General features: G+C 42.9%; 4 protein-coding genes across 7 annotated transcripts; 1 reads left to right on the forward strand and 3 right to left on the reverse strand.

Moving 5' to 3' along the window:
• Nucleotides 1-289: 289 nt before the first annotated feature.
• Nucleotides 290-4,900, reverse strand: ORMDL2 (ORMDL sphingolipid biosynthesis regulator 2). Of its 2 annotated transcripts, none has more exons than XM_035103917.3 (4): nucleotides 4,802-4,900; nucleotides 3,507-3,681; nucleotides 1,209-1,360; nucleotides 290-1,102 (listed from the first exon to the last, which is right to left on the reverse strand). In XM_035103917.3, exons 2-4 carry the CDS (start codon nucleotides 3,678-3,680, stop codon nucleotides 967-969), a joined length of 462 nt encoding a protein of 153 aa, XP_034959808.1. In that variant the 5' UTR covers nucleotide 3,681; nucleotides 4,802-4,900; the 3' UTR covers nucleotides 290-966. The 2 variants fall into 2 exon arrangements, with proteins under 2 accessions (XP_034959808.1, XP_060127974.1); XM_060271991.2 differs by having other exon boundaries at nucleotides 4,626-4,900.
• Nucleotides 4,901-5,180: 280 nt separating this feature from the next.
• SARNP (SAP domain containing ribonucleoprotein) lies at nucleotides 5,181-58,473 on the forward strand. 2 transcript variants are annotated; one of them, XM_035103915.3, is made up of 11 exons: nucleotides 5,181-5,238; nucleotides 8,386-8,485; nucleotides 13,827-13,873; nucleotides 15,550-15,617; nucleotides 19,113-19,164; nucleotides 22,629-22,702; nucleotides 23,770-23,798; nucleotides 24,657-24,682; nucleotides 27,287-27,355; nucleotides 55,295-55,384; nucleotides 57,366-58,473. In XM_035103915.3, exons 1-11 carry the CDS (start codon nucleotides 5,203-5,205, stop codon nucleotides 57,405-57,407), a joined length of 633 nt encoding a protein of 210 aa, XP_034959806.1. In that variant the 5' UTR covers nucleotides 5,181-5,202; the 3' UTR covers nucleotides 57,408-58,473. The 2 variants fall into 2 exon arrangements, with proteins under 2 accessions (XP_034959806.1, XP_034959807.1); XM_035103916.3 differs by lacking the exon at nucleotides 27,287-27,355.
• Nucleotides 58,474-77,639: 19,166 nt separating this feature from the next.
• GDF11 (growth differentiation factor 11) lies at nucleotides 77,640-108,561 on the reverse strand. The gene is made up of 3 exons (XM_035103919.3): nucleotides 107,432-108,561; nucleotides 85,769-86,142; nucleotides 77,640-83,934 (listed from the first exon to the last, which is right to left on the reverse strand). Exons 1-3 carry the CDS (start codon nucleotides 107,817-107,819, stop codon nucleotides 83,554-83,556), a joined length of 1,143 nt encoding a protein of 380 aa, XP_034959810.1. The 5' UTR covers nucleotides 107,820-108,561; the 3' UTR covers nucleotides 77,640-83,553.
• A 16,367-nt stretch (nucleotides 108,562-124,928) lies between these two features.
• On the reverse strand, nucleotides 124,929-137,064 carry DNAJC14 (DnaJ heat shock protein family (Hsp40) member C14). Of its 2 annotated transcripts, XM_035103921.3 has the most exons (7): nucleotides 136,937-137,064; nucleotides 135,099-136,611; nucleotides 132,446-132,552; nucleotides 128,544-128,663; nucleotides 127,915-128,075; nucleotides 127,343-127,439; nucleotides 124,929-126,441 (listed from the first exon to the last, which is right to left on the reverse strand). In XM_035103921.3, the coding sequence occupies exons 2-7, from the start codon at nucleotides 136,539-136,541 to the stop codon at nucleotides 126,201-126,203; spliced, it is 2,169 nt and encodes a 722-aa protein (XP_034959812.3). In that variant the 5' UTR covers nucleotides 136,542-136,611; nucleotides 136,937-137,064; the 3' UTR covers nucleotides 124,929-126,200. The 2 variants fall into 2 exon arrangements, with proteins under 2 accessions (XP_034959812.3, XP_088517525.1); XM_088661399.1 differs by lacking the exon at nucleotides 127,915-128,075.
• Nucleotides 137,065-144,179: the final 7,115 nt, after the last annotated feature.

Raw genomic sequence — 144,179 nt, forward strand, 5'->3', positions numbered from 1 at the left:
GGGGCAGTCACAAAAGGCAAATTTGGCAAGGCTAAAAGACAGGATTTCTGTATTTGAAATCCACATTGCCTGGATTGTTGCCTATCTGGACCCTCCTCGTTTGAGAATGGGTAGCTTTTAACTCTGTAGTTCCAATCACCCAAAATATTTTTGTGTTAAACTAGAAAGGTCGGTCTCTCCCAGCCCTGGAGGCACTCTGGGTAAATAAAAGATGGCACTGGAGGCCGTCACCATGCTATGCAGGCATCCAGCCTCTCCGATAAGAGATTAGGTGGACAGAAGCAGCATGGAACGTTGACAAAAGCTGTATTTTTAATTGACTGCTGCACCACTAACACGGTCTTGCATGTCTCCTTTATAACCAGAAGGATTAAAAACCTCTTTTGAAAACAGAAGCCAGGTTACGTGGTGGACTCGAGGATTTGCACTTGAGTGGTAATGAACCAAAAAAGGGAACTGCGGAGCAGAATCATGAACTACAGTCATCGCAGCATGACAGTTCACTTCTTTTCATGAGAGTTCCCAGGCCCTCCCGCCCTAAAAAACAACAACCCCATAAACACTTTTGTGTGACAGAATTCTATAAAAACAGAAAGGTTTACACAAAACGGCTGTATCGCCCAGAAGCTCATCTCCGGCACCCATTACAAACAGCTCAAGTAGAAGTCTTGCAGGAGAGGTCCTGGAGATTTCATGCCCTCCTGAGGATTCAGTCTTTTCATTCCACCAGAAGAGGTGCCGGTCTAATTGTAGACTAGCCGCATGGAGAATGGGTTCAATCCCTTGGCAAGAAACAAAACTCAATACTGCTTAGCTCTGTGGACAGGTGACGCTCTCCCTGTTAGCCCACCCTACAAGTTAATGTGTGGTTCTCTAGAGCTTCAGATGATGCGATTGCAGCATTGTCATCAGGATTTTGCAGTTAAGAGTTGCTTCTTTCGGGAAGAGTCAATATTCTGACTGCTTTCAGTACTTGTTGATACCAAAGATGCGCACGCCATGGAACTGGGGTAGTTTGGGCAAGAGGACGCTCAGCAAGGAGGTAGTGTTGATTATGAAGTGCACAGGGTCATATTTGGTATAAAAGCTGGTCAAGATGTAGCTAATGGAAAATAAACATGCTGTTTTTAGCTGCATGAAAAGAGTTAAAGCTTTGCTGCTTACGTAAAAGACAAAGCAGTGCAAATGAAGCCATTACTGGTACTTACAGGACAATTGGTGAGATGCTTAGGAATTTGCGAGAGGAGGTCCACTGTATGCCATAGTCAATCTGCTCCCAGTGTGTGAGGAGGCGATCCTTGCCCTGGTCTGGTGTTTCAAAGGGGGTCCCTTTCACTGTGTGTAGGAGCCAATACATTGCCTGGTGGGGGGCGGGGTGGAAAAGAAGTGAATTAAAAGTGTGGCCTTTCTTCTCTCTCCTTAGGACAGCAGGAAAGAGGACATCAACTCAGATTCTTGTGCAGCTCAGATTAAAAGGAATAGTTGAGGAATTTCCATACAGTGGTACCTTGGTTTAAGAACAGCTTAGTTTATGAACAACTTGGATTAAGAAGGCTGCAAACCCAGAAGTAGGTGTTTTGGTTTGTGAACTTTGCCTTGGAATAAGAACACGTTTTGCTTCCTGTTGAGTGTGTTCCATTTGTAAATTGAGTCCCCCACTGCTATGGGAAAGCATGCCTTGGTTTAAGAATGCTTTGGTTTAAGAACAGACTTCTGGAACAGATTAAGTTCGTAAACCAAGGTACCACTGTATTGGTATTGGTCCAAACATAAGCTGCATTCTTAAAATGAGATCACTTCAATGATGCAAGAGGTCACACTCTGACTTTTATACAAGCCAGTTTTGGAGGGTGAAAGCGAGGCCTAGAGATGTGAAGGCCTGGAAAAAAACCGGAAAAATTTGGGGGGAAACCAGGTTTTTCCTGAAGTCTTTTTTGGTTTTTTCTGAAAAATTGGGGGGGAAATAGATTATGGAATGTTTTATTTTAACATGATGAATAAAATATTTTAAGATAAGGGGTTCCAAATATTTTATAAATCATGTATGGTATGTATGTACACCATATGTATGTATGGTATCAGATTATTCTAATTTCTGTGAGGACAAGCAAGTCCTAGGTTACAAACTGAACTCTCCAATGCAAGAACAAGATACATTTCTTCCTTTAGGAGGTGCTGTTGTCACCAGAAAAAGAAAAAGGTTTCAGTTTTGTTTTTGCATGCATGTGGTATTCATTGGTTCTGTTCCTCTTCACTAGGCCTCAAAGCACTGGAAGAAAATATAGAGCAACAAAAAGGGCCTGAACGTATATACTGTACTTAATTTAAAAATAAATAAATACAATTCCTTCCAGTAGCACCTTAGAAACCAACTAAGTTTCTCATAGGTATGAGCTTTCATGTGCATGCACACATCTTCAGATACACTGAAACAGAAGTCACCAGACCCTTAGGTATAGTCAGAGGGTGGGGAGGGGTATTACTCAGAAGGGTGGTGGGAATGGGTGATTGGCTGATAGGAGTGGTAAAAAGGTTAGGGTTAGGGTTACTTCTGGATTTTTAAAATTTGTTTTGTGGAGTTTTCTTTGTTCCACATAAACTAGTAAACAGTTCAGGAGATTGTTGCTCCATTTGTTACAAATACAAATAAATATTATTTTAAAAGTAAATTATGTTTGTCTTAATTGTTTGGATACACTATATTTTTAAAATGCTAGTTGTGATCAGTTTATGCCCATTAAAATTGTCCATAGTTATATTTTATGTTTCTAAAGTAACAGAATGACTTTCAGTCTGGAAAATAAAAAAGAAGTGCTAATGTAGCATTTTTTCAATTTTTCTGAAAATATCAGTTTTTTTCCGGGGGGGAAACGGGGCGGGGAAAAACCTGGGTTTTTTTTCTGAGCTTCAAAATTTCCAGAAATTTTACATCTCTATATCAGGCCTATATGGAAGAAGGTTCGGCATACAATGACGACAAGTTTTACTGTGTAGATATCCCATGATCTGTGATAACAATCAAGACTTCTCTGCTTGTGGAAAAGAGAAAAGGCGCATACAATCCTTAGGATCTGTAGCAGGGATAGGGAATATTTTTCCACCCTGAAGGCTGTCAAGGGAAGGCATTGCAGGGGTGTGGAGATGACAACACACAAAGCGGGCAGGGATGCCATGGTTGTAATTCTTCCCTTTGTACAACAGGCTAGTTTCTACACACACACATTCATTTCTTGCCCCCATGCAAGCAAGCAAGGGTCCCTATCAGAATACAAGGACACATTCCACTCAGGTAATGAGAATCAAGGAGGGTGTGAAGCCGTGTCACTGAAGGGTGTGTCTGGGAAGTGGGTATAACCCAAAGATTCCCCAGAGCAAGCCTATGAGAGTTTGAGGTCCACCACCACAAACTCAGAGAGAATGCATTAAAGGCTCAGGTGCAAAAAATAAAATAAAAAAATAGCCTTAAGGAACTTAAGTTCATGAGCTGATAAAAAGTTATAACCTACCAAGTTATGGATGACATTGGTCAGGGTCCAAACCACAGGAACGCTAAAGAAGGGAATGCTGAGAAGAATGATGTGGAGGAGAACCACCGAGATGCTATAAGCCAGCCAAATGCCTTTGCTGTTCATCACTCGGGTGTTGGGATTCACCTCACTGTGGGCCACGCCAACATTCATGCTGAAGAGGAAAAACAATATGCTGGATGCAGAGATACATTATATATTATTTCATTTGTATATGTAAAATAGAAAATGCAGAAATACACACACACAGAGAGAGTTGTTTCACATACTACACTGCCATCAGCTACAAAAAAGTGCTTCTTTCAAGCCTAATTTTGGGGAGCTAGGGGAGAGAAAAAAGGCTAAGGAAAGCCTCTGCGGGTGCATGCGAGCCCACAGGTGCCACACTGGCAACCACGGTATAAAACAGTAGGGCATTTTATGCTTATTCCTATTTCCTGCTTCTTCCATTTTTTTGCAGCCAATGAATCTGCCTCATTAGTCCTGTGGCGGAGTGCTTGCTGGGCAAGGCAAGAAGGTCCCTGGTCCTGCCCCAGATACCTCCAGGAAGCCCCCCCCCCCTCTGGATCCTTGACTACCATGGCCTCCGCCTTGTATACCTGAAGGAGCGTCTTAAACCCCCCCCCCAATCATTCAGCCCAGACTGGGAGGTCCACCTAGCAGTTTGAAAGCAGGCCAGTGCAAGCAGATAGATAGGTACCGCTGCAGTGGGAAGGTAAAAGGCGTTTCCGTGTGCTCTGGCTTTTGTCACGGTGTCCCGTTGTGCCAGAAGCAAGTTTAGTCATGCTGGCCACATGACCTGGAAAGCTGTGTGTCGACGCCGGCTCCCTGGGCCTGAAAAGTGCCGCAACCCCATAGTCGCATTTGACTGGACTTAACCGTCCAGGGGTCCTTTACTTTTTTGTCTTCGTACGGAAGGCCCTATAAATAACTATACAACCTTTAGAAGACATCTGTATGTGGAAGTTCTTGATGTTTAATTATGTTTCTGTATATGCTGGCGGCCGCCCAGAGTGGCTGGGGCGACTCAGTCAGTCAGATGGGCTGGGTACAAATAATTTTTTATTATTATTAGTGCAGAGCCGACACTAAGCTCACGTGGGCCGGTGCTCCGACTCGGGACAAGGCGGTTCCCTGCGAAGCACTCGTTTATCACCAGGAACGACACCCAGGAACTCGAGACACCGCCTGCCCGAGGGAAGTGGGCGGGTTAGCGAGCTCCTCCCCACGGCGACCCGCTCTTATCCTCCCCACGACCCACAACGGAGACCTACGCGGCTGGTTCCGCGGCGGCGGCGGCGGCGGCGTCTCTTCTTAGCGAGGGAGGGACAAGGCGAGGCACCCGTAAGCTTGCTGCTTCTGCTTCCGCAGGCAGGCGGTCTCCAGGAAACGATTCCTCGTCTCCGCCCCCCCGCCAATCAGCCAATAGGGTAGGCGCTCCGGCCCCTCCTGGCCGCCTCCCCATTGGCTATTCCCTACCGCCGCTCTTCGTCTCTCTCCCCGTTTCCCGGTTAAAAAAACCCAACAACGAGCCAATTAGCGAGGCGGATGTTAGGGAAGCGTCAAAGTTCAAGGGAAAGCAAGGCCCGGATTGGGCGGCAGGGCCTGGGCGGGCACGCACGGTTTGCCGCCGGGACGCGCGGGGAGGAGGCCGCTGAGGGAAAGCGAAGGGAAGATGGCGGCGGAAACAGTGGAGCTGCACAAGTTGAAGGTACTGAGGCCGGGTCTGAGCGGGTGGGGCGGACTCCTCATACTCTGAGGGAACAGCGCTTGGTCTCCTCCTCCTCCGCCGCCTCACTCCAGGCTGGCGGCGGCGGCGGCGGCAACACCTGAGGGAGGGAGCTGCCTCCCTCCCCCTCAGACTCCTTGTGGGGTTTTGCGCCATCAGACCAACCGGGCCGCCGAGTTCTCGCGAGGGCGGGGAAAGAGTCGCGGCGGTTTCCGTCGCGCCGCGCTCCCCTCTGAGGCCGGCTGGACCTGCAGGCATCTCCGCCACCTGCAGGAAGGGGCAGTGCTCTCCTCGCCCACGTTGGTTGGCGGTAGCTGCGTAGCCCGACCTGAACGCTCTGGTGGATCAGGCAAGGGGATTTGTCCAGCCCAGCATCCTGTTCTCACACAACTACCAGCCAAGATGCCTGTGGGATATGTGTACGCGAGAGAAAAGTCTCCCCTCCGGTGGTCTCCAGCAATGGTAGTCGGAAGCATTGCTGCCTCAAACTGTGGAGCAAAAGAGCAAACTCTTCGGCCCCCCCAAATTTATTTGAGAGGGCCTGGAGGGATAGATAGACAGACACACACAAACACACACACAGAGAGAGACATTATATATGACATTATATATATATATATATAGAGAGAGAGATACATGCACACATAAATATATAGACATACTTATATTTACACAAACATGTATATAGATACACACACACACATATAGATACAGTGGTACCATGGTTTTCGAATGTCTCTGTTGACGAACATTCATTTTCCCAATGCCATAAACCCAGCAGTAAATTCTTCAATTTTCGAACACACCTCGGAAGTCAAACATGCCATGCAGCTTCCAGTGAGTGCAAGATCCTGAGGCCTAGCTGTTGGCTATTGAGTTTTCGGTTTTCAGTTGTTTCAGCACTCGAATGGCTGGGGACCTGGGTGCCTGAGCACCCCCAACATTCTCCATGAAGGGGGCTAGGCACCCTCAAATTTTGGTGCTAGGGCCATGCACGCTGCATGGCACCCACAGTCACAGGGCCAAACTGGCACTCCTGGTGGGCATTGCCATTCACATGGCACGGGTGAGCCCCATTATGATTGATTATGCGGGACTTACTTGCCCTGCCCCCAATTTTATTCAAGTTGGCACCTCTGCTGTGGAAGTAGAGCATATCTATTATGGCTAGTAGCCATTGATAACCATCTCCTCCCCGGATTTGTGTAATCTTTCAATAAAAGTTGGAAGCATATCATTGTTATTTTACTTCAGTTAGTAAGTCATTTGGAATGAATAGTTCTCAAAGTGGCTGATAGCTAATTCTTAACAATTCAGTACAAAGCAGTGCTCTCTCCTTTTAGTGATGGAGGATGTTATGCTAACCTAGTAAACCATTGAGCCTCTTGGGCTTGCCAGTTGGAAGGTTGGCAGTTCAAATCTCTGCGATGGAGTGAGTTCCTGTTGCTCTGTCCCAGCTCCTGCCAGCCTAGCCATTTGAAAGCACATCACTGTGGCAGGAAGGTAAACTGCATTTCCGTGCACTCTGGCTTCTGTCATGGTGTTCCGTTGCACCAGAATCAGTTTAGGCATGCTGGCCACATGACCCAGAAAGCTGTCTGTAGACAAATGCCAGTTCCCTCAACCTGAAAGTGAGATGAGCACCGCAACCCCATAGTCACCATTGACTAGACTTAACCACCCAGGGGTCCTTTACCTTACCTGCCTTCCATAGGTTATTGGACGACAGCTCCTCTGTCATCCCTGACCATTAGCCATGCTTGCTGGGGCTGATGGAAGTTGTAACCCAGCAACATTTGAAGGGGTACCAGGCGAGGGACTATGTTAACTCCTCTTCCCCAGCTCTCTGGTGGCAAGTCTAGCAGGAAATGGCCCTGCCCCAATAGCACTTAAAATAAGTAGGAGGGAGGAAGTCGGCCACAAGCAGGTATTTGTATAAAATTGTGTGTTCCAGTGAAATTAGGTAATGAAAGTTGAATGTGTTTGAATGGAAGTCTCAACCTGGAGCAGTAGAACACTTCATTTTACAAATGATCTTTTAAAAGCCTATTTCTTCTCTTGTCCTTTGGTTACTCAATGAAGCATGAGCCTCTAGGATAAAGGCTGCAAACCTTTGCCCACGTATATAGGAATAAGTACAACCTGAATATAGTGGAACTTGCTGTGATAAATCCACTTTATATACCGGTAATTCAGTCCTATTTCCCTCTCAGTTTGCATGCTGAACTTTCTGTCATTGCTGCCCCTGGTTCTGGGCAACCAGTATCGCCCTCCCATTTTCCAGGTTGATGCTTCCTGCCACAAAATGCTTGTGTAAAGTTGCAGAGATAAATATGGGGAACCAGGAACTTCACAGTATGAAATAAATGTTTCCCCTTGTATGCTTGTTATACATTCAAAGCATCCCCACCTCAGCCAGAAAAGTTCCCAGGGCAGCTTATATAAGATCATGCTTATATACTTTCCATGTTTATATATATTATAAATTATTGAAGCAATCTGAAAACCTTGTGGGCCCCATGGTAGGTCCTTATGAACACCATGACTCCTGGTGATGGCAGCTGTAGTGTGGAAGGTGGAAGGAAGGCACACAGCCCAAGAGGATGTAATAACAGAGTAAAACTACAAATTTATAGAAGATGTGGTGGAGCAGCATAGAATTGTGATGGTTGTCACCAGTAATGTTACTCTTGCACAAAGTTGGAGCAGTTGGAGGTGTAGTGGGTAACTTAGTGAGATCTCATTTTCCCAGGAACAAAATATTACTATGTGCATTTAGAGAGAAGTCTTCCTTGAGGAAAACTAGTTTCATGAATAAAGTTCTAAGGTGTCTAGACCAGTGAAAAGTTCACTTCATAAGTTGACTTTATTAACTATTGTGAGACTGAGAATCTTCTATTTTTGGTCTTGTTTTTTACTGCAGATTCTTACAGACTTCCTTTTCAAATGTTATAAAATGAGTGTTGAAAAAAATCTAAATAAACCCCATGTCCTCATTAATATACACAGCCTTAGCTTGTTCAAAACCTTTAATATCTATCCATTCTGTTTATTGCATTTTTGTACATGTTCCTAACCTGTAGGCAGCTACACTTTCTTTATTAAGGCAAAGTCTCTTCTACTTTACAGCTAGCTGAGCTGAAGCAGGAATGTTTAGCCCGAGGCCTGGAGGCAAAAGGAAACAAACAGGATCTCATCAATAGACTCCAGACCTATCTTGAGCAGCATGGTAGGTTCCTACATTGCATTCTTTCTACACTCTACCAAGATTCTTCTAACAAGATAGAGCAGAGTCCAGCAGAGGTTACCATAAATATTTAAACAAATGTGTTGCTTTTCGGATGTTCATTGTGAAACTGTTTACAATCTTTCTGTACAAGAGTCAAAGGTTCCCTGTTTGACTTCAGTTTATTAATTGCTCTTCATATAAAGTTCTGAAATGATTAAGCAAGACATAGGCCACTTTCTAATGTCATGCTAAGGTAGGTAGGTAGAGACCCCTGACCATAGGTCCAGTCGTGACCAACTATGGGGTTGCCACGCTCATCTCGCATTATTGGCCGAGGGAGCCGCCGTTTGTCCGCAGACAGCTTCCAGGTCATGTGGCCAGCATGACAAAGCCGCTTCAGAGCAGCACACGGAAACATCGTTTACCTTCCCGCTTGGAGTGGTACCTATTTATCTACTTGCGCTTTGACGTGCTTTCGAACTGCTAGGTGGGCAGGAGAGCTGGGACCAAGGAATGAGGAGCTCACCCCTCGAACCGCCAACCTTTTGATCGGCAAGCCCTAGGCTCAGTGGTTTAATCCACAGCGCCACCCGCGTCCCTAATGTCATGCTAAACCATGGTTTAATGTTATGTGAACAAACCTCTGGCTCAAGTGCTCACATCTCTTTTTCTGGCATGGCCAAGAAAGCTGGTTGGAAGCTTTTGCTTAAATTTTTCATTCATTGCATTTTTGCATTTTGTTCAATCTCATGGATGCGTTTTTGGCAGGACCCTCACCATTCCCTTCAGAATCTTTGTCAGCGACAGATACAAGGAAAAGAAACATGAGCTGGCCCTTTCCAGACTCTCTAGTACCCGCAGTGGTCAGGAGAAATGTTTCTAGAACTAAGAGAGACAGATTCAAACCCCACCCCCCACCCCAACTACATGTTCACAGGTTTTATTTTCAGTACAAGGCACAACTGACATGGATAAATATTCACACTGTTGAAGACACTGTTTTAGAACAGAAACCTTTTGAAATGTAAGGATGAAGTGCATGTCTGCAAAGGAAGCAACTGCTAGTATAAGACGCTTTATCTGGTGGGAAGGTAAACGGCGTTTCCGTGTGCTGCTGTGATTCGCCAGAAGCAGCTTAGCCACGCTGGCCACATGACCCAGAAGCTGTCTGCGGACAAACGTTGGCTCCCTCGGCCAGTAAAGCGAGATGAGCGCCACAACCCCAGAGTCGTTCGCGACTGGACTTAACTGTCAGGGGTCCTTTACCTTTACCTTTTTTAGTCCAGGCTGCCAGGAAAATGTAACTTTGGTCACTTAACTGTGATATGGACCTTTTCTGGCAAAAGGGTGCAACTGCTCTCAAGAGGTGGTCATATAAATTGTTATCAGAGCAGTTTAGTTCAGTGTATGCTTGTTACTACTATCAATAATAATAATAATAATAATAATAATAATAATAATATACATAATGCCAACTATGTTCAATACATTGTACACAAATTAAGAAATTCTACCCTGAAGTTGTACAGTCTAGAACAACAATTATAAACAACATAACAAGAATCAATAGTTTAGAACACACAGTTCACAAGCCATTAAAATTGAGGTTCTTTCCGTGACATTGTTAGGTTTCTCAGTTGTGTTGCAGATCCTACAGTTTTTAGAGCTTGACCAGAAGGGAAAACTGAGGAGCTAGGAGGAGCACTGAAACAAATCATACGCTTCCTGCCTGGGCTGGCAGAGAAACACAAACCTAGAATAGTGACTATGTAACCCTGCTGCTAGAAAAGACCTGTATCATAGTAAGTCACTAACATTACATTTGATACCCAAAAAGTAGAAAGGCAATGGAAAAAGCTAGCCTGGCAACAGAAAATTATAACCCCAGTGTCACTTTTTCTTAGCAACCAGAGACATGGAAGTTTTCAGAGGCAACAAGTTGTTTCTAGAAAATGGAAGTCAGCAAAATGAAAACAAAAAAAGAATCTAAATTTGTGCATATTACAAGCACAAAAATGCAAGTATAATATAGCAGATCATATAATTTGAGGAACATATTACTAAAAATATTAAGGCCAGCAATTAAAAACTAGTTAGGAAGGCAGTTGGATCACTAGAGGGCCAAGGAATTAAAGTTTTATTAAAGGATAAGGTGGTTGCTGTTTTTCAACTGACAAATTATGTAGCTGATGAAGATGTAGAACAGAGGCCCAAGCCTAACTTGACCCATTGAATTTGTATAGCACCTTTCCATAGGTAAAACCATGCTCAGGACAGCTTACAGCATGAAAAGTTACATAATTACAAACATAACAAAAGTAGTCAAATAAAACACATCAAAAAGTTCACAGCCATAATTGCACAATTTCCACATAAATCATTATAAGATCTAAAAATTAAAATACAAAAAATTAATATTAACAACAACAACAACAACAACAAAAACCCCAGAACTCACCCCACCAAACAGTACCCCCCAGAAATATGTTCAGAAGCCTCAGCTTCTTTAGCTGTAGTTGGTCAAGACCCTGCCCTCCTGAGCCAGGTGGAAAAGGCTAACAAGGCAGGGAGCAGGTCTTCCAGGACTCACAGCCAAGATGTTTGAAGTCTTTTAAGATCACCCTCTATATCAGAGAAGTGAAAAACATTGAAAGTAGCCACCTTTTTTTCCTTTAAAGCCATTTCAGAGTGGTCAACTTAAATGTTTGTTCTAATAAATTGGTGGGAAGTGTTGTAAAAGATAAAATTGCCAAGCATATAGAAGAGAAGTTCTTGCTGAAGATCATTGCTTTTGCAAAGATAAGTCCTGACTCACTATCCTTTAACATTTATTTGTGGGTATTAATAATTGTGGATAGGGCTGATCTGATAGACCTAGTATACCTGAACTTTCCAAAAGATTTCAACCAATTCCCTCAACAAACACATAAACGCAGTGGGGCTTACTCGCAGGTAAGTGGGGCCAGGAATGCAACCTTAGTAAACTTAACTGTCATGGAATAAGAGGGCAGTTTCACTTATGGATTGGTAACTAGCTTTTCCATTGTAGGAATAGTTATGAAAGGGATAAAAAAGAAACATACTCATGCAAATCTGTGGTGGAGCCACACAAGTATGGTCTCCACTTCTTAAAAAAGAGATTGTAGAACTAGAAGAGTAGTAGAAAAGGACAGTGAAAATTATCAGGGAGCTGGTGTAACTCCCTTATGTGGAAAGATTATAATGTTTGGGGCTTTTTCATTTAGAATAATGAGTAAGGGGAGTCAAGACAGGGATATAAAATTATGTATGGTGTAAAGAAATTGGATGGATAAAAACTTTTCTCCCTCGTTACACTACAATCTAAATCATAGAATTGTAGAGTTAGGACCTCAAATGTCATCTAGTCCAACACCCACAATGCAGGAATTTCAGCTAGATCATATATGACAGGTGGCCATCCAACCTCCCCTTAAAAACCTCCAAGGAAGGAGAGTCTACCACTTCTCGTGGGAGTCCGTTCTGCATTCAAACTGCTCTTACTGTCAGAAAGTTCTTTCTGATGTTTAGTCAGAATCTCCATGTGACAGCGCTTTAGATATTTGAAAATGGCTATGATATCTCCTCTTTACCAAGCTAAACATACTCAACTCCTTCAACTGTTCCTCATAAGGCTTGGTTTCCTGACCCTTAACCATCTTCGTTGCCTTCCTCTACACACATTCCAGCTTGTCAATATCCTTCTTAAATTGTGGTGCCCAGAACTGGATATATTACCCCAGGTGTGGTCTGAACAGGGCAGAATAGAGCGGGGGACTATTGCTTGCCTTGATTGGGACACTATACTTTTGTTGATGCAGCCTAGAATAGCATTAGCTTTTTTGGAGCTGCATCACACTGTTGACTTATGTTAAGCTTGTGGTCTACTAAGACCCCTATATCCTTTTCATAAGTACTAGAATCATAAAATCATAGACTTGTAGAGTTGGAATGCACCATGAGGGTCATATAGTCCAACCCATTGCAATGCAGGAGTCCTTTGCCCAACATGGGGCTTGAACCCACAACCGGCTGAGCTATCCCAGAAAAACTACTGGCTATCCAGGTATCCCCCATCTTATATTTATGCAGATGAATATTCCTGCCTAAGTGTAGAAATTTGCATTTGTCCCTATTGAAATTCCTTTGGTTAGTTTTGGCCCAGTTCTCAAATCTGTTAAGGTCATCTTGAATCTTGATTCTGTCTTCAGTGGCATTGGCTACCTCTCCCAGTTTGATGTCCTCTGCAAATTTGATGAGCATCCCCTCAAAACCTTCATCCAGGCCATTTAAAAATATGTTGAACAACAACATCCGGTGAGGGTGAATGGTGAGAAATTCAAGACAAAAGGAAATACACCTTTGCACATGCCAGCACATTTTCAGCACATGCCTGGTGTCCTGCCTCTGTCCCTTTCCTCCACACTCTCAGCTCCATAATACCTCGTCAGTGCTTTTTTCTGGGTGGATGCAGGGGGACACATATCCCTAAACATTTTGTGAATCTAAATTTGGCCTCATTGAGGGGCAGTATTTCAATATGAGTAGGAAAATGAGACCCTAAACATTTTTTTTAGAAAAAAGTGCTGCCTCTAGTGCTATACGATGCTTTATGTATAGTAATCCAGATGGGAAACTCTCAGAACATGGATCATCACTGTGGCTAGGCTAATGTTGTCCATGAACAGTTGCAGTGGGCAAACCAGCCAAAGCTGTCAAAAGACCCTGTGAGCCACTGAGACCACCTGGGCCACAAATGACAATACTAGATCAAGGAATATCCCCAAGCTGCATTACTGCTTTTTCAAGGAGTGTGCAGCCTCATCCAGAGCAGGATAATCACCAGTGTCACTTGTGTTTGCCATTCATTTTCTGATGCCTTTCCCCAAGACGGTTGGATGGCATCTTGTATGCCTCCTTTCAGCAGCCAAGCTAGTGCCAAACGTACTGCTCTGCTTTCTTTTGGACCACCTCAGCCAGGCTGAGAGGAGGTTCTTTTCATCTGGGCAGCCTACGACCTCCATACACACTGCCCAGGCTTGGGCCCAAGAGGTAACTTTAGTGCTGATAATACAGCAGTTTGACTTCACCCCCAGAGGCACACTCCATTGTCTGTGGAGCCAGCCAGATGCCAACAACAATATGTGCATAACTACAGTTTGCCATATTATCCTAACTTTGAGGTTTCGGTTATTTTAATTTAATAATGTGAAACTAAAATAGAAGCTTTTGTCTTGATGGAGACTACAGTACTAAGATCTTTGTACACACAACATGTAAAATATATTTTAGTAATTTTTCGTTTCCCCTTGATTTCTTGTAGCTGAGGAGGAGGCAAATGAAGAGGATGTCTTAGGAGAAGAAACAGAGGTAAATTATAGTTCAGTGTAAGACAGTTATTTAATTATGTAGTTCATGTAACTTGTATTATGTTCCATCCTGATCTTGGCTGCTCTTTATATTTTTGTTTTTGGTAATAGGATGCATAGTGATAAGGATCCTTGACACAAGTGTATTTGAACTGCTCAGCATTTGAACTAGTTTAATTGAAAGCTCTTTTGGGTAAATGTCTTTAGTACCAGTAGGCAATTGTTTATAAAATATATAACTAGGACTATATCTAGCACTGATGTTAAATGATGCTCATTATTAGGAAGCCATAGAGAATATATTGATTGTAGAATTGTAGATGTGCAACTGTGTTCATTTGAGATTTTTGAATGAATTGTCTGGTAACCAGCTACAAATCTTTAATAAAATATGTACTTTTTGTCACTAGAACTAGATCTACAACTAGAAGGGTGACATGTAAGATCTTTGCATTCAACACAGTTTTTTGAGGTGGAAGAGAGGAGCTTGTTTTCAAGTGATTTTGCTGAGCTGAGATGGTTTATATCTAAAAAGCGAGCAAGGCTGTTGCAGGGCGGAGGGGGTTTGCTGAAATGCTCAGTGATTCTAAGTAATGTATATTCTGTGCTACAGTTTCCTATACTGCAAATGTACACAGTAAACGGTGGTTGAGTTTGAATTTATCATTCTGCATACAACTGTTGTTACTATTTGTGATTACTAAAATATTGCTTTGCTAAGAGATTAGCTTTTAGCAAAATGCATAAAAATGGGAAACCTGGGTTTGTATTTTATTAACTTTTCAAAGGTTAATTGAAGTTATAAAATAGTCAAGGGATTGAATGTTTGTTTATTGCCACTGTGTTCCAGTATTAGTGTGGGAGTGCACACTGAAATTACTCAGGGTTTTTCATTATTACAAAGCTTGTATTTAATTAAGGTTGCAAAAAACTGAATCCAGCCTGCCAATAGTCTGAAAGAGAATGAATTTTAAGTAGTATTTCTAAGTTCAAGCAACACTGACTAATCACATTTCTGATTCCAGTTCTAGATTAGTTTTTGTCTTGTTTTGTCTTGTTTTTTGGTGAGTTATTTGTGAATCATTTTTTAATACAAAAAAACTCATAAAGTGCAATGTAATCTTGCATGTCCCAGTTGCTTCACAAAAATTCAAATTATTTGGATGGTCAGGCTTATGTATAAACATGATTGCTGTTCATGCTGACATAAAATACTGTGCATCTGGATAACTGGACATTTTTCAGCATTGGGGCTTTGGAACACATTTATGCTCAGAAACATTGATGGTTTACATCAGTCCAATAAATGTTATGATGCCCATAACATAATTTGGACTTCACCCAAAAAGTATTACATTCAGTTCTAGATTTAGCTGTCTAAAAGGCATAAGAACCACCCCATATTTACACAAATAAGTACAGTTGCACATGTAACTTTTACAATTGTGCTCCACTGATGTGCAAAATGGTTGCATCCTGTATGTAAATTTACCCACAAGATTTTACAAGGTTGAGATTCTATTCATGTTTAAGGTCCCATTGAACTCTGGTTCCTATGTCCAATAAGATTTGCATAGTATCAGATGGTTATCTACGGTTCTCATTAACATCTTTTGTGAGGCTTATATTCGTTTTGTTCTCTAGGTTTACCTCTCCTTTTGACTGTTTATGTTGCAGGAGGAAGAACAGAAGCCCACAGATGCGCCTATCAAAGAGGAAGTAGCTATTGAGAAATCAACAGAAGTGTAATTATCTGTCCTTCATAAGCTAGAACGTATTAATGTGTTTGTTTACCTTCAGTATTTGTGTGCCACCTGATCACTGAGACTTTGTCATTACAGTATATGAATCTGTAACTCTATAGATGAATGGATGACTAGTGGTGGCTAGGGATTACATGTTGAATACTCTGGTTTTTTTGGAAATCACAAACCAGAAGGCTAGCTAAAAGTTAAAATTAAATGTAGACCCTTTTGGAATTGACAAAGTCCCATATTCTTTCATAGAACATCCAAGCTATTGGACATCTTTGCATATAGGGATTTACTCTATCATCCTTCAGCCAAATATCTATGGCAACCCAACCTCAAACTCTCTTAAGGTTGCATATATTTTGAACGTAATAAAAAAGTAAGATTTCTTCACCAATATAATAAAAACGCTGCACCATGGAAAGCTACATTTTGTAACCTAAGTAGTTTTATCATATCTGTCTCTTCCCCACCCCCACCCCAAGAATGGCATTACCTCCCTAGTCTCTTGACAGTATATTGTCTTTCTCTCTCCTAACAGAGAATCTCACATTCGGTTCTTGTTAGCCTTTGTAGGTGTAAGAAGAATTGTTAGAGCCATCTTGGCGTTAGTAAAGACAAAGCAAAAGTACACAGTTTAGCTTGCAAAGCTCATTCTCATTCCACATCAAGGAATGGGCAAGTTGTAAAAAAGAAAAGGGCCACCTGTGTCAACGACATGCTTTAAAGGCTAAAATAGAGAAGCAAATTGCCCATTTGTCCCTTGTGCCATTCATCAGCTAAACATTTGAAGGGCTATGCAGCCTACTCCTGACCCTCGTGCACACAAACTGTGCAGGGAAAAGAGGTCAAGGAGGGTGAACTACCACTGCCCCTAGCAATTACGCTGCATCTCCTAACAGATTGCCTCACATTTTGAGATATGTGGTTTTAAGATAGATAAAACATAGCAGGCCTGTGTGTTTTATGTGCAGTTCCCATATCCTTGCTCTTCTAGCTGCTTTCAGCTTCCTTATCAGACTCAACCAGATGCACAAGGATTTCTTGATATAGTAATTGCATGCAGTGGCCTGAATTACCTGAGGGCACAGTTTTCACATTCGCTAGGTGTATTTCTTCATTACTGTTTGGAATATTTTCACTTTGCTTTTCATCCCCAAAGTACTCTCAAGGCAGCTTACAGGGAAAAGATAATAAAACAACTTATTGACCCAGCAAAACCCTTTGCAACAAAAGTATTTTATTCTCAATTATTAGAAGGTAATTAGAATAAAGTACTCCAATTGTCCCAATTCATCTTTAGACTTTTTTCTGGCTAATTCTTCCAGCTGTAGAAATTAGGTACATTTTTATCATTTTTATCAGATGGCAAAATAGAGCTGAGGAGAAGACAAGTGATTGTTTGGGAGAATAAGGTGCTGCTACTGTAATTTGCATTATGGAGTTCCCTGCTCTGTTTTATGTATATGTTGTGCCTTTCTTGGCAGCAAAGTCATTGGAATGTAGAAGCACTGAATTCAGTGGGGCTCACCCACAGATAACAGGTTAGGATTGTAGTCTTAGTAGCTTGGATATTTTATACCAGTGGTGTTTGTGCGTAATGTGAAAGGGTGAGTACAGTTCTGAGGGAATAAGTTCTTATGGCTGTATTAATGGTGCAATGAGAAGAAATTATCTGGATAATTTCCTTCATTTTCTGTGCAAATATATGTGAAAATTCCTATTGAATGAAAATTACAAGCTTGAGTTTCTAACCATTGTTCCCTTAAATAGCAGTCAGGTGTTGCTATCTGCCCTATATTTATTGGGATTTTTATTTGAATGACTGTTGTAGTAGTATATTCTTACATACCCCTGATCTATTAGCAATTAGCAGCAACTCAAAAAGCATACAATTTGACCAAATCCTATGCTGTACAGCTGAATTTTCAGTTTGGAGACCAAGATTATGTGAATTTTAGTGTAGTGGCTGTTCCTAGGCAGCAGGGGGTGCCCTTTCTCCGCATCACAAACAGAAGGCAGCCAACAGTGCTGCAGGGGTAACAAGTCCCTGGTTCCTGTTCTGAATTGCTTCCTGTGAAAAAGCCATTAAACCATTACTACCTTTCAGGGCATAAAATAGAAAAACTGTCCAGGAATCTTGAACAAAAGCCATCCATTTCTCTAAATGGGAGACCTTAATGAGTCAGGCTATGACCCACTGTTTTATGGGAGCTGTTTGGAGGAGGAGGATGCTGTTTCATTTAGCCTGGGAACTTCCGAACTTTGCATCTTCTTCCTTTGTTTTCTTTTGCAAACCTCAACCCTGTTTTCAGAGCATAAACTTCCAAGCACGCCCACTCCATTATATTTTTGTTTGAGTTGTTTACTGGCTCCCATTGCACATTGTTAAAGAAGTGTGTGTTTGAAATGGAGCTATAGCTGACCTGGCCAAAAGTCAAACATAGCTGTCCCATGAACTACAACACAGCAGTCCCTTTGTGAATATGTGGTCATAAAAGAATAAAGATCTGACAGCATATAGCATAAGCTTGAGGTTTCTGGTTGGGGTTGACTGTTTCTTGGAACCCAAGGAAGTAAAATCTCTCACTGCCTCCATTTCTTCCCCTTCTATTTGCCAGGAGGTGATGGGACAAGTGGCCATGATCTTAGGTTTTTTTTTATGTTGAGCTTCAGACCATATTTTGTGCTCTCCTATTTCACCCTCATTAAAAGGTTCTTTAATTCCTCCTCACTTTCTGCCATCAAGGTTGTGTCATCAGCATATCTGAGGTTGTTGATATTTCTTCCGGCAATCTTAATTCCGTCTTGGGATTCATCCAGTCCAGCCTTTCACATGATGAATTCTGCATATAAGTTAAATAAAGTAGGGAGACAATATACAGCCTTGTCCTACTCCTTTCCCAATTTTGAACCAATCCATATCCAGTTCTAATTGTAGCTTCTTGTCCCACACAGAGATTTCTCAGGAGACAGATGAGGTGATCAGGCACTCCCATTTCTTTAAGAACTTGCCATTGTTTGCTGTGGTCAACACAGTCAAATGTTTTTGCGTAGTCAATGAAGAAGAAGTAGATGTTTTTTGGAACTCTCTAGCTTTTTCCATAATCCAGCACATGTTTGCAATTTGGTCTCTGGTTCCTCTGCCCCTTCGAAATCCAGCTTGCAATTCTGGGAGTTCTCGGTCCACATAATGCTTAAGCCTGCCTTGTAGAATTTTAAGCATAACCTTGTTAGCATGTGAAATGAGCGCAATTGTGCGGTAGTTGGAGCATTCTTTGGCACTGCCCTTCTTTGGGATTGGGATATAGACTGATCTTCTCCAATCCTCTGGCCACTGCTGAGTTTTCCAAACTGCAGTCATAGTCAAATGTCCTTCAAGAACCACTTGCAGGAAATAGTCGAGGCTTGGCTACAGATTAAATTGTTGAAAATAGACACAGTTGATAAGTTATTTATGCTTCATTCTGTCAATTTATCTTCCTCTAGAGGTGCAGAGAAGAAGGTGGTGAAAATTGCCCCAGAAATTCCACAAACGGAGGTAAGGTTTTCTCTTTTTTCAATTATTTTCATCTGAATTTAACAACTAGGCTCCCACATTTGGAAATAGTGTTCTGTCTCCACCATAATTTTAGCACATGTAGTTCAGATTCGGCCAGTGTTTTATACTGTATGTTATTGAGTTTTTCTGTTTCTAATCTGCTGTTGGTCTGGTATTACCAGGTTGTTCACCTTCCTCTCTCCTCTGCTTTTGTGCACTAGAAAGAGATATTGGGAGCATCTGCTTTCCATTGTAAACAAACCACAGTTCTCACAAAGCATAGTTTAAACAAAACACAGTTCCTGGAGTTCAGCCATCATGGAGAATTTTGGCTTGTTTACTGTGGAAAGATGAGGATCGGGGAGTGCTTGAGCCATTTTACATAGCAGGAAGCAATGTCCCCCCCCCCATTTCCTCTGAACTGCTTCTGTAAAATAGAATCTTAGGTGCATTCACATTAACACTAAGCCGTATATTAGTGCTATGAAGTTGAGCCCAAGTGTGTTTCTCTCCTCCCCTGCTTTTACATGACCAGGAGGAGGACTTCAGCAAAGTTTAGTTTTACTTTTAAAGAACCTGGGCTTAATATTACATTTGAACCAGGGATTCTTATTTGAAATAGACTCTTGTCAGTTCTTAACCAGCTTCAGATAGCCTATGAGGTGGCTTATTCAACTAACTGTTTAGCTTAAACCAGGGTTCTTGGTTCAAATGTAATGTTAAAAAGTGAAATAAACTAGTCTGAAATCATCTTTCTGGCTATGAAGGAAGAGGAAAAGGTTGAGGGAAACGTGTAAACCTTACACAATGCTTGGGTTTGTACAGGCTAAACCATGGTTTAGCACAGAAGTAGCCAACACTGTGCCTGCCAGAAATTGTGAACTGCAACTCTGATCAATCCTGGCACTATTGGCTACCCCTTGTGCTGAACTATCAGAGAGTGGAAGGAGGGACTTTAAAGATCTAGTCTAATCTCCTGCCAATGCAGAAATCCCCTACTATTGCATCACTGATAAGCAGTTTTCCCACTTCTGCCTAAAAACTGAAAAGGTTAGCTTTGGATTCAGTAGTTGTAGTTTGTACTGTGTCTTATTAGCCTTAATTCTCCTATGTCACATATATCTGTTGCAGTAGTCTCTATTAGCTTTATGATGTGTAACTCTATTGCAATTAGTAAATGAATGCAGACTGTGTTATCTTTTGGCTTGCACTGGCAAGAGAGATCACTAGACCAATTTTGGAGAACTGATTACTTATTATTTCGCAGTGTGAGATGAAATGTATTTGCTATGCCTCCATATCTGCCCTTCAAATTGTTCTCTTCTCATTCTGTGGCACCGTCTCCACACTCGCGTTAGGGACTGCTTCTAACATTAAAGGAGATATGGACACACCTGCAGTTCTGTCTCTTATACAGAGTTTGGCCTTCTTGTAAGGGAGCAAAGGGTGCTGTGGATAAACCTGGCATACACTTTCTCTCTTGCATCTGTTTGGCTTCCTTAATCCTTTATTTTCATCACTTTCTACTGCGCTCTCTCTAACTGAGGAAGCTGATATGAAAACACAAGTCTGTTTCCCTGCTGTTCAACTGTCACCTTCAAGATCTAATCTGCCTGTAAGCTGACCACAGCAATTGAGGACTGATGTCAAAATCATGGATTATTACTTTGGTGGGGCAAGTAACCAGAAACAATAAATAGAAAATTATCTGAAATGGAGCTGGTGCTGAAAGAGTGACGTCTTCTAAACTTTGTGGGAAGCCTTCATCAAGGGATCATTAAATTATTCTACTTGCGTCCTCTCTTGCTCCCTCTGCTTTTGATTTGCAAGTCTGCCAAACTCCATTCTTTCTAAAATCCCTTGATGTTTCATGAAGCTTTTAAACTTCATAATGTAAATACCTTCCAGACTCAATTGACGTATGAAGGTACCTAATGTATCATGACCTTCTCAGAGCAACAGGGTTTTATTTTCAGCACTGTCATTAAGGGTGCTGCACTTGAACTGCTTTCAGGTCACATAAGGAATTGAGATTCTTCTCAACTTGTAGAAAACTTCACTTTAGTGAACAAGAATGGGTTGTGCTGTCCAGTGAAGGGTTCGCCCATTTCTTAGGTTGACAGTAGTTCATACCATGAAGTGTTTTAATTTGATCGTCATAGATATGTTGCTGCATCCATGAAGCTTTTAGCCATTAGGAATGAAGCTATCTTCTTTTTATGCAGAAATACTTTATATGTTGGGCTTTCTGCATGTTTCATACAGTTATTTATTGTAACTATATTTCTATCTGATCATCTTTGATTTATGCCACAAACAAACGTACGTTGAATCATGTGTTCCATGCAAAATTATTTATATGTGAAATGTAGCCTTTTTATGAGCCTATGCCAGCATATGTTCTTCGACTCCTGCCACGTTCTGTGGAACAATTTTGCTTTTTATTTTTAAGAGAGAGATTTTTTCTTAACTTCTGTTGAAGTTCTGTTTTGCATGTTTCCAGATCAGCTGTGATCTGTTTGAGCTGTCACTTGCTTTCTACAGCTAGGCGGGGAAATAAGTTGCTCACTTTGTATTCATGCCGGGGCTGCTATTCCTGTGACTTCTGGGCAGAGCTTTTTCTGGTTGAAATGTGCAACATTACTGCCAACATCTATTTCAGCTGCCATGGTTTGTGTATGTGTCTGAAGCAGGTACACATTTCCCTTCATAGTAGCTAAGATAGGAGTAGCCAGTACAGCACCCTTCTGATGATGCTCAACTCCTATCAGCCCCAGCCAGCATGGCCAATTTAATGGATGATGGTAGTTGTAATCCTGCAACATCTGTGGCACACCACGTTGGCGACCTGAGCTAAAGGTTCTTCTAAATACTGATGGCTTTAGCAATGGGCATGAGGTTACATACCATATATTGTGTTGGCTAATGACAAACCGGACTTCTGAACAGAAGCATGCTTACTGGAACAGCCATTTGCACTATTCTGTCTCTCTCTTGATAAGGGATTGGCGTTGTATTCTTGGTAGTTTAAAATTTCATCTACCTCAATATGCTCTTAGCAACAAAGATGAATAATTTCCTATCTACCAACAGAAACATTGGTTTATTGGGTGTTTACCACTTATTCTGTGTCCATATTGTCAGAGTTGCCATAACCTCTGGCTCATTAAAACATGTTGATTATTGCATGAGGAGAAACAGTCAGAGATTCTCAAGTAGAGATAGGAAATAGAAGTTGACAGTCTCAGTGTTTGGATGGACCTGGTGGTGTCTTACAACAACAGTTGCCCTGCTTCCATAGCATCTTTTATTCCAAATCTTGGAATAAGCAGGAGATTGAAAAGTTTAATAGATAGATGCAGGTGTGAATATACTTATGACTACTCATAAATCTGGAACAAAATGCATTATTTTTCTATATTGCCTAACATACTGTATTTGTATTTCTTTATCTTCCACTTTAGAGAATGCAGAAACGGGCAGAGAGATTCAATGTATCTGTGAGTTTGGAGAGTAAGAAGGCTGCACGAGCAGCTCGGTAAGTCTTTATTTATTGTCATTATTTGTTTTCTGTGACTGCTTTTTAACCATTCCATTGTGCAGGTCAAAGTTTATTATAGATGCATTGTGCAGCTGATATGTTCTAGTTATCTGCAGTGACTATGATGGAGGACCTTTGGAATTTGAGTTGTGGGTAACCAAAAATGGCTTCATTGCTTTGTAGAGATGCTTGTTTGAGCCCTGAAAACTTTGCATGGCTTAAATAGAATTTCACAGTTGTCCTCATACTTCCATAGCCTATCCAGAGTATTAAATCTCAGTCTTTCTTCTAAGAGAAACTGTTTCATAGACCAAGTAACAATGGAAGATAGAAAGGGGATAAGGAAATATCCAAGATAATATTTTAGAAAAACAAAAACAGGGCGTAGTAGACTTCTCTCATAATGTCCTTTTCCACATAGAAGTCTGTCTCCCCCCAGAAGATGTCAAAATTACCATAAAATCTATGAACAACTGGTTGTATGGTCAGTTCTTTTCACATCCTTTGAAATGTTAAGACAATCCTGAAATGAGACAAATAAATGAGACAAATTATTTTTATAATAAATTAAGTAGTATCCCATGTTTTCACTTCTGTGCTGTGCTGCTATTCATGAGCAACACAAATGGTTTAAAGGGATTAAAAAATGAGGAAAATACCATGCACAGGTGTGTTTAGCCTTACCATCTGCTGATAAGATACCTTGCTCTTTATATCAAGAATAGTACGTTGAAGACTTGTGAAAGATCCAGAGCTTTAAACATCCGATTATTAAACAATGTGTAATGGCAAGTAATATGCTACAAGAAAGAATAACTCACAATTTCCCTTTTGCACCATCTGTTCTGATTGATTGGTGATTATCTTGTGAACAAGGCAGAAATGCTATGTAGATCCAACTTTGTTTGCTGATCTGATTCAATCTAGTAGTCTAGGTATGTCATGGCAGATTTACAAGGTAATTAGCAACTTAACTTGTATTAAAATTGTTTTCTAATCTATGTCATGGTTTAGAGACCCAAAAACCTCAGAGTCCCTCACTAAGGTTTCTCTCTTCTCCACAGGTTCGGTATGCCTGCAGCTTCAACTAAAGGTATGTGATCCTTGAAACAGTATCTCGTATTTTTGCCTTCCTTTGAATGATTGTGACCATTTTTCTTCCACCCACGCTGTAAAAACAGGGTTGAGAAGGAATATAACTTTATCTTTTTATGGAATTACATAGTAAATCCCAGAATAACCTGGATTTGGAAATACAGTACCATGTTTTTACTAAACCACTGGCAATCCAACCCGTGGCATCATTATGAACTAAAAGTGATGGATTCTGAAGGTCTCTGAAGGGCTAAAGCAAGGACCAAAAGCTGCAAATGCAAGTGACAAAATTATTATTTGTCCCAGTGCTTAACTCTGGATTAACAATTAGAGTGTATGTTTGTATTTCTGTTGGAGGAGAAATCATTTTAGAATTAAGGTGGTAACACATAGTACCAGCATGGACTTTCTAGAGAGTTGGTGTAGGCCACAGAACATGGCAGACCCTTGATGGAGTAACTGGCAGATACTAAAAGTCCCACTGAGTTCAGTGAGGCTTGTACTTTGGTACCTGGATATAGGATTGCAGTCTTAAGAAAGTTCACAGAGAGAAAGTTTCCTTCCCGTCCCATTTTGTTCAGGTGGAGCTCACCAAGCTTCCTTGAGAGGCTTTTCGGAGATTGCAGGAAAGAGGAGAGAACAGGAAACATTTATTCTGCTAATGCCCTATTAATTTTGGAATCTAAGCCATTATATTTTCTAGTAAAATTTTCCATTTCAAGCATCTTTTGAGTCTCTTTTGGCTTTAAGACCACTACTTTGATTCTAACCACTTTTTAAATTTACTATTTAGGCAACTGGATGAAAGCTTGTTTAAAATATGATAATTTAAAATGGTTTTTGTTCCCTATTTCAGGTCTTGTGACAGAAAGTAAGACTACAGTAAGTAGCTACTTTGCTTACAGTTATAGCTAGTTTGGTTTTACAGTGGTACTTCATTCATTAAAACATGCTAGTGAATCCACCCAGAAAAAAACTTGACAGACAAAAACAGTATCTGAAAACTATGCTCTTTAGTGAGTGGGCGCTTCAAGACAAGCATATAATTTTTATTTGGATCCAATTCTTTGAAATATTTTGCTTTTTTCCACTTTTTGTGGTTCTTTGATGCCTAATGGAGTAGAAGATGAGATGCATATTGTATGCTTATTGTGTTCTTTATTCCATTGCTATAAGCAATTCTATCGTTTTAGGAAATCAGGTATATTACTTTGTTTTCTCCCACGTACCACTTCAGATTCTGTTGTTGTAGTTCAAAGGTACTAAACCAGACAAGAAGCTTTGCTGGTTCTCTCCCCACCCCCCATATTTTTCCTTCTCCTTGGCTTCCCCGTATTCATTCTGTCACAAAGTCCATATCCAACAGATCTGTCCATTCCTTTTTGTTCCGTCAGATGAAAAACTGGTTCATTCGCTGGTTGACTCCTCCATTAACTACTGCTTATTTGTTCTATTTGACCTTGCTTTGTCACATCTCACTGTATCTAAAAAGCTGTTGCCCAAATTCATTTCTTCACTTCTCTTTTTATTAAGTTATACGACACATCTACTCAAATCCCTTCAATCACTTCCTCCCCACCCCACCCTGCACCAATGCCTTGCCATTGCCATCAAACATAACGGATTTGCCTCATCTTGTCTTTCTGCTGGCACATCTTTGCTTATGACCTTCGTTTACAACAGTCAGTTCTTGAACAGTCTTTATTTTCCTTCATGTGTCTCTTCACTTTCTCCCTTGTCTCTATACCTGGAAGTTGCTCCTTCCCACTGTCACCTTTCCACCACTACCTTCCCTCCCCTTCAAGCTTCTTTCTTCTGTGAAGCTTTTGGCTTAATCCTTTAGTTGTCACTTCCATCCAAAATGATGTCTTAAGTGTGGGCATTTGTTCATATTCATCCTCCGGCAAGACATCTCTCTCCTGTTGTCAAAATTTAGATTGTCAGTTCTTTGAGATAGGAGCCTGATTCCTTTTGACTTATTAATCTACAACACGGCTACACTTTTAGAACGTGTGGCTTATGTTACTTTGTAAAGCACTATGTGCACTACTGATGATAGTATTGAGAACAAAGGGCTAGTTTCCCTTCTAATTTAGTCAGTGTTTCTTGAGAATCATTCTAGCAGAACAAATGCCAGTTTCAGTCTTCTGTTCGGCTGCTTACTTGGGAAGTACTTTGACAATATCATGAAGTAGATGCCTGCCTAAAGATTCCAGGGTCCCCCATAGTATAAATCTTTGCAATATATGCTCATTTAGCAACTATTAGATATTCCTCATAAAGGATGCTATGTTGCTTGAAATAGCTTTAAGGGAACTGGGCAAACTTCCCTAATGTAAATTTCTTGGCCAAATTAGGACCATAGCTGTCAAGTTTTTCCTTTTCTCACGAGGAAGCCTATTCAGCATAAGGGAATTTCCCTTAAAAAAATGGAGAACTTGACAGCTATGATTAGGACTGAAGCAGATTGTAGAGATTTTTTTTAAAAAAATAGTTTTATCACACACAAACACACACACACACAAGAAAAGAAAAGTGTTTCAGTTATTTTTGAAACAGGCAATCAAGCGGGGCTGCAGGTTGGCCTCCTTTAAAGTTGGCAAGTGCAGACTTGCCACTTTATCTGCAGGGCTGCCACTATACCCCAATGCCCCATAGCAATTTGCTAAGAGAGGAGAATGATGTTGCTGCCGGTCATGTCCTTAAAAGTGCTGTTGTAGCACTTTGAAAGAATTGATCTGCAAAGCAGTGCCCAGCAAGATTCCTTCTTGCCTCCCAGTGAGAACTTTGCCAAGAGAAAGAGACAGATCCCAATTTTACATAGAATATCTTGCTCCCCAATATGTCACTGGGGGGGACGGGACACAAGCTACTAAAACATTCAGCTCATGCCAAATGCTTCTTAATTCTGAATGTAATTAGACAGCATCTTCTCAAATCTGAGATGGTGCTGAAATTTGGTGAAAATATATATTTTCTCTTTGATACTTTCCTGTGTTTATCTTTAAGAGTTGAATGGTATATACATGTTGCTATAGAATTCAAAATGCAAATCAGATCCGGAAAAAAATCACAATACATTAAACATGATTTATTGAAGATACACAAAACACAATTGACTTGGAAACAACAGATGTGATGGCTCCATTTTTACTGTTGTCAACACATTTTAAAATAGAAGAATCAGTCTTCTTAAAAATCCCTCTACTAAAACACTAGCACAAATCCTTCTTAGAAGCAGTTTGGGGTAAAATTTTGAACTTCTGGATGCCATCTTCTTATTCTCCTTCCCTCCGTAATTGGTAAGAGGGGTTGCTGCAGTATAGAAAGAGGATTTTTATTAGGATTTAGCAAATTCATCAATACAAACTCTAAATTTCAGATCTCTTCCATTTTCCTTGGCATAAGTGCATATTGTCTTTAGGATTCCTTAATCTAAGAATATGAGTGGAGATTATATTAAACTGTTTCCTGTGACTTTTCTAGGTAAATATAGACAAATTAAAGGAAAGGGCTCAGAGATTTGGCATGAATGTCTCCACAGCCTCCAAAAAGGTAAGGTTCCAGGGCAAGCACTACTAGAGCAATAAATATTTGAAAAATTGAAAAACTGCAGCATATATATCACTTAATCCTGTAATCCTACTTGTTTTATCTTACTTGCTTTGATGAAACTTCCTGGTCGATCAAGGATCTTAATCTCCCCTATCATCAGACTAGCTCCAAGACCAATTTATAGAATTAAAGGGTTTGTGTTAAGAGATCATGTAGCAGTGCTTATTGCTAAATTAGGAGCATATGGCTTTCTAAGAGAGAGAGAGAGAGAGAGAGAGAGAGCGTGCATAGGTTTCTTAACTAATTTGGGGGTAAAATTCTTTGGGACCAGTCCTTTTAGAACAGAATACAGTAACTGAAATGTTCACTTGTGTCTTGGTCCCCGCTACCCTGGCTAAGGAATGGGGTTTCCCACAGTGTTGCAGAAAGCTTTCCAATTTAGATTTCACCCAAATGTCTGGACTGTACCACTTCAGATTGCTAGAGGGTTTCTACAGACAGAAAGCTAATACATCAAGAAGAAGGCTAAGCTAGAACCCTTCTCCCTAGTATATAATTTTTTGTGTGGAAAGCTTATTTAACTTATTTTTATTTTCACATCTAGGAATATTCAGTCATATGATTCCCCACTCCTGCAGTGCACCCCAAGCTGCTTTAGCTCATAGTGAGAACTAAGCTCTAGTTCTGTGTGGTTCTGGGTTCTATCTGCCACCAAGTTCAGGACCCAGCCTTCCCAATATTGACTTGGGTTCATTATGCTTCCAATAAAAGAAGCATAATGTCTGAAAAAAGTTAGCATCAGTTCAATGGTGGCCAGAAATCCTTCAGCAGAAATTGTTAGAACAGGTGACGTTGCTGAAATCTTTCCCAAAGAATTTTCTGTGTTATAGATGAGAGACATGAGGAAAGGGGGGCGGGTATCTAGATCTGAAAACTGATATTAGGCTGGGCTGGTACTCTCTGTGGGCCTGAAAGCTGCTGACAGTTCTCCAGTTCAGTACCACCATTGCAAAATACAGGATTTGGGGAGGGGGGAGGGGGGAGAGAATGCTGTATATTGATTATTTCAGACTTGGAAATATTCTTCTAGAAAAAGCCTAGTGAATGAGGAAGGCTGTCATTTTGTCTTAACCCCTACCAGATAAACTATTCCATCCCTCGTGGGATTTGCACACTGAGCATTTAATGCGTTCCATTCTGCAGTAAGGCACTAAACCTGGCACCAGGGGGTTAAACCATGTAGAAAATAACTGGAGGCGGAGGCCATTTTCCTCCCCACCCTCTGCTCTGGGGGAAGGGTGAAATCATGCAAGTGCATTAAAGCTGGAATATGTGGAGGGGCAGGTCAGGGTGAGAGGCTGCTCAAACATCATTAACCCTGTCACCAGGAGTGCACATTTTTCAGGAAGAATATATGCTTTGTCAGCATTTATGGCCAAGTTTCCTTTTGAGTAGAATTGTATAGATGACGATTGATAAGAATTGTAAGCTCTCTCTAAAGAGCTTCCCACAACTATTCCCTGTTCAGTACTTGACAAAATAAAAGTGCTAAACATTAATTTGAATGCTCTTAAAGAATACAAATGAAGCTAGTTTCATCAGATAATTGATTCCCTTTATAAACGTGGAGGAAAATACCAATAGGAGAATGGCATATCCAAGGTCAGAAATTGATTGCTAAGTTTGGTCTGGAAATCTATGTTTCTGTGCGTCTGTATTATTTAAACACTACCGTTTTGTCTCCAATTCTGGTTTTCCTTGCATATATGAGGCAGAGTGACAAGCAATAACATTATGATTATTTGTCTGGAGATTTATTGTGATCTTCTATTAGGAAGTAGAGTTCAGTGGCTTAGAAGTGTTTTTTCTCTCTGAAGAGCACTCGTGAATTCTATTGAGGAATATTGTTGGTTGCTTCAATTAGCCACTGGTATTGTGTTTCCCACCTGGGTGTTCTTTATAGCTTTTCATTACAGAGTAGCATGGTTGCATGGGTCTTTGCAGATTTTTAACACCACGCATTGCAGCAAAAACTTTACAGTAAACCATTGTCTCTGGAGCCACATTTCATTTCCCATTCAAATTGGTTTTGAACAAGAGAGGTGGGGGAAGAGGAATATAGCCAAGGGCAATTTCAAGCCTGCTGGGATCAGGGGAGCAAACCTAGATCTGAGTAAGAGGCTCTCCATCTAATCTGTAGCTTTGAACCCACTGCCACTGTAGAATCTATTCTGTTAAAAACATCTCTTCCTAAAAGATAACAAAGCTCCTACTAGTACAGTAGAATAGAGGTGGTGACTGTCGCTGTCTAATATAATAGATGTGGCAGGTGCTCGCTTGTTTTTTCTGTCAGCACGGAGCCATCAAATTAATTTTTAAAATAAATCAAGAAAGCATTTTCCTCTCCAGAACTAATCACACCCCCTCCCCATGCTCTCAAGGGAAGCCTCCTTTTAAAATTTACCCTCTGACCTGAGGCTGCTATCCCTTGATTTCTGCAAGTTACACTTAAACTGCTCCCTTCCCTTGTAAATTTCCCTCTGTAGCAGCTGCTCCCTGTACCACTCTGAACCTCTGGCTTCCCAGTGGGGGAGCTGATAGCTGCAGGCTTCAGTGCTGCAGAAGGCTGAGCGGGTTGCTTGCATCGTAACGCAAAAGCGCATTCTCAGAGGGCTTGCTTTTTCTTTTTATGCATGAAACAAGGTTGTAGGTATCCAGCAGAGAGAGTATTACCACAAAACAGAAGCTTGGGGCTCTTTCAGAGAGCCTTTGGCTTAGCATAAATGTTCCTTTCTGCATTGCATTATTTGGTGCCATTCCCAGTCGGAACAGATGACTAAAATAATTTGTGCTTCACATTAGCTAATGTAAGGGTCTTGTTCTGTTTTACAAGTAGCTAATTAACCTGCAGCCTGTCAGAGGTTTGAGCTAGGGAGGTAAAGTACAAACACGTCAAAGTCACACTGCAAATGGAGCAAAAATTGCAAGGATCAAACCTCAGACACATGAGCGCCAGCTTCTTCCAACTCTCAAATGTGGGTTTTAAGTTGAAAAGAAACAAAAGACCCAGTGCTCTACTTGAAACTTTGAGGCCTCTGCTTAAACCCAAAAAGTTAACAGTGCTTGGAAAACAAGTAGGAATCTCTTTAGAAATGCAGTAATACCCAAATTTGTCAAAACTGGACCTATTGTACAATCATATGATACCACTTAATAAACCAGCTGCAAAGTGTATTGCATTTTTACACCTCTGATGTGACAGAGTTCTTTTTCCTGTTTGTAATGGGGAAAGGGCAATGCTTTTTTAAACTTTGCATGTGTGTAAGATTAATGAAAGTTGTAGTTTGATTGCAAATGAGTAGTAGCACATAGATTGACAAAGTAATTGTTAGCCAGTAAAAGTTTAAAAAGTGAATTTTGGTCAAACTTAATGTAGCTTAATTCTTTTTAGTGAAGGCTTGTTATAGAGGCAGAAGGAAACAGTTTGTGTTTTCTAAAATGGGCTTAGTAAAGCTCATTTTTCATAATGTGGTTTTGGGAAGGCAAATAAGGTGGCAGCTTTGTGTATATATAATGAGAAAGCAGTTGGCTTAACTGTTTACACTTTTAAAAAGTTCAGAGCAGTATGCTGAGGAAGGATTCTTTTCCTGGATTGTTCTTTTCCTTGCTATATTTTCAAATACATCCCACCAGTTCCCATACAGAAAAATATTAACCAATAGGAAGCAAGAGCAGGGGAAGAGATCATGCTTTTGTTCAGAGTGCTGCAAAAGATCTGATGACCATTTAAGCTAATCTTCTCTTAATGTAGGGTTCTATAACTATTAACTAAAATCCATGCTACCAATTAATACGCTTTTCCTCAAAGTACTATACTTCAAGCAGACAACACAGCAGCAGCACTCTTTCCAAAATTGTTAGTAATATTTACTATTGTATTATGAATTGATCATGTTCACACATAACTCTAAGCCGACATAACTCTAAGCCGAACTATGCTTTAGTGTAAACAAGCAAACATGGGGTCCTGGATTGGAGATTGCAGCCACTCAGCTCCTTTTCAAGTCATTCTGCTGCTGCGCTTAGGTAAGCCATTGGACAGACCTTGACTACAGATCATAGTTTATCTGGATAGAGCTAAACCACAAGCCTGGGTTCAGATGAGGAGCTAAGTCAAAACCACATCTTAACATTGCAGTAGCAGAGTGTTCAGAAGAGATTAAGGCAGCTGCAGCTTCCTCTCCATGAGCCTTTTTGTTTGTGCTAAACCATGGTTTGGCTTAGTGTTATGTGGGAACCAGACCATTTTATCTCACTCGTCGCTTAGAAAGCTGAAAATGGCTAACATGGGACATGGCACCTTATCCAAACACTGATCAAGTCCCAGGCTGCTAAGCTTCAGCCATGCTACGGTTCCGAGTACTCCTATAGCATTCAAAGCAGGTCTTGATCTAGTAACATACTACTGCAGAAGATAGCAGGAAAATTAATTGCAACCTTTGCTTCTTGAGCTCAAACACATTGACAAGCTGAAAAGGAAATATTTATCCTGGAAAGGAGCTATGTTGCTATAGAACCATACTGATTTTGTGGTCTGGGAGCTTTCTGAACATTAGACAAGATTTTTGTTACAATATAAAAGTATCAGGATCCAGCCATTTTATTACGTCCGAAGGATGAGATATCTTGGTTCTCTTGGGAGCAAACCAGGCTCTGTCCAAGGTGGTTACATGGTTTGGACGAGCTTGGAAGGCTTTGCCAGCAACAGTCATCCTCTGTTGCTCTTACATTTCTCCTTATGTTTACAAGCTGCACATGATTTCCTCATACAATGTTACCCCTGTTCCCATATATCCTGAGAAATATTCCATGCCTTTTTGCAGGTTTCAACTCAAATTTCCCTTTTCACTTTTGTCTGTGCAGTTTCTGTAAAAATGTAATATTTATTGGTTTTCAAATCTGGACCAGTTCCCATCTTCCCTGACCATTGACCATACTGATTTGGGCTGATGGGAGTTGGAGTTTAACAACATCCAAAAGGTCACAGGTTAGCCACCCTGTCTAGTGCACTTGTCTTCACAATGGAACATGGTTCTGAGTAAACATGTTTAAGCTTGTGCTGTCAGGTTCCACAAATGGGTTGAACCCTGAGTAAGATGGGTCACACAAGTGGCAGCACTACCATTCTTCCCCTCCGCCTTTGTGGTGGTGGTGTTTATAACTTTTGGGGGCGGGGGAGGAGAGAAGGAGAGAAACAGTGTTTTAAAAGGAAGAGGGAATGGATAAGGGAGATAAAAAAGGGGAACGGCAGTAAATTAAAAGAAAAATGAAAAGGGGGCACCTTGCTTCAGGATGGGGCTAAAGGTTCAAAGATTGAAAGATTTCTGGTCTGTTACCTTCTTGATGTGCTCTCTTTTGAAGCTATCATTTGTCCGCTACACAATAATAGGATAAATAGAGCATTCAGTGCCAATTTACTACAGGAAACCACCTCCCACTTCAGCTGCCTTTTGCCCCTGAAGGTAGTTTACTGCAGACAGCACCTTTGGGGACAAATAGCAGCCAATGAGGGGGTGATTTTCAGCAAGAAACTGGTCCAGGTGCTCTGTCCAGATTGTGAGCATGTTCAGGACTGCAGCCCCACAGTTCCTTATTCTTCAAAATAAAAATGGCTGTTCAGGCATCATTTTTAAAAAGTGTGAATTTTGGTACATCTAGCTTGGCCCTCGGCTTTGCCAGTGTGTGTAGACTTTCTTTTACAAATCCAAGGGGAGGGAGAGCCTGAATAAGGCTCCATTCAAGAGGCTTTATATTAGAACCTAATTCATATATGGAAGAGATTGTATCTAGAATTTGGGTTTGCATTTTGTCTGTGACTTTGGAGACATTACACTAGGAAGAATCATCATAATATGAGGCATACTGGTTCAAAGATAATGCTGTATCCAGAATTGCTTCTGAGCCTCCAATTCTAACTCATTAGGTAATAAGCCCCAGTAAACACATTGGGACTTACTTCTGAGTAAACATGTATAAGCAGATGTTGTCATTCTCACTGAAATGGCATTTTTATTAGTATTTTTAGTTTGGATTGCATGCCATATATGCAGAGCAGCAGATTTCACACTTTGAACCTGACTTCCAAATGTAAAGTATGAATCTGTTCTAAAGTAAAGCAGTCTATATACATATCCAGTGTAGTGGGTTGCCCTTTATATGCTCCCCTCTCCCTGCCGCCTTGAAATGATGTCACAGTGCTCCAAGTTGAGTAGTCATGAATGTAGGCCTGTTGATTTTAGAATAATGGGAAGTGACAAGGTGAAGAATAGTGCTGGCAGTCATGGACATTTCAACACAGGGATGCTGAAAGCAAGGCCACTCCTCCCCCACGCTCTGGGTTGTTTATAAGAAGAGTCCAGTGGCTTGTGCCAGGCTACACTGATTACATAGGTTGTATAGTTTGCAGGTCCTAATATAGGGTGGGTGTCTTCTGTATCTCAATATATAGTCTAACCATTTCACTCAATAATCTATTAGGCGTTGCTGAAAAAGTAGGCAGGTCTTTACGGTCATAAAATATATTATTTCACAAGTGCAGCCTCAGTTTTTGAAGGCATTGTATTTCCTAAAAATATGTTAATCAGAGTGATACTGTCTCTCAGGTTTCCCAAATACAGCCTTTTCTAAACCTAAGCTTAGCTTCAATAAAAATGATTACATAATTTGCTTAGAGCCCTTTAAGGCTCTAAGCAAATTAAACCAGTTAGAAATAGTCAAGCTGGATAAATGTCCCTTGTTCCTTTTTTCTGTTATTCCTTGTATCTAGTCCACATTCTCTGTGTCTCTTTTTTAAATGAAATGCTGGACCTGTGATCCACCTACATTTGGTTGAAGCTAGTTCTAGAACAGGTAGTATTGATGTCTGTGCATTGCACTCATACCTACCGCTCTCTAATAAAAATTTCTGCACTCTGGTATGTTGAAGTGGATAATTTATTGCCTCTGTTACTCTTACCTCTTCCTTTCCTCTTTCTGTCTTCCCTCTACCCTAGATTAAATTTTGATTGTAATCTTTATGGCACCGGGATTTTGTTGTTCTAAGCATCTATAACTTTAGTATTGAGTAGTGCTTATGACTGAAGTAGGGAATGAAGTATTGTTGTCACTTTTTTCCACACAAAAGTGACTCAAAATGACTTATAGAAACATTAAAAACAATAGCAAAAACGACCTACAGTTCTCACCAATCATATATATATATATGTAAATTCCATGGTTGGAACACATTCAAAATGTCCCTATAGGAATCAGTGGAAATCATCAATGCATTATGCCAGGCATCCCCAAACTGCAGCCCTCCAGATGTTTTGGCCTACAACTCCCACGATCCCTAGCTAACAGGACCAGTGGTCAGGGAAGATGGGAATTGTAGTCCAAAACATCTGGAGGGCCGAAGTTTGGGGGTGCCTGCATTATGCAAATGCTTGCCTAACAAATGATTTCCTGCAAATACATTGTGTTGGGATAGCAATACCTGTCTGTATAGTAATTTAATGAATTAGTCAAGCCTTCCAAACCCAAATCACACCATCACTGATGTCACCAGTTTTAATCAACTTTCTGATAATAAGCATAATTTTGTGTCCTGTGATGTGTTGCACAGTCTTCACTTGAGTGAATGAAGTTCTGGAGAACAATAGACAACAACACTAGTGATACTACTCTGCAAAGGGTCACTTGCTTTGGCTTTCCTGGCAGGTGTTTTTCTGAGCAACCTTCAGGTTGAAGGTAAGGCCATGTCTTCTAACAATGTAGTTGGAAGTCATATCTGGCTTTATAACTCTGTGGCTGATGCCAAACCAACCAGTGTTCTCCAGTACATGTCTCTGAGGCAAACTTTGAATGAGGTTGTAGCAGATACCAAGAAGAAATCCAAGCCCATATACATGGGAGAGAAAACAATGAACAAACAGTGCCTACAAAAACCTTTCTGTTCCAATCAACCTCTCAGTGATTCCCATCCAGTTAGCAGCAGCAATCTAAGTAAGACCAATACCGATTTTCCAGCACAACCCTATGCTCAATTCTCCTGTATGAGACTCACCCTATGAGATTTGAAAGGGGTCCATGACAGTTGGGATCTGGAGAGTGGGAAAAGGGTATTTTGTGGGTTTTTCACAAGGTCCTCAGGGAGAGCAATTCAGTACCACCATCAGCTATCAGTAAACCAGGTCCTCCTCTAAATACCAAGATATGTTTTCAGCCTTTTTTACTATCTCAAAAAACAAAAACAAATAAACCCCCACCAGGGACCACCTTCTTTATCTTGGAGCCAAAGATGGTCAACCATCACCTTCCAAAGTAATTTTTTTTGCATATAGGTCTTGTGCTTCATCATATCATGCCTCAGACTCAATTATTATCTGATATCCTTTCATCTGAAGAGGCTTATTTACATATCCCAGTCAAACCAGGACATCATAGTTTCCTTTGCTTCACCTACAGCAGGGATAGGGAACCTGCTCCTCCCTGTTTATTCAACTACAACCCCAGCCAGCATGGACAATGGTTTGAGATGGTGGGAGTTGAAGTCCAACAATATCTGGGATGCCACAGGTTTCTCATCCCTGAGCTACAGTGAAAAACAGTTGCATTTTCCAAACCCTTCATTTTCATCTCTCCACTCCCAGAGTCTTTATAAAGATCCTATTGGCACAGAACCAAATGAATGAATATCTGGCCATATGTGGACAATCTTCTAGTCCAGTGGTTCCCAACAGGTGGTCCGCGGACACCCAGGGGTCCGCGAGCTATGCCAGAGGGGTCCGCAAGATGCTATTAGAATAAAAAATATATTAAATATATTTCGTATGATAACAGATTTTTTGTTTTGGCCGCTTCCTGCATGAGCAGAGTCTAGCGCAAAACTAGAATTAGATGAGGCAGTAGTTCTGCTGTATGCCGTTAGATGGCGCTTTACAAACACTACTGTTTTGCAAAGAGGCAGCGCGCTAACCTCCCCAAAATGCTTTGCGCGCGTCGGCTTCATTTGTGCGCTACTGCGCAGGTACCCTGTCTTCTCCATTCCCCTCCCTCCTCCCTGGACTCTTATAAAAAGACTCTTAATTTGGCTCTCACTTTTTAATTTTAGGATTAGGAATTAATGGGGGTCCTTGTCACAATAGCGGCTCGATGAGGGGTCCTCGAGAAAATTTTGTTGGGAACCCCTGTTCTAGTCTGATCATCCTCTAAATCCTAGTGCTGTCAAGACATGGCCAGGATGATGACCACTCTGCAAGAACACAGCTTTATCATCAACAAAATGAAGAACACGCTGATTCTATCTTGCAGATAGCCAAGTCACTGTAAGCTTTTTAACAGCAAAGTTATGGTTGAAACCTCAGTCTCATCTACAGTCTCCAGATTTTTGGGATTGATTATTTGCATGTATTTCATTCTTTGGGCAAGGTTTCATGCCAGACCCATTCAGACATTTCTTCTAGGATACCCACTGCAAATAACCAACAACCTCAACCCGGAGACCACTCAGATAGTGGGTATCATTGACTCATCTGAGCCAGGAGATTCCTATTCAGGAGTCCACCCAAGTGCTCTTGACAACATATCCCAGTCTGAAAATTTGAGGTGCACACTGCAAAGGTGCACAGCACCAAGACCTGTGGTCTCCAGAAACAATTTAATTGAACATCAGTTCCCTAGAATTTTGGGCAATCATGCTGGCACTGCAGCATTTCTTCCATCTTCTACCAGGACATTAGGTATTCATCAAGACAGACAATGTAGTAGCAAATGCCTATCAGTACATTTTCAAAACTCCTGCTTAAGGAAACCACCTCCCTGTTATTCTGTACAGAGAAATGTCTTCAGTTCATCAAGACAGAACATCTTTGGCTTGGCTGCCAAAGCTAGATACTGCAGAGTGGTCTCTAGACCAATTAATGTTTCACAAATGATTGCTCAGAAAAGCCATCGTGAAACTGTTCGCTGGTTCCTCAAAATCAGCTGCCAGAAAGTGGTCCAGATGTGGTCCAGAAAGTGTTATATGCTTCACAGATTCTACCTCTCATTTCACAAGTACTTAGAAAGATTAAGGAACAGCAGGCTATGGTGCTACTAATTCCAGCAAAGTGACTAAGACACTTGTAATTCTCCAATGTAGTGAGGCTGTTGCCAAAGGACATCTCCTACACCAGTGCCCCATTCTTCATTAAGATACAGGATTCCAGAGAACGGTTATATAGAAATTGAGTGAATCTTCATAACTCACTAAGTTATGCATCTAGGTGAGAAACTCCTTGTTTGTATCAAGACATTCCTTCACCATTAAACTTCATAAGCTTATTTGGTGTCTACAATCAAATAAGAGTCTAGACACTGCAGGATCTAGGAAAATCTTGAACTGCCCCAAGACAGACTGCCTTAAGCATCTGAAACTTGTGTTTGAACATAGTCTTTGCCCCCCCCCCCAAGTTATCACCAATACGTTAGTTCATTTTACCCTTCTCCAGTTCTTCTGCAATATGCTAGAGTCCTCAGCATTTTCTTGAAAGCCTTAACCAGATTGAGCTGTGAACCATTCACTGCCGTTTCAATCAAAATTTTGACTGTGAAAACCATTTTTCTCATGGTGTTTATTGCCCGTTTATTGCCTTTACGTACTGCTGAGAAGCTCGAAGTAAACATTTCAAATAAAAAAGGAAGCAGGCCAGCATATCTGAGTCTACTTTTTTTTAAAGATCTATGACTCCACCCAGCTCCTAGCTGCGATTGGTCGAGCTATGGGGCAGGGCCAATTCATATTTCCTTTTCTTCAGTCCGTCTTTTGTGTAGCTGTTTTAAGCTTTCCAGCCAGGCCTCTACCATTGCACACACATGTGTTTGTGCAAGGGCCCATCTGTTGAATCTAAGAAAACGAGGAAGGTGGGGGTGCATTTATTTGACATAGTGTTTTGAATGTTCTTCCATTGTTAACAGTTGAAGGTTTTTCATTTTGAACTCCCAATGATTTTCGTAACTAAATTTTCATCCATTAGACTTTGCAATCTCTTTGATTCCAGAAGCTGTATTATGCTTGCTGGTATACTCTAGAATAACTTCATTTCACCTATTTAACATACCCTGTTTCTCCAAAAATAAGATGTAGCCATAAAATAAGACATAGCAGGATTTTTAAGCATTCAAGGAATATAAGCCATACCCCAAAAATAAGACATAGTGATAGGCGCAGCAGCAATGCCGGCCGCAGCAGGAGGAGGAGGGGGAAAAATAAGACATCCCCTGAAAATAAGCCAGTGTGTGGGTTTTTTGAAGAAAAATATAAGACGGTGTTATTTTCAGAGAAACACGGTATATTGCCAGGAATGAAGCAAATATAGTTCTGCAGATAAGCCTTCAAAGACCTTAGCAATTAACTCAATCCAGATATTGCAAACATTGAACGCCTTCCTTTTCAGCCACTCAAAGGAGCACTCTCTCCAGATGTGTGGTCCAAATACCTGTGAGTGATTTCTCAGCATATTAGAGCTGTGTCTCCATCAAGCCTATCTAGGAGAAAGTAACTTTGGGGGCGGGGGGTGAGGGGAGAGACCAAAATGCAAAAATATAAGATGGATCCTTCTGTGTTTCAAAGAGGTTTGAATGCTGGTTCCTTCTTAGCTATGTATTTCTAATAGTCCTGGTGATATCATTGTTCAGTGTTTAGGATTATACTATTATTAATGTTTATATCATTCCCCCCACTTACAATACATGATATTTTAAAAATAAATGATGAGAGAGTTGTGAAGGGTCAGCAGGGCTCCTGATCTTTCCTTTCTCCACGGTGCCATTTGAAAAGGATTTTGAGTTCCTAACAAACCTTTAGGGAGTAGTGGAAGGGTTGCTTAAAACGAAAACAATGGCAAGGGGTACTCTGCGACCTCACTCTGTCCAGTCATCTGGTTCTTCATTTGTCCCTGCTGTGAAACAGAACTTATCTTTTGTCTGTAACACAAATACATCTTCCCCCCCCCCCACCCCCCTTTGCTTTCTATTATTGTTCAATCAATGATGTCATTATGTGTGCCATTCAGAAACTGTTGAACCACTTGGCTGCAGGAATTTGGAGGAGCAACTGGGGGAGAATGGAGAACTGTGCTCTCACTCCCAGTCTTCAAGGGTCTATTATGATTTTAACAAAAAAACCCTGAAGTCACATTTCTTTTTTTAACTCCGGTTCACCATGAAAAACAAAAGTAATCTAAAGTAAGGAGAATGCCTACATGAGGGCAGTGCAAGCCAACCTCAATGCTTTTCTTTGGCATGAATAATTAAGCCTTTTAAGAGTTCTAATTTACACCACAAACATTTTCCAGGGATTTATAATAGTGCTTTCTTGCTCAATAAAAATGACAGCATCTCTGGAATTTGTGCCATTGTTCATAATTTTCCTTCTGTACCTCATTAAACTGTTTCAGTTTGATTAAACAGTTGTCTAGTGCTGATGGGGAAAGGAGGCACCCATGTAGCTCAGGACCTGGAGATCTACTTTCTATATGTTGCTGTAGCATCTGATTAAAACATATTTTGATTATTAGCACAGGTTTCATTATTAGTAAAACAAAGTAGCATCCCTCATCTGTTTCAATGTAGAGGCATGTGTTGAATTAGTAATAAAATCCATTCAAGATAAAAGTAGCTTTTTCAGATCTTTGGCTGAGATCCAAAGATCCTGCTACATGTGACAGGCATTTTTGCTTATGTGTGGGGTGTAGCCAACCTCCCTTTTTGCAGCTTCCTGAAATACTGTTCTAGAGGGTTCCCTTCTGCACTAGTTTGGGTGTGTGCAAAGGGCTGCAGATGGTGGGAGGTATCAAATACCTTCCATTCTTGCAGTGGAATCCAAGTCTTTGAAAGCAGTCCTAGAACTTCTTTTATTTTTGAAAATATACAGTAATATATTGTTAATTCATAAAGCAACTAACTATACTGTAAACTAAAACCTTTTAATGATACTCTGTAGGAATCTGATCCAAAGCTTATAAAATCAGCAGTCTCCAGAATCTTAAGGAGTTTGTTTTTGTTGTTCTATCCATGCACATGATACTTTATAAAGACTGAGAGGCTCCTACCCCAAGGGACTTAACATTTTAGAAACAAAAGAAGGGGAGAAAAATGGAGTAATGGAGATAAGCAGAGGAAGAATATGTGGTATTTCAGATTATGCACATTTAGTCTTAGTTACAGTAGGTTTGTTGTTGTCGTTTAGTCGTGTCCGACTCTTCGTGTCCCCATGGACCATAGCACGCCAGGCACTCCTGTCTTGCACTGCCTCCCGCAGTTTGGTCAAACTCATGTTCGTAGCTTCGAGAACATTGTCCAACCATCTCATCCTCTGTCGTCCCCTTCTCCTAGTGCCCTCAATCTTTCCCAACATCAGGGTCTTTTCCAGGGAGTCTTCTCTTCTCATGAGGTGGCCAAAGTATTGGAGCCTCAGCTTCAGGATCTGTCCTTCCAGTGAGCACTCAGGGCTGATTTCCTTCAGAATGGATAGGTTTGATCTTCCTGCAGTCCACGGGACTCTCAAGAGTCTCCTCCAGCACCATAATTCAAAAGCATCAATTCTTCAGCGATCAGCCTTCTTTATGGTCCAGCTCTCACTTCCATACATCACTACTGGGAAAACCATAGAGTAGGATATTGGGAAAATACAGTTTCTGTTCTCACTTTTGAGATGTTCTTCTACAGCTCCTTGAAGAAGCACATTTGGTATCAGTACAGATCAGGCTTGAAGCTTTGAATTGTGAGGTCTTTCTTCTTAGGTTGGTGCTATGTTTAATAGCTTGTGTATGTGTAACTTTTATTCCATAATTGCAGATATTGTTATCTTGGTTTGTCCTCTGTGTATCAAAAACCATTACCCTCTAGTTGGTGGGTTGTGCACAGGAACAAACCTTGGTTATAGCTTGTGGTTAGTGAGGAGAGAACTTAATCACAAGTCCTAGTTGTGACACAGTAAGTTAAGCTTAGCCTGGTGTAGCAGCAAAAAGGACTGCTAGTTTCTCTCCGGGAGTCCACATACTTCTGCGGTCCCAGTAACCCAATGTTTGGCTTAGCTTGTCATGAAAACCAGCCCTACTCTTTCTCTTCTGTACATAGCTGATGCTGGCTTGTTTGGTGAGCCCTATAAATTGCTTTAATAAAAGGTTTACTGAGAATTTTATGATTAGTAATACCATTCTTAAACTGAGATGAAATATTTAGTGAGAGATTTTATAATAGCTTTTTAACCCAGTATGATGTGAACTTCTCAAAAAGTGGGCTTGCAGTAAGCAAAATTCTACAGTCATAAGAATATTCTTTTATTATTAGCTGTTCGCTTATCATTAAACAGACTATATAGAGCAAGGCTACAATCCAATATCCACTTACCTGGGAATAAGCACTATTGAACTTACTTATTTCTGCACAGTCCACTGAACAGCCATGAGACAATGTGATAAACAGCTTGCTAACTCCAAATTTCCTGTCAACCTAGCAGTTCGAAAGTACGTCAAAATGCAAGTAGATAAATAGGAACCGCTACAGCAGGAAGGTAAACGGCGTTTCCATGTGCTGCTCTGGTTTGCCAGAAGCGGCTTTGTCATGCTGGCCACATGACCTGGAAGCTATACGCCGGCTCCCTCGGCCAATAATGCGAGATGAGCGCGCAACCCCAGAGTCGGTCACGACTGGGCCTAATGGTCAGGGGTCCCTTTACCTTTACCTAACCCCAAATTAATTAATTTTATTTGAAAGATGCCCTGATTTTCCACAAATGGTCAGGAGATCATTAATGTTAAGACTACTTACAGTAAAAATTAAAAAATACATGAGAAAAATAAAACTGAGCAAAATCCACTAGCCATGACAGAGAAATACAGTCATACCTTGGGTTGCAAACGTGATCCGTGCAGGAGGCACATTTGCAACCCGCAACATTCGCAGCCTGAAGCGCCACTTCTGTGCACGTGTGTGATGCGATTCTGTGCTTCTGCGCATGTGTGTGACGTCATTTTGTGCTTCTGCACAAGCGCTGAAACCCAGAAGCAACCCATTCTGGTACTTCCAGGTTCGGTGCGGTCTGCAACCCAAAAACGCGCAACCCACAGCGTTCGTAACCCGAGGTATGTCTGTAGAAATAGCTTGTAGTGCTCTGTTTGCATTCTGACCATTGACAGTGAGATTTTTACAGTAAGGAAGTACAGTTTGACATCTGGAATAAGGGAGAAAAGAATTCTGCATATTATTTGTGAGGACAGTAAATTTGGGTTTTTCAGCTCTGCTCACTGAAACTTCTGTTTAACTGTAGCTCTCCATTTCTAATCACTGACAACACCCAGTGGTCCTCAGTTTGTACATTTTCATCTAAAACCTTATCCAATCAATTCCGATTACCCTGGATGAGAACTGGGAATCAGTTGTGAATATGTAACCAGTTGTGACTCTGTATATGCATTGGCTATGTACACAAGAGTCTGCTTCCACACATAATTTCCTTTGCTGGGTCAGACTAATTGTGGGCATGTACATGGAATGCAATAGGTGAATCTACCTAACTATATCCTTTGAACACTATTAAATGTGTGATCTGATCCTCCCTCTGAGGAGGGAGAAGTTTTATAAGTGTCTTCAGGAGAAAGGCTAGTATTTGTGGTAGTTGAATGTATCCATCATTACCTGGAATATTTTTGAATCTTGAAAAGGCTACATTGTGTTATTAAAAAGCTCTCAAATGCCTTTCACTTTTTCACTCTGCACCTGAGATGTGTCTCTTTCAGTCTGCCATGTGGCATTCCTTATACGTATGCTTCGCCCTCTGACGTCTAGGTCAAAGAATGCTTTTCAACTTCAGAATTAAACTGGGAGTTGCAGGTGTGCTCTTAACACATGGCTGTGACTTTTTTTGTTCCTCACTCCCCTGCTGATCCCGTTTGGAGCCAGCATAAACTTTTATCTGTGAAGGCCCCTGGTATTTTGACACAGAGAGCTTTCAGAACTGCTGGCTCTCAGAACTTTGCCCTTTAACAAATTCAACACCTCAAACAATTCTGATCTCTTAAGCTTTCTCTCTTCCCTGGCTTGTATTTATGCTTTAAGCAGAAAGAATCAAGTAAAGAAGAAACAGTGCTGTTGGATCTGCACTGCCTTTCATTTCCATTTTATTTATTTTTTGCTATGATGCCAATGCTGACCTGTATTTTTGATGTAGAGATGTGTGTAACTTGAAAGTTTGTGTCAACTAAATCCAAAAGATGATACAGTTGTGCAAAGGTGCATTGACAGTGAAACTTAATTCTTTTTTCTACCAGATTAGATACATTATTAGATTCTGTTACTGACTCTGTTTTATTAGTTTTATCATCTTGTAGTCTGCAAAATAGGGGTGTGGTGACCCTGCATCATGGTGTAGTAGACTACAGTAGTTTGCCCTTTGCATCAAATCGTAGGACGAGCCTGCCAGCTGTCTGTTGTATAGAAACATAAACATAACCTTATTTAACACTAGTTCACATCTGTAGGTTCATTTCTAAACAACACTTTTGGGGCTCTGAAAAGAGCTTGTTTCAGTGTCATCACATCCTTCTACAACTACATCAAGTTCTTGGTGAAACATGACTTATTAGAGGATGGGAAGAACTGCGGAGTGTTTGACTTTCTCTTGGGCTTTGAGATTAAAGAGCTGTGTTGATTTGACTGACTAGTCCTGAAAGGGGGAGATTAATCACATATTCTTTGGGTCTTTTGTGAGAGGCAGAGTGGGAAGGTAAGTGGTATTGGAGTCTATAAAACTAACAGCTCCTTGATTGTGCCTCTCCCATTGATCACAGTGCATGTGCAATGTGTAACTGAGCAAGTGTAATACATGGTAAAATATCATTCCAGGGCTGTAAAAGGGAGAGTGGAGTCACAATATGATTATATTGAAACTTTTCAGTTTCCTGTTGTTTCATTGCCCCTACTAACTATTTGCTGCTGAGCGTCATTCGCGTAGTTGATGCACACAGACACAGAATAGAGTCCACTAGGGAAAAGAGCAAGAAGATAGAAATATGTTGGGATGAATTTCAAAAAGGTGGTGGGTGACAGCTGTGCATCCCAGGATTAGAGTGTTTTGAAGAACAAAACTATCAGTTGCTGTCATTCACCCTCTGGGTATGAAATTGGAAGCCAGCTACTCATGAGTGTTTCATAACCTTTACCTTTTGGAGGTCAAGGCCATGTCATCATTAATCTACCATCGCCTGAAAGCCTGGAGGCTCTGCTTTTCATCCTGCCATCCGTCATGCTGCAGTGGAGATACAGGAGTGGTGACCAGAAGGGTTCATTTTTATATAAATGCCCTCCCATCGGCTTGTAAAATGCAATTCATGATAATGTCATGCTTATTTTTATTTTTTTTAAAGGACACCTGAAGAAATTAACAGGCCACAGGTTTAAAACAAAAAAAGGTTGGTTCTTCCCCCCACTGTTCCCTGCTATCACATATGCTTGCAGAGTAGACAATTGATCTATTGAACCTGTTTTCATAGTGTTGACTTGACCAGCTGGTATGAAGGGCTGAAAAAACCCATTATTTATCCCTCTTTAGCTATTTACCATAGACATGCAGATAAATACACAGTGTATTCCTAAACCTTAGACTCTGGAAGTTTAGAGAGCGGGGAAAGTGTATAGCATCTGAATTCAGAACTGCCTGTTATTAAATATATGTTACCAAGCCTCATAGATCACTTACAGGCATGCTGTATTTGTATTGCTCCTGTCTTCACATTGTATCCTAGAACTCAATCCTGGTATGTGAGAGGGTTCATCTGGAAAATTCTGCATTGCTTCCTCCTGTGGATCTTTTCTTAATTGAAAGCATCCTTCTGTCATTTGTTGCCTGATATCTTTCAGTTGTGTACTTCCTCAGGGTAACTTACGATATTTACATATTCAGACGTTGTCTTAGAGATGAGGCTAGGAAAACTCGAGTGCTTTGTAGTTTGCTGTATGAGTCTGTCCAGCTGCATTAGTCAACTTGCAGAGGCTTTTCCCCTTTCACTTCAAAGGAGCATAAAGACTCATCCCTCTGTATATTGGAAAGAGATAAATACAGTAGTTAAAAGCACCTGCACTATGACCCCCCAAAAAAGCACTTCACAAAGAGGGATCCTCTTAAAGCTCATGACAAAAATAATTCTTGCATAGTGTCCTAGGGTGCTGTGAGAGCCAGAAATGTAGCTCTTTATCTTTGAGAAAGATTCTCCAAAGATGCCATGAAGGCACATCCCTCAATTGATATTAGCCAAGCAGATTAAAAGATGTACCTGCATGCTTAGAATTTTGATTAGTATTGATTAGTATCAATGAGGGTATGTTGGAGAGTGATTACTCTGTATTTGCCTTTACCTAACTAAATCGTATAGTACTGGTAAAAGCCAGGTAATGGCATCTAAGGATACTTTGATCTGGCACAGTACAATATATTTTAGGTTCTTTTGGTGCAGCGATTGAAGCCTTTTAACTATGGAAAGTTGTTATACAAATAAAACAAGGTCTGTATGATGTATGTAAGCCATACTTTTGCTTACTAGGTTGTGTGAACCATGCCTAAGGAGGCTTACAACAAATGTAACAAAAATTGTCAAGCAATAAATAAAACACATCAAAAAGTATACAAACAAATCTGACATTAAATTATAATATGTTCTAAAATATAGATACAAAAAATTAATATCTATAACAGCAACAACCCCCTCCCGCCCCCCCAAAAACAATTCCCCAACCTAAGAGTCTCTTCAGCAGCCTCAGCTTCTGTAGGATGTAATTCAACCTAGATTATTTCATCAGTGCAAGAGTTCAAGGTTCTCACCACACGTTTCACTCCAATATTTCAAAATCTGGCTCTAACAAACAAGTGGTCCTCCTGAACCTGTACATTCAGAGGTTTACCTGCTCTCTGGACAAGTCATTCTTGCCAAGGTGAATCAACAGAGCAGCTTATTTTCATTTTGGAATGAAAAAGGCAAAGAGTAAGTGGGGGTTGACTCTATTGCCCAGGAAGAAGTCAAGGAGTCATGCAATCTGGTATTGTAGTCTCCACCCCAGTTGGTTCTCTGCCTTCACCCAAGGCAGAGCCTCCTCTTACTTCAGCATTTGTACTTGCCTTCCAGCTATTCTTTATTTCAAATTTCAACTTATTTCATTCTCTTTGAGTCATCTTCCTCTTTTCATTCATAGAGATTTAAAATTTGTTATTTGTCTTTTCTGCTTTTCTTTTACTATCTCCCTTCCTTATGGGTTAATTGGGAAGACACTCTGCTTTCTCAGCAAAATGGCACCGGTTTCTTCACATGGTCAGACCCACTAAATCTGAGACAATGACCTGCAACTGCTTAGCAACCTCGCAGTAGTGCATGCATCTCCAAGAGGAAAGCCTCCACACTTTTACCCCAGCCTTGCCAACATTTGTTGCCATCATAAAATCTGTGAAAACCTTCTGCCTGATTTGTCCTTTCTAACTACTGTTGCCTTCTAAGGCCCCCATCACAGACAACACATCTGCTATACCCATGGCTACTGTTCCTGCTAGTAGACAAAGGGATCTGGAGCACCAGGGTAAGCTAGAGAGAAATGGGAGTGAGTTGCCCAAAGAGCAGCCCGCACCAGACTTTTTCATAATGATAAGCTTTATTTTGCCTTAAAAACACCTTAATCCAGGCATCCCCAATTGCGGCCCTCCAGATGTTTTGGCCTACAACTCCCATGATCCCTAGCTAACAGGACCAGTGATCGGGGAAGATGGGAATTGTAGTCCAAGAACATCTGGAGGGCCGAAGTTTGGGGATGCGTGCCTTAATCCATTCTGAAATATGCTACAAGAGATTGGGCTTCTGAGGACACTCATTAGATCATAAAGCTTCTGGGGATCCAAAGTGCTGCCTTTTGTTCCCCTTAGATATTTACAAAGATAAGAGCTTCTCATTCCCAGAAGTACGGTAAGTTCTATAGTGGCTGTTTAATGGGAAGGTGCTTAGCTGGACTGACTGGCTATTCTGACAGCCAAGAAAAGGTACTTTGTGATAAAAAATCAAGTTAATAAATGAATGTATACAATTTTTTAATTTTTGTTTCCATATTTATTTGGATAGTTATCTATCCCGCTTTCTCCCTTTAAAATGGAGATACCCAGAACAGCTACCTAGGCAAAGAATAAAAGAATGCAATAAGCAATATTTGAATAAAACATTTATTAAAAATAAAATGGCAGTACTGTAGTAAAAAAATTAAAGTAATATATCCAAAAGGTAAAGGGACCCCTAACTATTAGGTCCAGTTGCGGACGACTCTGGGGGTGCGGTGCTCATCTCGCTTCACTGGCTGAGGGAGCTGACATACAGCTTCCAGGTCATGTGGCCAGCATGACTAAGCGACTTCTGACGGACCAGAGCAGCACATGGAAACGCCGTTTACCTTCCCACTGGAGCGGCACCTATTTATCTACTTGCACTTTGTGCTTTCGAACTGCTAGGTTGGCAGGAGCTGGGACCGAGCAACGGGAGCTCACCCCGTCGTGGGGATTCGAACCGCCAGCCTTCTGATCAGCAAGCCCTAGGCTCTGGTTTAACCCACAGCACCACCCACGTCCTGATCCAAAGAGTATCAAGACTAAATAAGGATACCCCATCTGCTATTAAGCTGCCTCCTTAGTTGATACTTTATTTGCCCATTTGAGATACACTAATTGTTTATTGCACAAGCTACAACTCATTGAAGGCAAAGCCACTATCAAATATCCCTTCCATAAATATAGCCCAAGCACCCCCAACCCGCGGCCCTTCAGATGTTTTGGACTACAACTCCCATGATCCCTAGCTAACAGGACCAGTGGTCAGGGATGATGGGAATTGTAGTGCAAAACATTTTGAGGGCCGAAGGTTGAGGATGCCTGATGCCTATCTAGCTTGTGCCCCATACTCTATGCACCTGTATTCTATTTTCACTCTTACGCACCCAGCATATGGATTCAACATCTGTATTCTAGTCATTTGGATATAATTATGCCAGAACTACAAACAAACAAATACTGCTGAGCCTTTCAAGGAGATGCCATTTCAGTAAAAGAGAGCAGCAGATCTTTATGCTAGTTCATGGGTAGGCAAACTAGGGACGCAATTGCCTTCTAAATCCGGCTCGCAGACGGTCCAGGAATCGGCGTGTTTTTACATGAGTAGAATGTGTCCTTTTATTTAAAATGCATCTCTGGGTTATTTGTGGGGCCTGCCTGCTGTTTTTACATGAGTAGATGTGTGCTTTTATTTAAACTGCATCTCGGGGATATTTGTGGGGCATAGGAATTCGTTCATTTCCCCCCCCCCCAAAAAAAATATAGTCCGGTCCCCCACAAGGTCTGAGGGACAGTGGATCGGCCCCCTGCTGAAAAAGTTTGCTGACGCCTGTGCTAGATAAACAAAGGGGTGTAGATCCAATGGAGCCCCCGCCCTAGCAAAGCTGCAGTAGAAGTATAATCCAGCCTTTGGCCTAATGTGGGTTTTCCTTCCCTTTTTATGCAATGGAAACCACGCCTAAAGTATAAGAGGCAACCTTTTTCTCTTCTGCCCCACCCCACTTCTAGATGACCAAAATCCAGTAAGTCAGATCCTTCCTGGGGCCACCCAAAGAGTATCCCTGCCTTTATCCCGCTGCTTTAAAGGGCTTGAAAGCATCTGTCTCTGCTCTGCACCAACACCTGTTCTCAGTCACTCTCCACTCCCACAAAACGATCCAGTGGTATGGCGAAACAGCTGGAGGTCCTGCTTAGCCGCTGGTTCTTAATTGCAACTGTGAAGGAAAGCAGAACTTCAAATCATAGAATTGTAGATTGGCAAAGGACCCCTGAGGATCAACCCTCTGCATTGCAGGAAAATTCAGCTGGCCCTTCGAGGATTGAACCCGCAACCTTGGCATTATCAGCACCACACTCTCACCAACTGAGCTAATTTGGTTTTCCTAAACAGCCAGGTTACACCCTGCGGCTTCTCTCTCCAGTGGCTGTCCACAAAACTCTCCACAGAAAGATGTGTGAAAGTGCAGCGGAACAGTCCGTTTCATTTGTATTTGAAACAAGAGCTTTTTGTTTCAGTTCCTGCCTGTGCTGCCCCCAAGTTTATGTTTTTCTCCAAGTAATGCAAGGTCGGTGCTTATTTTACAAATAGTGTGTATTTGCGTGCACACGTAGACTAATTTTGCATCATTTTGCTTACAAGTCTGTATGTAGTAAAACATTTTGGAACTTTTCAGGAAAAGCGGAAGAATGAGGAGAGAAAGGTGCGGAGATAGTTACAGTACAGTCATACCTCGTGATATGTCCGCTTCATGTTGCATCTTTTCAGGTTACAGATGCGATGTACCCGGAAGTCCCGGAACAGGTTACTTCCGGGTTCGGCGCGTCCGTAACCTGCGCGTATGCACAGAAGCGCCACATTGCATCATACGCATGCGCAGATGCGGCGCTTCATGTTGTGAACGGGCCGCCGGAATGGATCCTGTTTGCAACATGAGGTACCACTGTATAGAGAAGTAGGAGTCATGGGACAAGCATAGGAGATGTGTGCAGATAACACTCCTCCCCCCCCCCAAAAAAAGTAGGCCTGTGGCCAATGAAATCCTTTTACAACATCCTCCGATTACTTAGCTTTTTGTCTGTGTTTCTCTAAGCATTTATTCCCGGGCATAAGAGCTAGAACTCTTTTTTGAAAATGATACTGTGAGTTGACTATTGTTTTCTGATGCAGAGCTTCTTAATCCATGTACCTTGCAGTAAAATATTCATGCCACTTCATACATTGCGGTTGCACAGGGTTTTGTTTTTTGTTTTTTGCAAAGATTTCATTTTTTTAAAGTGTGAAGTATCTTGGGATGCCTAGCTGAGTACTAGATTTCAGATTTGAGAATCCTACCTGGATAAAAATTAAAAAAATACTTTAAATGGGAAACCTTTTTATCTTGTATCCTCTAAAGCTTTCTACATGAGTAGGAAAATAAGAAAACCTGGAAATCACCAGCTTCACGAAATTTATCTGTCACTTCACAGGAAAGGTCAGCTTCCACCCCCCACTTCACATACACAAATGCCCATGTGCATATTTGAGCATGCCCCAGGGCTCCAGCAGAGCTTGATAGATGCTGAGATAGCAGTGTTTTGATAGAGGTAATTTTCCTCAGATGGGTTTCAGCACCCCATGAATCAAAACCTGTCAGAGAGGAGCTAAAGATGGAGTGAAGTTTATTGTAAGCGTGTTTGCATCTGACACTGGTGTGCTAGGGGGTCAAGTGAGTGAGATCATTAGAACCGTGTTGATTTAGTGGAATTGTTACACACTTTCCCTTCAGGCAATGAGTGGGGGGGTGGGTGGAGTGATTATAGGGAGTTACTGGAAAAATAAATAAAAACCTCAGTTCACTACGGTCTCTTACATACTCCACAGCATCCGTTCATCCATTTAAAGTTGCTGTTTGGCTATTCCCCGCCCCACCCCCTGGTCAAATTGCCTTTAGGGCACAGAGATACTGACTTGCTTACTATCAATGATTTAAGGAATGTAGTTTTTCCATGGTTAGCTGAACCAGCTGCAATGGAATATGCATAAATTGCATGCTGAAGTTATTACTAAGAGCTTTTGCTGTCTTCACTAACTGGGAGATGGTAAGACGGATGCAGCAGAAGACTGTGTGCCCTGGTATGTTTTGAATTTTGATTCAGTTAAATAAATAAATAAAATCCCCTTCAGGTGGTCCTAAAATGTGTAATACTTTTATTATGAAGTAGTAAGCAAGCCATATATTTTGCAGGTAAAATCCACATTGCACTAATCCACAGGGTTGTTTAACATGCAGGTTAATCTCAGGCAATAGTAGTGTATAACATATGAGTAGCTATGCATATATCTTTTTTTATTTACATCGGTAAGGAAGCCACTGCAGATATCATCTGTCCAATTCTTGTGCCCTTTGGGGAAAAAATGACATGTTTGCTGCTGTTCACAAACATTAATGCACAGTTTAAAATCACCCTCGGGAATACCATTAAGTGCTGGCTATATTTTTATGCTGTTCCAAGTATCCTGTTTCCCCCCGCATTACCTTATTTTTGACACGTTCGTTTTTCATATGAGATTTGTAAATTTGTATGTTAACACTCAAAAGAAGAAAAAATATTGAAAACAGAAAAATGCATCTTGAAGTAGCATATTTATATAAGGTAACTGAACAATGATGAGCATGAATGTTACTGGTTCTCTGGTTTCGTCAGCTCCTAGTATAATTTAGATATTTAAGCTTCACAACAGCTGTACTATAAAAAGTTGGTATTCTGTCTTTGTTAAACCAATCTTTCAAGGTGTTTACAATCCATTTGGGGGGGGGGATCTCAGTAACGCCTGCATTTCTAGTACCTCTGTGTGTATGGCATGCAAGAAGGTACAACAGCTCAGAATTCACACCCATCTCTCTGTACTACATATGAGGAATACTTATCAGCCTCCTTTTGTTAGCTATACCAAATATTGTGTATCTGGGCTCATCAGGATCACTTGACAATTTGGTTTCCAAGACTGGCAGACACTTTGTTACCCCAAATCATCTGTGAGGCTGAATCCAGAAAACCTAAAACAAGCTCTAGATTCTGTTATTTCACCATTCTTTCTTTCTTTCTTTCTTTCTTTCTTTCTTTCTTTCTTTCTTTTTTTGGCATTCTAAATGCTGGTGTGAGTGCCAGCCAGGCTACTGTAGACCAAAAGGTGTGTCATATTTGTAAAGGTCATGTAATAACATTTAATATAAAATAATTGTATCATATTTATAATTCAGTTGTCAGGAAAAGAAGGTTTAGTAGATGTGTTGAAGTGGAAAATTCATTGTGAAAAGTATTATGTGGCCAGAGAAATGGCAAACCTGCAAAGTTAGACAGTAACTGTTATGAAGTGTTATAAATGCGCAGAAAGCATATCTGCATGCTGTTATGGTGACCACTGCTGCTGTTGTCAGAAGCCCCTGAGAAACTTCTGCATTTTTAATTAAACATTTCAGTTGTTTCTGTTGCCACAACAGATGAAGTTGTCATAATTAATAAAGCTGAGCCTAGTTGCTATGGTGTCATTTATGTAAGGGATTGACATAATGAAGGCAGTCCCACCACTTGCTGAGGAGGTGTTGAGCGCAACTTCTGTGACAAAAGTTGCCTGCTGCACCAGTGATGTCACTGGGCTTGCTTTGTGAATTGATTGATATTTTGTTTCGCATTTGTTTTAACAGTGTTGCTTGTGCTTGTCACGGCTTGACCGATTAATATCAATTAATCAAAGCTGAACAATCATCATTATTTGTACAGATGTAATGTGGAGGAAAGGGAGGCTTTATATAGTCATAGGAAGAGTTCTATCCTGGTTTTATTATTATTATTATTCTCAGAAGTCAAGTCATTTTAATACAATCCAGCTTGAAAGCAAGCTTCAAAGTGCTTAATGGATGTGGGAAGCTGTGCATTCAGCTAGGAGTTCATAGAGACTAGCAATGCAGTTAAGGGTTTTAGCTTGTTTCATTTCTCATTTCCACCATTCCGCTGATTCTTGCATCCTCAAGCATGATGGTTGTGAAAGCCTATCATTACTCCAATGCCTCTCATGGCCAGCACTGCTGGATAATCAAATAGGGCAGAGGGGAGGTTGTAAATGTGTTGCGTGAGCAGGTGAGGAGAATTACAGGAAAAGAGGAAGGTAATTGGACAGTCTTTTGCTACTGAAAATAGCACAAGAGAACTCCCATGGCAAATGGATGAGGTGGAGGTTCTGAAAAGGTAATGATGGCTTGATTATTGCTGTAGACCAAGGCCACCAGCATGGTTAAAGGTTAAGAGAGTAAAAAAAAATCCTCAGGCTTATGGAAAATCAACTGAAGAGATCTGAAGTACCTGCAGAAGCCAACATTTATTTCATAATTGAAATGGAATTTATGGAGATAAGCTCAGTGCCACACAGGCCAACTTAATGAAAATGTTTCCATTAACATGGGAGAAAAATGAATTAAAAGATGACCTTCTAAGAGAGGGGGAAATTAAAATGGTGGAGAAGATGCATTTTTTTAAATGTAGCTAGCTTTTTTTATTTCGTATGCTGCAAAATTTATGTTCCTAAGCCTTGTACAGTAGTACCTAAAGAATGAGTATCTGCCATGTGTTCAGATCACTTAATCAAATGAATTTCTATTAACATGAACAAGATAACAATATCCTAAAGCATATTTAACAAGCTGCCTCAGTGATGACTGTGAGCTACTATAATGAGAACAGCCTTGAATTGCATGTTGTGTCTTCTTAATGTTCTGTAGATCAGAACTTTGTTAGATAGCAAAGCAGATTCTGGGTTATCTGCCCTTCAGCCTGTGTGTAACAATTCCACTAAATCAACACTGTTCTAATGATCTCACTCACTTGACCCCCTAACACACCAGTGTCAGATGCAAAAAAAATGCTTGAATACTCCAGATTATCTATATCTACATGCAGAACACTAAACCATGGTTTATTTAACACCAAGTCAATGATCCCCAGAAACCTGAGCAAAGAATCAGGCTCATGTGCTTTCCTCTCCTTTGCACAAGGGGTTATTGAGCTGATTTGTTCAGCTGAACATTGTGTGCAAACTGGAATCTCTGGTAAGTTCATTACTCCAAGCCAAGATTCTTTGAAAGCAAAACTAAATAAACTAAACCTACATCTTACACACATTTAACTTTTATGCATTCAGCTTTATGTACTTAGCAAAAAAAAGTGAGAGAAAAAATGGGTGGAAAGGGGTGGGTGTCTGAGAAAAGAGACTTTGACAACCCCTCCCGCCATTGTGTGTTGACCATACAGTATGAGATTTTGGCTTTAAGCGCGATTCTTGGAACATTGCCCCCTGTAAGCTGCTAGCTTACTATACAGCAGAAACAGGAGGGGGGAGGGGAGAACATGAGTGTAGAGCTTTGCTCAGAGTTGTGGAGGCTCACTCATATAAGCACTGAACTATGGTTTATAATGTGTGAAGCAAAAATACTGTGTGACCTGATTCACACATCATGGTAAGCCAAACTGGCTTACTGGGGTCACTCAAACATGTGACTGCTTAGTTCCTCCCGTATCTGCTTAGTTCCTGCCCTATCTTTTATATTGCCAACCTGCACTGAGCTAAGCCAGGGTTTGGCTTAACATGCCATTATAATGCAGGCTTACTATTAAGCTCTCCTCTTGCTAACCACTTGCTATATCTAAGATTTGTTCTTTGCAGTTTTTCAAATAAACAAATATGGTTAGGAAAGAGAAACAGAGAGAGCTAGCACATATAGTGTTGCATAGTGAGGTGGGAAAATACTTTTGAAGCTATTCCAGATGCCAGTCCCAGTTTATAATGACTAAGATTTACACAGTCAGTGTCACAACAGCAGAAGTGCAGTGATGAGCATCAGGAGAGAGGAATAAAGAAGAGAAGTATCTGAAGTAAGAGTAAATGCTCCCTGAAAAATTACTTACACAGCTGTTTTAGTTCTGTATGTACTACATAATAAGGATATGTCATAGAAGCACAATCTTTGGGCAAGCCTGAGACCAGAAAATTAAAATATAAGGACATCTAGCTTGTTCAGAGACCTAGCCTCCTGTTCCATGAACTTCAAAAAGACACATATTCTCCAAACAGAGAAGGGTTTCAACTGTTAACGGAATAAGAGTTAGTTCTGAAAACTATGTAAACTATGTTCCTCTGTAAATTCCCTTCCAGAAAATGGTTCTATGAGACTAAGAAAGAAGCAGAATCACCAACTAGAATGATTTTTTGGGGTGATATAGCCAACTTAACATTTTCTCCCTTCTTTTTTGTATAGACGGAAGATGATGAAAAGCTCAAAAAAAGAAAGGAGAGGTTTGGTATTGTCACAAGCTCGGCTGGGGCAGCAACCACAGAAGATGCAGAGGTAACCTGTCAAACCAAAGATGATAAGGGGCATGTTCTATTATTATAATGGTGTGGGTAGAAGCGGAGGACAATTTGTGATGAATTGTGAAAGAATGCCAAACCCTCCACAAGATGGCACTGTGTCTCTTTTATCCTGTTCTCTGCCCCCACCCCCATGGTCCCACTAAACTATCCTAGGTGGTCATATAATACTTCAGATACTCCATCAATGGGCGACCTCGGAAATTGCTTCTTTTCCACTTCAAAGATAATATATCAGGTCATTACTGTGCTTTGTGCAGGGAGGGGGGTATTTTCTTAGGGGGGAGAACAATCTGTATTGCTTCAGATTTTTCTATCACTATCTTGATGAGAAAGAGGAGGCTTTAAGCTTATAGTTGCTAACTTTATCCTCATAACAACCCCTATGAATTTTCCAAGACCACCCAGTTAGTTGGAACTGGAATCTGGGTCATTAGGTCCAAACCCAGCTTTCTATCCATTGCAGAGCTAGCATGGTGATTTTCAATTTGGTGTGAAACAAATATCACAAAATATTGTCTACTGTAATCAGTGGCAAGGAGAATGGTCTAAATAAACGTCCAGCAAAAGTGAGATTTTTATGTTGTAGATTTTGCAAGCTTGAATCCCACACTTTGCCTCTTTATCTTTGCACGATGCTTAAGTTTATTCACCTCACGAAAATATCACAGAAGGGTACTAAAGGAATCCAACGTTGTTTTATAATAGCAGTTTGTTTGTTTGTTTGTTTGTTTTGTACAATAACAATTTCGTTTTATAATAAATTTGTAAGTCTTTAAGGTGCCACAATAACAACTGATTCTGCTGCAAGCAACTGTCATAGCTACCTCTCTGTATAAAATTATTTTGTTTCCTGTTGAATATACCTAGGAGTTTTCCTCGGACATTTCATAGTTATTCTAACACTTCAGTAGTTCTTTCCTCATGTCACATTTTGCAAATTATTTGTGGCAAGAATCTGTCGTCTTATGTGTCTTTTGATCCCTTCTTTGAACTATTTGCCTAATTTTAATCCTACTCTAGCATGACAATTATTTGTTTCTGTAAATCCATATTCATGGTGATTGTGATTGGTATTGAACCATAATGCCCATCACAAGGGGTCTTATTTTGCCTGTGGAATGGAAGCAGTATTTGGGTCCCTGGTTCCTCCTCCATTGAGGAATCCTGAATATTCTATACAGGAAGTTTATTTTCTTTGGCATCTTGTATGGAGTTCAGATATGGTTTGGTGCTTTTTGTTTTTGCCAGATGCTATGCAAGCATTGCACTACAAAATGAAGTAGCAGCTGTAGAATGATCCCCCTGTTCAATTTGAGCGAAGGGGGTGGCTGGGCTCTGGTCTGAGGGATTCCATGCTTTTCCGTTAGGTCACTTAGAGAGTGTGCCTGAAACAAAAAGGTCTTTTTCTAGTATTGTATATGCTGAATGGCACCTTTCCCCTGGAGATTCTTGATTAGGACTTCTGCTACCCCCTAGGCTATTTATCCTGGTAAAAATTAAGATTTATATGCCCCTGGTGTATTAACTTGGAGGCATATCTCAGAGACGCATGAGTATATTTAATGCATTTGACTGTGTCCCTCTCGCCTTCCTCATGAATAGAAGAGTGTTAACCCTTTGGCCTTTTACATTTCCCACCTCCCCATTGCCTGGAAGGCTTTCCAGGCCTGTAAAGTGGTCATTGTTCCAAGCATAGCTCTCTTGTATAACCCAGCAAGATGAAGCAACCACCAGGCCACTGTATCTCATGCTTTTACAGCTTAATTTCTGACTCTGGTTGGAGGCCCTGTTGCAATTGCAGTGCCCCTTGTGAAATTTGATATGAAAAATGCTTTCTTAAACCAACACTGTGACACTTCTTATAGACTTTCTACCTTCCCTTCTGCCAAAACACATGCTCAGCATTGCCATTCCCCTTGTTCTTGATTTTCTCTCTCTTTAATTCCTATTTGCAGGCAAAGAAGAGAAAAAGAGCAGAACGTTTTGGCATCGTCTGATGATCCTTCCTCTTAGCCTTTACTTGTTTGGGATGTATCTTTTATACATTCTTGTTCTTCATCCCTAATGAGGAATATAGTTTTCTCCCCCACACAAATCTTGGCTTTGTATTTTAAAACGAGCTCTTCATTTGGGCTTTCCCCTCACCCCTCCCTGCCAGACTTGTAAAAGAAACAAATTTCAGAGCCTAGAATGAAAGTTTTCTGTTTGTGTATGTAACAATTTGTATTCTCTGGCAAATTCTCTTGTTAGCCACTTGTAACCAAACTATGCCTCCAACTTGCTTCCTCTCTGTACAGATGAAAGCAGCTGCACAAAATAAAGGGATTTGCAAAATATGAGGAATATTAATATTTTTTTCACATTATTGAACTCCAGTTGAAGTAGTACCTAAACCCAGAGCTGTCTGAACCTTCCTTGTAATTTTACAAAGCTGTTCATTATCTCTTTATTTCAATTCTCACATTGCCCATGGCTCAGAAATAGTCTTCCTCTTCTATGCCTACTGTTTAGTGAAATAACTCAAAAAGTTCATCTGTCTCACCTGACTTGACCCCAATCTGATTAACTGTTTTTATACTTAAAAGTATTTCTCTCCTTGGGTTCTGCTAAAAGTTCTCTAACATTAGGTCTTATGAAGTCATATGATGTCAGCCTTACATCCATATGGGTCATATATTATTGTCAGCTGAAGCATAAGCCCCTTTTTAATGCCTTGTGTAGCTATTATGTATTCTAAATGATGTTTGGCCCATATAATGGGATGAATTGTATCAGACTGTGACTGGCTGCAGTATAGAGCATCCCAGGATGCAGAAAGTGAAAAACCTTACCATGAGTTTCTTAAAGTTCATTTACTGCAAATGCTGATAATTTCCTTCTCTGAAAGTAGCATCAAAAAGCTCTAAGATTATAGCTGTGGAAAGAATTGTTGTAAAATGTAATGTTCAAGTTTTTACACTACTTTCATTTCCCAGGTGGATTTTCAAATTGCACTGTTTTTTGTTTCTCTTTTGAGTCAAATGCTTCTAGTTGCAATTTAATAAAGATAACAAATTGGAGAAAGCCTCTGTCCTATCACATCATTGCATCTCATTTTCTTCCAAATAACTTATTCATGCTTGTTTCAGAAGTGCAGTGCTATCTCATCAAAATTATACCTCTGTCCAAGTGATTCCATCTTTATTCCTGTTTTATTTCATGTAGCCAAAACCCCTTATTAAAGGTATATTTCATATTTTATATAGGGAAGAAGTTACTAGACTTTTTCTATGTACTAAAGGTATCCTTTCCTGTTCGTCACTGGTTTTATATACAGTACTGTTACTGGGTTGGCTTTTGGAATGAATGTTGTTCCATTTGTGCTGCGAGTATATGTGCTCCGAGTATTGGGGGGGGGGGTGTTTTATCCTAATTTTTCATTCAAAGGTGGATGGCTTTTTTTTGTATCCAACACACAACTCCTTTCTTTTGTCTATAATACAGATTAAACAATGCATTTAAAAGCCATTAGCTGACTCTTGTTGATTTTATACTGAATTCATTAAATGCTGTGTGTTTTATTTGTGCTTTTCCAGTGTGCTTGTGCTTTCATTATTCATGCTGTCTCTGAGCAATTTTCTAATGATCTGGTCCTGAGGTCATATAGTATCACTTCAACACCCTAATTTTTCGAAATGTATATTGTGATTTTATTTTATATCTTGTAATATGTGTTTTCTACTCATAAACTTTTGGCAGTTTGATTACTTGGTTGAAATGTTTTGTAGCTTATGTTGAAACCAGAACTGCATTGCATTCCTGGTTTCATAATAAAACTGCTTCTTTATGCCAATACTTGTATCTTGCTCTTTGAGGGATCAGAGCATAACTGAATGTACCTTTTTGTGTTTACATCTACTGGCATGCAAGTTTACAAAACTGCAGCTAAGGGGACATGTAATGGTCTTGTTTAATTAGTTCTCAGTGTGGAGTTTTAACTGTAGAAAATGCATAATTCTGATTATTCGTTTTCAATACCACACTGAGTTTCAGTTAATCATAGGATTTCTCTCATATATTCTGGTTATTTCTGTTTATCCAACTTGCACCAAATGAAAGAAGAGAGAAGGGGTGCACAAGTTATCCCCTTCTGAAAGCAGTACTATAGCAACCAAGGTAACATCATTTGGTGTTTTTTTTCTAAAATATGTATCCATATCACTAAGAAATTATATGTTTAAGTTTATGAAAGAGCTTGTAGTTATTAGCCATAATAAATTTTGTTGATGTTTAGGGTGCCACGAGATTCTTAGCTTTTGCTGCAAGAAACTAACATGGCTACCCATCTGGAAATAGTTACTACTTAAGTTCCTAAAGAAAGGTGCAGATAATACTTATATAATTGTACAGTCTTATCTAGCAAAGCTTAATTGTTGTGGTTGGGACAGATCTTGTCCTTGCTATATACTGTAGTTTGCAGAGAAATAAATCTCAAAGAGGCATTTATCTTTGTGCATCCACCTTCATATTTATTCTTAGCTCAACAAAAACAAAACTAAGGTCCAGAGTGATCACATCTTATTTTTTCTTTTTCACATTAATTCATTCAAATAATTACTCCCTCCTAGTTCTGTACTCGATTGCTAATTCCCACTCCACACAAGGGTGCTGTAAGAATTGAAGGGGGGTGCTATTGACTCTTAACTATTCATTAACCACTCTGGTGGTAGAGTATAAAAGGACAGTTAAGGCATATCTAATCTACATTAATTAATTTTGGGTATGCACTCCTAATAATTTGTCTAAGGGACATACACCAGTTTTAAGGCAAGGGAGGCAATGGCTCCGATTCTCACACTGAATTGGCTTTGGTGTGCAGTATTCATATTGTCTGCTTTGTGTTTCACAGACGTATTAAAATGCCTATAAATCATGGCAGCAGCTGGTAGAAAACAAACATCCTGTTTTGGTCAGGTGGAGAAAACGCCAAATGGAAAACTAGTTGCCTACATTAACTCAAACGCTTGTGTAGATAGAATCCAAGAATTATTCAGCCTAGAGCAAATTCTGGTAACTGCTGCAATCTTGCCACACATTTAAGGATAGTGTTGCTACTGTAACAGTTCATTCTTCCATAAGTTTCATTCTTGTTAATTAAAAAGAAGTAGGAAAGCTAAGGCCTGGGAATTAAATGCAGGCCTCTCTGTCCAGCCCTTGGGCCTATCTGCAGTCTGCACCCTATTTTCCAATACGATACCCATCATTGGCCCTGATGCATACCCTCTTCAACTGTTCTTGAACAGTTATTCTTGAACTGACTATGCACCCTTACTTGTCTTAATAGAAGGGACTGTAGAAACCTCTGACTTTTGCATGGCTGGAATGTAGTCTACTGTACAAAGGGAAGAGCTGTGTCACTTGCTGTCCCCGTCTTATTTGCCTCTGTCTCTGTCCATAAATAGCGTGCTGCCTTGAGAAGGCTGCTCAGGAGGGAATGTGGCCCTTGGGCTGCGAAAGCTTCTCCACTCTACTGATTTAAAGAGTTTTTGCCCCACTCCCCAGCCAAAAATAGCTCCCAGAGCAGTTTATGGATATCAATATTAAGACAGTCCCAGGGCTGATGCTTACAATCTAAAAGAATGTAAAAGGAAAATTGGGAGAGAGGAGGAAAAAAGCAAACTCATGCACTAGTTCTTTAGTTGCACAGTTCTTATAACAACCAGCTGGAACAGAAAACAGTACAAGGAGATGATGAGCCAAAAATTACTTCTCTCTCTGCTGGGCCAATTTAATGGCTCTGCTTCCTACCTCTTCCTGTCTACTCTGTTCCATCTTTGGATGGAATTGCTTTTGTCAGGTAGCAGTTGATGGAGGGAAGAACCTAATAGCTGCTTCTAATCCAGTGGTTAGGGCTCTGCTAACACAGGCTTCCTCAACCTTGGCCCTCCAGATGTTTTTTGGCCTACAACTCCCATGATCCCTAGCTAGCAGGACCAGTGGTCTGGGATGCTGGGAATTGTAGTCTCAAAACAGCTGGAGGGCCGAGTTTGAGGAAGCCTGTGCTAACACTTGTTAATTCTGCTGTAACTGCTGCTTCTAAATCAGTGGGGGCAATTTTACTGTTTCTCCGTTACAGGACATAGATGAATGAATATATAAGAATATTTTTCTATCCCTTTATTATACTGAACCAAAGGCCCATTGGTGGCAGTTGTTTTCTTTAATTGAGAACGAAATGGGTGGTATTCAACTAAGTTTTACTCAGAGTAGAGCAATAGTCATGTTCATTAATTTCAAAGTTAGGTCCATCGATTTCAGTGGATCTACTCTGAGTAAAATTTAGTTGAAATATAGCTGCAGTCCAGGTTAACTATTGGAAATAAAAGATAAATGTAAATATACACAGAAAACACGACCAGCTGATTTAAAGGATGGTTTGATATCTTATTATAATATAGGTCCATCTACACTTTGTCCATGCCCCCCATTTCAGTGCTTTAAATAAAAATACTTTTTGGAATACGTTGCTTATCAGTCATATCTACTGTCTAGTAGTAGTAGTAGTATAGTAATAACTTCTGTTCCCCACCTCCTTTACTTACCTAGCCACCTTCTGTAGCCTTCAAGGGTAACTGTCCCTCAGTATTTATTCTCCCTGCCTTGTGCCCCACCCCTGCAGTGGGAGAAGGATTTTATTAGCGAGGACACTATCTTTTCGAGAGTATGCATTGCCCCTTTTTCAGCAAAGGGTGGGTGGGGGTGAAATCATTCTAATCAAACTGTGTTTAAAACACTACCTAATTTATTTTTCCTCTCTAAGCTGGGGGCTGCTCGTGACTAATTTGAGCTGAATAGGCAGATAGAAAAAGCATCAGGCATACAATGAGCGGCAGAAAGTGTGGGAAAACTAGCGAAAGAAAGGGATGGCCGAGCCTTGCAGCGTGAGAGCTAAGGAAGGCCATGTAGCACCCAAATTCAGCATGAAGTCACTTTTCAACAGTAGACGCTTGGGCTCTAAATGCAAGTAGGACTATAGGTCAGGGAGGGGGGAAATGGAAATTTGTGTTAAGTTTGCACAATGTAAACGGGAGAAGGGATCTTGTGTGTGCGTGTGTGCGTGCATCCCTTCACAAAGAAAAACAAACACATGTTCTTCCCAATTGCAATGTCCTCTTCTCCCCAGTGGCCTCTTGCCCCTGAGCCCTCTGTGGGTGGGTTTGAAAATCTTTCTCCTGTTTAAATTCAGGAAAATAAGAAAACAAAGGGAGAGGGGGAGCCTGGAAGTGTTGGCCAGTGAGGAGTTAATAAAGAGAAATGTGTCCTCCTCCCTGCCCCCAGTCCCGCTGCTCTTTTAAATATTTATAGAGACCCAGCGAAATTTTATTTCTAGAGGCACGAAAATCAAGTGACCTCTCACCTGAAGCTCTGACCTCTTGAAACTCAGAATATTTCCCCTCTGCCAGGGGAGGAGTTAGAGAGGATTGGTCAGTTTCATGCCAGCGGTGAGATGAACTGCTTCCTTGTGCTCAGAGTTGTCATTTCTCTTAAATGTCAGCCACTTCCACATTGCCTCTACTGATCCCAAGAAGCAGAATGGTTGCTGTAGTTTAAAATGGTCTGGTTATTTCCACATCAAATTTCTCCTGGAATAGGCACCAGTCATGTTAATTACACCATGCTCGCATATCTACTGACGTATTTAACAAATTTGGGGTAAAGCAATGTCATTTGGTTTTACTACACCTGGCAACATATCATTTAACATGTCCAGAAGATGCATTATGCGATCTATCCATGATAGAAAGGCCGTTGGTTTTGGGTAGTTGACACATACAAGTTTTCGATGTATCAATATCAAATTCCATCTTTTTCCCTGGACCGAGGTTTGCCGGGCAACTGAGTTACCCTGTAATATGTTACAATCAATGTTATGGATCATATCTTCTCTAATATCTGTACTTCCAGATGTTTTCCTTCCAGAGTTCAGGGGTGTTACTTCTATTGCTTCATTTGTTTCGATACCCTGCTTCAGGATTCCCTCCTCATATATTGACTGGATCTCTGTTGTGTTTTGTCCCACTTTGCTTTCCTCTTTGTTGTCCTGTGGGGCAAGTTTGTTTGGGCCAGGTGGATGTTGTTGGAATCCATTTATACAGTTTCTGCAATAGTGTTTTTGTATTATCACTTATTAACAAGGTGATAAGGGGATGCCATCAACAAATGTACATTAGCTTTAGGAATGAATATTAGACAACAGAGGACAATATCCAGCACTCTGCAAGAATTAAGGCAGAGTTCATAAGTGTGCTGGATATGACCATATATGTTGCTTTTGAGAGTTGGAAGGGGCCCTGAGGGCCAACTAGTCCAACCCCATGCAATGCAGGGATCTCAAGTAGATCATGCAAGTGATACAAGTCTCACCCTGAAGTCAACCAAACACTGGTTAGTACACATAATCATGCCTACCATGAGACCACAATGAGGGCCATTTTGCAGCCTGTGTTTGCATTCCTTAGCAGCTGCCCAGCAGAGCTACTTCAAACTATCAAGAGATGACTGGCTCCCATTGTGGTGGAGGCCAGCTGACTGCACATTTTGAGGATAACGTCCAGAGTGACCTTGACTCTGCAGTTGTTGCAGTTCCAACCAGGTCCTAAGCTGAATCCCTGGCATCTCCAGTTATAAAAAGGATCAGCTAGCAGATCCTGAATTGCATCTCTGCTGCTGTTTGAAGGCATTTATTAAATTTATATACCGCCCTTCCTCCCAAAGGAGTCCAGGACATACCCTGAATGAGAAGCAGATGGCTTCAGAGGACCCCACCCCCTTTTCTGTGCATGCTTCCTGGCCAGATTATCTCCCATGAGCAAGTCAGGTGGAAGCCAGTCGTGCTTTTTTGCTCTGCGTTTTAATTACTGTGGGCATTTGTACGAGGGCAGACTTGTTATGCGGCAGCAAAGAGGAAGGCTAGAAAGCCTATATTATGTCATAGCTGGCACAAGTTTTGGCCCTGGTTTGTGGGTGGCCGTCAGCACGAGGCATAGCCATCACTATCACTGTTCTCATTTGTCCAGTCTTCCCTCAGATTGTGCTCCTATCTATCCCCCAAATCCATACAGACACTCTCTCCCTTTAAATTAGGTCAGCTAGTCACCAAGCAGAAGCAGGTGATACAGACATGACCAGAACAATAGCAATTGCTCATTAAACTTTCAACATCTCCCTTCACAACAAACATGCACACCCAAGCAGAAACTTTCCGGTCCTGGTAGTCTTGCTATCACCACATTAGATGCTTTCCTTCAAGTGAGGGGCATAAAATAAGTTCCAGAGGCAGTTCAGGTCCTATCTGGAAAGCCACTCTTGGTTATATTTCTTTCTTCTGAGGAAGGTGTTGCATTGTGGAAAGCATGATGGGAAGAAAGCACCTGTTAGTGTGGACTATTTGTACTGGGAGTAGCAGGATAGGTGCTTAAAGTTATAGGCCAGGGGTGGCCAACTCCCAAGAGACTGCAATCTACTCACAGAGTTAAAAACTGGCAGTGGTCTACCCCCATTTTAGGGGTACAGGGCAAAGATGTTGAGGTTTTTTAGGAAGGAAAGCCCTGTTTTTTGGAGGTGCAGGTCAAAGTTGTTGAGCTTTTTTAGGGAGGAAGAAAGCCCCGTTTTTTTGAGGTGCAAGACAAAGATCCTGAACTTTTTTAGGGGAGCTGAAGTTGTTGAGCTTCTTCGGGGGGAGCCGGTGATCTACCACAGACATCCAGTGATCTACCGGTGGATCACGATCTATCTGTTGGACATGCCTGCTATAGGCAGATGCAATCCATCCATTTGGACGGAGCAGAATATATGCATCTAAATAACGTGTGTAAAACATCTCGGAATAAGAAATAATTTTTCCTGGCCAGACTTTCAGAGCAGCCTCACCACCAGTGTGTTCCCCAGTGTGCTTAAACCCATATCTAACCCCTAAACGTGACAATGGGTCCAAGCACAGCAGAAGTTGGTTCTTGGGAATATTTCAGGGGGAAATGGCACTGGCTTGATATATAGAGAGCATCAAGTTTCAGTCAGTAGGTTTTCCAAACCTTTCATTTATTTGCTACTAAACAAGACATCTTGTCATGAGACTTAACCTATATGTTTTCAATCTGAGCTAAAAGTTGTGATGTTGCTGTTGGCACTCTTGTATTCCTGAGTAGTGTGTATTTGTTTTTTGAGTCAAGTATTTTCAGATTTACTTCAACATTCACCTTCATCAAGAAATCTGCCCCTCGCAAGTTCTGCCCATCATTTTAGAGGAGTCTTTTTTGTGCATTTGATTTTATCTGCAGTGTTTCCATGATACTAGAAGGGGGGAATTAAATCCCCACTCTCTCTTGCTGAAGGTTGTGAATGCTGTGTTGCAGTTTCCCCCTATCTTTATTATGTGAGAGTCTCTGGATACTTGTCTTCATTTCCCTGGATACCTGTCTTCATTTCCCAAAGACTCCCAAGATTTGTACAGTGTCATAAAACCATGGGTTTTAATTTTCTAGCTGCTAAACTCTAGTTTCATTCTGCCTCTTCTCAGATTTAATTTTTGCTTCTGTAGCTTTCTTGCAAACCAGATAACGTTTTTATAACATCTCTTCCAACCTTGCTTGCTGAGATACCATGTCCTATTTTATCTAAGTTGCCTCCTCCTCTTGCAAGGATCTTGTGAAACCATTTCTGTAGGGCTGCAAAGTTTTCCCCTAAAATATCTTTTGAGTTATGGGTCCTAATTTCTCTACCAGTCTGACACTGCAAATGCACATGCTCAGTCTATTATTCAGTTGATTGCGAGTATCTCAGTTATTTTAAAAGGTTGCTCTCTCTCTTCAACTGTAGCTTATTTTTGTGTTATCCAATCTTTCCCAATTTCATTTTTCTGAGCCATATTAGAAATGTACCTTTCCACAGCGTTATTACGCCTTTTATACCTCTGTGGTTTGCTTGGTGGGTTTCCCCCCCCCCCATTTTAGTGTAAAAAGTACTGTATCACCATTAAATGATAGAAAGCACAAGTAGACCCACAGATGTCTCTGTCACCCAGTTTAACATTCTTGTTCAGGTTTCCACATTTTTCTCAGTATAGCTCACTTCTCCAGATTTTCAATAAGCTGGATTCCATCAAATCTATCAGTGGGTTATTGGCACCCTTTGCCTGGTGCTCCTGGTTCAGTTTCAGATAAATTTCATTTATCTTTCATTCAGCTGAGGTTGCGGTATTTCCTGATTAATTTTAAACTTTTAATATTTATATTCCACCTTTCTTTTAAGGAGTTTGTGGTGACATACATGGTACAGCGGGAAGGTAAACGGCGTTTCCATGTGCTGCTCTGGTTCACCAGAAGCGGCTTTGCCATGCTGGCCACATGACCTAGAAGCTGTACAGCAGCTCCCTCGGCCAGTAATGCGAGATGAGCGCCACAACCCCAGAGTTGGTCACGACTGGACCTAATGGTCATGGGTCACTTTACCTTTACATGGTTTTTCCTCCTCTCCATTTTATTCTCACAACAACCCAGAATAATATACTATGAAAACTTAAGTAAACACCAACCAGCAAGGAATATCATTCCCAGCAGGCCCTGACCTTGCTTTCCTATCCTGCTTAACTGACCTGAACTTTGGACATCCATATCCTGTTCATGTCCCTACTTGTAAAGGCCCCAGAGAATATTGAGGCTAGTTAAACAGAAACAGCCCTTTTCAGAATTATTTATTATGCATTTATTTATTAAATTTATTTTCTGCCCTTCCTCTCCAAAGAGCCCAGAATGGACTTGAATAGTTTCTTTTTCAAGCCTTATATGGTTAGTATGTTCATTGTTAGCCGCAAACATTAATTTACTATTAATATACCATACTATTAATAAGAGGAAGTACAAAACGATGAAATACTGTGATTGGTTAATGTATAAAATATTGCCCTCGTTTATTGATCCCGCTTTCCTTGGTTACATGCCACCCATGACCAGGGTTGTTCTTCATTCAATAATAATAAAGGAAGTCATTGACGTCTCTTTGGTTTGTCCACAGCTATACCAGCTGAACACGTGCCCCACCCCTCTTTTTCTCTTTCTCTTTCTTTGTCATTCCTCTGCCTCTCCCTCTTCTCCACAGATCTTCTCCATTCTCCTTTTTTATCAATTCCAATGGAATCTGCAGGGTCCATGTGTGCCGCTCACCCTTAACAATACATAACAATACATTCCAATAGGGTGTTCCCATTTTATCAGCCCTTCAAGCTGCTGAATTCTTAGGAAATGCAGAGCTTTAGCCAGTTGTTTCCTACCTACAATAAAGAAATCACTGGCAAATAAGCTGCACACAGTGAAATACAAGTGCAGTTGACAGAGATTCACCTTAAAAGTATGTGAGATCTTAAATAAAAGGTTTCCATTTTTGAGTTAGGAAGAAAAGCACACAGCTAATGGAATAGAGACAAAATTTAGGATAGGGATGAAACATTGGAGAGTTAGTAGATTTTTAAAATGTTTTTGTTAAGATTTGTGAACCTTATTAATAATTAACTCTTACCATTTCCAAATCTTAACTAGAAATCATAGGCTTACATCTTATCTCCCATTTCATAACCTTATTCTTAAATAATTCTTGTTCATTTTATATAGAAGAGTGAAGGAAAAATAGAGAGAGAAAAAAACCCAAAATAAAAATAAAAAGACATAATACATAATCATATTTTCTGATTTCTAATCAAAACATTTCAGACTTCCTCATTTCCCCTTCTTGAGTTCCTTATTAATCACTAATTATTGCAGTTTCCAAATCTAAGATTATCTTCTTTCTTCCAATTTACAACTTCTTTTTAATCATTTACCCTTCATACTTCTCTTTACCTTTATTACCTTATTATTAATAAGGACTGTAAGAAGGGGAAGTGAAGAAGTTTGAAGAAATAAGATGTGATAGCATTGTCATTTGTTGTTTTTTGTATTTTTGTATTTCCTTTTTAAATTTTTCTCTTTTTCTTTTTTTTTCTCTGTATGTAAAATTCAATAAAAATATTTTTTTAAAAAAGATTTGTGAACCTTTAGGAGTGGACTTGTACAACATCTAACATACATTAATAACTGAGGAGAATATGGGGAAACTGCAGAAAAAGCACAAAAGGTGCCTCGAAGAAAGCATGGACTAGGTTGCTGCCAAGAGTCCATATGTTAGTGGTTCACGAGAACTTAAACATTGCCTTACTTGATCAGATGAAAGACCTGTATATTCAGCATTCTGACTCCAGTGGTAGTCAGGCAGTTGCCTTAGGAAGATTCATAAGCAGGGCATGGTGGCGATAGCATATATTGTTTGCTTGTCCCAGCATCTGGTAATTAGAAAATGTTATCTCTGAACACATGGGTAATAAATCATAGATAGATCTGTCCTCTGTGAATTTGCACTTATCCTCTACAAACATATTTGAATCAATCAATTACTTACAGGAGCTAGTACTATGTTGTGTACTGGATTATTTATATGTTGCAGCTGGAAAGAACATTTATAAAATTCACATGGAGATTGTCTTGGAAATTCCTTCCTCTGAGGACTAGTGTTAGCAGTGTTATTTAATGTCTGTGGAATATCTTTTGGAAAGGCTCTGTAGATGTATACATTGGTTTGGATGTGTGTTCTAAAGTGTCCTGGAAATTCTGTGGATGCAAAATATCACATGAGGAAGACTCTCCAGAATATCTGATTGAGGAAGAGCAAGCATTTTGAGCTAAGTTGTTTGAGGAAACCTAAGAGTCAGCTTAATGAAGTTGGCTGATTTGAGCTGCTTAGAGCTTGGCACATATTTATTTGGTCATACACAGGTGCTTAATGAAATAAACCTGTGTTTTCAGAGCCTTCCTTATCTTGAACTGCCACAACTACTTCCCTGTATCCTGTTTTACCAAGCAACTTCAGTTCGCCAAGCCCTTTCACCCAGACAACACATGTAGCCAGCAAGCTAGAGTTGCTCTGATCGGTTTCATGTCCATGTGTGTATATATTCACACCACTTCCTCTGATTGGGGCAATGTAATTTAGCTCTTACATTCTCAGCATACCTGTCACCTCCTAATGAGGGCTCCATAAAACAACATCCAATGATCCAGTTTCCTGCAGCACTTCTGGCCAGTTGTAAATCTCAGCTTTTACAATTTTGGGACAGCAAAACAGATGGAATAACTTTTGTTTGCTAGTCTGCCTTTCAGGACAGTATTTGATTTCCTTTGTATAATCTGGATTCTTAAAATAAAATAAATAAATGAGTAAAGATAAATAATAAAAGTAAAATTATCAGTGCTTTACTAGCACTCAGACATGCACAGTTCTGTCCAGGACCATGCCTTCATGGTTACAGGGATAAAGGTAAAATGCTGTTGTTGTTGTTGTTTAGTCGTTTAGTCGTGTCCGACTCTTCGTGACCCCATGGACCATAGCACGCCAGGCACTCCTGTCTTGCACTGCCTCCCGCAGTTTGGTCAAACTCATGTTCGTAGCTTCGAGAACACTGTCCAACCATCTTGTCCTCTGTCGTCCCCTTCTCCTAGTGCCCTCAATCTTTCCCAACATCAGGGTCTTTTCCAAGGATTCTTCTCTTCTCATGAGGTGGCCAAAGTATTGGAGCCTCAGCTTCACGATCTGTCCTTCCAGGGAGCACTCAGGGCTGATTTCCTTAAGAATGGATAGGTTTGATCTTCTTGCAGTCCATGGGACTCTCAAGAGTCTCCTCCAGCACCATAATTCAAAAGCATCAATTCTTCGGCGATCAGCCTTCTTTATGGTCCAGCTCTCACTTCCATACATCACTACTGGGAAAACCATAGCTTTAACTATACGGACCTTTGTCGGCAAAGTGATGTCTCTGCTTTTTAAGATGCTGTCTAGGTTTGTCATTGCTTTTCTCCCAAGAAGCAGGCGTCTTTTAATTTCGTGACTGCTGTCACCATCTGCAGTGATCAAGGAGCCCAAGAAAGTAAAATCTCTCACTGCCTCCATTTCTTCCCCTTCTATTTGCCAGGAGGTGATGGGACCAGTGGCCATGATCTTGGTTTTTTTGATGTTGAGCTTCAGACCATATTTTGCGCTCTCCTCTTTCACCCTCATTAAAAGGTTCTTTAATTCCTCCTCGCTTTCTGCCATCAAGGTTGTGTCATCTGCATATCTGAGGTTGTTGATATTTCTTCCGGCAATCTTAATTCCGGCTTGGGATTCATCTAGTCCAGCCTTTCGCATGATGAATTCTGCATATAAGTTAAATAAGCAGGGAGACAATATACAACCTTGTCGTACTCCTTTCCCAATTTTGAACCAATCAGTTGTTCCATATCCAGTTCTAACTGTAGCTTCTTGTCCCACATAGAGATTTCTCAGGAGACAGATGAGGTGATCAGGCACTCCCATTTCTTTAAGCACTTGCCATAGTTTGCTGTGGTCGACACAGTCAAAGGCTTTTGCATAGTCAATGAAGCAGAAGTAGACGTTTTTCTGGAACTCTCTAGCTTTCTCCATAATCCAGCGCATGTTTGCTATTTGGTCTCTGGTTCCTCTGCCCTTTCGAAATCCAGCTTGCACTTCTGGGAGTTCTCGGTCCACATACTGCCTAAGCCTGCCTTGTAGAATTTTAAGCATAACCTTGCTAGCGTGTGAAATGAGCGCAATTGTGCGGTAGTTGGAGCATTCTCCATGAAAAATGCTGTAGGAGAGAAGAATGGTGTGGATTATTGTACCAAATAGGATACATCCTTCTTCTATGCATGCCATTGTGAAGAATCACGTAGCATTAGGGCTAAGGCAGTGATTATTAGATGTATATGTTTCCGCATACAAGGACATAAATCCACCACACTTGCTGAACATGTTTTGTTTGACTTGGATTGGGATCTTTCTGATTTGGACAGAACAGTCAGAAGAGTGCAGTTCTATTCAGTCCTGTGTTCAGCAAAGTGTTGGTGTTAGGCAAAGGTTCATTTGCCTAGTAAGAATAATGCAAATGTCACCTTGAAAGGTATTTGAAAGGCATTTGGGGGGGAGTTATTTTTGTCCTGGTACCTTCCCTTTTGGGTTACACAGACTGGATCAAAATGAATGGGAAGGAGAAGTTAATGCTGACATGATCTGTAGTGACTTTGGGTGCGAAGCATTAAGGGCTATTTGGGAGAGCTGTTTAATTATTTTTATATTCCCCCCCCCCTCATTTTGGCAATGTTGTCTGGTTCTTTATGAGATGGCACCAGGTCAGCAACTGGAATGCCCATCTTCCATTTCAAATTGAACTTCTCAGTGTCTGTCTTTCTTGGGAGCACTACGCTCTGTTTTCTTAGTTCTAAGAGCAGCTGCAACCCTGGGTTTTATTAATAATTCTTGCTTTAGCTTGGCCTGTGCTGTCCCTGTCTAGAATGCTGGACTTGATTATTTTGGGGTCTGGTTGTGCATTCTCCATGAAAAAGTGATGGCTTATTAGCTATTGTACATTCTGTGGGAAGAAAGGAAGGGTGGACTTGCTGACATTCTAACCATCTCCACAACTTGGATGAGAGAACTAAATGAATTGCTGCTGCTCTTTCCCAAGTTTCAGTGTTTGTCACAAAACATGAGAAAATGATGCTAGATGAATTACCGCTAACTAAATCTCATCAATGGAGCAATTTACCATCAATAAATTTACATGCTAGGGTGGTAGAAACATTTCCAAAGGTGACTGCCTTAAATCACTTAGTGGTTGTATTAAACACCTTAAATCACTTATAATAGTGATCGTATTAAACAGCTGGTGCCAGCAAGGATAATCTGCATATAAATACAGGCTTTCCCCAGCATCCTTTTTTGGATTGCATCTCTTGTGCACAACCCACTACTTAGGGCTGCACATAACCTTGATTGCCACTCTTAGAGCTGACAGCCTTGACAATCATCCATTTGTACAGGGAAATGGACTGAAGTCAGCTCCCCTTTTCTCTCCCAGCAGGTGATCAGCACACTCTCAGAGTTTGACACCACCATCTGTCCAGCAGGCCCATGCACAGCAATCCTTGTGCATGACAGCCTGTGTATAGCTCATTGCTCAGTACTAGAGTATATGATTTAGAGCTGTAGAATGGATGCAAGGTAAATCTAAAAATAATAATAGTCATAGGCTAAATGATATTAGAATATTATTTTAATAAGGCATTAAGCCATTTTGATTTTTGTGACACATGCCATATATAATGGTAGGTTAGTATTAGGGGTTTTTTTCTGGACAGCCTTCCCCAATGTGGTGTCCTCTGGTCTGGATGTTTTGGCATACAGCTCTTTTGATTCCAGACTACTGGATACCGGTGGTTGTAGTCCAAGCCATCAGGAGAGCACATTAGGGAAGGATGACCTAGAGCAGGCATCCCCAAACTGCGGCCCTCCAGATGTTTTGGCCTAGAACCCCCATGATCCCTAGCTAACAGGACCAGTGGTCGGGGAAGATGGGAATTGTAGTCCAAAACATCTGGAGGGCCGAAGTTTGGGGATGCCTAACCTAGAGAATCAAAACTTCCAATCCTCAGGGGGTTTTTCTTTTAGAGCTTATAAACAAAAACGAGAAACTCTTATTTCCATCCTCCCTCCAGCTTTAATGTGATCAGAGTTCCTTTCTCTCTCACAATGCAATCCTGTGCATGTTTACTTGGAAATGTCCTGTTGTGTTTTTGTCATAAGTGTGTTCAGGATTGCAGCCTTAATCTGGGAACAAGGAATAGGAGGAAACAATTGCAAAAGGCTGCTTTGGAATATTTCTCAGTTATATAGTTTGATGATTCAGTGTTAGGGCATGTAAGAAAAAAAATGAGAGGCATTAGGGAACATTTTTCTGATCCTGTCCAAGAATTCGCTAGGGGGTAGGAATCATAAGGCTGTTTTTAAAAATAAGGTTAGGTCCCCTATGTTCTCACCCCAAGCTTGCTTTAGCATAATCTGATTGCTCCAGCAATATGAATGGTATGGTGCCCAGTAAGATGGTGCTGGAGAGTAAACAAGGGAAACCGAGAGCCAAGACCTTTGGACTCTTTGTTTCTTACTGTTAAAAAAACTTAATGGGGAGAAACAAGTTAGTGAAAGGGAGCAAGATGTAAAATTGCCAGGAATATGGAATATGGAATAATGAAGGTTTCAAAATAAGGTGTGTTGCCTTCTAGCATCCTTGTAGCTACCGATATATCTTCTTGTAACTGATTCAAGCATCATATTGACATCAACTCTCCAGGGGAAATATAATTGTATGGTCACATATGGTTCTGGGAACCGGGATGCACAGTTCCATCCTTGCACATGTGTGCAAACTTTCTATTCTAATATTTTCCTTCTTTGGAATAGAACCAAAGATATCCCAAAGTATAATAACTCAGCCTCAAATTGTACACAATGGCTTTGCTGGAAACTCAAATACAGGGATTCTTGAGCTATAAACTGTTTAAAATTTAAAACTCTGTCAGTACATTAAAAGATGAAAATGTTTTTTTGCTATATATATTTATTGTACAAAAAAATCTAAAAAAGGACAAAGGGAAATTGGAACAGAAGCAATGGTTATGATATACTGGACAGACTAAAGCCAGTTACAGAACAAATTTAGTTTATACAACACAGAAGAGAAATATAGCCAAGGCAATCCTTATTTGTGTTTTGCTTTCCTCTACTTTTCTTTTTCTAAGATGTATGTGAAATAACAGCTGTTACAAGATCCAGTTGTTCTGACCCCAGTTCCTCATAAATGAGTGCCATCTTAATTTATATTTATGTTTTCAGTCAGTCAGTAACCCCTATGGGGCAGGAGAGATTAGAAAATATGTGCAATGGTGGATTTTTGGCAAAGTGAACATCTAAGAGCTTGTTCAACTCTAAATTTGTTAAGTGAAACAGACCATAACTGTTGATTTGATAAATGGAAATGAAACCATCTAAAAAAATTGTTGTCAACAGCATCAAAAATAGGGTATGATATGGCATGATATTTGAAGGCAGCAAAATGCCAGCAGAATTAGATTGGTTTCTTTTTTCAATAAATAGCTACAGTGGTACCTTGGTTTACGAACTTAATCCGTTCCAGAAGTCCGTTCTTAAACCAAAGCGTGCTTTCCCATAGCAGTGGGGGACTCAATTTACAAATGGAACACGCTCAACAGGAAGTGAAACATGTTCTTCTTCCAAGGCAAAGTTCACAAACCAAAACACCTACTTCCAGGTTTGCCGCGTTCTTAATCCAAGTTGTTCATAAACTAAGCTGTTCTTAAACCAAGGTACCACTGTGCCGAAAAAATTACAGAGTAGTCCTAACACTCAGATCCACTGGCTGGAGGGGTTAGGATTGGGCAGAGGTGCCTCTCTATCAGCAAAGAAGCACGCTGCTTGTAGGCAGATTGCTTCAGCAGTGGGGGCCCTCATCATGCCCATGGAATGCTGCATCGACATTGCGGAGTGGAGATGGGGCTGGGGTGAATTTGAGTCTACTAGGTTTGAGTCTACTAGGTCCTCTTCATTCTCTTCTGAGAGGCCCAATAATCAGGTTCTCCCCACCTATGTCAGCCTAAAGCTAACATAGGTTTTTTTTTAATATAAAAAAATCCACCACTACACACCCCACCCCACTTAGAGTAACTGTCAGTCATTTCTGTGCCTTTACATTTTCTGCATTTCTGGATTCTGTAATTAAGTCTCATACTACTGGTATAAAAGATATCCCTGTTCCACAGATGATACAGAGATAAAGCTAATTTGCCTCAAAGTTACACCAAAATTGGTGCTGAAGCTTACAGAAGAGTTAAATAGTTTTAAGAGCAAGCCCTTTAGTCCTAAGTATTATGCCATCCATTCTCCTGCTGACACATTCTTGACTCACAGGCAACAGCAAAAAAACTGTCTTTCTAGGACTCCTCTTTTCCCCATAAATGAGGCACAATCTGTAATTGTGCTAAAAGCCTTTCTCCCAGACTAAATATTTGGCATGGGCTCTTCTCCCTCGTCCATGACAACTTGGGGGAAACTAAAGCTAGCTGGACATTGGTTGACTAATTCTAAACTATTAAAGATCTTCAAAAAGATTTGATAGCAAGAAGTACATAAATGGCCAGTAGGTGTTTATTTCACTGAGAAATCAGCTAGTGAGTTAGTTTGCCCTATGAGAATTGTATTCAGTAGCATGGCAGTAACAAGACACTTTGTGGCTTGGAAGTCAGATATAACAATGTGTGGTTGCTGAGATTGCAGAACTACGCAGTGTATTGCCTTCGGCAGGAAAGGATTCAACACCAAGATTCATATGCACTAATCTTCACACACAGCCATTACAAAAAGAGAAAGCACAGACATAAAAGTATCTCTTCTTGAGCTCTAGGGTGTGTCACAAAAGGGAAAGCCCATCCTAGTCTCTTTAAATTTTCTTTAACCTTCTATAGTGCAAATGGTACCTTAGCCCAAAGCAGTCTTTCAATACAGACAATTTTTACAGTGAACATTCAGCTTTTTTAAGTCCAGGCGCTTTGCTTCACTCCTGCAAAGTCTCTGAGGCCTCCTCAAATGTCCTGATAGGATGGCCTCTTGCTTCCAAAGTGAACTGGTATCCCTTTTGTAGAGAAAGGCAGCCATTCAAGATGTTGGTGGATAGGTGTGAATGGGACACACACTGCCCAAATACAACAGAAGTCCCTGTTGATTAACACCAGCCATGGACCTAAAACCAACTTGCACCGTTTGGGGAAACTAAAATGACTATATGGCACGATGCATGCTATAGTGGCATTAGCTTTCCTCTCAGAATCCCAGTTTCCCCTCATCGGCAGCCAGTCTCAAGACAGCCAATGGGTTTCCATCTGGAAAGGCTGAGATGACAGCTATGCATGTCCCACATGCAGGACTGGAGTGAAAAGCTCTGAACTCTTATTTTTTTATATTTTAATTTTTTTATATATTTTTACATTTTTATTTTGTTGTTCAAGTGCTGTGTTTGGTCATGTGATCAAAACAAACAAACAAAAACAATCTTAACCAGTGAATGGCCTTTTGGTCATGTGATTTAAAAAATACTTTGCCTGTGTCACTGTCATCCTCAAACTCATTTCTTCATTTCATACCCACAGGCACATGCGCTCACATGCACACACACACACACACACGCACACTCATACACCCCTATGACATTTATGCACAGTAACATCAACAAAAAAGTTAATAATAATAATATACTTGTAGGACTGATATTTACATGCATACATCCAAAAATAGCCATGCCTGTTTGCCTTTTGTGAGTCAAATTACCCAAAGCAAAATACTATCCCATCAAAGGAGCCGCTAGTAGCAGGTGAATTGGAATTATCTTTCTAGTTTAGCACCATTGGGCAGTAGAAGGGTAGGGTGGGGAATCAAACCACCCAAATCCCAGAAAGAAAGCATCCATGTTTCAGGTGAGACCTCCCCATCTACGTATTTTGTGTACCGTACTTAATGGATAGGCTACATTAATGTTTAACAGGAAAAGAACAGTAAAATGGACTGTATCATTGCAGTCCTAAGCGCACTTACCCCAAGGTAAGTATTGCTGAACATAGCAGGGCTTATTTCTGAATAAGCGTTCATGGGATCATGTTGCATGCCTCTCAAAACAATCCTTAAAGGCATTTGTTCTACTGGGACTTTTACCTCCACATGTGAGATTCAGGAATAGATTCTCCATCACTCTTAAGTTTTCTTCAGTAACCAGATACTCTTTTATCAGGAATGGGGAGCCTTTGGCCCCCAGGTGTTAATGGACTACAACTCCCATCATCCTTGACCATTAACCATGCTTGCTGGGGCTAATAAGAACCAGGAATCCAACTATATGTGGAGGGCCCTCGGGCCCCTATGTCTGCTCTAGATTAATGAGGTACACATTAACCAAAACACAATGAACTGGCCTTGGTAAAAAATAATAATAGAGAGGTTATGAAGAAAATGTTCTCCAGTTATCAGCCATTCCCCCAGCAATCCCTTCTGACCATAGTCTCTGTGATGTACAAATGCATTTAATGAGCTACTTGTAGGCATATCCCAATACAGTGATTCCATCCCAATACAATTAATTGCATACTCTGTGTTAACCCTAAACTTCAGCTATTTTCTGCTAATCATTTTGAATGTCTGCTGTTATAACAAGTTTTTAAAATGTATCCTGTTTCTCTACTGACTATACAAGCAAGTCACAGCACTGAACTGTCTTTTGGAAAACTACACTGCATTCAAAAATAGACATTTGGAGATGTCCCATTGGAAGAAGCCCAACTCCTAGGGATCCAATTTGACCATGATCATCTCAGTTTTCCACAATGATGTGTATATATCCCTCCACCCCCTACAGCTGAGCAAAGCCACCAACAGGAAATTATATTTAATGAAAAATTGTTTTGTCGTACACTTCCCCCCTCTGCGTCTCGCAACAGGGAAGAGTTGTGTAGTGCAAAGTATGTGGCCCTGTGCCATAGCAGTTCAACTAAGAACAACTTCTTAAAGCAAGATTAAAATTAAATATCTGATAACATAACAGCAAAATAAACCCTGACTGGTCTTGGCAGATTTCAAACTGGGTTCTAGGAAGGAGCATTTTTGCGGAGCATTTGTTGCGATGGTCCTCTCTGAATGGAGATTTTGTGTAATAATATCTGCTAGATATTAGATAGCTGAGTGAGGTAATATGCCACAGCAATGAGGATTATCACCTTGATTTGTGCTTTTCCTATCACAGATTAACAGTCATCTGCATGTTATTGTCAAATTCCTTTTTCAATTCAAACATTCTTATTTCAGTCCCGGAAACAAAACTCAAGCCTGCTTATTGATTTTCAAACAAACTGCAGAACTATCTTCCTACTCTGTTTTTATAGAATAGTGCCAGATATAACGGTCTGAGAGTATGAACTGCTAACCTGAAATCTCACTCCTATACACTTCCCTCTTTTCAGCTTCCAACCACAATTCCTTCTAAAACAGTAACAGAACACATAACTCTGTTTTATGCATGACATAAAACCAGTGATGTGGCCACTGCAACTGAATTCGAACTCATGTTCTACTTCTTTTTATACTTCCATAAGCAGAGAGGCAAGGGGCTGGTAAACAAGAGTTGCAACAGAATACTAGCTAGAATTGCCTCCTGTACACTGTAAGACCAGTTCAAGACCCCCTTTGCTTTCTAAGTATGAATAGATCTGCTCCACTTAACCGTGGGGAGGAGTTGCAGGTGGCCACGTGGCTACCCACTCTCCTCCGGGGCGGGTGATGAAGCCCCGCGTTGCGCGGAGGATCCCGGCCACGTCAACGACCAGCCAGCCAATCCACTGGCTGGGCGGGCATGGCCGGGACCCATTTAAGTGGAGGAGTGAGCCGGAGAGCTTTCTCTCGGCTCGCTTCCTCAATCTCCCACCCTCCCTGCCTACTTGCAGATTTTCTTAACGGGCCTTGCTATGGACTTCGGTTGGTCGCCGTTGAGGGGCCTGGTAGGAATTTTTCCACTTGGCAAATTGGCATGGTCCATTTGGTTTTTGCCTACCTCGTAGCAATCGTCACAACTTTGTAAGGTTTTTGTGGTTTGGCATTGGGAGACCTTATGATTGGGGGGAGGTGTGGCCATCACCTGCCCCTTCAAGCTTAAGGGTATTCCGTTAAAGGAATCTGGGGGTGTAGATCTTGTCCAAAGCCTGGGGCAGGGCTAGGGCCATGCCACGACCTCTTCGGGAATACCTGGAGGAGCTCAAGTTGGTTTGCATCGACGGGGCTCGCTCTTCCGGTTGTTTACCCTTACCGCTCCCTGCGCCATATAGTCATATAGCCATATAGTCATATAGCCATATAGGCAGGAGTCATATAGTCGGGTCTATTCAAAAAGTAATACCGAGTTTCTCAAACCCATAGTTCTTTATCAAAGCCAGTGTTATACATGTGTGTATCATATATCAGTAGTAAGTACACTTCCCTTCCCTCAGCTTTTTATTCTAAATATATTTTACTTAATATGAAACTAGCAAGATATGCCCTTCATATTTCTGATATTCTCTTTTGTGATGCTTGGTGGCACACTATGAAGGAAACTATAATTTAGTTTCTGTTTTTTTTAATCTAACGATCCACCCAAAATACAAGCTGCAGAAAAAGGAAATTAAGGTAACAAATACAGCATATTGAGAACTTAAATGCTTTGGAGTCACCTGAAAGAATCCAGGTGACCCCAAACCATTGAGGAACGAAGGATTCCTGGCTTAAATCCAGTCATGGGCTTCCATCTGCAGAGCTGCTGCTGTCCTGTATATACTTAAGCTAGCTAGTTCATTTGCACAATGTGGTTAATAAGTTACTGTAACTTAGCATATGAAAAGGTAAGTATGAGTGCTTTGAAAAAGAGTGAAGCGCTTCAGTCTATAAGTGCTAGAGGGGGCAGTGTAGCGCAAAAAAAAGAGCTGATCTCTGTGCAACCTTGAGCAAGGGACTGTTCCCTTTTTTTGGATTTTAGGGTTTAAACCCATGAGAAGTGCTAAGATTTTGCTTAGCTAGGGCAGCATTGAACTCCCTAGCAACAGGGTAGAGGCAGGGTAGGGAGTTAAGATTTTCCACAGCATCTCATCCTATGTACCTTCATCCAAGCCTTCATTCAAAGTTTGCCCAACATTCTGGTACCCTGTAACTTCAGATCAGGAAGGCAAAGATTCCAGAGTATGTATCGACCTACAAAAGGACCAAAATTTGTCCATACAAGAATTTAACTGGGTGGTGATGTACACAGCTTCTTTAATACAATAAGTGCTAGATTTGGAAAGGTGGTAATCTGTAGGGTGAATTAGTTCCTGGTGGTCTAATCTGATTCTTTATCCATCACATCCATAATCGGTATATCTGTGAAAAAGCAACTTCAGGAGAAGTCGAGTGACATAGTTTAGCTGCTTTCATGCAACAGAACAGCTGTAATTCTGGCAAACAAGTTGATGGTTGGCTCAAAAGAGTCTTGCTAAAAAATTTGAACAAACACTTGGCTCCAGGGTCTGCTACAGACTCCCCTCCAGTCCATCACCCCCACACCCAGGTTCCAGACCCATGACAGAAATTTCTGAAGGGTTGCATCATGCCACACAGCAGCTCGCTAGACAGCCCAAGCAGAGAAGTGGAGAAACAAGCCGTAAAGCAGCAGGAACAGCTGAACTCTGGAGAAACAGGGATTCTGATTTCATACTGTCATGAAAATAGCAGAAGGGAAGTAAAGACGCCACAATGGTATGAGTAGTCTGAGCCTGACTGTTCCAGTTTGGCGCAATAAGGCATTGTCTTCTTCAGAGAGAGAATTCTCATTTGCTCTTTCCCCTTCCTTCATTAAGCAACTGCAAATTCTGCACCTCAGATTTATTGGAGAAATTATGAACAGCCTGCAGAAGCAAACTCTTGCATGAATAGAATAGAATTCATACTTTGATCTCACAAATAAGTCTACTTTCCAAATGCCATAAATAACCTGGGCCACCTATTCACTATAAGAGCTTTCCTACAACTAACATTTTCCCTATTTGAATCCAGAAATACTTCTGCAAGAAGCAGAGTTCACTATATATGCCATTTCATCTGCCTAAGTGCTTCAGCTTTTGAGAACAATATTTCAATGGCTCCTTCAGTCTATAATTTGGCTGCTTAATTGAACAAGTGAGTCCCCCCCCAACAGACTAGATTCAAACTTTTGTCCCATCACAGATGGAAAATTTACAGGGAATGGTTGAATTGTGGTGACACTCAAACAGCAACGATTTCTAATTCACATAGGATGTGAACCACTAACTAATGGGCTGCTCTTTTGGTTCCAGATTGCTGTGCAGCATTAGTCACTTGGACTGAAAATCCACACTGGAATCAATACCTTGACTCCACATTTAGAGCCATTATAGGTAACACCACAATTACCAAGACCTTATACTCCCCTAAGAGCTGCTCCTATTTAAACTTTTATATCCTCCTTTGATTCTAAGAATCGTAAGCCATGGATATGAAATCCATTATAACCCAACATCTTCCCAAGGCTGTCGACTAGAAGGAGGCCAGTGACAATATCTACAACCAATTTGGCATTATCAGGTAACTTACATCTGTCTGGGGACATCAGTGTAGAGGCTCCAGCAGGCATTCTATCTGACCCTTCTATGCCAGTTTCTAAACCTAGAAATCAAGCTCAAATATGGCATTTGCTAAATGGCCATTGTTTGGCCAGTGTTTCATCATCTGAAGAGCAATTATCTCCCATCTGAGTTTCAACATACTATTGAAAAAAAGTAACACCAACTCTGGATTAAATACATTCTGTGGCATAAAAATAATTGGAGACCATTGCATCTCTTTTTATGAGTTAATGTATAATTTCCCTATGTTATCTTGGGCTTTGTTGCCTCAAATAGTAGGAAGCAGAATTGCACTGTGTTTCTTGTTTAGGGGAAAGGAAGGTCACACTGTAGTTTCATGAAAGGCTATAGACAGGTTAAGGATCTACATAAGTGCATTTTAAAATAAAAAGAGCATTGATACAACAGTGAAGGGTGAAAAGGGGCCAGACACAGCAACTCACTCATGCGACCATTCAAAGACTGCTGTGTTATTAAGAACTGCCTAGCATCAACAAGCCATTTTTCCCAGAGATTGGGAACTTGCGGTCCTTAAGATGCTATTAGACTTCACATCCTATCAACCTCAGCTGACATGACCAATTGTCAAGGATGATAGGAGTGGTGGCCCAACATCATCTTGGAGGGACACATGCTCCCCATTCCTGCTCTAGCCATTAGAAACAATTCTTGCAAGTAGCCAAAGCATATTTGTGTGTCTAGTTCAGTCAGCAAAGAAAACCATTAGTCCTATATATACATGAAGTGGGGGGGGGGGCCTTCATCACTGAAACATTAGACAAAGGTTATGCTTTAAAGGGAAGCTCCAATGCAAAGAATGATTCAATAAATAAATGAAATATTTCTCCTCTACTGCATCTTTGACAGACTCCTACCCTGCAAGTGAAAACCCTCGGTGGTATAAGTCAAATTATGCCAGAGGAGTAAAAGGGGACATAAATCCTTTGTCCTCACATGAACAATAATCTTTTCTCCACTACTTCGAAGATGAACTTAGGTTAAGTACATGTTAAGCTAACAGCAACTTCAAATTCAATGAGTTGAGTTTACAGTTTCCTAAGGACACCAACACTGAAGGATATCAACTTTGAAGTGGATAGTGTCAGTCTGCATGAGGGATACTGAAGCTAAGGAGGTGGACTTACACCCAAGGCAGATGGAATTAGATTTTTTCTCCGATTGGACAGCTCCTCCAAAACCCATCTAAGTCTACGGACTACACTTCTACTTCATCACCTTGGAACTATGCATCACAGAAGAACATTGCAAGTGGACTCTATTTTCCGTTTCTTCGGCGTCTCCTATCTTTTAAGGGAGTCTGTCTCACAAAAGGCAGGCAGGTTCAGCAACCCTCAAAGTCCCACATCATATTCACCCTCCCACCCACCCCCCAAAAATGCCAAATATTCCCCAAGCTGGCTGGTCCCTTTCTCTGTCTTTCTTCATCTTAATACAAAATATTTACCTCTTTTTCCCTCTTTATCTCTATAGCTCCATACAACATTTTATTTAACTTAACAATCACAATCTAGGAAGCTTTCACTGTTTGTAAACGGGTTGAAGAGCCTCTCTCTTTCTGATGAACTTTTCCCACTTTGTAATCATTTTACTCTCAAACTGAGAGAGAAAGGGGGGTTGGGAAGAAAAACAATACCAGTAAAAGTAAAGCTTGAGCAATGATGGGTCAAACAAAGGGTTTTGGAAGAGAAGAGGTCATTTCAGATCTGCCTCAGCGAGGAAAGTATTGATCCAAGCCAACTCATTCACTCTCCAGTAACGTGACGTCTGTTTTGATTATTGCACAGTGCATGATGTCACTTCAGAGATTTTCATTACAATTCTATCCATCTTGTTCTTTCCCCACAATTATTTTCTCTTCGGAAATGTTTTAAAATGATCAGGAATGGATTCATCAGTGTCAGGATGCATCATCGAAGCAGGAATCCAGGGGGATCATGAGAAAGGAGTGACAGGACAGGCAGAAGGTTTAAGAGCATCCACACCTGTCAACAACCATGCCAGGGATTTTGCCATAGATTATCTGCTGTTTGTCATTGAAGTACAGCATGTTGATGGGGGACATCTTGGTGGGTGTGCAGCAAGGCCCTGCTGAGCCCCGGGGATTGGCCTGCTGCACCAGATGGGTATGAGGATATTTCTGCATGAACATATACTCGCACTGGCCTGAACAATAGTTGGCTTTGTACCGCTTGGGGGCGATAATCCAATCCCAGCCGAAGGCCTCAAAATCAACAGTCAGTGGGTAGCGGCAGCAACGGGACTCAGTTGAGTGCTCATCACAGTCCAGTCCCAGGTTCCTCCGGGACCGTTTGTTGTTCTCCAGCACGCGTAGCTCCATGAAAGGGTGCTGGGGGTGGGAATGGAAGGGAGAAAACAAAAGAGTTGCGTGTTTATGTGCAATGTCTATTTACCCACATCACAGAGACAGAGATAACTAGCCCCATAGCAGAAGCCCAGCTCACAAGGATAGTTTTGAAGCACCATTTCCATTAATTTCCATTAATTATCAACCCACCATTTCCATTAATTATCAACCCACAACCCATCTTTCCAGCCCCATCTGTCCTCTTGCTCTGTATATCTTTTAAAACCATATATTTATCTTCCCTAGCCATATCCCAGCTCTGTCCAGCTCGAGTCCTTATCTGTCCTTCCAAGACAAGCCATCTTTTCTCCAATCCTAACAATACTTATCACAGCGTACAGTAATTTATCCAATTCCCAGTAGGAGCCTAGAGTATTGCTTTTCCCCTTTAGAAAGCCAGGCACAGGCTAGACCACATGCAGCTCTCTCTCTCTCTCGCTCTCTGTGTGTGTGTGTGTGTGTGTGTGTGTGCGTACTTTCCTTTTTAAGAAAAAAGTCAACAAGAGAGAATGCAATATATCGGCTGCTGACCCATCACCTACTGCCAGAAAAAAAAATGAGGTGCACAATCTGACAAGAGAGACCAAGAGATCAATTTGTAGGTAGTGGGTGATGATGTGAAATAAAGGGAGCTCCATAAGGAATATGTGCATGTCTTTATGTGATTTCCCCCCCCCTTTGTATTTTTATTACAAACCATCTGCATATAGCAAAGTTTCAGTTAATCAGGAGTGTTTTAGCAGAGTAATTATACTTAACAGAATAAGCTTCAAGGGACAAGTAAGAGATTAAAGATAATAAAAGGGGAAGGGGAAAATAAACGAAGAAGTTATATGGATATATTTTTATGAAGGAAAAATGAAAAAAAACCAACCTTGAACGTTATTTGAATCTCAGTAAATGACTAAGCATCTGTTTACATGGAAGACTAGCTTAAGGCTAACAGAGTAAGATTGAATCATGGAATGTATGTATCCAATAATCTGTAACATGCAATCTCCTTCAGAAAATCAGTGAATTAAGATGCCACTTCAAAATGTGATATCCTGCCAATAACAAATATTTTGCTGAATTCTGGATATTTTACAGGAGGTGATCTGAGTGTTAGTGAGACTTCAGAGCTAGCATAAATAGGAATTCAGCTGTCTTAAGTTACATAATGTTCAGCCTTTGTGAAGTACAGAAGGTAGATGGTGGCTTTATCTGTTGGAGAGCAGTGAGAGTTGTGCAAGTTACCTTAACATGGTTATTCCAGACCTGTTGGTGGGCTATTTACACAAGTGGAGGCCAGTAATATCAAAACGTACAACAATTTTGCTGTTTATTTAAAGACCAGCTAAGTGAGTGAGAGATGCTCGCAAGTAAGACTTAATACTATGATTTGGCATGCAAGCACATCCCTACCCTACGTGCAGTACAATAGTATTACAGCCCTCAATGAACTTGTAGGAGGCAGGAGGAGTTACAACCAAGAGGACAAACCAATAGGTATGGAAGGGAAAGCACTTCCTTTCTCCCAGTACAGCTTCCCAACATGTAGCTCACTGGTAGCCCTGTACGTTTGCAACAAAACAGTGAATCAGGGGCACTGGGGCCATCACTAGTTCTGAAAGACTGCTTCTTCTACTAATCTTTCACTTCAGCACAGCTTACTGTAATGCTACAACAGGGAACTGAGGCATGTTTTTCAGTTCCTGACGTCAGCAAACACCTGCAGCTTGGGTGAGCTTTGTGGGAAATGTATTTCTTTGGCCTCCAGCTCTACGTTAGGGGCTAGGATGGAGAGAGAAGAAAAGTGGTGCTCCTATTTACCCACCAGGCCTTCAGCACCAGGCCCAAGAGAGGTGACGGCCAGGTCATTGCCATTGGGATCAAAAGCGTTGATCTCGATACCCCAGTTGTTCTGAGGCTGCTTGAACCAGTTCTGCAGTACATGCTTGAAGTCAATGCTCTGCCAGTGGCCAATGCGGGAATTCAGGTCAATCTTGAGTGAGCGGATACGAATATGGCGGCTCCCATCCTCCGTCACTGGTTTGAGACGCAGGATCTGTAGGTAGACCGTGGAGGTATGCTGAACAGGCCGCAGGTACACCCACAGCTGTGCCTTTACTACCTTGGTGAACATGATCTTGGGGCTGAAGTTGAAGAAACAGCAGTGCGGGTTGCCTTCAATCTGTACCACAGGGTCCGCTGGCAGAGAAAGACAGAGAGAGAAGCAGTGAGCAGAAGTTCTTCACAACCCATTTCCCAGTGCTGTGGTCAGGGGATTCTGCCTAAGGAGCCATTCACACATCTGTTTATCACATGTGTGTATGAAAGTACTTTCTTGTTGATTGAACACAGTGCCTGTCAGTGGAGGTAGTCTTGTATACAAATAGGATGCCCTCAACTGGTTGTGTAAATCAGCCTCAGGTACAGTGAATATTAAACTCTCCAGTCAGGTAGTCATTTTTCAAGATACAACTCTCTATAGATCTGAAGCTAAAAAATTAAAGCAATTAAGAGACCCCCTTCTTGCATATCATAACAAATAAGGGAAGAATAATGAGATACACTGATTCTCAGTGGGAAAATTGGCAGCCATGAAAATGAGACACTAAAATCAGGGGGCGGTAGGGTCAAAAGGGCTTGGGTGAGAAGGGTCAGCGACCATTTCATGTAGGGGCTCTGTTCCCACCCCGCCCTGCCCCCATATGTCGGCAGAGCACACAAAAGTATGCCCCACCCCATTATGCCCCCCTTCCACCCTCTTCTGGGTCCAAAAGGACTCATACATTGGTGATTATGTGTCAATTGGATGCATCTAAAATGGCACTACCTTATGTAAAAAATGTTATGCAGCCTAGTAAAGTCAACAGCCTTTCGGTGGACAGAAACTACCGTACTTTTTCTAGTTACTTCTCCTTTGTAGCCATTCCCATCATTACTGAGGATTCCCCACCCAGGCATCCCCAAACTTCGGCCCTCCAGATGTTTTGGGCTATAATTCCCATCTTCCCCGACCACTGGTCCTGTTAGCTAGGGATCATGGGAGTTGTAGGCCAAAACATCTGGAGGGCCGCAGTTTGGGGATGCCTGCCCCAGCCCTTCAAAACTTATTTTCAGGAGGGGGGGGGTATTTACAAACAATTCTTTACAATCGAACCCTTTCCAATAAAATATTAATACCAAGAATAAAATGTGCATCACAGGAAACCAAATCCAAGTGGGTGTGAACATGGTTAATGAGAACAACCAAAGAAGTTATCAAAGGCAAGAAGTCTTCCTTCGGAAAATGGAAATCACACCCAAATGAGAGCAAAGAGGAACACAGGCTTTGTCAAAATAAATGCAAGCAGACAAGAAAGGATGCAAAAAAAGGAAAGAATTCAAAGAGCATCTATCAAAAAATTAAGTCCAGTGATAAAAAAATTATATAAGCAAGCCATACTAAAGCTCAAGCCTGTTTTGGCACTACCATTTTTCTCAAGGCTACGTTGATCCACCAGTTTTTATCCAGCACTGTTCCAACATTGTAAACTTCTTGCCCTTTCTCCCTTCAGCACTCCTTTCTTAAGGATGACTTCAACTAACCTTTACTCAGAGTAAAGGTAAAGGTAAAGGGACCCCTGACCGTTAGGTCCAGTCGTGGACGACTCTGGGGTTGTGGCACTCATCTTGCTTTACTGGCCAAGGGAGCCGGCGTACAGGTTCCGGGTCATGTGGCCAGCATGACTAAGACGCTTCTGGCGAACCTGAGCAGTGCACAGAAACGCTGTTTACCTTCCTGCCAGAGCGGTACCTATTTATCTACTTGCACTTTGACATGGTTTCGAACTGCTAGGGTGGCAGAGCTGGGACCGAGCAACGGGAGCTCACCCCATCGCGGGGATTCGAACCGCTGACCTTCTGATCGGCAAGCCCTAGGCTCTGTGGTTTAGACCACAGCGCCACTCAGAGTAGGCCCACTGAAATTAGTGGAGCTAAGTTTTTCACGGCCATTAACTTGAATGGGTCTACTCTAAATAAAAGTTAGTTTAAAACAACCCTTTGTAGCCACTACCAGCCACAGGTGTGATGTGCCAGAATGTTTGTGGGTTTAAAAAAAAATCTCACAGGACCATAGAAAGCTAACTTATACCAAGTCAGATCGTTGGTCCATCTCACTCAGTATTGTCAACGGTATTTCGCAGGGAAACACCAGGGATTGAACCTGGGATCTTTTGCATGCACAGAGCTACAGCCCTTCCCCTCAGTATTTTTTTTAATAAATGACTACTCCTAAGTCTAAGGCTTCATTTTGGAACCAGATTTTTCTACTACCTCTTTACTGTTTTCATAGGGTGGCATTCAACTGATGCACCCCATCAGCAGAAGTCCTATGTAAGGACTTCCATTTGCAAAATGGGGCTTCCTCCCCCCATGCCCTCCCCCCTAAAAATGGCTTGCAGATTCAAGAGCACCCCTAGAACAGCAAGGAGAGGAGATTGTTCTCTCTGGCAAGCTGAAATGCTTGCCCTGGTCAAACAATTCCCTTATCACAAAATTGAATTCCTTCAATAGTCAGCCCGCCACTCACACAGCCCATGACTGATATGGTTTATTATTATTAATTATTATTATTATTACTACTACTACTACTATTATTACTATTATTATTATTTCTTAGACTTCTATAGCTCCCTTCATCATAAGATAGAATCATAGAATCATAGAATCATAGAGTTGGAAGAGACCACAAGGGCCATCCAGTCCAACCCCCTGCCAAGCAGGAAACACCATCAAAGCATTCCTGACAGATCTCAAGGCGTTTCATAGAATAACATGATAAAAACAAGTAAATAAGTAAAACAAAACAGCAAACAATAACCCCCTCTCTCCCACAGACACATTTAAAAGGCTATAGAATATTAATCGGCCAAAGGTCTGGTTAAAGAGGAACGTTTTTGCCTGGCACCTAAAAATACGGTATATAATGAAGGCGCCTGGCGAACCTCCTTGGGGAGAGCATTCCACAAATGGGGTGCCACTACAGAGATGGCCCGTTCTCGTGTTGTCACCCTCCGGACCTCATGTGGGTGAGGCACAGAAAGAAGGGCCTCAGGTGATATATGTAGCTTTAGGTCACCTGTTAAGGGCTAGCCCTCACAAAGCAGCTTATACAAAGCAAATAATAAAATATAAAACAACCATTTCAAACCAACTGCTTAGGGGTTTGGCCCAACTGGCCAGAATTTGCCTCCTTTCAGCTCCACACTCTTTTCTCAGTCAGGCCCCTCAGTGCTAATAAGGCTCAGGCATGGGGGCTGCCTTGCAGGATTTCCCTCACCTTTTAGCCTCAGTACTGCTGCTAGCCAGCGGAACCTCTCTGCGCCACTGCATTTGCTTTCCTTCCTTTAGTGGCTCACTCACTGTGGCAGTCATAGGCACAATGGAGAGGGGTGGCCAGCTCCCAGTCCCTCTCCTCTCCTCACCAAACAGGTGCAGTGTCACAGCACAGCAAGAGCCATCTGCTATGACCCCAAGGGGTCTCTCCTGGTCTGTTCAGACCCCATGAGTGCATATTTGAAATTAAGATTTCTTGTGCTAACATGCATCACCTTACATTCATTTTCACTGACTGACTGACTGACTTACATGAATGACCAATAGTTTAAAAGCATATCTAGCTTTTCTGATGCAAAGTAGAGTAAACCTTGAATCCAAGAAATATACAAGGTTCTGTGTATTTTGCCTCCTAAAAGGCCGCAGCCTTTTGGGTTCTGCATTCTACAGTATCCTGCAAAAGAGTACACAGGGCAGCTATCAGGACCTTCACATAATCCTTAGCGTAGTTAACGGTTGTGTTTAAGTAGAAGCTACTTATTTGAACACAGGCTGATTCCTGTACCTTTTTCTTGTACAACCCTAGAACCCTAATCCTGCAGAAAGCCATCTAATTAGATTTTAATTTGGTCCTGATTGGTTTTAAGGAGGTAATTTAATTATTTTTTGATTTTATACTGATGTTATATATTTGGTGTTAGCAGCCCTGATCCCGGTTTCAGCCAGGGAGGATGGGATACAAAAAAAAATTGATTATTATTATTATTATTATTGGTTTTTTCCCCAGTTTTTTAGTCTCAACCTTCTGATTTCATTGTACCCATTTTGGTTTACTCCAAGCTCAGCTGGAAGAATGAGAAACCAGATTGTCATTTTGGAACCTCATTTTTCTCCTACTGAAGCTTAGGCACCACTGCAACACGTCCCTTTTTATTCTTTCGTTTTCAACTATGGGTAAATTGGTAGTCTGATGTTGAGGGAGTGTTCAGCTGATGTTAGTTAACCTGCTTCTTCAAACATAAAATGAATATTGTATGAATTGTTAAATTCTTTCAAGATAGAGACTTTGTTTGGGCTCCAGTAAAAAGGGATGGTTCCTATTCCAGACTATCGGAACTATTTCAATGCTGAGCCAAGGACAGCAGTCAGAATAGTGTGTGTGTGTGTGTGTACGCAGTCCTCTGTCCACTTCAGTAATACAATGTGTGACAGGGCAAGAGATTGGAAAGAAGACAGCCTGTCTTTGACTTGTGTGTATGTCTAGAGATGGAATTACTTAAGAACTAGATAATATAAATGGGCCCAGTGGTGACTGCTAGCCATGCTAGCAAGAATTTCAGGATCCATGTTAGCCATAGTGTCTCTCTAGCGGCTAGCTGCTGGGGTGAATTTTGCCACTGCCGCCTGCCAATAAGCTTTTCCACGCATCTGGTGAGTCACTGACAGAGTGCAAAAATGTTAACTCGGATGCACAACTGATCTGACCCAGTGCATGGTACTTCTTATCCTTGGGATGAAGGCAGAGAAATTATATGGCCTCTAAAATGAGGTCTAACTCTAGCATAAGACTCGTGTGTTACTTAACCCAACACTAATGAGTAAATTCATCCAGATCTATACACATTCTCGGTCCATGTCTACCCATATTAATGCTTTGTTGTTTGTCCTAAACGAGTCATACAAAAAAGGACAACTAGTCCCATACCATAGGATGTAGTCAATGCACTGCTGTCACTAGTTTCACCAATGCAAGGATTTCTCATTGTGTAACAGAATGTTCTCCCTTCCTCCCCCCATGTGCCCCCTAAATGTGTTCTAAGTGTTCCCCCAACCTTCTGGAGCAGATTTGGGGATGTAGTGGGGAAGGAGATTTGGGGGGGGGGTCTCAATTGCACTAGCACTTAGTTGAATACCACCCCATGTCTCTAATGAATGCCACATCTGAATGCTTAAACAAGGCTTATGAGACAGCAGGGTATTATTTCAGTCCCGATACTGATCATTTCTACCCTCCGGTAATCAAATAATCCTGGATTTCTTTAACAAGCTTTGGTCCCAGGACAGATTCTTCGAGAACCTTGCTATTTGTGGAATATAAATTTGTATTTTTCCTTGCTGTTTCTGAATTTATTATTAGTGATTGATCCATGAGAAGCTTTGCTATAATTGACAGTGTTTTTTCATTGCCCTTTGTGATTTCGAGATTGCTTTCATTATGCTATGGTGTTATGCGGATGCCTTCAGCACAGTCGGCTCTGAAGGGACTTTTACAGTTTCCTCCCTTTGAACATTCTTAATTCTTCAGCGCTGGCGTGTTCTTTCCCATTTTAGCACATCCATATTTTCAGAATGTCAGCATTTATATGATGTTTATCAGATGGTTTAGCTGTTGTCTATGGCCTATAGTCCATTTCGTTGATAGTCAAGAGTTTCCTCTCCTCTTTAGTTTGTCTGTTCTAATCTAGTCACTCATCCAGTCCACTGCAACCCACACTCCTTTCCCCCTTGCAATGACATGCTGTAATTGCTCCCGTAAAACTTAAACTTTCCACCCGTTCTTTCGTCCATAGTCCTAGGTAGTTTTATCATAAAGCACATTCGGCTTTCCTTTCAACCACCTACCTCTGAGACAGAGTTGGACATTTGAGAAGAACCAGGTTTATCAGCAAACATAGGGTTGCCAGATCCTGTCTTTAAAAGTTTGAGTGCAACAGGAGAGTTGCTCTGCCAATCTCCTTTGCCCACAACTCCTGCCTGCTGTAGTAGGGAAAACTTCAGTTTACTCTAGAGTAAGTGGTGAAGGAAAGTGCCAATCTGGCAACACTTTTTGAAAGTTAAGCAGGTTTATTTCTAAGCACGTGGCATTGCAGGTTAAGCTAGGATAGAGACAAATCGCTCAACCAAACTTCAGTATGAATAGATAAAAAGTGAACTGGTGAGATGCAGAGACCTCCCCCAAAGCTGTACAGCACATACAATAGATGTTCCTGTACATGCTGAATGAACAGGCCAGGTACAGTATTTACAGCAGATAGCATTTCCCTTACCTGCCCACCCACACCCAGTTAAACGTGTGTATTTGGGGGAGCAGCACAAATACACACAAATGTTCAAGAGAACAGGCAACAGAATTAGAGGGTAGCACACAGTCAAATCAGAGAAGGGTAGCTCAAATAATAGGCAGAAGATGGAATTTACTGTGAGAGAGGAAACCTTTAAAAAGCTTATTTATGAATATAGCTGAATGGTTCCATACAAAATAGGAAATAATCTTTTCTCTATGCTTTTGTTTAGCTAAAAGTTAAACATGCTTCTTCAGTTGATAGTGATGGCTTCATTCATTGCTTGAGTGGTGGCTGGTGCTTCTCCTGAGCACACCCTACTTATTTGAGAATGAACTGGAACAATAGTTTGGCAGATCTGAGCATAGGCAGATTAGGAGACAAGTCTGAGAAGAAGGAACTTTTGAGGGAATCACATTTGCTTTAGGAGAACTGATGGTGCTTTAAAGCAAGGGCAGGAAAACTTTTTCAGCCCAAGGGTCACATGCCAGGGGCAGATGAGGCCAATGAAAACAGTAGGTGGAGCAGCAAAGAAAATAATGCCTTTTTAGAGTAAACTAATGTCTGCATACACTCACATCCCCCTCACTTCCTCCCATCTAGATCAGGGTTTCCCAAAGTTGGGTTTCTAGCTGTTTTTGGACTACAATTCCCATCATTCCCAGGTCCTGCTAGCTAGGGATGGTGGGAGTTGTAGTCCAAAAACAACTGGAGACCCAACTTTGGGAAACCCTGGTCCAGGCAAACAAGAGGCATTATTAGAGTTCAGTGATACTCTTCAGTCAGGCAAAACAAACAAACCTCAGGCTGCAGCCTGGGGCACGTTCAAAACACCAAAGAAAGAGACATGGAGGGCCACCTTCCCTGCTTTGAAGCAGTGCTAGAACATTCTACTGCTTGGAAAAGGTCTCAGCCTGACCTGGCCACAGTGATCCATTAGATCCGTGGTCCTCAACCTTGGGCCTCCAGATGTTTTGAGACTACAATTCCCATCATCCCTGACCACTGGTCCTGCTAGCTAGGGATCATGGGAGTTGTAGGCCAAAAACATCTGGAGGCCCAAGGTTGAGGACCACTGCATTAGATGGTCACCTCTAGGCTTGATTATTGTAACTCGCTCTACACGGGGCTGCCCTTGAAACTGACCCAGAAACTCCAGCGGGTACAGAATGCCACGGCAAGACTCCTTACGGGGTCCTCGCCGCGAGATCACATTAATCCAGTGCTTTACCAGCTGCACTGGCTCCCAGTGGAGTACAGGGTCAGGTTTAAGGTGCTGGTTTTGACCTTTAAAGCCTTATGTGGCCTGGGACCCTCATACCTACGGGACCGCCTCTCCTGGTATGCCCCGCAGAGGACATTAAGGTCCACAAATAATAACATACTGGAGATCCCGAGTCACAAGGTGGTTAGACTGGCCTAGACCAGGACCAGGGCCTTTTCAGTACTAGCCCCGACCTGGTGGAAAACTCTCTCTCAGGAGACTAGGGCCCAGCGGGAGTTGTCATGTTTTCATAGGGCCTGCAAGACAGAGCTGTTCTGCTTGGCCTTTGGACTGACTCAGTCTGACCCTGGTGTTACCCTCCCCTAAGGCTTTATCCTACAGATATTTAAATGAGGTTGCACTTGTAGATTCCTACCGTAATTTTAAAATTGAATTTTAACATTGTATTTAATCTGCATTTTAATTGAATTGTTTCTTTTATGCTTGCTTTGATATTCTTGTTGTTAGCCGCCCTGAGCCCAGTTTTGACTGGGAAGGGCGGGGTATAAATAAAATTATTATTATTATTATTATTTATTATTATTATTACATGCATCTGTAATACCCTATATAGGGTTAGTGCGATACACAGGCCACTCCTGCAGAAGTCAGTGCCTCAGATAGGATAATTCCCTCACTACATAAAGAATTGAATTGAGACTTCCGTTGAATTCCTACAACAAGCAAACCAATACATGTCCCAAGTCAAGCAGCGAAGCTCGGGGGGGGGATACACATAGCAAAGATCTCCCCTACCCTCCACTCAGAAAGAATGGCTAGGAAGAATAATGGGGGGTGATCGCCATCTAAACAGGCAAACTAGGGATTGGGAGAGAGTCATTTTGCCATTAAGATAGGCTAAGGGGTGTGAGAAGGAAGCACTTCCCCCTCTTCCCAGCCAGCAGCTCCCAGTGGCCAACCCCCTCCCACTCCTCTCTGTTCACAGACATCTGGGTTACATTGAGCTAGGAGTGCCCCTTTGCCCCTGCCTGGTGCACCCCGCTCAGTTTAATCACCCCCAGCTGCATGTGCCATGAACTGCAGGCCCTGCTAACACGCCAAGGTCATGACACGGAGTGGCTGCCTCACCCTGCACAGCCAACCAGGAGCAAAGGCTTCTGCTAACAAATGCCCAAGGCAATTTGCTGTGCACAAGTCCCAAATTAATGCTGTGCTCCCCTGGGAACTTCGCTCTCTAACCCAGTCTCTGCCAGTTCTTAAAGTGACAGAAAACCTCTCCCCCTCCTCTCAGTGTTTTCGGCCTAGCTATGCAAAACCCTCTGCACAATCACAGACGTTGCACAGACTAAGGTGGAAAGGGCAATTATGAGAATGGGGCTGGGAAAGCACAAAATCTAGCCTTCAAAGCAAAGGCATGCTGGCTTATTATGTCCACGTCCCCCAAGTTTGATGTGAAGTTTTGTAGTTTGTTATGTGGAAGCCTCCAGTTAAGTCAACCTTGTCTGTGAGCATAAGTCAGTAGCCAACATAAAGCCACTCTCTATTCCAGTGGTTCATCTTCTCTGTCTTCTCATTGGCAATTAATGTGCCCCACCCAAAATTTACCAGGGCGCTGTCCATGGTTCTGTGCCCTGACCATAGCCATTCCCCACCTACCAATAGGGAAGAGAGGGGAAAGATTATGTAGTAGGGCAGGGCTCCTTTCCACTGGGGTAAACAGTCAAAACTGGATGCTCTGCTTCTTTTAACTTTTCTCCATGCCTTCATTGCATCCAAATTCATAATAACCTTCACCTATTTTTAGTCATGTGGAATTGTCTTCAGCTCTCATTTGGAGTGTGGTCTCCACCCCACCCACTCCCGTTTCAGGAGACCTGCAGTCTGTTTAAATGTTGTGACCTGATCCTGCAAGCACTCAGACACTGACTGCTTTACAGACAGAAATTGAGAAGAGAATGTTTATGTTTCTTGTAGCTACTTATTAGATGAGAAGCACCTGTTTGTTGTTTTATTTAGGTAAATTTAGACACACACACACACACACACACACACACACACACACACACACACACACACACACCATCCTTCTGTTGTAATACAGTATTCAGAGTTGTTAACATTGAGGTTGATAGCAGCTATGAAAATTAATTTATAAAACCTCTAATCCAATAGATTAAAGAGGTGGATAAGAGAGACACTGGAAAGGAAAACAATTTAAGACAAAATAACAGCCTATTAAGAATCACCAACTCACCAAATCAAATGCATACCAGAATAAAAACATCTTAACTAGGTGGCAGAAAGCCAAGAGAAAGGGGCCCAAATGAACCTTCGAAGACAGAATTCCCTAATCTGGATGTAACCACAAAAAGGCCTCTTCTGCATCCCTACCAGTCATGCCTCCCGCTGTAATCAATTGGGATGTGGAAAAGAAGAGACTTCCTAACACTTTCTGTGTCCTCTATGTATCCTGGGCCCACATCATTTAGAGCTTTGTTGCTGAACATGACTAGATGCTGCTCTTATGATATACACATTTCTTTTCCAACCCTTCTTCACTCTTTCCCAAAATACTCATGCCACAGCCAGAGCAATGGAAACCATTGAACACCACGCTTCCACAGACCAAACTTTTTTATAAGCTTTCATTTATCCAGTTACCTTTCCTACTATTCACAGGCAATTTCAAGCTTCTATTATTTTTATTTTTATTATTTTAAGTATTATAACCTGTTCTTTGTTTAAAAGTTTCAGTACCAGAGCTGGGAGCACTTCTATAGTGTCTGGCTGCTCTGTGAGTAGAAACAGCAGAGGATATTATGATTTGCAGCATCCTGGTCATATATATGGTCTCTACCAATCAGAGATGGGCTACAAGAGGCAAATAGGATCAGTATAGAGCCCCACATATTGTTTCTGCTGCTGCACAAATGAGGCAAGATTGAATACACAATAATTTCCACAGAGATCTTCAAGTCTATTCACCCTAACATGCACACTCTGAATTCTACGAACCCTAGCAATAGTCCTTATTTCCAATGAAGAAATTGCCTCCTCTACAGGCATTCTGTTCCGCTGGCTAGTTCCTTCTGGTAAACATTTGGCTGTTGTTTTTAACTGGAGTTCATTTTGATTCAACGGTTGGTTTCTATTTTTCCTCCCTCTTCTATATTTAAACTTTCCTTGGTAGCTAAATAGATAGAACTTAACATATTCTTCCAGCTTACTTTAGGTTCTATTGCTAATCATTCCCGCTAATCACCTTCTCTCTCTCTCTCTCTCTCTGTGTGTGTGTGTGTGTGTGTGTGGTGTAGCATTGTTCTAAGTATCTGAATAGGAAATGTAGTTCTAAGAATTTATTGGAACCTCTCAGTTCTGTGAATGCTAAGAACATGTATTCTTTGTCCAGTTCTTAGGCACCCAGCATAATTTTAAAGCACCGGTCTTGCTGCACTGAGTTAAATCAATATTTAGAATACAGTATTTAGGTCCCAGCGCCACATTTCTAAATGGCAGGGTTACTGGGGTTTTTTTTAAAAAAAAAAAACAAACCCTGGTACATTCATTGCCTCCAGAACCAGGATAAGAATACAGGGTGTCTCTTCTAAAACATATTATGAAGCTTCACTTATCTTTAACCCTTAATGAACCATGTGTGCACCTTTGAGAGCATTCAAAATGCACAAAGCCTCTCGCTTCCTGATCCGTCCTGTTCAGTTTCTGAATTTTAATAATAATAATTTATTATTTATACCCCGCCCATTATTCTACAATGTCCTGTTTTCCACACTAAAAATTCCCATATTATTAATTCCCATATTATTTATTTCTCTATAGATGGGAACATTACCACTACTCCCTTTTTTCTGACAGATTATCAATCACTATGCTTTGAGACGGAAGAATAAACTGAGCGCCATCAGAATGGGCATACTTCAGGTTCCATCATGGGAAACATCCATGAATTTTCACCACAGAAAGAGTTCTAGTTTGGCTGGGGCCCTACTCTGTCAATTACTCAATTTAACAGGTAATCAAGCCTTACCCACTGCTGCCCAGGTGGTCATCCAAGGATCAGGTAGTACTTGGTGCTACAGCAACACACTAGGAAGCCATAGTCATCTTGCTGACATGACACACATACTTGTAAAATCCTATACAGTCATTCCTTAATGGATAGTCACTAATATAGTCTACCATACACTACACTAGAGTAACAGTAATCTGGAATGCACTAATCAGCTTAATATATGCAACTGCTGTGGAGTCATTGTAATACTGCTAGTATTCTAGTGGTATCAACTGCAGTCAATTCTTCTAATGCAGGCTTCCTCAACCTCGGCCCTCCAAATGTTTTGAGACTACAATTCCCATCATCCCTGACCACTGGTCCTGCTAGCTAGGGATCATGGGAGTTGTAGGCCAAAAAGATCTGGAGGGCCGAGGTTGAGGAAGCCTCAACCTCATAATTGTAATTCCTAGTTAACTGCTACTAGTGGTGCTGCATTCAAGAGCATTTCCACAGCTCTCTCTGATCTCCTGTGCTTCATTAGTGAAAAGGGAATAACTACCTTAAATATTGACACATGAGTGATTAAGACCACCCTTAGAATTCCACTAGCAGCAATAATGAAACCTCAATATAGTTATATCCATTCTGGGGGGAAATTAGGTAACGGTGCTTTACAACTCCATTGATTTCAGTGCAACCTGCGCAGGAACTCCATGTAAATCCAATTCAAAACATTATATTCTGCTGCATCACTTACCTGGAAGAATTTTGTACATATTTGCACACAGACAAAATGCTATTAGGCATTCTTAGCACTGAAATACAATTTTGTATATTATCTTGTAAACAGCCTGTAACTAATGTGGGTATCTTATTTACCCATCTAAAATATCAGCACAGCAGTTAGTTTTTGACATATTTCTCTTATTCAGCAACTTCTTATAAATGTCTGAAGTCACAACTCAGCCCATCCCTTACAGTTCCCAATCCCCTGTTATACCAGCACTGAGTGTCCCTGGCTTTCTTGCTACAAAATCCCAACTTTACATTTTCCAGCAAAACTGCCACTTTGAAAATTATCCCTGTACTCAGAAAGTAGTGATGCCTGCAAGTAGATTTGAAGTAGTCACTGTTGTGTTAGACTTACTCCAAGCTGTCAGAATGCAGTACTAAGGGGGGGGAGTAGCGTTTGGTGGATTTCACACTGTCACACACCCCCAGTCTCCCTTCAAGGTACTTCATTAACTTCCCCTCCCCACCACCAATGCCCAAACGAAAGGTCATCAGGGGTCATGGGTAGCCAATAAATGGTTTAGAACCCAATTATCCTTCCCTAGTTTCTTGTCTATGGGTGGGGGAAATGTAAGCTTTAGATTAAAAAGGGGGGGAGGACAGGACAGAAGGAGTGAGGAGAGGGGAACCAGAAAGGTTTATGGCCCCACTGCCTATAAAACCTTCCCTTCCTTCTGTTCAGGAACCATAAAAATACTCACACACACAATTGCTCCATGAAAGAGTGTCAGGAGCAAAAATCATAACTGCCATCAAGGAAAAAGGGAGTGAGGATGAATGATAAAGATTCTAAGAGATGGAATCTGTGGGTCCAATGGATTGGCTCCAGCCAATCCAGTGAGCCTAAAAGCAAGGGGAATTATTCCAGATGGCCAATTAAAATCAGATTGGACTACCCTTGTCATTTTCAATCTGGGTGGTGTGTGCACACTGGCTTTATTTTTCCAAGGGGGGGGGGTGCATTGGAGGGAGCAAGTTGTTAAAGGGAAAGAGATGGTTGTGGGGAGCAGCAGCAAACGTTTAACACAGAAAAAAGCCCCAGCGTGTCGCCGATTTTATGGGCAGTAAAATTTCAAAGCCATCCAAGTCTATTAATGCTGGAGAAGGAAATTTCTCAATGAGCTGTAGAATTGGCCAGGAGGGAAGTCCTTCTCCCTACTGCGATTCCTCACACTTGTGCCCCCCACACCCTCCCATCCAACACCCCTTCCTTCCGCTCAGCCTTCACACACTCCAGACCATACGCTGCCTCCCCTCCCAGTTGGCATCAGCTCGAGTGAACATTCTGAGTCATAGATTTTTACAGAATTCTTCCTTTGGTAGAAACAGTGGTGCCATACTTATAGTTCCAAAACGTGTGCACATTCATGCTACAGTGCATCATCCTGCTGTACATTCTCACCCTTCAGTCTCACAATGTAAATGTATTCTTTGGGGGGGGGGAGGCAGAGATTTTCTGCTGATGTGGAAGCATAGAAAATTCCACATACAGGCAGCTGTGAGTTCCAGTTCCAGCGTTAATTATTCCCTACGTAGAGATACTCATCCTGATACAGAGATATGGATCAGTAATATGGTAGCAATACTTTGCCCACCTCTCACATCTCCTCTGAGAATCCTGGACTTGTTAATTTTAAACTTACTTTCAGAGCCCACTATCATGTTGCAAGCACTGGTGGCCATCTTTACATGGCTGCATAGGCATTCCTCTATTCCAAATTCATTTCTTCTAAACCTCTGCATGTCTTAAGACCTTATGAGGCTCCTAGAGCTGGTTTGTTTTTTAATCTAGTGGCCATTTTGTCTCTTGTTCAGAGGCCAGATTTTCTTTTTCAGCCATGCAATCTCCCGAGTTGATTTCAAGTCCAGCGGTTCGGTGTGAATCACCCCTTCTGAGAATTTAATGTCTTTCAGTGTTCTGATTTCCTCAACCACCTCAGTTGTTTTCTGGAGGCAGCCTGACATAGCAGCCAAATCCAATGTAGAGGTTTGGCCCACCATTTTAGATCTCTCACTTCTAAAAACAACCACTTTCTGGATAGCCAGTATGTGCCATTTCTGCAAATAACTCACCAAATAGTGCTCAGGCTTTGTAAATAAATCTCTATATATTGTGGGGTCAAATGAGTCCAGTTTGAGAGCCGGCAGTGGGTGGCTCTTTCTGTTGGGAGCCTCACAACCACAATGCTTTCATCCAGTGCTATTTTTCTGGGAAAAGAATTGCCAGAACTCACCATGAACACCTCCCTTGTCCAAAAGTAGCTCCTCTTACATAATCAAGTTTCTCTACCACTCCCAAAGAGTGCAAGAGGACAGTTAGAACGTCAGAATCCTTACTGTATTATTTGACACTATAGTTATTTCAGAGAAGCAGAAAAAGATATGTTTGCAGAGGTGATAACACAGGCACTTATTTGGTAACACAGGAAAATAAACCTAATTAGTCTAAGCCCCAGTAAGCCAGTGATTGATAACTGAAGTCTATGGGCCACATCCAATTGGATTGTGCCAACTGGCCCACTGGTCTTGATAAGTCTCCTCACACAGACCTGAGCCCTTCAGTGTAATAAAATAAAATAATTCTGTGGTCTGGAAATGCCATTGTTTGCCATATTGTAGTGAGATGCAAAGCAATGCATGACACAGTGTCTAGGAATCATAAAGATATTCCAGGAAGGATTTTGCCCATTGCTTCTAACCTTCTTCAAGCCACAGTCTCTATGTGGCTTTAATGTCAGATTTCATGTCATGAATCTTGTTGCCGTAAGCTCAGGAATACATCAAGCCTACCTAAGAACCACTGAGCGACTACCTCCAACACATAATGTTGCCTTTGACTTAGTTCTAGCAGTTTCACTAACTGTCCTAACTTTTGGGAATATAACTTGAGCTGAAGCAGTTTCAGCTTCTAATAAACACCAACCAATTTATTTTTTATGCCAGTTTTGTGCTGCTGCCCAGACAGTAAAAGGGTTAGGATGCTCTGATCCTTCTAGGATCTAGGTGCTTAAGTAATTGCTGATCAGCAAGAAGATTTGTCTTGCCAAGCAATATGCCTAAATAATCAAGAGTTAACCATTTCCATCTCAGCAGCAGCAAATACCCAGCATGCAGTACAGATAGATAATGAGATCGCTCTCTAACGGGAAATTGTTGTGTTGAGGCCTCTCTTGTCACTCTCACCTTTTGAGTCAGCATCCAAACATACATCCTTTGCTCTCTATACTTGATTGAGTCCCAATTTCCGCTAGACACAAGCTCATGATGACCCCACCCACTATGTTTCCATGACTGACTAATGAATCATGATTCTCCATCCAGTACATACTTATCCAATGTTAGACCTCTGTGTGGATGGCCTCCAGGTTCTCTGTCCTGCATAAAAAACTACATGGACAAGAAGATACCATCAGACTTTTGATATCGCAGGCTTCCTGGATATTGCTGTTCCAAAGGGAAAGGCTCATCAAAAAGGATCAAGTATCCCAGTTGTGATGGCAGAACCTTGAATATTCAAGAAAACAAATATGCTTTCCTTGATCAGCAGCAAGCTGGTAAATAATTACAGTTTTTAACCTTGCACAGTCTTGAAGAAGCAAGGTAGGGATCTGGTAATTGCGGCAATGCAGAAAGAGAACCAAGTGACAAACCAAAAAATGTACACAAAAACAAATAGATACATACGGGTTAAAAGAAAGAATAAATTTAGTACAGTAATCTGTATAATTTACATTGTCGGAAGTAAACCTTGATGCACTCTAGAACATTATCTACTCTCTGCATTGTGTTCTGCATAGGGCTGTGGCATGTCCTGAATGCCCGTATGCAAACCCCACATGCACACAGATACAAAATAAAAAGGAAACCGAGAGGACAAAACTGTCCCCATTGAGATACCGCTCCAGAAGCCACACAATACTTCAGAAAAATCTATGATCCAGTTGCAAGCAACAGCAAGGATGATGGAAGGAAGGAACAGTCTAACTTTTTCTAACTTGATATGTCCAGAGGCCACAATAACAAAAAAAGCATAACTATAAAATGTTATTTGTGAGGGGATCCCTTATGTACTAAGTCTTCAGCGGTAAAACATGAAACCCTGAAGGATAAGTTACCCCATTCTGAATAGTCAATTCAACTCAAACAAGACATATCTCTTTCCATCTCTCTTTTTAAAGCTATATATGAAAGGAAAAACAAACTTATCTGGAAGATCTTTTGGACACTGGAGGGAAGCAAGTGAGTGTTAGAATAGAGCAGGCTTCTTCAACCTCGGCCCTCCAGATGTTTTTGGGCTACAACTCCCATGATCCCTAGCTAGGAGGACCAGTGGTCAGGGATGGTGGGAATTGTAGTCTCAAAACATCTGGAGGGCGAGGTTGAGGAAGACTGCTATTGAATAGAGTAATATCTATGAACAAGGATGTGGTGGTAGTGGTGGTATAATGTTCCTCCTAAAAGTCAGACAGCTAAGGATTTTAATCAGGATTACTTTGGGTCAGCATCACCTCACAATATTGCAAGCAGGTTATTTATTATTCATTGTGATTTATTTCATTTCTATCCCACCCTTCATCACAAAATGATCCCAAGGCAGATTACATCTTATCAACAAATGCATTATGCAACAATAAAACCAGTATTACAGAGTCATAAAAATCATTCCAACTATTCAGCATAGTTAAACTCCTGTGTTCACAGCCCCCCCACACACTTATTTCACCCTTGAGCTTTGACAGGTAATTCCACCCAGAGAAAAGAAGGACCAGGCCCACTATATCACCACTGTGTGATGAGACTTTGTACACACCCAAGATTTGTCCTAAACAATACCAAACAAACACAGCAAACAGTTGCTTGCTTTGCTCTTTCCATCCTTCCACGAGGAGGCATGTGAAGCTAGTCATTTTCTGCCCATGATGGAGGCAGAAGTTCCATCCTTGAGTACATATCGCATCCTACCAGACTTCTCCAGAAAAAATAAGAACTGCATATCCCTTTGCAAGGGTTAGGGTTAGATCAAGATGGACCAAACAGGCCTTCTTTCTAATACTACCTCAAATCCTATTCCAGTGTTCAGTGTCATTAAGAAATATGTAGGTAAACTAAACGAGATCAATGCTGGAGTCAGAGGAATTTTCAAGGTAGACTGGCAGCTCTATTTATGTAGGAGACTGCATGAACTACAGTGGTACCTCTAGATGCGAACGGGATCCATTCTGGAGCCCCGTACGCATCCAGAGCACTTAACCTGAAGCGTCGAATCTGTGCATGCACGAATCACCGAACCCGGAAGTAACCCGTTCCGTTACTTCCGGGTTCAGCACGTACGCAACCCGCAGCATTCGTATCTAGAGGTATGACTGTACTCTCTCTAACTACAGTTGAGTTGATGATGCACTACTTACTTTACATAAGCCCATTCCCACACTTCAAACATGAGATGGCATTGCTCTAAATTTAGTGTATTGCAAGTACTTCATTATGTTTGGTAGTACTCCTTACCTGTCAATTCTTGCTCACTTCACCATCAGGTTACCTAAGCTTTTGCCTCATAGTGATTTCACTAATGATTCCTTAGCCTGAATATCTGGCTAATAGCCAATGAAGTAATTCTGATTATCCTCTGGCAGATATTGATTTCAAAGAAGAAACATTACATGTCTCTTTGAACTTTATTGAGCTAATATAATCAGCACAAATTGCTACAGAAGCTTAAAACCAGCTTATTTAGTGCTGGGTCATTTTTGCTGCGATATGTCTGCTGGTAGTTGTAAAATATGCTTGGGTTAAGGAAGTCAGAGGAAAAGAATATTACACTAATCAATAGTAACCACAATTCTTCTGTTTTACCCTCTAAGCTCAGGTACACTCCAACGTCTCTCAGCTCTCAATTCACCAGAAATTGGAATTTAAGAGTTAGTTCTGATGATCCAGCCATGAATGTTTATGGCATGGGCAGACAATGGATTTAGACACATTTAACAGTTCTGAGATGTGTTCCCTACCATAATCAAAGCCTGTTTTTATGTATCTGCCTTTCTGGAATTAAAAGTATTAATTAGGTAAGGATTATAAGTCAGCTTGCATATTAAAATGCTAACAAACATGTTACAAATGTAACAAGAAGTTGATGACCTTGTGCATACTGTATAGGTAATTCTTCCATGTGGTTCATGGCTGGAGTCAAATAGGTCTGTTTTGGTTCTTGCAATATAAGGGACAAAAAACCCTCACTTCTATATAGGAATTTACAAGATGGGTGTACAGTGTGCTCTAATTCAGGTGTTGCTACTATTTAGCATTCAGTGAGCACCACTAGCATTCTGAGTGCTGGAAAACTGGCTGAGTTACAATGACATTTAGCATCCAGAAAAGTATTGTCGTGCAGTTACCATTCAGAATCTCAGCTCTCCCTTGGGGCTGTCATTGCATTCTACACTGACATGCAGCCTCATTGAAAACTGGAACTAGAGAGGACCAGAGTATGACTCAAGATGTGTGTCACTGATCAGTGCTGGTAGCTCAAATCCTGCAAAAGTTAGTCGTCATGGTCAAGTTTCACTGAAAGCAATATAAGATTAAGTAATTTGCAATTAACTTGTTTCATTCATTTCAATGGAGCTTTGTGATATCAAGCTTTAGCTGGATAGGAGCTGATAGTTCACACATGCGGTTATCTTTTAAAAATAAAATAAAATCAATGTAATATAAGGAAACTGTAAGTTCTGTTCCTCAGGATCTGTGATGACTCCTTCACACAGAAGAATCATTGCTTGACTTGCACTTAACAAATGAAGGGCATATGTGTTTGAATTAGCTACAAGAGAGATACAGTATGCTAAATCAAGTTTTACGCAGTTGTGGAGCCAGTTGTATGTAGTGTTTTCACATAGGACCACCTGGTTGGGCATTACACTCCAGGATAATGATGTCTTGTAGCTAGGTAGCTAGTCATGTCTATATTTGCACTTCTCTTCAGGCTCCCATGCGCCCCACAACTTACGAAAGACTGAGTGAGTGAAGCTTGGATTTTTTTTACCCCTAAAGGTACTGCTTCTGAGGTTCCAAGGACTCACTGTTCAGATAGAATGCACCTGCTGTTTGCTGCACCGCAGCAAGTCGGCTGTGGTACAAAAAAAAGTACCTGCTGCTATCCAATCAGTAGTATCTGCTTAGCCATATGTTTAGGATTTGGCCCTCTCCCCTACCTGTGGCTATATACAATGGCTGAATGTGTTTTCCTGTGTTAGGCTGCTGGCCCCAAGCAAATGGTCCTGGGCTGTCACCCTCACTGACCCTCACAGTAAGCTAAGAGCTGGTTGAAAGCAAATCTAATTATTCCAAAGGGATAATTTAACATTTGTTTAAAAATACCTGAAGGAATGCCACAAGATCTCTTGTGCCCATTTTGTGTCCCTGTTCATATGGCACTGGGGGCAAGCCACAGGCCACACTACCCATGTCACTTATTATGTTCTAGAGAGGGTGCAAACTTCAAAGTGAATAAATAAGAGGCCTTCTTTCCAAATAACTGCATGCCCAGAACCGAAAAAATATCTGGCAGTGCTCACTCCAGAGTTGGTTTCAAACACCAAGTCCTGACACATGCGGTGATGCCCCAAGTTTTGAAATATGCCTGGAACGTCAGAGGTTCCTAGAGGTTGAATATTGCTGTTGGGTTTTCACATTCAACCCACTTACAAATAAACTTGGCAAGAGGACACAGCAGCAAGAAATATTGCACAGCACTTAGGCCCAAGCTGTCACCACCCCCTGGCGACTCTGTTTTCCCAAAACACTAAGAAACATTTATTTTTAACTGGGGGTTTTTTGCACAAAAGGGGGGAAATGCCATCCATGTGAGTCTACAATAAATGAGAGAAGTACAAAGGGCCATGGATCTTGGCAGACCTGGAAAGGGAACAGGGAGGGAGTGTGTGTGCATGCTCAGGGAGGCAGCTGGATATTCCAAAGCCTCGGGCTGGGCAAACTTCTCGAGCTGTTTGCAGCTGGCGAAAGGGAACCTCACAAAAGGGATTACGCCTTCACTTGGCAGGGGGAGAAAAAGGAGCCACACTCTCTCCAGCGCTGAGAAATGCCGTTTCCCCCTTTCTACTTGCAAGAGAGCTGGAGTGGCAGACCGCTTTCAGAATCATGACACCTTTGGCAGCAGCGCTTCGGGGCCGGAGCCTCTCCATGACCTCTCCTAGGTTTATTTGGCTTTGGCAAGGGGGGGGGGAGTACTTTTCATGCAACGCCAACCTATGCGTGCACACACACACACACCCTCCGCCTTCTTTTCCAAAGCCCAGCTCGGAAATCCACAGAAGATCCGCAAAGAGCACAGCGACAAAGCTCACCGCTAAGACGAGTTTGCACAATAATACTCCAAATGCAAAAGGCTCGATGGAGCCACTCTACACAAAGCAGACCTTTCCTTCTTCAGACGCAGCCGCCGGTTGGCAAAGAACTTTGCACAACTTAAAAGCGACGGTGGGGCTTTTTGTTGTGGCGATAACCTCCTTGCATTTCCCCTTTTCTTTTTCTTTTTGCAAATAGAGGAAAGGGTATCTTTGAGGGCAGGGAGATGATACCTTTTAATGTGCACCAACACACGAACAACCAACCATTCGGGTCAGTCCCCGCCCGGCCATTGCTCTCGACTTGTTCAGCATGGAATAAAGCAGCTCATGGAGAGAGTGAGAAATATTGCCAGCGCTGTGGAGGAGGAGGAGGAGGAGGAGCAGGCTGAGGATGCCTCCTGAACACCTGGTCAGCGCGCATCCCCCTCCACATACAGAAGAGCAACCAATCTGGGCTCGGGGTCCCTGAGGATGGCAGCGCGCTGCCTGTTCTCTCAGAGTGATTTATTCCTCGCTGAAATAAACAATAAGCTCCGGGACTAGCAGAGGCGATGTGGGGTGGCCGGGCGAGAACCCTGCTTTCTTCCTTCGCTCGGCGCCCCCACCCCACCCACCCACCCCCACCCAAAACCCAGAGACCGCTAAAGTTGCGTTTCCCAAGTCCCAAAGACCCCCCACACCCCTTAGCCCGGCCGTGCCTCGTTAACAAAGAACTTACTTTCTTGTGCCATGCTGATGACAGTCTCGGTGGTGGCATGGTACTCGTCTTCCTCCAGATAGTCGTCGTGCTGGAAGGAGTCCCCCTGGAAGTCGTGCAAGTCCAAGATCTGCTGCAACGGAGGCGCTTTGGGCAACAACTGGTTGACCACCTCTCGGGTGATGTTGGGCGCCTCTTTGAGCCTCAGCTTGCTGAGGATCTGCGACTTGATGCTCTCCAGCCTCATCTCCTTGCTGTGCTTCCGCCACAGACACACCGGGCAGCCCTGGTCCTCTGCCTCTGTCACCAGGGGGACTCCCTCCGTGGGCGCTTTCTCCGGCTCCCCCGTGCAGAACTCCAAGGACAGCACCAGGCAGCAGAAGAGCACACGAGACTTGGGCACCCGCATGGTGGGCGAGCTGCGCTGTGCACCCTCCCGCCCCCCGCCCGCACCAAACCCCGGTCCTTTCTCTTGCAAACAAAAAAAAATCGCCCTGCTTTGGCCGTGGAGGGGGGATGGGGATGGATGGCGAGCTGCAGCTGCTGGGGGTTGTTGGTGCTGCTGCTGCTGCTGCTGCTCTTCTGATGGCTAGAAGTTCTTTGGGTTGGAGATGGTGGGTGACTTGCTGGTTGGGGGAAAGGAAAGGCCGGCGTGGGGGGGAGAGGGGGGAAAAAAGGACTCTCCTTTTATATCCCAACTGAACTGTGTCGTAAAAAGCCTTGATTGGCTGCGGAGGCAACAAAAGATCTCCTGGCAAAAGGGCTGTCACCAAAGGGGGAAAAGCGAGCGAGGAGAGTTCTGCGCGCTCGTCTCGTGTAACCGCGAAGCAGTCCAGCCTCGCTCGCCTCTGTGTGTCAAACCTTTTAAGCGCTGGCAGCTCTCTTTGAAAGCCGGAGGGGAGGGGGCGCCCCGGGGGGCGTGGGGCGTGGGGAAGAGGGATCTGACAGCCCCTTAAAGACACAAAGTCCCCTTTGCACAGCCACCTTCCCCCTTCTGGTTACCTTCCCCGCGAGGCAGATTGCGAGGTGGTTTTAATAATGCATCTGGCAGGGGAGGGGCTGCTGGGAGCGGCCAGTGGGGAGGGGGCGGCTCGGGCGCCTTTGGGAGTCGAGCAAGGGCTGCTGAGCCGCGTCGGGTTCAGAGATGGCCATTTAAGCAACGCGGGGACTTAAGAGGAGCGGCATTACTGCCGACCCTCTCTCCTTCCTTTTCCTCCTCCTGCTCGCCCGTGGTTCCGATCCGCGCCTGGCACTTCCTTAGTTGCCCACTTTGGACAGGTTAAGCTCCCCTTTTCATCCGGGGAGAGTTTCTCTCTCTCTCTCCCTCTCCCTCCCTCTCCCTCTCTCCACACACATCCCTTTCATTCTCATTTCTGGGACGTTTGACAGTTTCTAAGTGCCCCCGGACCATCTAAATCCCCGATCGATGTGACGGTTTCTAGATCCCTCCTTTCTCTCTCCGGGTCGCGGGCGCTCTGACAGTCCTTAAGTGCCCCCCTCCCCACTCCGGCGCAGCAAGACCCGCGCGCCTCCGCTGCAAAAGAGAGAGAGAGAGATTCGTTTTCTGCCAAGCGAGCAGTTTTCTTTCTGCCTTTCTCCCCGGCTCTGGCGTCGCAGCTGTCACCCACTCAATAACCCTCCGCTGCCCTTTTCCGTTAATGCACTGCAGCTCCTTGCTTTGCATGCTGGAGCGCTGCTGCCTCTTTCCCTTTCACAAGTTACAATCGCATCTCCAAGCAGGCGCTGCTAACCGGGGCTGCGCCTGGGGGGGGGTGTAGCTGGGGGGGTTGTTTTTTGGCAGGTCCCGAGCCCGGCTCCAACCAGGAGCCACGTGCGGTTTTGTTGCCTTTTTTCCGCGGTGTTGTTTTTGGCCGTCTGATAAAAGGCGAGCGAGCGAGCGGGGGAGGTGCGTTTCTTTCTTTCTTTCTCTCTCTCTCTTTCTTTCTGAGGGCAAGCGCGGCACCTTCCGCCCCAGGGTTCATCGACTGCCTTTCTAGGGCTCTAGAAACCCCTCGCTTGTGTCAGCGAATCTCCCGAGCGAGCATCTTTCTCTCTCATTCTCCGCGCCCCCCCCCTTTGCAGGCAGCCCACCCCGCCCTGCTCCGCTCTGCTGGGCACAGTCAAAGCCTCCAGGGTCAAGGGAGCGTAGCAGGGGGGAGCTGGCCAGGTGAGACGCCTATTAATGAGGTGGGCGGTATAGCCGAGGACAGCGAGCGAGAGAGCCCACGGCCTGGGAGCGAGCGAGAAAGGAGGAGGAGGAAGGAGGCCAAGGACAGCGAGCGAAAGGCGATCCGCCCTCTTCCTAGGGGAAAAAAGTGGGGAAAGGAAGTTAGATTTAACGTTTCCAACAGATGCGGCCACCCGTTTAAACAGCGCCTGTTCTCCTTACTAAACGACTCTTTTCCTTTTCCCCTTCATGAAAAAAAAAGACTGGTTCGCGGCTCCAACAGGGAAAGCTATTGCACTCAAGGCGATCCTCCTAAACCCCCACTGTCCCCGAAATGCGCTTTCCCTTAATGAGCCGGAAAGCGATTCTTGTTTGAATGATTCGTTTCCGTGCCCGCGCCCCGCCCCGGGGTGAATTCAGACGGCCGTTTAGCCAAGCGGTAACTTTAGCGCTGTGGGGTTCGGATAACCACGTGGTAAGATGGTCATCTATATGGTCTTGCCAGGTAATGAGCAAGCATCTGCACCTGGTTAGGAATCCGGGGAAGCAGGGAGCCTAAGTCTCCGAGGGACTCAGAATCTCCTCGGTCTTTCTCAGAGTAACACAGACTCGCATCTTACCAAGTGTTAACCGGCAATTGCCAGTGAATGGATCGTCCCTGGCGTCTGAAGGACCTGGCAAAATTAGTCAATTTTACAACCTCGGGAGGTTTGGGGCTGTTTACAAGAATATGTGCATCAGGTGTATTTGTTTTGGTAAGGGACGGGAACTACATTTAGGCCAGTGTGCATATGTCCCTTCCTTTCTTCCCATTTAATAGTCACAGTGTGACACTCAGTCTATGCAGTTTAAGAGTCTACTTTCAACAATAACCAAAAAGGTACAAGACAAAAATGGACTGGTTTCCCCCTTCTGTAGTTTACAAACTGCTCAGTCTTCTTTCTTTTTTAAAAGGGGGGAAAGCAGGAAATGAAAGTGACTCCGGAGGTTCTCATTTTAAGCAGGAGCACAGTTTCATGTCTCTAATACACATTAGTCATTTGGTGCATAGAACTAATGTGCCCAATATGTAGACCCTGGGCTTTTTTCAGCCAGAACTCCTCTCCAGTGGGCGCCATTGCCATTAAAAGAGAACAAGGCATGTATTCATGGTGAGTTCTGGAACCTCTTTTTCTATAAAAAAAATAGTGACAAAACACACTGCTTAACACATGATCAAATGTAATCTGAAATAAAGGAACAATGGCTTGCATCACTTGCACAAGTAGCATTATATAGCTTTCCCAAAGTATTGCAGCTTGAGATTGGAAGCTGCAGTCCTATACAAATTTACCTGGATGCGATTCATTCATAATTTCTCTGGGCAAAAGAAGATTATAATTTCATCTGTAGGAGCCTGTAACCGTTGTAAACTGAAGGAACTGTAACAGCACAAGAGAGGAGCATACAAACATTCCTTAAGGAGCATGTCCTGAGATTCCAAAGTAACCCATTTTGAATATGCAGAATGTCTTAGTTTCATAGAACCACCATCCAGTAACCAGGTGAAACAGAGGGGAAAGCGCTTGCACCTCTAATAGCTGTGTAGAAGGAAAGCTTGCATAAAGAAATAGGCAACACGGATTAGAATCTCCACCTTGACCCTAAACTTACATCATCAAAAGAGAGCTGTTAAAGGTTTATCCCTTGTCAACAATTCTCATCCTGCAATTTTGGAGCTTCAGGTTACATCCTGTGGCTATGTCCCCTGAAATTGTTAAGCCTCATGTTCTTCATGATTCACTTCCAACTCACTTCTGGCCATGGCCACATGTTTATTTTATATAAAGGAATCTAATATGCCATACTTTATGTGGAAGAGTCATAAGTCAGTGGCAGTTCATCTACTTTGCAAGCAGAAGTTCCCATATTTAGTTGCATCTCCAAGTAGGACTGGGAAAATATTCCTGTCTGAAACCCTGGAGAGTGAGTTACTGCCAATCCGTGTAGACAATAATTGCCCAATGGTCTGGGTCGCTTTATTTTAATGCTCTTTGGCCCTGACAAGCCACTATTGCTCACCCTCCTGTTTGTGCCTAACTGGATTCTTTGTTTATCCTTCCATGCTGCCATTGGGATCTTCAACCTTTACTCAAAATTGGGGACTCATTTGCTTATGAGCAGCAAAAGCATATGCAATTAGGACCACACATCCTTTTCATCACCTGGCTTGGAAGTTGCTTAGTTAAATGGTTGGCCCTATATCCCATTACATAGAGAATGGGGGACCTACTGAACTGAACTCCAAATCCCATTGAGCCCCAGTCAGCATGGCCAGAGATCAGAGGTGATGAGAGTTGTAGTCCAACAAACATCTGGAGGGCCACAAGTTCCCCATCCCTACATTTGACTAAATGGGTTTCCTTTGAGATGTATGAGCAGAACGTCTTGCATATACACCAAATGCATAAAGCATTAAGGATGGTTCAAAGGACAGAAATAGTTCCCCCTGCATATAATGTGCACTTTATAGGATCCATTGACACACACAATATGTAAGTTTAACCAAGAGGGTTGCCTTTCTTCAAGCCAATACAATCTTAAGTAACGAGTTGGAAAGTACCTATGCTAGTTTCCAGGTGTTTTCAGATCAAAAAGCTCTGCACAAATACATACTTGTAAGAGTGCCCATAAAGTCTTAATGATATTTAGAAATACCATTTTCTCTCTGACTACAACACCACTGCTTAATAGGCCATCAATGAAGTTACTTAATTCTGCTCTGGGTGGTTGCCATTTACATCAATACTGCTGACGTTTTAGTATCGGAGACTTAATAGACTATCCTCGAAGCCCAACGACATGCTTTATATTCCTCTGGTTTAATACGTGTCCATTTTACTTTATTTTTTGTAAGGCTATAACTCAGCTGCTTTTAATGGGTTTTTCTTTTTAAAAAATCAGCCAGGTTATACTAGCCTGATACTCAGAGATTTAAAGAAATAAAAAAAGCTTTTGTACAGCCTTTCAGCCCCGCAAGTCCGTGGGAGTCTTTCCGCTCCCCAAACTGGCACAAGATAGCTTGCACATGTTCTCTTTGGATGTCAGGGTCCTGACCCCAGCAACAGAATGGGTCACGGCTGCGCTAAATGCAACTGTGCATGTTGATATGTTTCCTGCTGACCTTAAAGAGGTGCTGGACCCAATGGACTATAACAACTATGGACCCATCATCACCAGCTCCCATTTCTTGGCAAGGCGATGAAGAAGAAGGCAGTTGTGGAGCAACTGCAGGTATTCCTGGACGTACTTTTGGATATACTCCAATCTGGGTTCAGACCCAGTGTTGGAACTGAATCAACCTTGGTTGCCCTGGTGGAGCATGAGAGAGACACCCTATTTCTTCTGCTTGATCATTCAGTGGCTTTTGACCATGATAGTCTCTTGGACTGGCACAGTGGGATGGGTATTTGTGGCACTGTATTACAGCACCTCTGTTCTTACCTTCAGGGCCATGTTCACAGAGTAGCACTAGGTTAGTGCTTGTTGGCCTCCTGGCACTCATACTTGGTTCCACAGAATTCTATTCTCTCTTCAGTGCTATTCAGCCCCTTCATGGATCAATGCCTTGTCGTGGCGAAGGGGCTTGAATAACTCAGAGAAGCTATGAGCTATGCCATGCAGGGCCACCCAAGATGGACAGGTCATAGTGGAGAGTTTTGACTAAACGTGATCCACCTGGAGAAGGAACTGGCAAGCCACTCCAGTATCCCTGCCAAGAAAACTCCATGGACAAAGACAACAGGCATATAAAAGTTATGACGCTGGAAGATGAGCCCCTCAGGTCGGAAGGCGTCCAACATGCTACTGAGGAAGAGCGGAGGACAAGTACAAGTAGATTCAGAGCTGATGAAGCGGCTGGGCCAAAGCCGAAAGGACGCTCAGTTGCGGATATGCCTGGAAGCGAAATGAACGTCCGATGCTGTAAAGAAAAATATTGCATAGGAACCTGGAATGTAAGAACCATGAATGGAGGTAAGCTGGATGTGGTCAAAAATGAGATGACAAGAATAAATATCGACATCCTGGGCATCAGTGAACTAAAATGGAAGGGAATGGGCGAATTCAGTTCGGGTGACTATCATATCTACTACTGTGGGCAAGAATCCTGTAGTAGAAATGGAGTGGCCCTCATAGTCAACAAAAGAGTGGCAAAAGCTGTAATGGGATGCAATCTCAAAAATGACAGAATGATCTCGATACGAATCCAAGGCAGACCTTTTAACATCACACTAATCCAAGTTTATGCACCAACTACCATAGTTAAATTCAACCATCCATAGTTAAATTCAGGACTGGTCCAAGACAATTTGCTGCCTGAAGTGAAGGTCAAGACGCCCTTTCACAGAGGGATGCCAACTGGATTAGCAGTTGTGTCATACTTCAGTATTGGCTGTCTTCACCATACTTGAGGGCAGTAGGCTAGCTTAGGGGTGAGAGGACAGAGCAGATTGTGTAGCACCTTAACCCTCCCCCCCCCCACAACTTTTCACTGCTCCATTTCCCCACAACTTGCCACCCGAGGCAGCCACCTCATTCTACCTAATGGTAGCGCTACCCATGGAGAATTTTGGCAGATGGATACACGAGACTGGGCCTTTAGTGTGGTGGCACCAGGATTGTAGAACTCGCTACCATTACAGATCTGTCACATTCTCTCCTTGTGTAGTTTTAGAAATTTACTGAATGTTGTTGTTCAGGTCAGCGTAGAGAGTTTGATAGCCTTTAATTGCTGCTCTTGTGTTTTAAGCTTCTATCACTGTTAAAATTCAGCTGTTTTTAATGTGTGTGTGTGTGTGTTTTATTGACACACTTTAATTGTTTTAATCCTGTGCGATGGCTGTGATGTATTTATCTTTTTGCAAGCGGCTTTGCACACTTGTGTAGAAAAGCAGAATTAAAATTAAAAACACCAAACAATTAAACACAGTTATGTTCATCCAAATCCTACCAATTAACTGGAGGTATTTTGTGATTGGCGGTCTTTACCCTGAGCCACTAGTAGGCATGATTTGTTGACCATAATTACAGCTGGACTGCAGGTCAAGAGGAGCAGGGGTCAGTACAAAATTATTCGGGGGGAAAGGAGGAGGGAACAAATACAGAATTGGGGAGATTTACAAGAGTGACAAATAATGAGGAGTTTGTTGTAATTTGTTCTGTCCAAACCAACTTTTGATGGAGGGGTGGTATTTATTTAAAAAGTCTGCAGTCTCTGTCATTTACTTTTCCAACAAGCAGCTTTGAAAGGGTTAGGAAACAATGAAGTCCTTAAGTCTAGGTAAGCAAGTCACAACCCTGAAGCTGAGTAATGGGAACTAACTCAGCAGAGGAGAGATGTACAGGCTTCCAAACGGTCAGGAGGATCAGCTACAAAGAGCTACAAAGCACATGCCTGCCCACCACTCGTCTATGCAATAAATGTTTTGCTAAACCAGCCACTGGAAATTGCAATATATTTTGATAAACAACATTTAAAAAAACAAACAAACCAGCAATTCTTTCCAAGTCTTGCACCTCCCTACCAGAACATCTCTCTCTCTCTCTCTCTCTCTCTCTCTCTCTCTCTCTCTCTCTCTCTCTCTCTCTGTGTGTGTGTGTGTGTGTGTGTGTTGTCTGTCTGATTCTCTCTCTCTTTCCCATAATGCTAGGGCTTCCCAGCAAAACTGAGGGCCCATAGCCCTTAATCGCACAACACAATCTATGGAATTCACTGCCACATGATGTGGTGGTGGCCACAGTCTTAGAAGCCGTTAAAAGAGTTTACATATTTGTAGAGTTGGAAGGGACTCCAAGGGGATTCTAGTACGGCCACCCGACATGCAAGAATCTCAGCTAAAGCATCCATGACAGGTGGCCATCCAACCTCTGCTTAAAAACCTCCAAGGAAGTGGGGCCCACAACCTCCCAAAGGAAGCCATTCCACTGTCGAACAGCTCTTACTGTCGGAAAGTTCTTCCTGATGTTCAGTCAGAATCTCCTTTCTTGTAACTCGAAGCCATTGGTTCCGAATCCTACCCTCCAGAGGAGGAGAAAAACAAGCTTGTTCCCTCTTCCATGTGACAGCCCTGGAGATATTTGAAGATGGCTATCCTATCTCCTCTCAGACTCCTCTTTTCCAGGCTAAACACACCCAGCTCCTTCAGCCTCATGGAGGTTGAATCTAGAAGTGGCTACTAGTCTCGACGGCTGGATATGGAGCCTCTAGATTCAGAAGTATGTACTATTGATTGGGAGCAAAAGCGGGAGAGGGCTATTGGGCTCATGTCCTGCTTGCAGGCCTCTCATAAGACACCTGGTCGTCCTATGACTGACTTTTGGGTTGATGCAGTAGGGCTTTTTCTTACGTTCTTATGCAGATATTGAGCTGTCAAGACTTGCCCTGCTTGCAACAGAGTAAAGCTAACAGTTTGAGGCTGTACTTGAGCTGGGGGTGGGGGAATGATAGGGAAGGCAAGAAGGGCAGCAAGAGATGTTAGTATTGACCCTACTAGTGATGGTTGTGGGACAGCAAAATGTCTCAGGGTGTGACATCTAGTCTATCATGCTGCTACAAGCACAGGGGGTTATGAGGGAGATGGAATGCCTATCTCTTGCCTTGTATTTTCTCTGCATAACGTGAAAAGCTCTCTTCCCACACATCCTTGAGAACCCATGGGGGGATTGTGATCCATGTAACATACTGGTGCATAGGAATTTATATTACTGTAGATATTTAAGGGACCCAGGTGGCGCTGTGGGTTAAACCACAGAGTCTAGGGCTTGCTGATCAGAAGGTCGGCGGTTCGAATCCCTGCAACAGGGTGAGCTCCCGTTGCTCGGTCCCAGCTCCTGCCCACCTAGCAGTTTGAAAGCACGTCAAAGTGCAAGTAGATAAATAGGGACCGCTCCGGTGGGAAGGTAAACGGCGTTTCCGTGCACTGCTCTGGTTCGCCAGAAGCGGCTTTGTCATGCTGGCGACATGACCCAGAAGCTGTCTGCGGACAAACGCCGGCTCCCTCGGCCTATAGAGTGAGATGAGCGCTGCAACCCCAGAGTCGGACACGACTGGACCTGATGGTCAGGGGCCCCTTTACCTTTACTAGAGTGATATTTACCAGTATTATTATATTCCTATCTGCATTAGAAATTTCCCTGTGCAGTTGGCATAACCTAAAGAATACAAAAACAATTAAGAAACCAATAAAACAAATCTGAACAATTGTAATACTGTACACAGATTTGAAAGACAGGAATATTTTATTATATCTTTTGATAAGGGGAAGAAAAAACTTTAAATGGTTTGATGGGAAGCCACTGCCCTATAGATATTTCCTTGCCTACTGATACCTTGTGTTACAAATAATACATAGGTGCCCTGTTAGTGACGGAAAGAGTTTGGCCCATCACAAAGAACACAGCATAATATGCAATCGAGGGCTAGCCGATGTACATGCTAAATTGGTCTAATCCTGAAAGGCATTTTAATAGATGACCATCACATACGCACAAGGAGGGAATGTGAGCTATGTGTCATGGAAAGGAGAGAACAAGCCTATAGTGATGACAGAGGGAAGGTTAACAGGACAGATAATCTGAATTAGTACGTACCCCAAAAAGATAGCACCAGATTCCTGGCTGAAGCTCATTAAATGAAATGTTTACCAAAGGTAATAGATAGTAAAGGTAAAGGGACCCCTGACCATTAGGTCCAGTCGTGACCGACTCTGGGGTTGCGCGCTCATCTCACATTATTGGCCGAGGGAGCTGGCTTATAGCTTCCAGGTCATGTGGCCAGCATGTCAAAGCCGCTTCTGGCAAACCAGAGCAGCACATGGAAACACCGTTTACCTTCCCGCTGTAGCAGTTCCTATTTATCTACTTGCATTTTGACGTGCTTTCGAACTGCTAGGTTGGCAGGAGCTGGGACCGAGCAACGGGAGCTCACCCCGTCACAGGGATTCGAATCGCCGACCTTCTGATCAGCAAGCCCTAGGCTCAGTGGTTTAACCACAGTGCCACCTGGGTAGATAGTAGTAGCCTGAATTGGGAGAATTCCAGATGAAGAAAACAGCAGAATATCAATTTGGGACTGGAGGGAATAGGAAATTCCTTGACTGACTCACCTACACAATGACAAGCCCTAAGGCGTATGTGACCCCCTCCTGCCCCTGAGGCTTAACAATCCATCTTTGAAGGGCAAAACCCCCAGGTTGAAAGCCAGAGGCACAAAACCGCCATTGTGGCACCAGTTTATGGGGATATGGTTGAGTGTACACTTCTGCAGTGATGGTGAGAAGCCAGGCTTCTGGGTCCTGACCTTGGTTATACCTCAAGCAACACTGTGGCCAATTATTTTTTTCTGGGTGTAAGGAAAGGAAAATCCGGATTGTGGGGTAACACCACAAAAATCACCTCAACTGTTTTCAGATCACTCTGAAAAGGTGAAGGGCATGGGGTTGTCAGACGTAGAGCTCTTGGCACGGAGAGTAGATTCAGATAGAAATAATGGGGCCAGACATGCTCTCTGCATAGTGTTGCCCTGGATGGATTTGGGATCTGTAATGGGAACTGGGATTTCTGATTGCTTTCACGTATGAAGAGGGCGAGGGAGCAGCAGGGCAAAGAGGGATAGGAGGATGCAGGAAACACAGCTATTTCCCAAGGAGCTGGGGGTCAATACCAAAATAGGTAGAAGTCAATACAGATACAGTGACTCTGGCATGGAAATGAATGATCAAAGGCGGCCATAGAGCTGGTGAGAAGAAATATGGTGAAACACCCCAAAAATGCTTCGTTTGTTGTTTTTTTAAAGACACACACATTCAGGCAAATGCATCAGGCGCTGTGGGCTAAACCACTGAGCCTAGGGCTTGCTGATCAGAAGGTCGGCGGTTCGAATCCCTGTGACGGGGTGAGCTCCCGTTGCTTGGTCCCAGCTCCTGCCAACCTAGCAGTTCGAAAGCACATCAAAATGCAAGTAGATAAATAGGAACCGCTATAGCAGGAAGGTAAATGGCGTTTCCATGTGCTGCTCTGGTTTGCCAGAAGCGACTTTGTCATGCTGGCCACATGACCTGGAAGCTATACGCCGGCTCCCTCGGCCAATAATGCGAGATGAGCGTGCAACCCCAGAGTCGGTCACGACTGGACCTAATGGTCAGGGGTCCCTTTACCTTTACCTTACATGTTTGAGAACCATTTGCCATCATTATCTGAGAGTGTTCAGGCACAAGCTCCCTATGCAGTTACATTTATTGTTCGCCAACATCACATGTTCATTTGCACCAATTCTAGTCTTCATTTAAAAACAATTTTTTATAGAAAGCCCGCAACTTACGCACATTTAACTTGCGCACATTCAACTTTACGCACCTGGCAAAAAAAAAAAAGTAGAAAGGGAAAAAAGATTTTTGCAGTACCACCTCCCCCCCCCCACCAGATTGCACCAAATGAGTTTTCAATATGCACGATTTTGACTTTAGGCTTGATCTCCAGAACGTAACCCCCACGTAAATTGTGGGCTTGTTGTACCTGACTCTCTCCCTTTCAGGATCCCCATCTGAAAAAAATCAATGTTACATTGGCCACTTTCCAGATATCAGGTATGAAGGCTAATTTGAATAAGCTATTCGTTTTTGTGTACTAGCACTGCAATTTCCCATTCCCAGTGCCTTCAAAAATGACATTTCTCTGATTCACTTTTCGTCCCAGAAATACGTGGATTGCACCAACGATGAGGTGTCGGGGATAGATAGGAGGAATAGATCTTGCCGTCGTTCCTTGCTTGTGAACTGCCCTGTGGCATCTGACTGGTTAGTGGTGGAAGACAAAACGTGAAACTATAATAACCATTGGTCAGAGCCAGCGTGGTCATCCTGCCTTTCTTGTTTCTGTGCCAACCACAAGGGCGTACGGGGAAACCTTTTGCAACAGCAGTTCTAGAGAACTTCCTTTAGCTCAGCCATCCCCAAACTTGGCCCTCCAGATGTTTTGGGGACTACAATTCCCATCATCCCTGACCACTAGTTCTGTTAGCTAGGGATGATGGGAGTTGTAGTCCCAAAACATTTGGAGGGCCGAATTTTTTTTTTGGGGGGGGTGCCTGCTTTAGCTCATGCTAAGGCCTCCCTGCCCCACCCTCCCACCCCATTTTTTCTTTTTTTGTTTCATCTAACTTATTCTAGTTGAGCTGTAGTGCAGCTTTAGGACTGCCCCCTTAGAGCTTCAAAGGAAACCTTAATATAGCCCTAACATTATAAAAGGAAATGGTACTTTAGGGGGAGGGAAGCATGATGGTTGGAGGGGGGGGGCAGAGAATACTATAAAGAAAGTTGTCCCATGAGGTGTGTAGCCATTTAGTGCCACACCAGCAGACAGAGGCAACGAAATGGAGTAGCCTGATAAAAGGTCACAACTAGCTGGAACCCTGAATGCGAGGACTTTGCACTGCAGCTTTTTGTTACAGATCCTGCTTGGATTTTATATTCTCTGCACATCCTAGGTCCATAGGATATGATATGTGTTAACTTGTTTACTGAATAGCGACTGATAAAAAAAAAAACCACAACACGCTACTGGTATCTTTTACAAGTATGTCTCATATCTCCGTGAATCTGTCTGTCCAGTTTTCCTCCTAAGCCAATTTGTCAGCATGCGGGTGGGAAAAGTACCGTTGCTGGAAAGCAGGCGGGGAATGGAACCTGCAACATTTCACTCCCACCTACACAAATGCCTCTTCCTCTTAGGAATGACGTGAGGGGACAATCGCCACTTTCTCCTGTGTTTTAGGAAGGTGCTAGGGTCTTTTGAAGCCGGCAGCAATTGCCTTGATCCCTACCCCCCTATCCCAACTCTGTTTGCATACCTACAAATCAAATATTTGCATGCCTGGTGTTACTTCACACTAAGGAAAAAGGGAAACAAGACAGGTCTGAAAGCAAGGGTCCGGATTGCGCATAAATACAGGTTGGAAGGTGAGCAATAACTGGCGCATGTACTTCATGCATGTTCTCTCAGTTGTGAAGGCTTTTTGCCAGCTGTATACGATATCCACCAAAAGAGGCTTGGGGCATGCAGAGGCTTGGGGCCAGGCATCCCCAAACTGCGGCCCTCCAGATGTTTTGGCCTACAACTCCCATGATCCCTAGCTAACAGGACCAGTGGTCGGGGAAGATGGGAATTGTAGTCCAAAACATCTGGAGGGCCGAGTTTGAGGAAGACTGCATTATACAGTATACATTCAACCAGCCTACATACATGTAAGAAATAAGATTCCATTGGTATGTAATTTACAATATGAGAAGCCTGAGTGGCAGGTCCCAGCATAATTATTGGAGCAACTCTACAGAGAAAGGTCAGCTGGCTTTAAAGGTGCTAGCAGGAGTTGAGAGAGACCCTCATACAACTACAGCAACAGTCTATCTCATGCACTGCAAAGAAATTTAAGCAACGAAAGTGGGTGAAGTGACAGAATTCAGCTCTGGTGGGTCAAATCCAGCTGCACTCTAGAATTAAGCAAGTGTTTCGATCGTGGCTTTATGTACTCCACCCCCCAGAATGTCTTTGAACACGTTTGTTTCCATGATCACAATCTTTTCCAAATCTTTGTGATTAAGAGTGAAACCGCTATTAGTAAGAATGGAAAGGACCATTTGAATGGAAATGCCATTTGATCTCCACCTTGATGAAACTGGTAGGAACACTGAGCTCGTCTTCTTCTGCTGGTTTCTGTCACTGCTTTTCAGCCTTGACTTTCCAGGTGTTACTGGACTAAAACTCCCATCCTCCCCAGTCAGTTTAGCCAGTTATAGGGGTGATGGAAGATGTAGTCCAGAATTTCCCAGACTTGGGTCTCCAGCCGTTTATGGACTACGACTCCCATCATCCCTAGCTAGCAGGACCAGTGGTCAGGGATGATGGGACTTTTAGTCCCAAAATAGTTGGAGACCCAAGTTTGGGAAACCCTGATGTAGTCCAGCATGTGAGGACCCAAGAACTGATAAACACAGTTCTATATACTGTCCACACCCTGGCTTTGCTGGAACAGCAGACAAAATCTACTTCTAATTATCTTCACCCAGTCTAATTTTTCCTCCGCACTTACAGCTCAGCTGAATTTATTAAAATAGAAGCTAAGAAATGTTCAAGTCCTTAGGGCAAATATCTAGAACCTGGTATCCTCCAGATACTTTGAACAACAGCTCCAATCAAGCCTAGTCAGGACGGCCAATGGTCAAGGATGAGGGGCAGTGTAGCCCATCCAGCAACACCCAGGGGGCCACAGGTTCCCACTCCCCTGCTGAAAATCACAATCCAAAACTACCTGGTTGTATGCATATGGTCAATAATACATTGGTTGTCACTTATTGGGCCTGAAGCAAGAAAAAGGTGAAGTCCAGAAAACTTTATTCACTCACCCCATACCACTGAATATAGGCTCATTCCAAACAATAAAAACCTTGAAGGCAGAGGGCCTTCTCGGTGGTGGCGCCCGCCCTGTGGAACGCCCTCCCATCAGATGTCAAAGAGAAAAACAGCTACCAGATTTTTAGAAGACATCTGAAGGCAGCCCTGTTTAGGGAGGCTTTTAATGTTTAATAGATTATTTTATTTCATTTTTCTGTTTAATAGATTATTTTATTTCATTTTTCTGTTGGAAGCCACCCAGAGTGGCTGGGGAAACCCAGCCAGATGGGCGGGGTATAAATAATAAATTGTTGTTGTTGTTGTTTTGTGTTCCTTCCGGCACCACCCCGCTGTGACTATCAACTACTCTTATTTTTTAAAGCAGAGTCTTGGTCTATTTCAAACCTGCTAATTATAATTTCCCTGCACTTCTCAACGTATGTTTCTGGCTCTTCGTTGTCACCTCCACACCCATGATGGCAGACCTAAATAGAAACAAGCAGATCCACAGATGTGCGCACTGCAAAATGTTTCTGAAGTCTAATAGCACATGCACTTGCTGCAGAGCCAGTTCAGTGCATTACACACTCCAAAAGGTACTTTTCAACGCAGGAAATTCTCCTTCGATGCTGCCATGTTGATGCCTTCGGTCTGCTGCAGTCCTGCTTAGCTTCCACGTGTGTCTTGGTAAATTTTGTTGGGGGCTTCATAAAAGGGGGTCCGCGATGAGGCAGGATATTAACTGAAACATTTATACAAATTAAAGAGTCTCTTGCAGGACCTTACTGTGTGATTCAGGGGACAGCTTTGGGATACCCTTGTGTAGTTTCGCTTTCCTATCATAGGTTTTAGAGCACCACCTTCTGGAGAATGTCAGTGGCTGCAACCACCTGTTCGCAGAGCAACCAACCGACAAAACAAGAAGCCCTGAAATGCAGAAATTCAGTTCGATTTTCTCTTTTAAAAATCCAAAACAGGTTGGACTCAACCAAGAGAAAGCAACATCAAAAGCCAGCCACTAAGCTGATGCAATCAGCACCCAGAAACTGCCTTTTTTTTTTTACAGACTTACAATGTAAAGCTATGCATCTCTGCCCAGAAGTTTAGTTCACTGACTCCAATTAAACTCACTTCCAGGTAAGTACCATAGAACTGCACCCTTAGTCTGCACTGGACTGGGTTGCTTCTAGTTTAAGATAATGTATGGCTTGTACAAAAAAAAACCCAAGCCAATATGAAAAGATAACCCAAAAGGGAAAAGGATCAGGCAGAGAAATAATAGCTCAGGTGAGACCCTGACAAACACACAGCAAGTCCTGTTTTGGAGGCCTAGGATAGCAATTGAGTCCCTTTAGACCAGGCATCCCCAAACTACGGCCCTCCAGATGTTTCGGCCTACAACTCCCATGATCCCTAGCTAACAGGACCAGAGGTCAGGGAAGATGGGAATTGTAGTCCAAAACATATGGAGGGCCGAAGTTTGGGGATGCCTGCTTTAGACCAAGGAAAGGAATAGCAGGAAGACAAGGGGAGCCACCCTGACCCCTAGGGCAGAGAACTTCACGGGCCAAGCCTTCTCCAAGAAGTTGCAGAATGTGACCTGGTACTTTAGCATGAACAAACAGCTTGCATTAAAGATCGTCCTGTTTTTTCTTCTCCCTTGGGCCTTGCAAGAATGCACCCCGGGCATCTTCGTTTGAATGCCGCGAGTCCAGTCCAACAGAAATGAGGATGAAATGAGCAAGGGCTGCAGGTCAGTTGGCAGAGACATGTAGACAAGAGAGACTTGCAGATCAGTGGCAAAGGTAACGAGATACAGCAATAGCAGGTTGTGGTGAAGATATTGGGTTTAATGTTAAAGCACAATGCTAGCGCTAGCACTTTCTCTCCTTTGCTGGTGAGCCAACAGGCTGCTAAAAAGCTCTTGTCATGGGGAGAAAAATTATCTGCCCATTCTATCAGCGTGATGCAGTGATTCGGGGACTTGCTTGCACTTCTCCCTCAGCTGCTTGGAGCTCAACCCACAAGCCCTAAGGAATAGGAATGAATCACGGTATAACTGCTTCTCTATAATACCATTAGGAAAGAAGTTGTGGATTTGCTGTCTCCTCCCTGCAAGGACATAAGGTAGCAAAATACCACTACTTGATCATTATTTAATGGAAGAGTGGGATATAACTCTCGCTCTCAGGTGTTACTCTTTTCAGCCTCCTTAATTAGGCCTACAGAACTGTACTGAAGTTATTATTCTTTATTAAATTTATATACCGCCCTTCACAAACTTTCTAACAATTCCTGGATTTACACATAAGTCCTTAGACACATACTGCAATTAGTCCAATGGCAGTGTGTTAACAGTGTATATGCCTCCTAAATTTTTAATAAACTTGATCTTCTAGAGCTTATAAGTACAACTATATGCACAGCTTCGTCTGTCAGTTAATGTCATTAGTTTCCACCATAAGACAAATCCAGGGATAACATTAATCCTCTCCTTTAAATGATGAGGGGGGAAAGCAAAGCAAGAAATTCCTAAAATGTGTAGCTCAGGGGTAGGCAACCTCAGGCCCGTAGGCCGGATGCAGCCCAATCACCTTGTCAATCCGGCCCACGGACAGTCCGGGAATCAGCATGTTTTTACATGAGTAAAATGTGTCCTTTTATTTAAAATGCATCTCCGGGTTATTTGTGGGGCCTGCCTGGTGTTTTTACATGAGTAGAATGTGTGCCTTTACAGTATTTAAAATGCATCTCTGGGTTATTTGTGGGGCATAGGAATTCGTTCATTTTTTCTTCTTCAAAATATAGTCCAGCCCACCACATGGTCTGAGGGACAGTGGACCAGCCCACGGCTGAAAAAGGTTGCTGACCCCTGGTGTAGCTGCATTGTGAAAGGAAAAGGTAATAATGACTCTCCAAGGCCAAGACTCTCCAAGGCATTTATATTTATAGAAAGGGGAATACACATGGTATTAAATATATGTATGTACATACAAATCTGAACTTTTTTAAAAAAGTAACCTTCAATAAAACAAGGTTGGACAGTTAAGAGCCAACTGTCCATGCTAAATCTTGGGGGTTTAATCCACCAGTTTCTTAACTGATTTGATCACAGTCCTTGGACAGCAGAGGCAAACAGCATGTATTTCCCAGGATCAGGTAAGAGCAAACCAAGCACTTTAGAAAGACAGGAACCTGGTTCTCTCCAGGAGTAACTTTGCATCCAAAGCCAGATGTGACCATTTGCTTTATGGGGTGGTGCAGAAAACCTTTCAGTAGTCTTGCAACTGAACTGTGGAACATTTTTTTGACTCAACGTAGAAGCAAAAGGACCATTTGGTATAATCCTGAGTATCTGCATCATATTTGGGCAGCTCCTGGAACAACTAAAGTATATCTTCATCTTCTCCTAACTTTGGGGCCTAGATAAATCTTTTGCATGGTAAGCACTGAATTCATATTTTCTAGCAAGGATATTACCGGAAGAGGAGGGGGGGGCGATTCCCTTGACCCTCTTTTTGTATAGTTTGTAGGACACCCAGCATGGGGGTAAGAATTTAGTTGCCAATCTTGCACAGCAATAAGATATATGCTTCTTTTCTACATGTTGCCTTAACATTACCATCAGCCAAGCCAGGTCTTCCCTGGGCAACTAGGCACCCCCTAAGGCTCACCTTTTCTCCAAGTCTCAGGTGACTTAGGAGGTGTCTGACAGTGTGACAATTGGAGTAAAGCAGAAGTTACAGTTCAGACGTCCTTGCGGACAAAAGTGAAGAATCAGCTAACATTATTGGTGGTAGTCATACTCCTGCTGAAGGGGGGAAATGCTGAACAATTACAGAAGCATCTCATTGAGAAAGTCACCTTAAAGGAGATCCCATGGCTCTAGGCAGGCTGCTCCATCCCAACACCTGTTCATGCCACATCTTCATGATGACACTCCCAGGAAGCCATCTGTTGGAGCTCTTTGGTATCACGGGATCAGTGTCGACAATTGCAGTGGAAAGACGAGTGTCTTTTTCCCAGCTGGAAGCTACTGGGTTATGGATTAGTCCAGAGGAGCCTGAATCATCTGGATTTTTGACACTAGCCAGAACACACTTCCCCCCTTTTGAAACAGCCCTTTTGCTACCTGATGAAGAAAGCCTGGCATCCAAGCAGGCCTGGGAGATTTCGCTCCCAACTCTCGTGCAATCCTCAGCGCTGAAAAGGGCGCCGCACTTTCTTCCGCCGTTTCTGCTTCGAATCTCCTTTCTGGGAGGTACTGTCCACCTTTGGTGGAGGGGCAGGAGGGGTTGGCACACTCCCCGGGGACGGCGGTTGGGGCGTGCTGAAAAAGTTCCCGTTCGGCATTTGTCCGTGGTTCCCTTGGAAGATGCGGTTGAAGAAATCCTGCAGTTCTGCAGCTGAAGCAGGGCTGCCATCTGAAGAAGCAGCTCTTTTGAAGGGGAGAGCAGAGGGAGAGGGAGGAAGAAATGATACCATCAGATCCAGCAATGGCTGACACAGACCAAGATCCTCAGGTTTAACAGTAAAAGCAGGAGGTGGAAGGTACGCTTCGGAGCTCGCAACTGTGTCAGAACCCTCTTCACCACATGCAAAAGATGCCCAATTTCTATATGGATTCAACGGGACCAGTTTCAGCACAGGTTATGAGGACTCTAGGGTCAAGAATCTGGTCTCTGGGTATTAAATGCTCTACACTCAGGTTGGTGTAATAAGGTGTTATCAACCTATTGAAAAGGGAGCAAGGCCAGAACTAGCACTGCTCATGCACAGGAGTTAAGAGGCAAGTTATCTGGAAAAACTTTATGACTGTGACTAACCCATAGAAGATGGCAACTGCAATGAAAAATGTATTCCAAATTTCCAATGAACTGGGGGGCGGGGGGGGGGCAGGGAAAGAGTCGTGGACTCAGAGCTGCAGACAGAAAGAAAACTGAACACCTGCTAGCTAAATACTTAGAACTTAAGATGTTCCCTACCTGTGCATACAGGCTGTTCTAACACAACCATCACTGGAAAGCCATGTTGTGTATAGGACATCAGAACCCAAATCATCTCCATGCAGAAGAGCTCTGATTATGCCCAGCACTCCCCCATGTAGGAGCTGGACCACTTGTGCCCTCTTGTATGTATGGAGCAGATCCACTCCCCACATTCTACTGAAAATGGGAATCCTCACTCACAGAATATAGCCAGGATGTACACAGGTCTCTGGATGGGGTTCACAGAGCCTGGCACCACTTTAAAAGTTAAGGAAGGACTCATCCGTGTGCAGACTAGGGGAAAGAACATTTTTTAAGGGGAATGAATAAACAACATCATTCATCACTGACCTCTGCCGTCCTCCTGAGCCCCTTGATCCAAAAGATATGTGATATGGAACACGGTGTGTGTCTGGGGAGATTCCTACTCGCTGACAGCCAGCCCATTCTGCACATTAAAAAGGAAAGAAGTAAACTATGAGATGGTGAGAGGTATTTGCCTCTCAGAGAAAGCAGGCATGCTATTAGAATCCAAGCTCCTGCCTTTAGAGAGTAACCGCAACCTCTGCAGCAGCGTGATTTATCATTCACAGGGCACCCCGTCCAACTATTTAAAAATCCTTCTCATGGCAGCCTTTTGGGGGTCAAAGTTGTTACTGTGTTTTGAATGAGAGATGCGTTTCCTTGCAATAAGCATGCGCGCTGTCCAAATGTAGAGCTGCCCAGATTTAGCTTGAGGTTCAAAATCTACACAGCAGATCACCCACGCTGAACAGAATAGAAAGTGCCTATAAAGACCTTAGCATCTGTTCCACGAATGGCAAGTATCCAATGGGAGGAAAGGGGAGTATAGTTCTAAAACCCCATTTGACCACCTTCCTTCCACTTCCATTCCCACTTGTCCAGAGGTGTGGTGCCGTTACCTGTGATGTCGTAAACCTTTCCATCCATCATGGCAAAATACGTGATCTTCAGCCCTAGCATACTGGATTCGGCCCAGAAGTCTCCCTCCTCGGCCGCATGAAGCTTGCTACATTCTGCACAGTAGCGAGCATTCAGTGGGTCACGATCCATCTCAAACCGCCTGCAGCAGCAAAGAGTTTATCAGAGACCAGGGAGAACAGGTGTGCGTGCCTGATTTCCTAGAGATTGGAACCTTTAACGCTCTCCTCCCCATCCAAGGTTTCTTCGGTTCAGAGAGACAGATTCTGCATCCAAAAGTGGTTAGAAGGATCAGTAGCCCTGAGAAGAGGGAATGGTACCTAAGCCATGAATGAGAGCATCACCTCTCAAAGCTGCTGGAAACCTTCCCAGCTTTCTTATGCCTTAACTTCTCCAGCTACTCCCACATTATTCCCAAGCTTTTCCATGGATGCTTAGAACCATAAAGATAGCATACAGTCTCTCTGCCATATGGCTTTGCTGCAGCAATGCCCAGCAAAGAATTGGGATACTGCACACTCTGGATAGCAGACATGCTCTCGCTATTATTGCACCCAGCCTTGAAATAACGGTGGGACCATTAAGGGAATAGCAGCAGCTGGCCACTTACCTGTGCTTCCCCTGGCACTTGTTACACATCATCGTATTCATGGCTTCTTTTAGGTCATCCTGAAGCTTAGAAAGGAACTCGTTCATCGACTTGGTCAGCTCTGTCTCTGCCATGCGCTTGCTTGGAAAGAGCAACAAGGGAAGTCAGAAGCCAATGGCGGTAGCAGCAGTACAAGAAAGAAACCTGGACAATGCCAGACTAAGGCTGCGATAAAAAGGTAAAGGTAAAGGGACCCCTGACCATTAGGTCCAGTCGTGACCGACTCTGGGGTTGCGCGCTCATCTCGCATTATTGGCCGAGGGAGCCGGCGTATAGCTTCCAGGTCATGTGGCCAGCATGACAAAGCCGCTTCTGGCAAACCAGAGCAGCACATGGAAACGCCGTTTACCTTCCCGCTGTAGCGGTTCCTATTTATCTACTTGCATTTTGACGTGCTTTCGAACTGCTAGGTTGGCAGGAGCTGGGACCAAGCAACAGGAGCTCACCCCGTCACAGGGATTCGAACCGCTGACCTTCCGATCAGCAAGCCCTAGGCTCAGCGGTTTAACCACAGCGCCACCTGGGTCAAGGCTGCGATACTAAGCACTTTAAAGCAACATAACTTTCTTCTAGGTGATGACAACCAGGACCAGGCAGTAAGAAATAAGTGCTATATGCTGAAGCAGTATTAGCCCCCCTCTCCCAGCCACTTGTCTAACTGATATGCCACACTGTCTCTGCATTTGGTGACTTCCAAATTAGGTACTCCTAAATATAACTGATGCAGATACATTCTGCTTCTCATATTGGGAAATCTTCCAGTATTTTAAAGAAGCAGGAACACTTTCATAACATGTCAAAGCATTGTGGGAGATACAGGGAACTTGAAAGGAGTTCACTATAGTGTGCTCAGTGAAGAAAATGTTCCCCAGTGTATTCCCAGATACTCCCTGGCAGTGTACCATGGGCTTCAGTTAGATGACACAGCAAACACCTGATTGTTATTTCAGCCTTGCATTTGACACAACTCCACCTAACTCCAAATATGTGTATATCCTTCACTGTATCCAGTTTCTCATGAGGTGACAGGCATGGCTAGGAGTTTTATTTAAATCGTGCTGCTATTCCTGAGAGAGTGTCTGAGGAGCCAGTTTCAACTTGATGAAGCCATGCCACTCAGCATCCTCCAACAGAACATACTAGACTCTGGAGGACTCTGTGCCAGACCAAGATGCAAGGACAATTGCTCAAGAATTGACAATAACGTAAGTCAGGCTTCCTCAACCTCGGCCCTCCAGAGGTTTTTGGACTGCAACTCCTGTGGGAATTGTAGTTTCAAAACATCTGGAGGGCCGAGGTTGAGGAAGCCTGATGTAAGTAGACCTGAGACCAGGCATCCCCAAACTGCGGCCCTCCAGATGTTTTGTCCTACAACTCCCATGATCCCTAGCTAGCAGGACCAGTGGTCGGGGAAGATGGGAATTGTAGTCGAAAACATCTGGAGGGCTGAAGTTTGGGGATGCCTGCCTGAGACTGTTCCTTGCTAGGTAGCAGATAACTTCAGATCTTAACAAGGATGTCACCCAGTTTTTTAAAACCCTTACCCGATTAATCTACTCAAATTTGAACGATTAGCCTGCTAAACAATTGATTACGTCCGCATACAGCGAAAACAGTTGTAAAAAAGAAAAAGCACACTTCATGCTTTGATGATGCACCTGTATATCACAGCATGCAACATTTTAGAATCAGAATCCCCTTTCTTAGAGGTGGAAAGTGCCTCTTCTAAGAGTGTCCACCACCCTCATTTTTTATGAAACCTTATTGTTGCTGTTGTTGTTACTTTTAAAATATCTATTGCCCAATTAACTGCAAGTAACTTTTTTTTTTTGCTGATTACACCTTCCATTTGGGTCAACTAAACGAAATCTAGACCTTCCACACCCTTCCCGCTGGAGCTATGTTGCAAATCTAAATCTAAGCCTACTAAGAAGCCAGTCTCACAAAACAGTGGCTCTTTCAAGCCAGCATGTTGAAGCCTGGTTTTTAGAGTTCCAAACCTAGTAGTGCAGCAGCTGCTTGGCCTCAGTCAGTACCTCAAACTCCTCTGGGTCTTCTCAGAAGGCCTTTAGGCCAAGAGCACACTCTGCACCCTGATCTCCAGAACTCTTATCTAGTGGCACAATTGCCAGGTGGAGAGGAGTTCAATTTCGTCTTTCTACTAATTTGGTTACATTACTACAATCCACAGAGGATGGGGGTGTCTAGTGATGATACACTTCTTTCAATAAGATAAAAGACAAGGTTCCACCACAGTATTGCCCTTTACCTCTAAGGGAGGGCAGAAGCAGAGGTCAACACAAGCAGCAGTTAGAGGTACAAGCTCATTTTCAAAACCATTTATCCTGAGCATCTGTATCCAACTGTGAATACTTGTGCTCCTGTGCATATTATTAGTGGGTTAGAGATGCACTTACTCCTAAACCAGCGTTTTTCAACCGCTGTTCCGCGGCACACTAGTGTACCGCGAGATGCTGCCTGGTGTGCCACAGTGTGCCGCCATTAGGGGGCGCTGACCCGCCGGAAAGGAAGCCGGCCGGGTCACGACGCGAGTGCAGCTCTCAACAGCCACCACCACCGCCTCGGACGCGAGAGGCGGCCGGCGGGTGCTGCTGCTGCTCCTTTTCTCGCCGCTCTCACTCCTTTTGCTGGCGGCGCCCGGGGCTTGGTCGGCGCGAGGCCGACAAGCAGAACAGCCTCCGGAGGGCAGCCAGCGGCGTCTACCAAGGCGTGAGCGGCCTCTTCGGCGAGGAGCACGTGCGCGTCCTGCAGAAGGTGAGGCGCCTGGCCTGGACTGAGGAGGGGCAGGCCCGTTGCTCCCGGGGGTCGCACGGGTTCCAATGGATATTTTTACAGGAAAATATCATCCTGACCTTCCCCCCTAGGTTAAAAGCTATCAATCAAGTTTAAATTTAGCTCCCACGCAGTCCCAGATGAACAGGAGGCAGTCAGGGCAAGGAAAGCTTAACGCCTGATAATGTTTGTACTGTGTGGCAAGGAAATTTTTTTTAAAAAGAGCCACCCAGGCTTAAAGTCAACAAAGGGCATTAACAAATGGCCTATATATAAAGAGAATTACTTTATATATAGTCAATATAGGCACAGAGTTAATTTTTTTAACTTTTTAAATGGTGGTGTGCCTCGTGATTTTTTTCATGGAACAAGTGTGCCTTTGCCCAAAAAAGGTTGAAAAACACTGTCCTAAACAACCCCATGATGGGCACTCAGGAGGGCTTAATTGGCTATTTGTAGGACCCAGGTGGCGCTGTGGTTAAACCGCTGAGCCTAGGGCTTGCTGATCAGAAGGTCGGCGGTTCAAATCCCTGTGACAGGGTGAGCTCCCGTTGCTTGGTCCCAGCTCCTGCCAACCTAGCAGTTCGAAAGCATGTCAAAATGCAAGTAGATAAATAGGAACCGCTACAGCGGGAAGGTAAACGGCGTTTCCATGTGCTGCTCTGGTTTGCCAGAAGCGGCTTTGTCATGCTGGCCACATGACCTGGAAGCTATACGCCGGCTCCCTCGGCCAATAATGCGAGATGAGCGCGCAACCCCAGAGTCGGTCACGACTGGACCTAATGGTCAGGGGTCCCTTTACCTTTACCTTTACCTTAGGAGAGTTAAACATTTAAGAGAATCATACCCCACCGTTCCATTTTCTTTACAGGGCAGCATTTTGCATACATCTGGAACATTTAAATAACTCTTGGCCACAAGATGAGGCCAATGATCAGGGCTTCATTTGCAACGCATCTTCCTGCCCATTAAATATGGCCTTACTTTGAGAGCAACACCCTCCCAGTCCATAGGTAATGTGGACTCCTGATTCCAAAACATTGTGGCCAAATGGATTTCAGTCCACTCACATTTCATATTCCTTCCTCCTCTCTGGATTGCTGACAATATCCCAGGCTGCCCGTAGTACCTTGAAGGCCTCTTCCGCTCGCGGATGCTTATTCTTGTCTGGGTGAACCTGTGCAACACCCCACCCCATCCCAAAAACCAACAGAAAGTCAGAAAATACCTATATTGTGGCATCAATAGCATTTACGGTAGTTTTTTCAGCACATGGGAAAAGCACATCACATACATGAACACAGTAATCCTTTTTATATATTTTTAATTTGTATTATCCCAAGGTTTCAGTACATACTGCATATTCTACATATTTTTATCCATCTATTCCCTTTAGATTTCCGACCCCACTGTGGATTCCTGTTTTTCCTTTTTATGCTGCATATCCTTAGCCAGGAAATTACCACCAATTATTGTTCTGTTTGGTAACCTACTTTGTAATTACTTCTCCATAATAATAATATTATAAAATAATAACAACAACAATAATAATAATTTATTTATACCCCGCCCATCTGGCTGGGTTTCCCCAGCCACTCTGGGCAGCTTCCAACAGGATATTAAGAACACAATAAAGCATCAAACATAAACTTTCCTAAACGGGGCTGCCTTCAGATGTCTTCTGAAAGTCAGGTAGTTGTTTATTTCCTTGACATCTGCTTATATGTCAATTCCTACATGCAGATTTATTTGGTTGTGGTACCTCTTTAGATAATCTATAAATAATTTCCATTCCTCCCTCAGCTATGTTTCTTCCTGGTGTCTAATTTTTATGGCCAAGCTGGCCAATTCTATATACTCTGTCAATTTCTTTTGTCATCCCTCTATCGATGGGATTGTTTGTTCTTTCCAATGTTGTGCATATAATATTCATTAACTCAGTAATCCTAATAGGATTACAGATCGACAGAATAAGATTGGCAGAAACTTGATCGAGGACTTCCGATTAATACAGGCATGTTTTCTGTTCAAAAGCTCAGACTGGAGAGACATGCTTCCTCCAAGGTAGCCATGCCCAATCATAACAAGGAATGAATGAGATACAACTGCTTTTGATTAAAACCAATCCTTATCACAAATGAGGCCAGCTCCTGTGGTCAGAGACAGATTAGCAGTTCCCAGTGACGACAGGGCCTGAAGTCTGAGTCCACTCCATGTCTGCCCACATCAACAATGCGCTACAGTGGAACCCCTACTTACGAATTTAATCCGTTCCAAATGCACATTCGTATGTAGAAACATTCGTAAATCGAAACGATGTTTCCCATAGGAATTCATTGGGAACGGATTAATTCGTTCCGGAGCCTTACCTCCCTCGCTGCCCCGGGCTCACTGCAGCCACTGGATCGGGCCCTCGCCGGCCTCGTTGCCCCGCACTCACCACCGGATCAGGCCCTCGCCGGCCTCGTTGCCCCACGCTCGCCGCCACCGCCAGATCAGGCCCTCGCCAACGTTGTTGCCCCACGCTTGCTGCCACCTCCGGATCGGGCCCTCGCCGGCCTCGTTACCCCGTGCTTGCCGCCGCTAGATCATGCCCTCGTGGCCGCCGCCACCACGAGGCCGACCTTCTGCAGCGAGCGGGGCCACGGAGGAGCAAAAGGCAGAGGCCACATTATGAGTCTAGCTTGGCTAGGTTTCTTCGCTCTATCTGGCAAATTTAGGGGGGGGGGCGGAATCTTGTTGTTTAGCAGCTGGGAGTCAGAAAGAGAAGCCATCGGCAGGCAGGCAGGCGAGCGCGCTACAGGTAGGAGCCAGGCGGGCGGGTGGCCGAGCGAGCGCGGGGCAATGAGGCCGGTGAGGGCCCGATACGGCGGCGAGCGCGGGGCACCGAGGCCAGCGAAGGCCTGATCCAGCGGCCGTGGCAAGCACAGGGCATCGAGGCCATTCGGATGTCGGAGAAATTCGTAAGCGCGCTCCAATTTTTTTCATTCGTAAGACGATTTTTTTGTAAGTAGAGTCATTCGTAAGTAGGGGTTCCACTGTACTGCAGTTCAGTTGCCCTTTTAACTCATTTTGGGATGAGCAAAAGGGAGCAGATTTGCATCCTTAAGGCTTCAGGCTGGTAATTTTCCAGCCCTAGGAACTAGGCGGGAAAGTATACCACCTGGAGGCATTAAGTCAAGACAGGTTCAACCTGGCTTCCCAGCATACTGCTGCTTGATACCTGAAGCAGGAAAAACTAGCAGAGTGATTACTCATCACAACGGCCTGGACAAGCAAGCTGCTGACAGTGATCATGCCAGCCTGATAAAAGAAAGGATTAGCAAAACTTTGTCCCTCCAAGTAGCACAGTAATCTTGAAGGCCCTAGACTAGAGTGTGCAGCAGGGCATGGTAGATGAGGCAAGAGGAAGCAAAAGGACTGCTAAACCTACAAGTGAGAGACACCGTTGAACAAACTGGCTGGATAATATCATCTGAACCTCCCCCTCCACACAAACACACATTAAACTGCTAACTGTGCCAACCAGATGCAGAGGGGGGGTCCCCGCCTGCACCGCTGCACCTTGAAGAAAACCAGCAGTAGCTTTGCAAAGCCACGTAGTGAACACAGCGGTATTCGTGAATTGCAAGCACATGCCAGCCCAAGGCAGCAGAGAAATATGATGGCACCGTTCTCAAGACACCCAATTGTCTTCCTCCAGCTCAAAAGGAATGTGCTCACCAGTACTGCCAAGTGCCGATAGGCTCTCTTCAGCTCAGCGTCCGATGCAGTTGCCTCCAAGCGCAAGACCTGGAAAGGGTTAAGCTCCTCTTCGGGGGTATGTGCCATAGCCAGCAAGCGTGCCACCTCTTCACCAGGCTGGTATGGCTCAGATCCTCCTCCAGGAGACCCATTATAAGCACTGTCCCCTGGCTGGCTGGTCCTTAATCCTTTGGGCATCCAAAGGAGGGTTTGCCACTTAAGCAGCAGGCCGGCTGCCCACTTGCAAGTCCTGCTTTCTTTAAAGAGGGCCCAAACTTGGGGCAGGTCAACGGCTGAGACAATCCAGGCTCCATGACTGGTGTGGGCCAATCTACCCAAGACACTGAACAGGGCTGATTTAGAGGCCCGCCAGCAGAGTCTCAGGCTACCCAGGAGAAGCATGAGCACCAGAAAGAGTATAGCACATAGCATCTTAAGCAGGCGGTAAGCCACACTAAGCCACGAGCCCAGCCACCACGTCACTTTCCTGCAGCCCAGCCTTGCATGCTGGATCCAAGTCCGCATGCTGGTTCGGATGGTATCCAGATCATGAGCGCTTAAGGAGCAGCAAGAGTACAGGAGCTTCCCACCAGTTTCCACACCCTCGCCACACCTGTGGGTGACCTGCACAATCAGGCTGATAAAGAGTTTGAAGCAGGAGACGCAGAAGGAGGCTAACCCCTCCAGATGTTTGAGCAGCTGAACGTGGACGTCATGGTGTCGCCCACCATCACTCCTCTTCCTGGCCTGCCTGTGCTTTCCCCCAGATAGTGCAAAACGCCCTTCGCCCTTGGCTGCAGAATGGTGCTTTTGCTGCCGGGCAACCTTCCTTCCACCGGGAGCCCGAGTACAGTCTGGGGCCTCCTCCATGGCCTTGGATGCCACATCATCTTCAACGTTTTCCTCCTGGCCTTGTGGTAACTTGGACGGGCCTTTCTCCTTGGAGGCCGAAAGCCACTGCTGGCAAGTGAAACCACACAAGCCATTCCCCTTCTCTGAATAAGTTTCGGAGAGATCAGGGGTATCTCCTTGACAATTACAAGGAGTATTGCCTGCAGTGTTGTAGCCAGCGAAGTGCAAGTTGCCGTTATCTTGATCGCTCCTTTTCTTCCAAGTGGTTTCAGTTCCTCTAGCACCCTCCTCCTCGCCCAAAATTCCAGCTTCTCCAGCAGCGTGCTCACAAGCCTCTGCCGCTTCCAAAACCAGCCCCTCTTTGCGGAGGCAACCTTCGCAACTGCAGCACCCTTGGGAGACCTGGCCGGCGGCTAGCAGGTCGCTTCCTGCATCAGCACCGCCTGAGGAGACGGAGCTGCTCTCGTTCGCCATACAAGGGCTGCCAGTCCCCGGAACAGTCCTGCCCAAATCAGGGCAACCTGGCTTGCGTTCAAACAGATCTCCAGTCTCACACCCAGCGACCTCCATGGCGTTGGGCTTCCAGGGTTACTCTGGCCTCGACGGACGGTTAAGTTACAGCCATCGTCGATCCCTCCGCCTGCAAAAAAAAAATAGTAATAGCCGGAGAGATTAAAAAAAATCCAGGCTATACTTCTAAAAACCGCAGCACCGACCCGCCCCCCCCCCCACGCCCTGGACGCGTGTCCCACGATCTCTCACCCCACCCCAACCCCCAATACAGTAATGGTTAACAGGAAGCTAGATCCCTACCACCCACTTCTAGGACTAGGGTGGGGGCAGAGAAAAGCGGGAGCCGCTCCATGCTTGGGGTGGCGGGAAAGGACTCAAAGCGTGCCCCCCCCCAAACGAAGGGGGACAGGAGACACGAAAGAGAGCGGGGAGGACGGGGGGGGGAAGCTTACCTGATCCTGTTACCCTGGCAACGAGAGGGGGCGCTACCTCTCCCGCCTCCTGCCCCCTCTCTCCGCGAGCCTCCACTTCCGCCCGCCTATGTGTGACATCTCTTTCCCCGCCTTCTGCGTCCGGGTCAAGTGCGTGGGTGGGAAGGGAGGGGGCGGGGCGCGTGGTAGCGTCATCACCCGTCCCGGCCGCCTCGTTCTTTTTCTTAAAGGGCGCGAGCGCAAAATTCCCGGCAGCAGCGCCTCCCTCTGACTCTTCCCCCCTGAGCCCGGATCAGAGTGGGGCGAGTTCGCTTGCTGGCGCGGTTGCCTCGGACCGATCAGGGGGCGGGAGGTGCTTGGACCGCCTGTCGGCTGGCTGGCTTCTCTAATGGCAAAGGTGATTCAGAGCTGATCAGCCTTATCCAGGGGGCGCAAACTTCGTGCTCGTCGGATCGGCTCTGTTTTATTTTCTAGGAGCCACCAGGTCCCTGCCAGCCACGCCCAGATCCAGAAGAGATCCAGTTAAGAGTTAAAGAACAACTGTGCCTCTGAGCGCATTATGAGTCTAGGAATTCGTTTCACGCGCAAAAGTCCGCGCCTGGCTAGGTTTCTTCGCTCTACCTGGCAAATTTAGGTGGGGGGGGGGCGCGGAATCTTCTTCTTGTTGTTTAGCAGCTGGGAGTCAGAAACCATTCCCAATCTTTTAACAAGTCACCTCAGGCATCAACCAGTCGATCCAGCTTCTGCCCACCCCTGATATTTTAACTTGTTGGCATCCATCTGCCTCGAGAGATACTCCTGGGGTTCTGCAGTAGCCAGATATTATATTTTATTAAGGTGATTTCAGTTAAAAGAAATAAAGTGATACAGGTACAGGGGAAAGGAAAGTCACAGGGAGAAAAACAACAACCGCAAAGATATATATAAAAGTTATATGCCAAAAAAAGCAATGTACAATATTCCCATACAGACTTGTATAAATTGGTATAGTGTTATTGTCCCAGTGCTTATGTAAATAAGCCTACTACATTTTGTATAAACTCATTCCAAACGTTATCATATTTATCCGTACAGAGTCTGCGCCTGTAGGCAGTCCGTTCATAAATTGCCATTGAGGCCATATTGTCAAGTCCATTGATTGAAGGGTTAAAAAAAAATATTTAACTAAAAATCAATTAATTAAAAATCTTTATTTTTCCAGTTCCTCAAAATCAATCACTTGGCCAACATTAGAACACAGAAAACCCATTTCCGTTGTCCCGTTGATAATTTCCATACTACAAGTATATAGTTCAATAAAATATTCTCCGCTGAAAGATTTAACTTTTTCTGCACAGTCATGGTTACACAGTTAGTTCAGCTTTTTCTCCCAAAACTTGTTAAGTAAAGAACACTGTACAAATATGTGTTTCAAAGAGGCATTGTTCTGGGCTACCTTTCTTGGCCTTGCTGATGTGGTCTGAAGGAAAGCAGAGCAATACACTTGGAAACACCTTGAATTTATGTACGATCTCCAATACAGCAAGAATGAAATCAATAGTGCTTGCTTCTGAACAAGCATACATACACTGGATCTGGCTGCAAGTTTGATTTCATTCTGGTCAGTGCTGAATCAGTTAAAAGTAGAGGTGACCAAGGCTCAGTTGTCAGAGCCATGCACTTAATCCTAGGAGTACACTGGAAAGAGATATTTTAGACAGGGAAACCTCCAGATAATACTAAAGCAGAATAGGTCACTGGGTCGGCATTTAAAGTACTGCTGAATGAGCTGACCTTGCTTGCCAAATACAGTGGTTCCATGACAAATGGATCAATGTGGAAAGAGTTCCCTGAGGGTAGAAGTTTGAATGCCACTGTGATAAATCAAAGCAAAGCATTTTTAAAATTAAGACCTGAAAAGCCTGAGGTATTGGATCAAAACACGAGTTACTAAATCAATGTTCCCTGCAAGACATAGCTCCGTTGTTAGCAAGATAATTTCATTTTGTGGATTGAAACAAGTGGGCTTCAGTCTGCAAAAGCTTGTGCTGCAATAAATCTGTTTGTCTTTAGGGTGCCGCAAGACTCCTTTTTGATTTCATGATAAGAAAGGCATTCACTGATAGAAGTTTAAAATGGAGCAGATAAGTCCCTGAAGCAAAGTAATAGGAAGCGTTGTAATTTTTTTTTTGCTTTTTTGGCACACCATTTGAAATATGATTTGAATTAATGTATACATCTATAGCTACTCCAGTTTTTTCATGATTTGGACTTTACAGTGGAAGAAGAAGAAGAAGAAGAAGAAGAAGAAGAAGAAGAAGAAGAAGAAGAAGAAGAAGAAGAAGAAGAAGAAGAAGAAGAAGAAGTAGTTTGGATTTGATATCCCGCTTTATCACTACCAGAAGGAGTCTCAAAGCGGCTAACAATCTCCTTTCCCCTCCTCCCCCACAACAGACACCCTGTGAGGTGAGTGGGGCTGAGAGACTTCAAATAAGTGTGACTAGCCCAAGGTCACCCAGCAGCTGCATGTGGAGGAGCGGAGACGCGAACCCGGTTCCCCAGATTACGAGTCTACCACTCTTAACCACTACACCACACTGGCTCTCTGGATGAAGAAATGGAGACTCCCAAGATTAAAATAAAGAACCAGGCAGGTCAATTCTATAGCCTCGATAATAGAGTGGTACTTTTGCTACCTGAAGATGAGCACAACTTACAGAACAGCACAATCCTAACCATGTCTATTCAATAAGTCCTCTTGAAGTTAAGAGGGCTAACTCTTAGGTAAATGGAGTTAGGATTGCAGTATGCTGTACTTGCCCAGCAGAAAAGTTGAGAAGGAAAACACCACTACAAAAAGCAGAGAATGGAAACATGCTTCTGCGGACTTCCAAGAGCATGCAAAGGCCTGGGTTGCAAAAGTTCTCTCCTGACTATATACCGTGTTTCTCCTAAAATAAGACACACCTATAAAATAAGCCATGGCAGGGTTTTCATGCCTTGAAAAAATATAAGACATCCCCCGAAAATAAGCCGTAGTGCAGTTCCGGAGGGCGCCAAGGAAGAGGAAGAGGCCTGTCGGGTTGGGGCCCGGAACTGCTGCAGCCCCGCCAAAACATCCAGCAGCACGCACCGCGTGGAGCCCCGAGCCAGCGGGACCCAGCAACGTCGCGCTGCTCTGGGGCCGGCGGCGCTCCCTCGCTGGACTTCGCTTCGTGCGGGCGCAGCGCAGCTGCCGGACTGCCGGGCTGGCTCCCCCGCCTGGGTTCGTTGGCGAGCCCCGTGCCCAATCTCCGTTTCGCACTCTCCGTCGCTCCCTCCCGGGCGCCGGCAGAACCTTTGAATTGCGCTCTTCTTTCTCATTCACGTTTTGCCAGCCTTGAACCCTTCCCGGCCCCACGTGGACGCCTGCGCCTCTCGCCATTGGCCACGGAGATGGAAGGAGAAAAGCGCGAGCGGTGTGTGTGTGTGAGTGAGTGAGTGTGGCACAGTGTGGGGAGAAGCAGCGAGAGATGGTCCCGGAATTGGGGTGCGAAGGCTTCCTCGGTGGGAAGCTCCCTGACAGCTAGACGCACGCGGTCAGGGGGCTTGTGCTGTGTCTGCGGGGCTGCCAACTTCCCGGCACCTTCCGGGTCACTTGGCCAGCCCAGGACGGAGCTCTGCAGCAACTGAGGCTCCCCTCCCACATTGTGCTCTTGCAGTGGAGCTGGCTCAGGGCTCCATGCGGTGCATGCTGCGGGCCCCGCTGAAGCGCCGACAAAGCGCCTAGCAGCGCCATGCGGAGCGCCCCGAGCCGCAGGAGGAGGAGGGGGATTCAAAGCGGTGTGTGCTGCGGGTCCCGCTGAAGCGCCGACAAAGTGCCCAGCAGCGCCATGCGGAGCGCCCCGAGCCAGCGGGACCCAGCAGTGCTCTGTAGCACTTTGAATCCCTCTCCTGCTGCTGCGGCTCGGGGTGCTCTGCGCGGCGATGCTGGGCGCTTTGTCGGCGCTTCAGCAGGTCCCGCTGGCTTGGGGCTTCACTCGGCGCGCGCTGCTGGGCTCTTTCTCGGTGCTTCAGCAGCAGCAGCAACTTACAGGTAATTTTAAAAAATAAAATAAGACACCCCCCCCCCGAAAATAAGCCACCGTGGGGGTTTTTGAGAAAAAATATATATAACACGTGTCTTATTTTAGGAGAAACATGGTACTGAGGTCATCTAACAAAGCCATGCAAAGATTCGTCATGGAACTCCCTTCCGCTGGATGTGCGCCCAGAACCTGAATATCAACTGGAAGCACTTGAGAATATTTTCATTTGGGCTGGCTTTTACCCAAGCCCGAGTCCTAAAAGACCATGCAGTCTTCCGAGGGAAATTGGTGCTTCAAGAAAAGCATTATCTCATTCAAAGCTGCAAATGCTAAGAATGTACTGTAAAGGGTTTTCAAATCAAGTTCCAGTTTTCACCAGCAGAGGACAATTCATCCCCTTTAAACTCCCCTCTCTCACAAGAGGCAACAGCTGGTAGATATGCATTGTTGCAAAGGAAATTGGCGTGGGCATGTCCTGGCTGGCATCGTGGCATCTGGGGAATGAGTTGGACCTTCAAAGCCAGGGGTATATCCTGTAACTTGAGGAAGCACAAGCTCACCGAGAATGCAGAACCAGTGATTTGGGAGTCTGTGGGAGCAGCTTGGAAATTCGTAGAGCAAGGAACAATATTTTCCACTCCCTTGGACACAAAATCTTCCCTACTGCATTTCTGCTTGGGGTTTCATTAGATTCAGCCAGGTGTGTTTCCTCAATCCCCCAGACAACCCGCTTCCTTCCACACGGTGGACTTTCACAGAAGAATCTAGGACATAGCTGGATTAATTATTAGTTTGAATAAGCTATAGAATTGGGCCCTTACTGCAAATAAAATAACGATACTTGGACCTAGCAGGTGGGAAGCTTAAGACTACGTTTTACAAGAAGAAGGTACATAAAAAGTGTTTAACTGTATAGTCAGTATAGTAAAAAATATATATAAAAAAGGTAAAGGACCCCTGGACAGTTAAGTCCAGTCAAAGGTGACTATGGGGTTGTGGCACTCATCTCGCTTTCAGGCTGAGGGAGCGGGCGTTTGTCCACAGAGTTTTCCGGATCATGTGACCAGCATGACTAAACTACTTCTGGCACAACAGGACACCATGACGGAAACAAGAGCGCACAGAAACGCCGTTTACCTTCCCGCCACAGCGGTACCTATTTATCTACCTGCATTGGCGTGCATTGGCTCCCTTGTTTAATATGTTGTGGTGTTCCATTTCCCCTTTGCAGATTTTGGATGGTGTGCAGAACCCCATTTACATGTGGTTCCGAAGCTGAGCTAGAGTTATGAAGACTTTTGTAAGAACCTAGAAGTGAGGAAGTTTCTACTTAGGCGTGACTTTTGTCCACCCACCTCTCAAAATATAATGATGATGGCTTTCTAACCAAGTGAAATGCTCAAGGCTGTACATGAAGTTAGCAGCCAAGTCCCACCAAATGCCAACATTTGCCCAGATCCAACAGCTGTAGAAGCCACATGCCTTTATTCAGGTTTTGGACTTCTGATTATAGACGGGGGTGGGGGGGTGGGATAGACAGCCCACAGTGATTGCTTCTAAACCAGGGTGGGGGAAAATCAATGATTTTTTTAAAAAAATCGGATTTTTTTTTATTTAAATCGTTTTTTTAAATAAAATGCTTTTTGAGGAAAATATATTACCATCCAAAGGTTATTCCATCATGAAATAAAGATTAGTTTTTTAATTATGTAGAATAAGGTTGTATATGTTTAATTTTTTTGGGTAAATACATTCCATTAATCCATTCACAATGTCATGCTCTTCCAGAGGTTTTTGTAAGATTATTGGGCAGTTTCTCTGCCTGCAAGATATTATCACAGATGCTTGGTTTACTTTTGCAGTTCTCAAAACTGAATTTGACTCAACAGAGATCACATGCCTCTTCTTCACAGCAAAAATGTTATAACATGAACAGAGTTGGAAAAAAGACCTTAATCCTATTGTTCTACAAACCTATGAATACAGAAACAACCCCTTCAGTGCTAAGTTTCAAGAAGTTCAGTGAATAGAATAGAAACAATATTTTTCTGATTGTTTGGAGTAGACAGTATTTAAGTTTTTCATGTGTAGGCTGGGCTGACAGTCTAAGTTTCTTAAAATATATATATTTTGTTTTTGTTTAGCCAAATTACTTAACAAACATGGATGTTTGTTTAAGCAAATAACATATGCTGTAATGTTATTGTTTCAGTTGAATAAATCTATTTAAATTGTTGTCATTAAGGTAATGATTATTTTTCTCCTTCCTAAGTACAACAGAAAAGTTGTCCAAATACAGTATGAATGATTAACCTATTAAACTGGGGGTAAAAAAAACTAATATGAAAAGTTGTTATTCTAAAAACCTTCATCTACCAGCATATTAAAGTTATACCAGCAAGAATTAGTCTTTATGTAAAAAACTATGATTTAAATCAAGCCTTACTGACTAGTGATTTAAATCGTGATTTAAATCAAATCCACCCTGTTCTAAACCCACTCCTCTGCCCTGACCCACTAAACCCCATTCTCTCCAATCTGCGGATTTAAAAAAAAACCCGGTTATCCTGCTCCCATTCTCCCTTCTTTGTGATGACTCAATAGACTCCTCTTTCTTCTCCCCCAGAGCGCTGGCGAGAACTCAAAGCCCTCTGGCTCCCGGCCTGCTCTCCATTCTAACCCACCGGCAGCAAACAGAACAGCAGCAGGGAGCTGGTCATGGGTGACCCAGCCACTATGGGACAACCCCTCCTCCCAGGATCATGCGCCTAGTATTACGAGTACCGGGCCCTATGGGCCTTGGGTGCTGAGAGTTGCCTCTGACACAAAGCCCCCTCTGTTTGCTCCAGCCAGGGCCTGAGAGAATCCAGTGTGCCTCCGAGGAAGGCGGGGGCAGAGGGCACATTGTTTGGAGACTTGCAGGAGATCGCAACATTTGGACATTATTACCCATCTCCCGCGGGGGGTGAGCAATGCCCTGCAAGTGAAAAATCAGCACCGAGGAGGCCCTGATTCGGTCTGTGGTAGAGAGAAACTTGTGGCACCTTAAAGATCAACACATTTATTACGGACTCGAGTCCGCAAGAAGCTCATGCCCTAATAACTTATGTTAATCTTTCAGATGCTGGTCAGAAGATTCTTTGTCGGTTTTGCCGCAAAAGATTAATATGGCTGCTGTCCCCTGTGGAAGTTAAAAGAATGGGGTCACGGTAGTCTAG

Source organism: Zootoca vivipara, chromosome 2, assembly GCF_965207765.1.
Source record: "Zootoca vivipara chromosome 2, rZooViv2.hap1.1, whole genome shotgun sequence".
Lineage (NCBI taxonomy): Eukaryota > Metazoa > Chordata > Lepidosauria > Squamata > Lacertidae > Zootoca > Zootoca vivipara.

Coding starts and splice junctions, on each gene's coding strand:
- DNAJC14 (XM_035103921.3), bottom strand. CDS start 136,541: ATGGAGGTCGCTGGGTGTGAGACTGGAGATCTGTTTGAACGCAAGCCA. Junction 132,553..135,098: donor ATCGGCACTTGGCAGTACTG/GTGAGCACATTC, acceptor GGTGTTGCACAG/GTTCACCCAGACAAGAATAA. Junction 128,664..132,445: donor AGGAGGAAGGAATATGAAAT/GTGAGTGGACTG, acceptor GCTCTTTCCAAG/CAAGCGCATGGCAGAGACAG.
- ORMDL2 (XM_035103917.3), bottom strand. CDS start 3,680: ATGAATGTTGGCGTGGCCCACAGTGAGGTGAATCCCAACACCCGAGTG. Junction 1,361..3,506: donor CCAATGTCATCCATAACTTG/GTAGGTTATAAC, acceptor GCCCCCCACCAG/GCAATGTATTGGCTCCTACA. Junction 1,103..1,208: donor AGCATCTCACCAATTGTCCT/GTAAGTACCAGT, acceptor ATTTTCCATTAG/CTACATCTTGACCAGCTTTT.
- GDF11 (XM_035103919.3), bottom strand. CDS start 107,819: ATGCGGGTGCCCAAGTCTCGTGTGCTCTTCTGCTGCCTGGTGCTGTCC. Junction 86,143..107,431: donor CATCAGCATGGCACAAGAAA/GTAAGTTCTTTG, acceptor TTTCTCTGCCAG/CGGACCCTGTGGTACAGATT. Junction 83,935..85,768: donor GGCCTGGTGCTGAAGGCCTG/GTGGGTAAATAG, acceptor TCCCACCCCCAG/CACCCTTTCATGGAGCTACG.
- SARNP (XM_035103915.3), top strand. CDS start 5,203: ATGGCGGCGGAAACAGTGGAGCTGCACAAGTTGAAG. Junction 8,486..13,826: donor GACCTATCTTGAGCAGCATG/GTAGGTTCCTAC, acceptor GATTTCTTGTAG/CTGAGGAGGAGGCAAATGAA. Junction 24,683..27,286: donor TGACAGAAAGTAAGACTACA/GTAAGTAGCTAC, acceptor TGACTTTTCTAG/GTAAATATAGACAAATTAAA.